The sequence below is a fragment of the Caretta caretta genome, chromosome 6 (genome assembly GCF_965140235.1).
Source record: "Caretta caretta isolate rCarCar2 chromosome 6, rCarCar1.hap1, whole genome shotgun sequence".
Lineage (NCBI taxonomy): Eukaryota > Metazoa > Chordata > Testudines > Cheloniidae > Caretta > Caretta caretta.
Window position 1 is genome coordinate 116,527,442 of NC_134211.1, and position 119,161 is coordinate 116,646,602.

Sequence of the window (119,161 nt, forward strand, 5' to 3'; positions counted from 1 at the left end):
CGATCCGCCCTGCCCTGCCCGCACGGGGGGGACCCCCATCCCTCTCCCCGATCCGCCCTGCCCGCACGGGGGGGACCCCCATCCCTCTCCCCGATCCGCCCAGCCCTGCCCGCACGGGGGGGACCCCATCCCTCTCCCCGATCCGCCCTGCCCTGCCCGCACGGGGGGGACCCCCATCCCTTTCCCCGATCCGCCCTGCCCTCACGGGGGGGACCCCCATCCCTCTCCCCGATCCGCCCTGCCCGCACGGGGGGGACCCCCATCCCTCTCCCCGATCCGCCCAGCCCTGCCCGCACGGGGGGGACCCCATCCCTCTCCCCGATCCGCCCAGCCCTGCCCGCACGGGGGGGACCCCATCCCTCTCCCCGATCCGCCCTGCCCTGCCCGCACGGGGGGGACCCCCATCCCTCTCCCCGATCCGCCCTGCCCTGCCCGCACGGGGGGGACCCCCATCCCTCTCCCCGATCCGCCCTGCCCTGCCCGCACGGGGGGGACCCCCACCCCTCTCCCCGATCCGCCCTGCCCTGCCCGCACGGGGGGGACCCCAACCCTCTCCCCGATCCGCCCTGCCCGCACGGGGGGGACCCCACCCCTCTCCCCGATCCGCCCTGCCCTCACGGGGGGACCCCCACCCCTCTCCCCGATCAGCCCTGCCCGCACGGGGGGGTCCCCCATCCCTCTCCCCGATCCGCCCAGCCCTGCCCGCACGGGGGGGGACCCCCATCCCTCTCCCCGATCCGCCCAGCTCTGCCCGCACGGGGGGGACCCCCATCCCTCTCCCCGATCCGCCCAGCCCTGCCCGCACGGGGGGGACCCCATCCCTCTCCCCGATCCGCCCTGCCCGCACGGGGGGGTCCCCCATCCCTCTCCCCGAACCGCCCAGCTCTGCCCGCACGGGGGGGACCCCCACCCCTCTCCCCGAACCGCCCTGCCCGCACGGGGGGGACCCCCATCCCTCTCCCCGATCAGCCCAGCCCAGCCCTGCCTGCACAGGGGGGGACCCCCACCCCTCTCCCCGATCCGCCCAGCCCTGCCCTCACGGGGGGGGACCCCATCCCTCTCCCCGATCCGCCCTGCCCTCACGGGGGGGGACCCCCATCCCTCTCCCCGATCCGCCCAGCCCTGCCCGCACGGGGGGGACCCCCACCCCTCTCCCCAAACCGCCCAGCCCTGCCTGCACGGGGGGGACCCCCAACCCTCTCCCCGAACCGCCCTGCCCTGCCCGCACGGGGGGGACCCCCACCCCTCTCCCCGAACCGCCCTGCCCTGCCCGCACGGGGGGGGCAGTGAGGGACCCCACCCCTCTCCCCGATCCGCCCTGCCCGCACGGGGGGGGACCCCCATCCCTCTCCCCGATCCGCCCTGCCCTGCCCGCACGGGGGGGACCCCAACCCTCTCCCCGATCCGCCCTGCCCGCACGGGGGGGACCCCCATCCCTCTCCCCGATCCGCCCTGCCCTGTCCACATGGGGGGGGGAAACTCCATCCCTCTCCCGAACCGCCCTGCCCTGTCCACATGGGGGGGGACCCCCATCCCTCTCCCCGATCAGCCCAGCCCGCACGGGGGGGGCAGTGAGGGACCCCATCCCTCTCCCCGATCCGCCCTGCCCTCACGGGGGGGGACCCCAACCCTCTCCCCGATCCGCCCTGCCCTCACGGGGGGGCACCCCCATCCCTCTCCCCGATCCGCCCTGCCCGCACGGGGGGGGACCCCATCCCTCTCCCCGATCCGCCCTGCCCGCACGGGGGGGGCACCCCATCCCTCTCCCCGATCCGCCCTGCCCGCACGGGGGGGGGACCCCAACCCTCTCCCCGTTCCGCCCTGCCCGCACGGGGGGGGACCCCATCCCTCTCCCCGTTCCGCCCTGCCCGCACGGGGGGGCACCCCCTCCCTCTGCCCGATCCGCCCTGCCCTGCCCTCATGGGGGGGCACTCCCATCCCTCTCCCCGAACTGCCCTGCCCTGCCCGCACGGGGGGTCACCCCCATCTCCCCCCAGATCCACTCTGTCCTCACGGGGGGGACCGCCATCCCTCGCCCCGTTCTGCCCTACCCTCACAGGGAGGGGCACCCCCATCTCTCTCCCCGATCCACCCTACCCTCATGGGGGGGTCACCCCCATCCCTCTCCCCGTTCCGCCCTGCCCTCCTTGGGGGGCACCCTCATCCCTCTCCCAGATCCGTCCTGCCCTCACAGGGGGGTCACCCCCATCCCTGTCCCCGATCCGGGGTGCCCTCATGGCGGGGGCACCCCCATCCCTCTCCCCGATTTGCCCTGCCCTCACGGGGGGGCACACCCATCCCTCTCCCCGATCCACCGTGCCCTGCCCGCACGGGGGGGGCACCCCCATCTCTCTCCCAGATCCACCCTGCTCTGCCCACATGGGGGGGGTCACCCAGATCCCTCTCCCCGATTCACCCTGCCCTGCCCGCACGGGGGGGTCACCCAGATCCCTCTCCCCGATCCGCCCTGCCCTGCCCTCACGGGGGGGCACCCCCATCCCTCTCCCCGATCTGCCCTGCCCTCACGGGGGCTCACTCCCATCCCTCTCCCCGATCCGCCCTGTCCTGCCCGCACGGGGGGGGGGGGGTGTCACCCTTATCTCTCTTCCCAAACCGCCCTGCCCTGCCTGCACGGGGGGTCACCCCCATCTCCCCTCAGATCCACTCTGTCCTCACGGGGGGACCGCCATCCCTCTCCCCGTTCTGCCCTACCCTCACAGGGGGGGTCACCCCCATCTCTCTCCCCGATCCACCCTGCCCTCACGGGGGGGTCACCCCCATCCCTCTCCCCGATCCACCCTGCCCTGCCCTCACGGGGGGGCACCCCCATCCCTCTCCCAGAACCGCCCTGCCCTCACGGGGGGGACCCCCATCCCTCTCCCCGATCCACCGTGCCCTGCCCGCACGGGGGGGGCACCCCCATCTCTCTCCCAGATCCACCCTGCTCTGCCCACATGGGGGGGGTCACCCAGATCCCTCTCCCCGATTCACCCTGCCCTGCCCGCACGGGGGGGTCACCCAGATCCCTCTCCCCGATCCGCCCTGCCCTGCCCTCACGGGGGGGCACCCCCATCCCTCTCCCCGATCTGCCCTGCCCTCACGGGGGCTCACTCCCATCCCTCTCCCCGATCCGCCCTGTCCTGCCCGCACGGGGGGGGGGGGGTCACCCTTATCTCTCTTCCCAAACCGCCCTGCCCTGCCTGCACGGGGGGTCACCCCCATCTCCCCTCAGATCCACTCTGTCCTCACGGGGGGACCGCCATCCCTCTCCCCGTTCTGCCCTACCCTCACAGGGGGGGTCACCCCCATCTCTCTCCCCGATCCACCCTGCCCTCACGGGGGGGTCACCCCCATCCCTCTCCCCGATCCACCCTGCCCTGCCCTCACGGGGGGGCACCCCCATCCCTCTCCCAGAACCGCCCTGCCCTCATGGGGGGGCACCCCCATTTCTCTCCCAGATCCACCCTGCTCTGCCCGCACCGGGGGGGTCACCCCCATCTCCTTCCCAGATCCACCCTGTCCTGCCCGCACTGGGGGGGGCACCCCCATCCCTCTCCCTAATCCTCCCTGCTCTGCCCGCGGGGGGGTTCATCCCCAGATCCGCCCTGGCTGCATGGGACGGTCACACCACCACCCCCATCCACTCTGTCCTGCCCGCACCGGAGTGTCATCCCCCTCCCACATCCACCCTGTCCTGCCTGCGTGGTAGGGAGGGTTACCCGCTCCCCAAATCCCACCCTATCCTACCTGCATGTGAGGCTCCCTCCCTCCCAATTCCACTCTGCTCACCACTACACTGGAGGCTCCTCCCAAAATCCCACCCCACCCTCTTGTGCTCTGTGCTCATCCCCACTTCCAAATCTCACTCCATCCCTCCTGCACTGGATGCTCTCCTCCCCACACAAATTCCATCCCCCCCAGTCCACAATCTCGTATGCTGGATGATCAATCTCCCTCTTTCCATCGTCTCACCTGCATTCATCCTAGCTCGTGGTGTTGGAGGTTTTTCTTGCCCTCACCCAAGAGTTTCCCCCCCACTTTCCCTTTCCAGGGGGCTCACTCTCCCATCTACTCTATGTAGGAGTCTCATTTCCCCATTCCACCCTACCCCTTTCTGGAAGCTCATCCCCCTTACTCTTTCCCCACCCCTCCGACACTTGACGCTCATTCCCACCCTGCTCCTCACCCCCTGTGGTGGAGGCTTCTTCCCTCCTATCCCACACCCTGTTTTATCACTTATGCTGGAGGCTCATACCATACGCCATCCCTTCCCAAGAACTGAAGCTTAATCCTCTACTAGAACATTGTTCTTCCTGTCTCTTTGTGCTAGATGTACATTCCCAATTTTCGATTCGGGGGGAGGGAGGGAGTGTTACTGTCCCAAGCTCTACCCATTGAGATGCCAAAATCAGCCATGTAGTAACACAAGAATTGCCATGCTGGAACAAACTTGTGGTCCATCTAGCCCAGTACGCTGTCTCTGACGGTGGCCTTTGGGGGTAAGATCCCCATAATAGGCAGATATGGGTTAACATGCCCCATACACTAGGACTCAATTTGATCTCTAATACGTAGAGGTTGGTTCAAGGCCTGAAATATGAGGTTTATATCCTTCTACTCTTGATATCCATATAAATGTCCAATCACCTTTTGAATGTTGGCCTCAATTATTTCCTCTGGCAATGAGTTCTTCAGTTTAATTAAGCATTGTGTGAAAAAGTATTTCCTTTTATTGGTTTTGAATTTCCATCTCATAATTTAATTTAATTTCCACTTGTTCTTGTGTTATGAGACAGAGAGAACAGAAGTTCCTGATCTACCGTTCTCTATGCCGGGCATTATTTTATATACTTTTATCACGTCTCCTCTTATTCAAGGGAAAGCAGTGGATGTATTGTTTCTTGACTTTAGCAAAGCTTTTGACACGGTCTCCCACAGTATTCTTGTCAGCAAGTTAAGGAAGTATGGGCTGGAAGAATGCACTATAAGGTGGGTAGAAAGCTGGCTAGATTGTCGGGCTTAACGGGTAGTTATCAATGGCTCCATGTCTAGTTGGCAGCCGGTATCAAGTGGAGTGCCCCAAGGGTCGGTCCTGGGGCCGGTTTTGTTCAATATCTTCATAAATGATCTGGAGGATGGTGTGGATTGCACTCTCAGCAAATTTGCGGATGATACTAAACTGGGAGGAGTGGTAGATACGCTGGAGGGGAGGGATAGGATACAGAAGGACCTAGACAAATTGGAGGATTGGGCCAAAAGAAATCTGATGAGGTTCAATAAGGATAAGTGCAGGGTCCTGCACTTAGGACGGAAGAACCCAATGCACAGCTACAGACTAGGGACCGAATGGCGAGGCAGCAGTTCTGCGGAAAAGGACCTAGGGGTGACAGTGGACGAGAAGCTGGATATGAGTCAGCAGTGTGCCCTTGTTGCCAAGAAGGCCAATGGCATTTTGGGATGTATAAGTAGGGGCATAGCGAGCAGATCGAGGGACGTGATCGTTCCCCTCTATTTGACATTGGTGAGGCCTCATCTGGAGTACTGTGTCCAGTTTTGGGCCCCACACTTCAAGAAGGATGTGGATAAATTGGAGAGAGTCCAGCGAAGGGCAACAAAAATGATTAGGGGTCTGGAACACATGAGTTATGAGGAGAGGCTGAGGGAGCTGGGATTGTTTAGCCTGCAGAAGAGAAGAATGAGGGGGGATTTGATAGCTGCTTTCAACTACCTGAAAGGGGGTTCCAAAGAGGATGGCTCTAGACTGTTCTCAATGGTAGCAGATGACAGAATGAGGAGTAATGGTCTCAAGCTGCAGTGGGGGAGGTTTAGATTGGATATTAGGAAAAACTTTTTCACTAAGAGGGTGGTGAAACACTGGAATGCGTTACCTAGGGAGGTGGTAGAATCTCCTTCCTTAGAGGTTTTTAAGGTCAGGCTTGACAAAGCCCTGGCTGGGATGATTTAACTGGGAATTGGTCCTGCTTCGAGCAGGGGGTTGGACTAGATGACCTTCTGGGGTCCCTTCCAACCCTTATATTCTATGATTCTATTCATCTCTACGCTGAACAATCTCAAATTTTTAAATCTTTCTTCATGTAAAACTTTTAAAACTTTCTTCAGTCTTTTTTCCAGGCCCTTGATCATTCTTGCTGCCCTTCTCTGACTTCCTCTAGTTCTGCACTCTCATATTTCAGATGGGATGATGAGTTTTGCGCACGATATTCCAGATGAGGCTGCACCACTGATTTATACAAAGTAGTAATATTCTCCATATTGTTCACCATCCCATTCATTATGGAACTTAATATTTTGTTTGTTTTGACTGCAGCTACATGCCGAGCAGAGATGTTCATTGACCTGTCTACAGTGACACCTTTCTTGAGTTGATACAGTGAATTTAGAATCCTGTAAAGTGTATGAGTAGTTAATAAATTTGTTTTTGTTCTACCTGAAGCAGTGTGTTTGGTTTGAAGGATGTCAGAGTTTCCCCTTGGGATAACAAGCCTGGTATATATCAATTTCTTTGTTAAATTGACGAACTCATATAAGCTTGCAGCGTCCAGTGGGCAGAACTAGAAACTGCAAGACGGAGGTTCCTAGGGTCCTGTCTGGGACTGGAGAGATTGGCTCGTGTCATTGGGTTGCACAACCCAAGGAGCAGTTTACATGCCAGAGGCTGTGTGTGAAAAGCCCAGGAGTGGGGGTTCTCACAGCAGAGCAGGGTAAGGCTGGCTCCAGAGTCAAGGCGTGACCTAGCAGATCACGGGTCCAGATAACACCGGGGAACATCACACACACCTAGCAGCTTCAACCACCTTTGTAATTGTCTATATATCAAAGAGGGCATGGGGGATACAACGAGCCCCTGCATGGTAGGGACGATGGGAACGAGGGGCACACAATTGTTCCTAGCATGGGGGGGAATGGAGGAAGGGAGAATAGGAAATAATGATATGGAAGGAGGACATGAGGACACAACGCCCAGGGCATGTGGCTTTGGTGATTAATGTTGGGGGATGGAGCTCTTGCCATGGTGGGGAAAGGAGTGAGCACGCAACTTCAGGATCCTGATAAGATAGGGTCAGACAGCCTGGTCTCTGCATAGGATAATCAGCCCCTGCTTGCTCACACTACGTTGTGGAAGTGCTCTGCATACGTTCGCCGTGCTGGGCTCTGTCTGGCTCCCCGAGGGGATTAAGATACAGCCCTGGGCTGGGCAGCGTCAGACCAAGGCCTAGGCACGTGATGCCCCCAGACTCTAAATGTTCCTGTAACAGGTTTTTTACTCCTTACAAAGACCAGCAGAGCAAGGAAACGCCCGGGTGTCTGTGCAGCAGGGAGCAGCACCCCTGCAAGGGCCTAGGCCCACCCCAGGGAGCAGCTCAGCGCTCGCTGCTCCGGGACACACACACCCCCACCCCCGGGGAGGCAGGGCCTGCATTCCCCCCAGGCCTCGGCAGATTTGGCTCCCTGTGGGTGCGGCTCATGCCCAGCCATTGCACTGTCCCCGCCCCGCAGTATAGGGGGCCAGCTGCCCATTACCGCCCCGCCGCACGAGCGCTTGAGGCACGGGGGAGCCCCCCACGAGCCAGCCCCTGTTCGCTGTGCGCCAGGGGGTCGGTGCAGAAAGAGCACCGCTGCGCGCAGGGGGGGCAGGGCCCACAGCCCAGCCTGAGCCGTCTTTGTTCCGGGGGCGGGGGGGCGCGCTGCAGAGGGGCCCGTCCAGCCGCACGGGGACGCTGCAGCGGCAGCAGCCTCGGCTCCCGGGGGGCGGGGGGGATGCACCCTGCGCGGCCGAGCTGAGAGGCGCGCCAGGGCCCGGTGCATGCGCGAGCCGCGGCCGCCGACCCGGGCCGACAGCTGCGCAGGCTGGAGCCTCCCACCGGTAAGCCGCGAGCCCCGCCCGCGCCGCAGGGGCTGCCCGGTGCCGGCCTGCGTCCCTGCAGCGCCTCCCCGGGGCCCGGCCTCGCTGCTCCGCAGCAATCCCGCTGCTGTGGCTGGCCCCTGCCCGGCTCCTCCTTGCCGCTCGGGCTGCATCGCCCGGACATGGGCGCTGCTCCGCAGCGTCCCCGGGGCAGCCTCCCGCCCGGTGCTCCTGGATAGGTCGGGGGGCAGCCCCTCCTGGCCTCCGCGGTGCAGCTGCGGCAGCATCCCGAGAGGCTGGCTGCCGCCTGCCGGGCGCGTCCCCCAGGGGCGGCTGGGCGCCGCCGGGGCTGCCCGCGTTCCTGCCAGATGCCTCTGAGCTTAGCGCTGGGGCTTCGCAATGCGGTGGCTCGTGCGGGAGTCGGGAATGGGCGGGAGAAACGATATGACCCATGAACCGCACTGCAGGCGGTGTGACCCATGGCCCTGGCCGCTTGTGAGCCGCAGCAACGTAATACACCAGCGGGATTGCTGCTGCGGTCTGACATCGACCCGCAACTGGCTGCGTGCGTGTGAGGTTGTGCCTCCGGCTGCCGAGATGTGCAGACGCGTGAAAAACGAGGCAGGGAGGAACTAGATCTGGCAGTGCAGTGTTGTTGTTATTTATTATTAATAATGTGTATTGGTGTAAGGTGCAGAATCCCGAGGCATGGCCCAGGGCCCTATTGTCCTGGCGCTCACTGTAGTGTAGACACATAATAGCGTCTCCAGTCGTGTCAAAGGGACCGTCAGACTCAGCAGGATAGTTAAAGTAGCGGGGCCAGGTCCTGTTTGTTCTCTCCTCCCCCAGCACTTTCCTATGGCTGGTTTCAGAGTAACAGCCATGTTAGTCTGTATTCGCAAAAAGAAAAGGAGTACTTGTGGCACCTTAGCGAGTAGCCAATTTATTTGAGCATGAGCTTTCGTGAGGTACAGCTCACTTCATCGGATGCATACCGTGGAAACTGCAGCAGACTTTATATATACACAGAGAATATGAAACAATACCTCCTCCCACCCCACTGTCCTGCTGGTAATAGCTTATCTAAAGTGATCATCAGGTTGGGCCATTTCCAGCACAAATCCAGGTTTTCTCACCCTCCACCCCCCCACACAAATTCACTCTCCTGCTGGTGCTAGCCCATCCAAAGTGACAACTCTTTACACAATGTGCATGATAATCAAGTTGGGCCATTTCCTGCACAAATCCAGGTTCTCTCACCCCCCTCCCAAAAACCACACACACAAACTCACTATCCTGCTGGTAATAGCTCATCCAAAGTGACCATTCTCCCTACAATGTGCATGATAATCAAGGTGGGCCATTTCCAGCACAAATCCAGGTTTTCTCACATCCCCCCCACCCCCATACACACACAAACTCACTCTACTGCTGGTAATAGCTCATCCAAACTGACCACTCTCCAAGTTTAAATCCAAGTTAAACCAGAACATCTGGGGGGGGGGGTAGGAAAAAACAAGAGGAAATAGGCTACCTTGCATAATGACTTAGCCACTCCCAGTCTCTATTTAAGCCTAAATTAATAGTATCCAATTTGCAAATGAATTCCAATTCAGCAGTTTCTCGCTGGAGTCTGGATTTGAAGTTTTTTTGTTTTAAGATCGCGACCTTCATGTCTGTGATTGCGTGACCAGAGAGATTGAAGTGTTCTCCGACTGGTTTATGAATGTTATAATTCTTAACATCTGATTTGTGTCCATTTATTCTTTTACGTAGAGACTGTCCAGTTTGACCAATGTACATGGCAGAGGGGCATTGCTGGCACATGATGGCATATATCACATTGGTAGATGTGCAGGTGAACGAGCCTCTGATAGTGTGGCTGATGTTATTAGGCCCTGTGATGGTGTCCCCTGAATAGTGTCCCCTATGGCTGTGATCACAGTGAATTTGATAGTTACTCCTATCCTTGCTACCTCCAATGGGTTTACAAACAGATTTCCACAGGTCCCAAAATAGTGAGCGTTGTATCTACTGCGCCTTATGGGACGGGATGTGGGGTGAGGACGTGTGGCCACCTTTATTTTGTATGAAAATAAGACTCAGAGTGATGAGTTCTTTGTTACTTGGATTCTTATTTGATTTTGTAAGATTTTATTTCTCTGTTGTCCCTCTTATTCTGAAGGATGTGAAATCGCTTTACAAGTGATTAGCCTAATCCTGCTCCTGTTGAAATCAGTGGGAGTTTCAGCACTGATATTGGTGGGAGCCGTTGTGTGTCCTATGAACATGCACAGCATTGCTGAACAACAGATACTACCTGACATGGGACGGCATCCGCCAGTGCAGCACGCAGTGGTGATGGAGAGATGAGATAAAGTCGGTGGAGAGTAGACAGGACCCTAGTTTTGAAAGCCAATAAGAGGGTAGGGCATGAACCCTGCCACTGACTCCCACTATTACACATGAAAGATCACCAGACAGTAACATTCATGAAACACATTTCTCCTGTCTTGGAAGGGTGGAGTGCTGAGTTGATCCTATTAGAATTTATAAAAATGTGTGTGGGGAGGGGGGTTGCTTTAATTTTCAGTGATCAAAACCAAACACATTTTACAGATACTTCTGTATCTACTAACTCTCAAGAGAGGAAAGGGGTGTATTAAACATTTGTCGTCTTTTCTGAGCTTGTTAAACTAGGATCAAAATGTTGATCCCTCGGAAGTTGTGTGCTTCTCCTTCTCTCTCTCTCCACTTGTGTGCTTGAGTAAAATTTCTCATGTAGTGCACGTTGTGTGTATCAGGTAATACTCTGTGCTTGTGTAGCTCAAGAATGCTTTAGGAACATATAGTGCAATTTTTGTATGACTTATTTTTCAGGGGATACAAGACAGTCTGAATGACACTGTCATTGAGCGTGTCGTGAGACACGGAAAGTCAAAGGCTTTTGTGCTTCTAAATCAGTTAGGCACTTACTGATGTTTACAGTGGATTTGATTAAAGCATTATATGATGAATTTTTCTAACTTCAGTTGCTTATTTACCTTTTCATTGCATAGATTTTAAAGATATTTAATATTCTTAGATTTAATTGTAGACATTATGTATTCTGGGTGTCTGATCCAAGCTCTTAGTTTTGACTTTTCCATATTGGGTCGCTACTTCTGTTTCTGCTACTATTTCTGCTGCAGGCTGCTTCCCCGAGGCAATATCAAACAATTCCTCTGAGTATGGACCCAGGCCATGTTATGGCTGCTCTGGCAGCAAAGCTTCCGTGGGGACTGGCATGAGCATCAGAGTCACATCATGAGCCTGATCCGGCAGCTAATGGCTCTCCTCCCATACTATTTTAGGCCTGGTCTACACTAGGAAATTAGGTTGGTATAACTACCTCGCTCAGGGGTGTGAAAAATCCACACCCCAAAGTGAGGCAGTTAAACTGACTTAGCCCCCATTGTAGACAGCGCAAGGTTAGCAGGAGAATTCTCCTGTCAACCTAGTTACCCCCTCGGGGAGGTGGATTTCCTGTTCCAACAGGAGAACCCCTTCTGTGGGTGTAGACAGCATCTTCACTGAAGTGATACAGCTGCAGCCGTGCCGCTGCAGCATTTAAAATGTAGACAAGCCTTTAGATTCGGGGGGTTAGAAGGTCGCCATCCCCATTCATCAGGCTATTGTGAACCGCTGTGGGCTCAGTGCAGTGTGAGATTTAGAAACCAGCATCTGGTCAAATTCTTCCTAAAAGAGGCAGGATGACGGGAAGTTCCCAGAAGTGCAGTTCTCATCCCTGGCTTTCCAATAGTCTGTCTTGAGCCATGAGATCCTTCCCTCGGCATCGGTCCATTGAATCCCCAACGCTGCTGACTTACCCAGTATTTCTTGGTACGCATGGTCATTTCTGGTACTCTTACTGAAGTCAAATGTCTTGTTTGTCTCAAACGAGAGATTTACTGGAATCTGACTATGGTCCCATGACCATAGTGCTTAGCAAAGGATGACTTCTTCTCACTGGTCATAACTAATTCAGGGAGAGGAGAGTTAACTCTGTTCAGTTCGGAATGAAATGGAAGGGCTAAACACTGCGCAGCTGTACATGAAAGGGAGAAGGGGGGTTTGCTTCTGTTTCCTGGGAGTTGATTGGCTAATCTTGGGATAGAAAGGCAAGAAACATTCGCCCATGGGATTGTGGGGTACTGTTTTTCAGACTCTCAGGGCACAGGTCTGGAGACCTGGCTCGGAGCTGTGTCCATGCTGAAAAATGATAAAGTTTGGACCCGACTCACAGTGGGACTCTCGTTTGGACCCTGCCCCACAGTCAGGTCCTAGGGCCTGAGTACTGAGGGTTTACTGGCCTGGAGTCAGACAGATTTGTGTGTGGACAGACAGGTGTTTGTGCTTAAACCTGAGTCTGAGCCCAGGCTTACACTGTAGTGTAGACATACTCTTCGTCGGAGTTTTGGTTCCACAGGTAATGAATGCAGCATTAGACCTTCAGTGAACAGAGGTCACTGACTTGGATAAATGGCTTTCTTATTCTAGAGTAGTTTCAGTTCTGGGGGAAAGGTGAGAAGTCAGGCCAGAGAAAAAGCAGAGTCCATTTGATGTTAAGGTTTGGTAACTTCCGACTGTTTAGATGAAGCAGGTTCTTTTTAACAAAAAAATCTGGAGTTTCTACCCAGCACAAAGGCAAATAGAGAATCATTTTTCAATTTCAATAGACTGTGTTTGGGGCATTCCTAATGATATCAGTGGGAGAAGTTACTAAATTGTGGTATACATACCACCTGGCAGATGTTAACATACTGCACTATCAGACAGCCCTGTTAGCTTTTGTATGACCTCCACACTATGCGCCTTTATCACTTCTTCAGTGAAATAAACTGGTCTTTGATACTACTACAATTATCTTCACTTCACCAAGAACTCAAATTTTGTCCTCTTTTGCCTTTAGAAACACCATGGATACAGCTAGCCACAGTTTAGTCCTCCTGCAGCAGTTGAACATGCAGCGTGAGTTTGGTTTTCTGTGTGACTGCACCGTTGCAATAGGAGATGTTTACTTCAAGGCCCACAGAGCAGTGCTAGCTGCTTTTTCGAACTACTTTAAGATGATATTTATTCACCAGACAAGGTAAGAACGTACCTCTTTTTCTGCATTTAAGGCAACTTTTAAAATTTGTTCTTTAAAAGGAATTAAATTCTGAAGGAACATTAGTGAGGGATTAAATGACTCTGGATTGGTTACATAAAATAATTATGGAGTTGTAACCCTCTAAAACCAGTTCATTTCCAGCCTAGAATGTAGTGTCAGAAAGTCCTTTTGATCTTACTTGTTTAATCAGCATAAGCCAAAGTTCAGGTCCAACATCTGGCATTGCTGCACATTTAAAGAGGGATGAACGGAGAAACAAAAGTTGAAGAAGTATCACAGCTTTCTTAAGCGGCAAATGCCTAGAATTTTTCACTGAAGTTGTGTGTACATAGAAATAAATACAATACTTTGGCTTACCATTTGGACCAACATTGAAGTTTTAAAAATAAAATTGAGTTCAGAGTTTGTGTTTCCTGTTGACCTGTAAGGCTTGGGAACTAACTTTGTACAGTATTTGTCTACAGAATACACAGAGGATGTCTGGTAGCTGGACAAGCTTCCCCCCACGCTCTGTCACCAAATGACTCTGGCAAGACCGGTGTAGTTCAGCTTCCAAACTCATTCAGTTCATGGCCTTGCTGTTGCAACTACTAGCAAGGGTAACAGTGCCATATTGTGCTGCAGACACTTACAGATAACAAACTGCGCTGAGACCATCAATTCATTTCAAGTGTCCTAGAGCACTGAGTATCAGTCACCTGGTGACATTCAGATGCTGCACCCCAGTTGGGTAAAAAGTGGTTTTGAAGGTGTCAGATTTTGTAATTACATGGGATAACTCCTGAGTTCTAATCCTGCCTCTGACATGGAGTTGCTGTCTACAGATGAGGTGTCTGTCTGTGTGCTCACTTTCCTATCTGCGATTACTCCTTCAGCGATGTTGAAGACTCTTTGATTAAAATTTGGAAAGTGCTTTGATGGCTGGGAGTGAGAGATTAGTGCTGAGTGTTTGTTATAATCAATACCATTTATTGACATTGGGACATAAAGCTGATAAAATATATGCCTATTGTAATGCAGAGTGGATAAAAATCAATGATTTTTAAACACAAAATATTTTTTTTATTTAAACTAAATGCAGGTTTATTTTAAAATAAACCTATTTAAAATTAGTTTTGAAATTATGACAACCTATTTTAATGCTTAACGTATTATAATCTATTAAAGCCAATTAAATGCAGCACAAAAATACTAAACAGTATATATTTGCTGCCATGTTTTAAAGTCAAATCACTGAATTGGTGGAAGTCACTCTCTAAGCATCTAGATCCAGAGTTTGCTGAAGGGCTAAACTAGCTTTTGACAGCAGAAGCCTCTTCTGCAGGTGCAGAGAGAATATTTTCTTCATTTCAGTTTATTCAACTTGGCCAGTTCAATGACTAGTTCATTCAAAGTTAAGAAAAACAGGAAAACAGTCTTCATTTACTAAACTATGAATACAAACTAGGTGTTTAAGGATGAGATCTACTTGTTCTGAAATTTGAAGGACATGGTGACCAGAAACAATCCGTTCAAGTCACTAACTACAGAAATCTCTTCCTTTCTTTAATAAATTAGCTAGTTTTTAATATAAAATGTTTTGCTAATTTTAATGCACTTTTTTCTTACATATCCAGTACATTTAAAGTAGTTTTATTTAATTAAATTTTTAAAATGCTCTTTATGTGCATTTTTAATTGAATTTGAATATCCATCCAAATAGAGCTTGACACAAATCACAAGTAATCATCTAGTAAATAAGAAATGGGTCATTCACCATTTTCTAACATCATAAATGTAATAAGAATCAGAATAAATGCAAGTTAATCTATCTAATTGCTTAAATAAATGTGTATAGATATAGTGTATCCTCCTGGTTATCAAAAAGAATAATGACACTTAGTATAAAGGCTATATTTAGTTGCAAATCAACATGTTTTAATGGTTGCCAAGCAGCGAGAATCAACCTTTCTTTAGGAAAATAGCTAAAAAGTACAGATGCAAAACACATTTAAAATTGATGATTTACATCAAAGTTTCATCCTTGCTAATTTAAATCATGATTAAGATTGATGGTTTAAATCACTTTGATTTAAATCAGTCCACCCTGTTGAATTTATTATTTAATTATTGAATTTAATGATGAATTTATTATTTATTTAAATATATAGCAATAGTCTTAGGCCCAGATTTTCAGAATCGCACACAATAAGTGAATTCATAATTTGCAAACAATTACTGCAGTGGCATGCAAAGTTACACTGCATATACAAATGACTGAGTGGATGGCTAACTGGTCACGTTCGTGCACAATTGATGCAGTTATGCACGCAGTCACTATAATTGCACATGTAAATTATGCCCATGTCCTTTTCTTTGTGCATGTGTCATATTTATTCTGAATCTGGGAAAGGTAGCCAACGTGTGTTCTCTCAAAGTAAATGAAGGGCCACATGAATGCTTAAATAATGGCCAGGATTATAATTTGGAGAAACAGATATATTTAATCATGTGTTCTGTTTTAAACAGTGACTGCATAAAGATTCAGCCTACAGATATCCAACCAGACATATTCAGTTACTTGTTGCACATCATGTACACTGGAAAAGGTCCAAAGCAGACTGTCAACCCCAGCCGGCTGGAGGAGGGCATTCGATTTCTCCATGCAGACTACCTTTCCCATATTGCAATTAAAATGAACCAGATACTTTCCCCAGAGACGATGCAGTCTTCAAACTTATATGGAATTCAGATTTCAACCGCACACAAAGCAACAAAGGAAGGTCTTGGAGCAAAAGAAAATCTGACAAATGCCAGCAACAGGTCTGCTAACCCGGGCGATCACCCACAGTTACAGCTCTCACTTGCCATTGGACTAGATGATGGTACCCTCGAACAACAGATCACCCATCCTTCCACCCAAGCAACTGGGGTTGCCAAACCAGTAGAGGAGCTTCAGAAATCATCTGTGTCTATAAAGCAGGAGAAATGTGACCCCGAGCCAGTGGTGTCCCAAAGTCACGTGTCGCCCGCTCCAGATGTTTCTAGAACTAATCTCAAAATGCATTTATGTCATTACTGTGGGGAGCGCTTTGATTCCCGTGGGAATTTGCGGGAACACTTGCATACTCATGTCTCCGGCTCACTTCCCTTTGGCGTCCCAGCCTCCATCCTGGAGAGCAATGACCTTGGTGAAGTGCAGCCTATTACTGAAAAGGGGGAAGCTATTGAAAGTCATCGGCTTGGTACCTTCCTAAGGAAAGAGAAGGAGCATCTGTCAGAACATCCAAACCATAGTAACACAGAGCCCTTACAGTATGGCCAGTGGTCGCTAGTCTCCAAAGACACTGAGCCTGTGGAGTTAAACTGCAACTTTTCTTTTTCAAGAAAGAGAAAAATCAGTTGCACAGTCTGTGGCCACAAATTTCTCCGAAAGAGCCAGTTGCTGGAACACATGTACGCCCACAAAGGGAAACAATACAAATATAACCGAGGCCAAAGGTTTGGTAACCCAGTAGCCCACAGGTTTCATCCTTATTGTGACAGTTGGTCTGACTGTCCAGTAAAAAGTGCCAGGCTCTCTCAAGATCACCTAGATTCATCATGTGCATCGGAGTCTGATCTTGCTCCAGAAAATGTTGATGCAATCCTCGTAGAATAGCTTTGTACGTTGCCTCTGATGAGCTGAAACTATGAATGCTTCACTTTGTTTGTGTCCTTTCATTTTGCTGAATGTTCTGGATACTCTTCTGAAGTTTTTGCTTCACTGAACAGCTCTGTCTTGAGCGAGATGGGGCTGTAACAACTATGTACACCCTTTTACTTGTATATTTAAACTTTAAAATCCAAGTTGATTAGAGAACAAGCTATTTGTTGGCAATGTCCAGATAACTTAGATCAATCTTTCATAAATTAATTGTGCATTACCCAAGATGAGATTGTAGAAGTTAGTGAGTGTGGGGTTTAAGCATCTAGCACACTGAGCAGAACTTTAGGACTGTGTGTGTCTTTAGAATTATTCTGAAACCAAAGTGGGTTGAATGTATTCAGAGGATATTACTTTTCTTGGTTAGGTTTTTTTTTCTTTTTTTAGGTTAATATCAATTCCCTAGAAAGAGAGAATACCCCAAAGTACAGAGGACATGTGGGAAATGAACAAGCTACAGCACATAAAACCTCAGGCTGTTCCCTTTTCTGGTAATCCTGGAGGTTGATGTAGAGATAGTGACCCTGGTTCGGCAAAAGCATTTGCAGCCCCATTGACTTTGAATACATTCAGAGTCAATACATGAAGTGTGGCATCTACTTAAGTGCTTTGCTGCAGGAGAACTAATGTGCATCCTTCCCCATTCCAAGCCCAGCTGGCCTGCCCCTGCTTGATCACTCCCCTCCACAAATGTGGAACCAAATCCTACTGAAGCCTTTCAAAGGGTCCCATTAATGAATCTTCCTCTGTAAGATGGAATGAGATCCAGGCGAAGAGTCCCCTCCAAGAGGATGTAAGAGGCAGTGGTTCTCAACTGGGGATCGATGGACCCCTTGCCCTTTCAAGGGGGTCGTGGGGCCCCACAGCTGAAGCCCCGATCCCCAGTGCCCCCTGCTGTGCTGAAGCGGGGGGAGGCTCAGGGCTGAAGCCCTGATACCTGAAACCCCCCACGGGGCTGAATCCCTAAGCCCTGGTGCTCCCTGTGGAGCAGAAACCCTGAGCCCATGGTGGGCAGAGTTGGGGATGTGGAGGGCATTGCCCCCTCCCTCCCCCCAACTGCAGCACAAGATCAAGGCAGTCCCAGAGGCAGCTCCACACCTCCCCTGAGTCCCCCCTCATCTCCTCTCCCCACCCCCTGGCCAGGTTGGAGGTTGGAAGCCAGAGCTGGGCAGTGCAGGGCAGCAGCTGCTTTGGCTGGTGCCATGGAGCAGGCAGCCACAGCGTTCCTTCCTCTCCTGCTCGTACCCCAGGTTGAAGATGCTCATCGGCTCCCATCCCCCTTTGCTCCTGCAGAGGCAGCCGGTAAAGAGCCCCCCGGGGGGGAGACCCGGCTCCATGGCTGGCAGACCCCTCCGGGAACAGGGACCACAGGGGAGTCCTCCCAGCACACACCCCTAATACCCCTCTCCCTAGACCCTGAGCTACCCCCTGCCCACACACAGCTCTTAGTACCCCTCTTCCTGCACCCTGAGCTACCCCTTGCCCACACACAGCCCCTAGCCACCCCCTCCCTGAACTCACCCCCACCCCGTGTGCACACAGCATAGGCACCAACTTCCCCGCTTTCCTGTGGGTGCTCGCTCGCTTCCCGTCTGCCCCTGGCTCTCTCCCCACTCAACCCCTTCCATGAGGCCCCTGCCCCGCCTCCATTCCAACCCCTTCCCCAAAGTCTCCGCCCCCTCCCCCTCCCTGCCAATATTCCAACTCCATCCCCAAATTCCCACCCCTTCTTCCTCCCCTGAGCATGCCACGTTCCCGCTCCTCTCCTTCCCTCCCGGAGCATGCCAATGCTGCCAAACAGCTGTTTGGCAGCGGCCAGGTGGGAAACGCTGGGAGGTAGGGGGAGGAGCGGGGACGCGGTGCACTCAGGGAGGGGTATAAGGGGAGCTTGGCTGCTGGTGGGGGCAGAGCACCCACTAATTTTTCCCTATGGGAAAAATTACTGAGAAAATTATGGGAAAAAACTACTGAGTCGGCACCTGTGCACACAGCCCCAGCTACCCCCTGCGCACAGCCCCTAGCTACCCGCTCCCTCCACCCTAAGCTGCTTTCAAACTTTTTTGAGCTATGCCCCCCCACCTTTGAGTTATAATTTAAATATATAAACTCCCTCCCTCCCTGGACCTCACCGTGTGGAGGTAGCTTGAGCCCTGCTGACCCCTGCCCCCCCAAATACAAGTCAAACTACTCCTATTCCCAAGATGCCCCCCACCTCTCCTGGGCCCTGGAGTTTTTATAGTATGTCGAGGGGGGCCTCAGAGAGAAAAAGGTTTAGAACCCCTGATCTAGGGGACACCATCTCTTTAAAAAAAAAATCCTTTTCCCCACTACAAGTTATTTCTACATATGAACAGCTTTGGATAATATGCTCCTAACTACTAGGGTTATGTGAACATTAAAAACTCATAGATAAGGAACATTGTCTCTTTTTGGGCTCTTCTACAACCGTAATACTATTCAGATAGAATTTTTGTATGCCTTTGTTATCATTTCCTGCATATCTCAAAAAATGTATTCTTCCAAGTCAGTTACAAATGTGCATTCACATGCATTCTGACCTCAGGTTAATATTTTGCTCTTCTATAGTGTTATTTCATCTGAGCATCACAAACCACTTCCTGCAGTGCGGGGTGTAAGGAGCGCCCAAAGAAGTGTACCATTGCTGGGGGCGGGGAGAGGGGAATTCCGGCCAACAGCGAAGTGGAGTAATTCTGATATAAAGAACAATTTTTTAAAATGTACTGAATAGATGCTGTGAGCTGCTCCGCTCTGCTGCTCATAAAATGTGTGAGGCACTTTTCCAAAAATGTGCGTTAAGACTAGCAATGAAAGCCTCCTATTCGTTGCCAAGGGATTGCATCACGAGAGTGCACTGTGATGGGGAAAATCTTTGAGCAATGGTGAGGGAAAATACCTGCCAAAATGCCTGGTCCAAATCTCTTCTGAAGGCAGTAGACTTCATCTGGCTCCACTGAGATTGGATCAGGCCCAGAAAAAAATCTGAAATCAAAACATTTTTGAATTACCGAAGCATCGTATGCTAATTATTTTTCGGACTCATCTTGATTTGATTTCTTTATATTATATTCAGTAGAGAAGCCAAGAGCTGCATGGACAGAGATCTGACTTTTCTTAGACGTGGTCTCTGCACACCAGGGTTGAAGCACCTTCTTAAGGTGATACAGGGATGCTCACACTGCTGTTTCTCGTTGGTAGAGCCCCTTTCGCAAACACTGACACTTGGAGAAAAATGACTTTGAATTGGCAGCCAAGCCAATTTCTGCTTTGTTCCCCCAGTGTAACATCAACCTAGGGAAAAAGGGGTGTTTAACATGTTCATTAATATGCACTAAAATCCTAATGTAGTCAAGGCAGATTGTAGCCCTAACACACATTAGCTGGTCAAGCTAAACCCTAGACTCCCGACTAAGATTTACCTCAACTAGTTAACATGTTTTAAACAGTAGACCATGAAAACAAAACCAAGGATTGATGACAGTAGGCCATACAGACACAAAATGCTACAGGAAAGAACAAACTAGGGTATATATTCCTTATACATTGTGGTCTTTAGTTGTGCTAAGTGTAATTTTTTTAAACGTTGCCAGAAAGATACTTAAATGGGAATAATGAAACTGAGCAGAAGTCACATCTGCATGAGTTATCAGCTAGCTGTGATGTATTTATATAGTAGTAATGACTTTATCATATTGAATATGAAGAGGAATTTACTTTCTGAAATTAGTAAATAACTGTTTTGTGTTCATGTGTATCTTTTAAAACTAGTGAGCATAAAAACTTAAATGTTCTTCAAGTGCTTGCTCATGTCCACTCCATTGTACGTGTGCGTGTGCCTCTGTTTTAAGGCAGGTCGGTCTTCTCCCATCCCATGATGGCATGGTTGCTGAAGGGCCTGGAGCGCCTTTATCCGCATGTCTAGGAGCCGGTTCTCCCATGGGATCTGAACCTGGTGCTATCAAGGCGCATGGGTCCCCCCTTCGAGCCTTTGGCTTCCTGCTTCCTTCTGCTTCTCTCATGAAAGGTCTCTTTCCTATTTGCTATAACTTCGGCCCGGAGGTGTTCAGGATGTTCACATCAGAACCGCCTTATACAATCTTCTATAAGGACAAGGTCCAGCTGCATCCGCACCTAGCCTTTCTGCCCAAGATTGACTCCCAGTTCCATACTGGTTGAGAGACATATTTACCAGTCCTCTGCCCTAAGCTTCATGCATTGGATGAGGAATGCAGGCTGCATACCCTGGATGTCAGGCGGGCACTGGCCTTCTACACAGATAGAATGAAGCTGTTCCATAAGTCAAGGCAGTTGTTTGTTGCTGTCACAGACAGACTGAAGGGTTGCCCAGTATCTACCCAGACAATATCATCATGGATCAGTGCCTGCATCCGCTACTGTTATGAGCTGGCGAAGGTGCCCCCGCTGGTGATCGTGACGGCTCATTCAACGAGGGCACAGGTGTGCTCAGCAGCCTTCCACACTCAGGTACTGATCCAAGAAATTTGTCGGGCTGCGACCTGGTGGTCTGTCCACACATTCGCTTCACATTATGCGCTGATCCAGCAAGCCCAAGATGACGCTGGTTTCAGCAGAGCTGTGCTCCAGTCTGCAAGACTGTGAACTCTGAGCCCACCTCCAAGGACACTGCTTGTGAGTCACCTAGAATGGAATCGACATGAGCAAGCACTCGAAGAAGAAAAATAGTTACCCACCGTTGCTCATGTCCATTCCATTACCTGCCCTCCTGCCCCTCTGTCGGAGTTGTAGGCAAGAAGGAACTAAGAGGGTGTAGGGCCGGTGGTGCCTGATATACTGTGGCATGAGCGGACCGCCACAGCCAGCCCTATGGGTACCACTAACACAAAAGTCTCCGATGACCGTGCACGTGAGCGCGTGCCCTGCAATGGAATGGACATGAGCAACACATCTTGAAGAACAACAGTTACAAAAGATAGGAAACCGTTCCTTATTTTCTGAAGGGCTTACTAGTGTGTTCTCCAGTTAACCTTCCTGGTGCAGTCATCTGTGGCTTGAACACAATTAACTTATTTGAAATGTTATATACTTTACAAAAGTGTTTCCCTTGAGTATTTCTATAGAAAGTCTTTTAGGTACCACTGTGAGTCATGCAGTGTGTGTTAAAATCAATGATTTAAAACATAATTTTAAAAATGGATTTTTAAAAATTGTAATTGGATTTTTCTTTAAATTCATATTTATTTAAAAAATCTATTTACAATTTGAATTTATGACCACCTATATTAATGTGTAAACTTATAATTATTAAAATTGTTTAAATTAAATAAAAAATATTAAACATATTTGCTGTCAGATTGTAAAGAAAGTCAAAGTCACTGAACTGGTGAAAGTCACTGGCCAAGCGTCTGGGTCCAGAGTTTGCTGAAGTGCTAAACCAGCTTTTGACAGCAGTAGCCTCTTTTGCAAGTACAGAGAGAATATTTTATTCATTTCAATTTATTCAACTAATAATAGTGCACTGGTTCCCAAACTTTTTACCTTGCGCCCCCCCCAGTACCCCTGTCCCCACCCCCAGGACTGGGGCCATGGTTTCGGGAGGGGCACACAGACAAGTGTAAGGGGGCCAAGGGCAGGGGCGGGAGTGGAGCCTTGGCCAAGGGCCAAGGCCAGCAGCTGGGGTCCTGGGTGTGGAGCCAGCAGCTGGGGTCCCGGGTATGGGGCCAGCAGCTGTGGCCAGGAGCGGAGCCCCGGGTGTGGGGCCGGCAGCCATGGCCAGCAGCCGAGACCCCGCTCGCAGGGCCAGCAGCTGGGTGGCACTCCCCCACCCTCCCTCTGTTGGGGTTGGCACAGGCCCCAGCTGTGCTCCCCCGGAAAGTTCCTTTGTGACCCCCCCCCCCGCCCGAGGGGAGCATCCCACAGATTGGGAACCTGTGTAATAGTGACTGAACTGAATTAGCTGAATAAACTGAAATGAAGAAAATATTCTCTCTGTACCTGCAAAAGAGGCTACTGCTGTCAAAAGCTGGTTTTGCACTTCAGCAAACTCTGGTGGCAGTAAAGCACCAAATTTAGTGTAAAGTCTGTATTTCGTTGCTAATCAACATGTTATGGTTGCCAAGCAATGAGAATCAATCTTTCTTTAGCAAAATAACTGAAAAGTACAAAACCATTGATTTTAAGCAAAGTTTTCTGCTTCCTGATATCTATCATTACTAAAAGGGGTGATTTAAATCATCCCAACAAAATCAGTCCACCTTGGATGAATGCAGCTGAAAAAGCTAGAGAGACAGAAGTCTTGTCAAATCTAAACAGTGGTAACTGGAGCTACTTCTAAAAACATCTTAATTATAAAAATTTTGCAGAATAAATGCAAATCTTGGAAAAAGCTACATTTCCAAGTAATGACAGTAGTCATGACAGCCACTCCTGGCTATGTATCAATATACTTTTTATTATAAAATATTCAGAGGAATGTATGTTTGAATTTATGGGCAGACTATTCTTTAAAAAAGACCCTGTGTATCCTCTACAATTGGACTGAAAGCAATGCATTTATCGACAGAAATAAAATCACTTGACACAATAAGCACAGTGACTGGGTGCCATTAATTACTCCTAAATATCTGAAGTTATTTGATCAACACAAAACAGATCTATTCAGAGAGCTGAAAAAATGGTCTGTAATATGAACTGAGGACACTGAAAACATATCATAAAATAAGTGGAAAGTTTTAAAGAAAAATATCATAACCCTTTTCAGTGAAGCCTTCTTTGAAACATGTAACCTTTTCAGTTTTATGAGCACTAGTACCAGTGTGTTTTGATGCATTCAACTGTGTGCTGCTTATAAAACAAAGCGATTCTATCAAGAGTCCTATGTGATCTAGGGGATTGTGATACCGAACAGTTTCTGATGAGACTGGGAATTTTCACTTCTCATTACTCTCAAATCTGACCCAAGTCAATAGTCATTTTCTTCTGGCAGTTGATGGTCTACGTCAACAGGTGTCCACCTTGCAATTGGCACCTAGATTGGCAGTGTAAGCAGAGAGCTAGAGGACGGAATTGGCATGAAGTGTGAACTGTACTCATCCCCAGATGTAGTCCCTGCAGAACCCTGCTCACGCTCTTGATGTGGCAAGGGTTGTACTGCTGTCTCCTGTACTGAACCAATTCTGTGGCTAAATAAGATGTCATTCTTCAGGGCTGGTGACCTAGCACTTTTCACCAGTCCTAAACATACCCTTAGGCCAGGTTCAGTATTGAGGTGGTATTCTGTACTGTCCAAAATCCATTCTGTGACTTGTGAAGGGTGAAGAGCCTCATACCGCCTTCTAAAGCCCCTAAGGGATAAACCTAGCATTCTGGTCAGCACCATTCCCCTTCTTGAGATGATGGCTCCACTCTGAGACTTGAACTGAGTAGCACTATTGCTGAACAATAATCAATAAATGAATGCCTTGTTTGCATACTGTGTCCATAATGCCTGGTTTATAACAGGTACAGATAACTAGAGTGAAACCAAATTTTACTCTACTTCAGCAGATGTTTTTCAAATTAGTTTCCCAAACAATAACTGCACCAGGGACCTGTTCCATCTGAGTCAGCTAAGATAGTGAAAGTTCAAAGTAAGCCTCTTAACATCGCAATGTGCTGTGTAACAAAGCAACACCATTTTGTAACACTAGAGGATTGTGTCTGTTAGCTCTGAATATTCCACTTTTATTGGAGGGTTCACCAATCTGTCACTTCATGACTATTTGGAGGAAAGTAGCTGTGCTGAAGGATGTCTGTGCTATGAAATTTAAAAAAAAAAAATTGGTTTTATTTGGAAGTCCACTTTCTATGTGGGTTTCACTGTTATCTTCCCTAAGCAGTGAAGAAGTGTGACTACATGTGCAGATGAGTTCACTAATATCCAGCTGGCGAGGCTTTGTCCAGTTTGGCAGAGGAAAAGGGGGCCCTCCCCTACTTTAAGGGGTCCCTCCCCCACTGCCATAGCTAGTAAAGGGGAAATGGGGGAAGTTTACAAAGATTGAGCAGGGAAGAAGGGAAGCACAGGTCAGGGAGACTCTGCGCTTCCTGCTGCCCAGAAGGGAGAGAGAGAGAGAGTGAGTGTGTGTGTGGGGGGTCTATTTATACCTAGTGCAGCCCTGAAAAGCCCCATGTGATCAGACTTGGGTGGGCAGCACCCGTCCACTCATGAAATCACCAAAAGGAGCAGGTTTCCTCAGGATCCACTATGGGCATTACTCTAGTTGTCCTTTTCTTTGGGAGCTGAGAAGGACCTTTTCTCTCACCACCAGATTGGCCAACCTGAGGGTTGTGGGGTTTTGTTTTGTTTTTTGGTTGGTTGTTTTCTTTTGCGTGGAGTGGGGAAGGGGAAAGGAACAGATTGTTGGGTTTTGTTTAACCTTCTCCACAGCAGGCTGGGGTAGTGATTGAGGTTATAATTTTGCAATTTAGAAGGTTAAAACTAGTGGTGACTGGCCAGTGCAGGTACTTGTTATGGCAGGGATCCAGATATTGGATAAAAATGGTTGGAAAAAGATTTGAAAGCCAGCATTCCTTAAGGGAGCTGAGGAGGGGGTGTTTGCCATCCACTACCAGTTTTAAGTACTAAATTGCAACATTATAAGTTATAACCTAACCCCCCATCCCAGTCCATTGGGTCCCAGAGCTGTGGAGGGGAAGGCAAAAAAAACCCAAAAAATCCAAACCCCACCTGGCCTTGGCCAACGTGGTGGTGAGGGAAAATATTCCTTTTATAACCCTTCATCCAACGGAGGGTCATAGGGGCCCAGCAAGGGACTGGCTTGGACAAGGTTGGGGATAATGTGGCAATGATTAAGGAATGAAGATGAGGTGCACTGTACAACTTATTGCTGGGTACTTTCAGATATTTTAGGTGACTAAAGTTGTGGCCTAATTAAAGCAAATTAATTGCCTCCCAGCTTCTGGAGTGGCTGGACAAGTTCTGAGTTCCTTCTTAGGTACTGAGCTTGTAGCCATCCCCATGGCCTCCCCCTAAGCCCCACATTTTGTCCCATCTTAAAATTAATGCCACCTTGAAGCTGGGGGAATAACATGGACAAGGCTAAATATACTGCTTTGGCAACTTTGCCTGTGTTAGGACTTGGTTGGCCAGAAGGTGGTACTCATGCACAACTTGACAAGTTTCTCCCTTGCCTGAGCTACATTAACTGTTCATGCTCGGCTTAGCTGGGATCTGTGACTTGGGTTTCACGCTTATCATCCCTCAGCTGTGAAGCGAGCTGAGCTCAGCCTTCATCCTGCTTTTCCAGCTTGTAACAGATTTCACATGCATTGTCTTGTCACCTGGCTATGTCAAGGCTATAAACACAGCTTCCTAAGATTTCTTCTAGATTGGGAATGGGGGTGGGGTAAGCGAGTGATGTTTTCAGCAAAACTGGGTCTTTCCACTTCAGAGATGCAGCACACATACTGAAAGATGTTAAATAAAATTTGCATCAAACACGCTCTTTCATTAGTTTTGCGATGGTGCAGTGAACTGAAATTACAGACCCATAAAATTGCACTAGTAAACCACTTTAAAAAACCATCTTGAAATGTACAGAGATGCTGTGATGTGGAGGCTGACTGCAATTAGCTAACATCACTGTGGATACAGACTTGCAAAACCTACCTCACTGTGCGTTCAGACCTGTGGCTCTACAATTACAAAAAAAGTCTTAGGGTGATCAACCTCCAGTTACAGCCTTTTCCATATTAACCCTCTGCTAGTCCCCTGTCCTGAATCGTCAGACAGCAATAAACCTTGCCAGTCAGAAATTAAACTCCTATTTCCTTTTACAGGAAACCTGAAAGCGATAATGTCAATCACACAACTCCAATGGTATTTTTCAATCAAAAGCCCACTATTCCTGCTCTTAAGCTGTTACTGACTGGTGTTCCTGTCAAAGGCAGGCACCAGGGCAAACAATAAAAGAGCAATTAAAAACTTGGAGACAAATGTAATGAAGCTAGACTATGGGCTGACTGTTTATGAATGACAACAAGCCAGAGCTTAAAGCACCAAAATGTAATTACATCATTTATAAGGCTCTGAGGTGTTTCCATTGATCAGATAAATAGCCAAGGGCCCAGCTTCAAAGACACAAAACACCACTCCTAATTGTGAAATTGCTGTTTCCGATGCACATTGTAACCAGACAAATGGCTCCTTGATGTAAAGTGGATGAGTGAAGGGCCTAGTTTTTCATTTTATGCCAAACACGTGAAAGAGACTTTGGGAACTGAAGAGAGCCAGGCATCATGCCTGCCCCATGGAATGGGGGGGTTATGCAACTTTATGGGCAAATCTTTCTCTAGACACCTGTTGATCAATTACTTGAACAACAGTTGTAAGGACTTTGAACAACAGTTCCTGTGTTAGGGCCAGGTTGCGGTCCATGCAGGGGAGGGAGGGGATGTAAGGCCTGCCCCCAAACACCCCTACACTTGACACCTGCATTGTGTGTGAAGCCCCTGTCCCACTCCCCAATCACAGACACTATGGTGGCCACTGGCCAGTGCAGTTATATCAACATGCTCGGCGAAGCAAGCTGTGCCAGGCATAGAGCTGGGGCAGATTGTGCCCTCTTCCCCCCCCCCCCAGCAAAGGAGGAACAGCAAACCAGATTGTAAAAGCTTTTACGAGGGAACACCCGTCCAACCTTATATTTATTAATAGGTTTTTTTCCAGCAATGGTGAGATTATTAATTTTCCTTGTGTGCCTGTGATAAAGGCCCCCCTTGCTCTCACTGGCAAGTTGAGCCTAAATTCAGCAGCACACCTTGGCATGCCCTCCTCTCTGCCCTGCTCCACCAGCCCTGATTCTGGCAGGCACCCTGACTCATTGGTAGTTCTGCAGCAGCGTCAGGTCGAGTCAAGACGAGAGACTTGCATTGCATTCAGCGTGCCCTGAATAGTACAATCAATTCAGCATTTCTTGGGCTATTGATTTGGATAGTAAATTCAATGACATTTTAATTTCAGAATGTTTCTCCATCATTTCTCCTGCCTCCAACCTCTTCAGATTTCAATGCAGGCTGTCGATGATGCACAGCTGCTTTAGAGAAGCTGTCAAGGGACAAGTGGCGCTGAAGGCACTCAGAAAAAAGCAGGGGGCTGAGTTTTTGTAGCAACAGGGAGATGATATATCATTCCCTCTCCCTTGTGGGCAGGAATGGAGATGATCTGTAATGGTGTGTGTGTGGCGGGGGGGGGGGGGGGGTTTGAACATTTCACTCCCCTCCTCCCCCCACTCCTGCTACTCAGCAATATCTCCCCCTACAGATCTATCATTGCTGAGCACAGTGACGGACACACACTTCATCGAGAGCTTTCTGTACACCTATCAGCAGTGAGCATTCAAATTTTGACATTTAAATTGTCAGATTTCAAGGTTAACATTCTGAGACCCACTGTTGCCCTTAGCTAATATGCACAAAACTTCCAATAAGAAAAGGAGTACTTGTGGCATCTTAGAGACTAACCAATTTATTTGAGCATGAGCTTTATGAAGTGAGCTGTAGCTCACGAAAGCTCATGCTCAAATAAATTGGTTAGTCTCTAAGGTGCCACAAGTACTCCTTTTCTTTTTGCGAATACAGACTAACACGGCTGTTCCTCTAAAACTTCCAATGTGTGTCCACTGAGAATTCGGCACCAGGGCTAGCTCCAGAGAGGGATTTAGGCACCTAACCCAAAATTTAGATTCTCAAAGGTATGCTCAGCTGCAGCCCAAACCTGTAGGTGCCTAAACTCCCTAGGCACCCAAGTTTCCAGCCATAAAGTCCCCTAGGTGTCTCCATTTCTGCTGGTGTGCACTTACAAAACTGCTCACATCGGATGGTGCTGAGAAGCCAGGCCCCTCACTCACACATAAGCTCCAGCAGAAACCTCAACCCCTCTGCCTTGCTCAACTGCAGGGCCCAGTCCAGTAGCTATTCGCAGCATATGCCTAGAGGCCTATAGCACTCCCTTAGGATGGGGGAGAACCAGGTTCAAAGTCTTTCTCTGCCTGGCGTGGAGCAGAGACCTGAAGAGAGGTATCACCCCGTCCCAGGGAAGTGCTCTAATCACTGTGCTGTAGGGTATTTTGGGGTGGGTTTCTCTCACTCTCTGCTGTTGAAGGGGTCAGGTCCCAGTCCCTACTCCCCTTACTATTTAATATTTCATACAAAGTGGAACATACAAATTTGAAACCGGGTCTCCCACATTTCAAGTGAACGCTCTAATCACCGGGCTCTTGCGTAGGAAGGGGATGCCAGCTGTATCACCTCTTCCTCCATTCTTAGCCAGAAAGGAAGGACCTGACTTCGGTGCCCAACTCCAGGAGAGGGTTCATAGCTGTGAAGCAGAAATACATGCCTCCTCCCCAGCCCAGAATTAGGCACCTTTGAGTGGGCATAGCTGTGAACCCGCTCCTGGAGTTGGGCACCTAGGCCAGGTCCTGCTCAGCGTGCTAGCTTCTGTGAATCCCCTCCTTAGGCACCTAACTCTCCCCACATCTCAGGGAGCCCAAGGGCCTATCTTGTGGCTGAGGATTCCAGTAGGTGACAGGGGGCCTAAAGTTAGCCCTTTAATGCCTCCTTTGTGGATCTAACCCTTGGTTAGGCTGCCGGCAAACTAAGGCTGACAGTATTGCATCAGTTTGTGTTGAGGGTTGTCTCTGCAACCATATAGTCTAGAAATGGGCGGGGGGGTGGGGGGAGGGAGAGGAAAAGAGGAGAAGCAGGGGGGTAGTTGAATTAAAGCTTATATTTTTCAATGGGAATGGATTCCTGAGCTAATTGCACAAACCAGAATTGTGGAAAACGTGCCTGCTATAAAATGTTATCTGCTCCCTCTGAAATGGCTGTCAGGCTTCCTGACAATACCAAGTGTGACTGAGCTGTCACTAAAACGGGTCAACAAGATGTCACGTTTTAAAGCCCTGTCCACACCAGAATCTGGTGTAATAGCACCAATGACACAAAAAGCCTTAGGATACACTGGTCATGGACTGGCTTGCTGGTTTTTTCCATGCTTTTCGAGCCTAGGTCAAATTCTCCCCCCCTCCCCTGATTTGTACAAGTTGTGCTGTACACACCGCAGAGCTTATTTTCTCACAGATTTGCCAGGAGCGATGCCTTCTTCACCAGCAGTATCGCCATGCTGTTAACGTCTTCAGCAGCACCTCTAGAGGCCTCCTAAGAACACGGTGCTAGTTAGCTCATATAGGCATCTGTACACTCGTGCCCAGCCAGGGCAACGAGATATGGCTGCAGCTAGAGGCCAGGATTCAGAACGGGACTGTGATGCTCAGAACCGCCCACCTTTGCTTTCACGAGCTGCATCAAACTGTCAGTGCCTTAGACACACTGCTTCCCGAGCCTACAGCTCTGCCCCACGTGACGCCTTTCTTGGAGTGGCAGGGCAGCAGAATGGGGCTGCCTTCTCTGCCCCAGGAGTGACAGCAGGCCCTCCCCCACCTCCACTTCTCTTTCCCTCACCCCATGAGACAAGGGGGGCAGCACTTACCTCAGTAACCAAGCAGAGGCTGCTTAGGTGAGTGGGCCAGGCCTATCGCACTTTGCTCCTGCCACACAGTTCTTTGCTGGGATGGTGTCCACAGGTCCCCCAGAGCAGGGGGTCTTAGAGTTGCCTGGGGCAGCTCACACCTATCAGTGCTATTGCCTCAGGCTCTCTGCAGACATCATTGCATCAGTTACTTGCTTTTATTAAAATGAAAGCTGAGATTCTGATATAATCACGTGACTCCCAGGGCTGGGGCCCTTCGCACAGGCAAACATTTCCTATGTCTCAATCCAGGCCGCTCATGAAGCAGCACTGCTATTGTAACCAGAGAGCAGCTATTAATTTATAATTATGAATTGTCCCCAATCATCTCCCCCTAAAACTCAAAATTACTGTTATGAAAAGCCAAGAGAATCCAGCGAAAAACTAAACAAAAACAAGTAAGAATCACAGTGTGAAGATGAATACAGATGATTTCAAGATGCAGTATACCCCAGCTTCCTTGACAGACACGGGTGGTCAGAAGTAATTACAATAACCTAAGGATTACATTAGCAGAGAATTGTTTCAATGAAAATATGCATTCCTTCTGTCATGGCCGGGTTTGAAACAAACAAGGGAAAACTAGAATTCCCAAATACCTGGCTAGTGTAAAACTGATGTAGCTCCTTGCTCTACTGAGAAATCTGTCCACATCTTTTCTCTAAGAAAGATTTCAGACTCATCACCTAGTTCCATGTCATTTTGCCACCTACCTTCCTGTGTCTTTTAAATCTGTCCCACCCGACAAAGCCACACAACCCTCTGAATCAGAACTAGCGAGCACAAAAGTGTAATGACAAAGTGCAATCTGGAAGTTCGTGTTAAAGAGTTATGCTATGTTACTACACTAAGTTTTATAAAAACTTATGATCATTTTGAGGAAACCATAATGGCTGGAGAATGAGTTTTTGGATCCATCAATTAGGTCCATTTTCCATTTAGCTTAAATACCACATATATTTTTTTTCTCCTGGATTAGGACTGTTTGATTCATTTACTTGTGTACATTTGTGAAACAGCTCTTGCACTTTCATAAAAATGATCAACAATGTCCAACTAGCTCTGTGGATTTCAGTCGGGCTACATGGATTTGTAACAGCTGGGGACCTGGCCCCACACAGTTCATTCATTTTAGTGTCCTACTGTACTTGTTGAACCATTTACCAGAAGTTTTCACAAGGATCATTTAAACTAACATGGTTGCTTTCTGCTCACTATTACCACAATACAGTTGTGCCTAGACGGTGAATTGTTCTAAAAGCTCTTTAAGTTTGTATTAATGTATTTAATACTCTTCCTTCTTTGTTGCTTATATTAAAAAAGCTGTAAGAAAATAAAATATTGAACATGACATTGCGAAGTACCAATGGGCAACTTGTTGGACAAGAAAGATGAGTTGTCCCTGCCAAGGGTCATGCTGGAAATGTTGGGGGAGAGAAGTAGGAAGGAGTGACTAGAGGGAAGAAAAAAAAAGCATTCATTCAGACAAACGCCGGACAGAAACCACTTCCACAATTCAAAGAGGCAGCAGACCAACAGACTCCTAAATCAGAAGCAAGATGGCTGGAAAAGAAAGTAACATACGTGCTCAAAGTCAGACAGTAAGCATTAGAGGTTAACTAGCATATGGTTTCTTTTAACCACCAGTGAAAAAACACAGTCTTTTTAAAAACTTCCACAATACCTTATATCTGCAGCTCTTGCATAGCCAGGCAATCATATGCTTATAGGTTTCATAGCCCAGTTACACCCACACAACTATAAAACAAACTTACCACTCTTTATTCAAGAGGCTAGCATTCGTTGTTAGTAATAAACTAATAACCCTTCTGTCTGGTCTTAACAGAGGGAGGCTGTGAGGCTTAATTAATTCATGTTTATAAAGTTCTATGTTCTTTGTGACGTCCTGTGATAAAAGTGCAATGAATGAAAGGGCAGAAAAATTACAAGTATTTACTATTACATACTATAAAATACTTATGTGAAAGATGCTAAATAAAGGAAGAAGGGTGCTAGGGGTTGTTTGATCTGTAACACAAATTAATCTCATTTGCTACTGTTGTTAGGACTAAAAAAAGTCTGAAAAATATAAGAACAGTGAGCCAAACGCAGGTCTGTGTAATGGGTGCAATTCTACTGACTTCACTGGAGTTGCACCTTCTTACACCAGGACTAAACTTGACCTAGTATGTCTGAAACCCACGCAGCCTAGTGAAATTATTAGTCAAAATGAAGCCACACTAATTATATCTAACACATTAAAAATGGGTCACACTTGCTTTGACACACAGTAATCAAAGTTAAGCCTTTGTGAAAAGGACACATTTGCTTAGATAGTCTCAAAAGTTCTAGCAATGTCTAGAAAACCTGTTTCTACTCACTGTATGGATGGATGCCTGAGTAGCTAGAAGTATTCAAATCTGGACAGGTGATCTTTATTGTAGATTAATCTTTCAATGTAAAATCACTATTTCCTGCATAGCCACACAGTCAATCACAATGCAAGAAAACGACAGGTGTATTCATTTGTAAGGACGTGCTTGTGAGTTATGTATCCAGTTATAATGGAAGGAAAAGCTAGCTACTGTGCAAAAGGATGGCCAACACAAACCTCAACATATATCAGTAGTGAACACCTGTAGGCCCAAGGTTGGAGCACAAATGTATTTTTGTCAATCACAAGTTTCATATCATTTTCTTTTAAATATCTACACTGGCCAGTTCCTCAGCTGGTCTACATCAACATGAAAGCCACCTGAAATTGATCTCAACGGAGCTATGCTGACTCCCACCAGCTATCCCACTACGGAGTCAACTTTTATCCATTTCACAGAGCACCTAACATTCTCTTCCACAGCCTACAGACCTTCCAGAATTACACTGAGCTGCAGCTTTCTCTCCCTCCAGCAGTGATCTATCAAGACATCTAGTGCAAGTCCATTAGCTCAAACAAGCCTCTTCCTGCATTTCTGTGTTGTGCCGGAGAACGCTGGTAGAGTTCCAAAGTTGCGTAAAGTGCTGAAGAGTCATTTTTAAATTATGCCACAATATTTGCAGGGAACGGTATAAAGCACTAATTCATTAGTGTTACAGATATTGGATCAGTGATACTCTGATCCAAACTACAGTTAAGCAAATACATTCATGGAAAAGAAAGTTTAAACACTTTTTCACACCTCTTGATTAAAGACTGGCGTTAGAATCATAGAATCATAGAATATAAGGGTTGGAACGGACCCCAGAAGGTCATCTAGTCCAACCCCCTGCTCAAAGCAGGACCAATTCCCAGTTAAATCATCCCAGCCAGGGCTTTGTCAAGCCTGACCTTAAAAACCTCTAAGGAAGGAGATTCTACCACCTCCCTAGGTAACGCATTCCAGTGTTTCACATTCCACATGCGTTCTACACATACACACAGAAGCACGCCCTGGTGTTCATTGCTCATTTTCAGAGTGTGCCATTGAGTGAGTGCTTTGCCCGGATTCTCTACTTCCAATGTTTAAAATGTGACTGAGCACTAGTTCCTAGGGAAAACTGTAGCCCTTGTATTTTAACACAGGATCCATGTACTGTCCTGGGGAGGAAAAAAAGATTCCCAAAATTGCAAATGGTCAATGCATAATTGCCAAGTGAGGTTGCTCTCTCTGCATCAGCTCAGAAATATGCACAAGAAGGCATGTTTTCAGGAGAATATGGTTGTTTATTTGTCTGCTGCACATAAATTATAGCCCCATGACCCACATTCATTCTTTACAGATTACAATCAAAAGGCTTCTTTTTAAAGAGCTGGTAATGAACAGGGCAAATGATACACACACACTTACTGTATATATTATACAACATACAGAAAAACTCTCACAACAAAGCATTTGGTATTTTCTGTCAATGACAAACCTGTTTCAGGATTCACCTATGGCAGGTGTTTAAGGGCTTGATCTGAAGTTTTTCTGACTACTTCAATGGGAGCAGGATTGGGCCATTCCAGCTCAAAGCAGCAGTACCCAGCAGTTAAGAACATAAGAACGGCCCTACTGGGTCAGATCAAGGTCCATCTAGTCCAGTATCCTGTCTTCTGACAGTGGCCAGTGCCAGGTGCCCCAGAGGGAATGAATAGAACAGGTATCAAGTGATCCATCCCGTCGCTCATTCCCAGCTTCTGGCAAACAGAGGCTAGGGACACCATTCCTGCCCATCCTGGCTAATAGCCGTTGAGGGACCTATCCTCCATGAATTTATCCAGTTCTTTTTTGAACAGTTATGGTCTTGGCCTTCACAACATCCTCTGGCAAGGAACTCCACAGTTGTTGTGTGAAGAAATATTTCCTTTTATTTGTTTTAAACCTGCTGCCTATTAATTTCATTTGGTGACCCCTAGTTCTCGTGTTATGAGAAGGAGTAAACAACACTTCCTTGTCTACTTTCTCTATACCAGTCATGATTTTATAGTTCAGAATACAATGCCAATGATAGTGTATTCAAATGAAACTGCAAGGAGAAATTAAGTGGCATAACGCAGTTACACACAGATGGGATGGATTTGTTTGCCCAAGTTCGGAAGAGCTATGAAGCTGGGGGGAACCCTAAGACTTATTAAAACAAATGGTGGCTGCAGTCAAGGGCATTAGCAGTAATTAAACAAAAAATGCTCAAGTTCAAACAGACTGATTGGAGACCATTGCAACTGCAGGAACTATTTTAACCCTGAGGCAATACTGTACCACTAGTGCACTAGCAGCTCACTCCTATTTATATTACATACTACATAGTAAAAATGTGCTAAAGCAATGGGCAGGCCTCAGCACTCCAACATTATAAAAACAAAGGAAGGCATCAGAAGAGAGTATCAGTAACTTGCTCACTTAGGCCCAAACCTGCACTACTGATGTAACTGGAAGTTTTACCACTGACTTCAATGGCACCATTTTTTGGCAACCCCATGCCCGTGGGTCAGAGTGCATGACTGCAAGGCATCTGAGACGCGCAAGACATTCTGGGCAGTGGAACAGGCTAAATTACATGATGCACTCTATATACCTGCCTCACTTTATACAATAATAGCATTGACATGTCAGTTGAGATTGTAGTATTTTTTAAAAGAGCATCCTAAGACACTGACCCAATCCTGCAAGGTTCTGAACATGCTCAACTTGCACTGAAGTCAATGGGCCCCATCTTGTCGGCACTGAAATCAATGGCAAAACTCCAACTGATTATGCTGAGTACAGGCCCAATATAGTTGAGAGTTCTCAGCAACCCATAATAAATAAAATATAAACAATAGGAAAAAATCTAAAATATATAGTGACATAATAGAGCCCCCAAACTGCGAAAGAGACAAATTGAAATACAGCCACTGAAACAACTTACCTTTTCCACAGCTATCAACAATCACAATGTTTTAAAGCCCAATCTCATGAGACTGTCAACACTTTGCAGGACTGAGTCCTTATTCTTGGATCCATTTTACATATACACAATGGCCTATCCAGCATGCAGAAATACACTACACACAGACCGCAAATACCTAAGGAGTTAAGACTTTCTAGCCTTTCATCTTGGTGCTAAACAATTTTAAATTGCTGCTGAGTCAGACTATATTGGGGGCATTCTTGTCATTACAGAACACTGTTATGTTTACTATGGTCCAAAGCCATTTCATTAACCAGCTGTTCTACAGATGACTGAATCGCTGCCTTAACAAGGGAAGCAGCAGTTTCTATCAGAAGCAATTCATACTGTTCTGAAGTTCCGTGTTCCTGATCACTAAGACCATTGGGTGACTGAGCAGGAGAACCGACTTTAGCCTCCCTCCTGGGGCCACTGCCTGCTACTACGGCCTCTTTGCGATTAGAAAGTTTACTGAAATTGAGGTTCCCACTTATTTTTTTATTCACCTTTTGCTTATGTTCACATGAAATTGAGGACAGTTTGCAGTCCTGGTTCGACTCCTCTTCATCAGGCTCATCATCTGCTTCAGTAATTGTAATCACAATGCTCACTCCACTGGCATCCTTGTTTTCTTCTAATTTCAACTGTTCATTTAAACAGCTCTGCACACTTACTGCATCATCTTTAAATGCCGATTGATTGAAACTCATTATTCTCTCTCTCGATTTACAGTCTTCACTAGCATTTATGTTCCTTCCAGACTCTCTACATTCAAGCCCTGTGTCATGGATGTTATTTATTTCTTGTACCTCTGTGGCTTCAGCTACTCTATCTGGCAGGTCCTTAGAAACATTAGCGCTAAGGGTGGTATTGAGATCAACTCCCTGGTTTGCTACAAGTGTATGTTCAGGAGTTTCATGTAGGCTCTTCTGGTGTAGCTCTTCCTGGAGCATTATAGCAACTGCCTCTGAATTTGCTATTTCAGACTGAACGATGCACTGTGTGTGTTGATCAATGTCTGGTCTGGACTCTACCAAAAGCGCATTCTTCCCAGTGGAATTAAGTGAGTTCCTGTCACTTTTTTCAGATGCTTGGCTGAAGGATTGATCCATGCTAGATTTGACTGTTATTGCCAAATTCTCTGGTTCACTGTTAGCTTTATTCAAAATGCCCATCAGTTCATTTGCTTTAACACTGCAATCTGATTCTTCTGTTATTTCAGAATGGCTGGGTTTTTTCTTGCCTCTTGAGAACCGTATACAGGGAATTTTAAGCCCAGAACTAACCTGATTCTTTGGAAAACTTTGCAAGCCAGGATCCTCAGCATTTATCTCCAGTTGCACTTGAGAATCAGAGTGTGTCTGCTTCCTTGAAGATTTTGACCTTCTCTTAGGTGTCACTAGACGTTTTATAGTTGTCCAGGTTCCCCTTGATGACTGAGATTGGTTGGAAACTTCCCCTTCTCCAGGGGCTGCACTGATGGATTGGCTTGTATGTTTCAAGGTTACAGAGTCTTCTTCACAGACACCTTTCATCTCCAATGCCTTCTTACATGGCTTCTTTCTTTTCTTAAAACAAAACATTGTGAGTTTTTCTGCCTGTTCTTCAGTTGAAGAGCACAGTTTTGCTGCACTAGGATTTTCTGATTGTGCTGTGTTTTCCATTTGAATTTCTTTAGCTGCCTTCTCCATATTTGTGGTCCTGCCTTCTAATTTCTTCATATATTTTTCTTTTCTATTAACCCATCAGATAAATTAATTGCAGGTAAGCTCAGAGTGCAGTTCTTTGAAATTTCATCCAAAAAACATGAAATTACTTTTGTGAACTGACGAGGTGTTATGCAAAGAAATGTTCTGATGGACTTGTTACACTACATTTATATTTCCACTATGATTTTTTTTCTTACCTGTCCTGAGAGAAAGACTGACTGGATAGATTATCACACACTTTACTGCAGTTTATCAAATAGGCTCACTTTCATCTCTGGGATGGCCAACCTGAAACACTACTTGATACGAGGATATTATTTCAGCAACAGTTGGACTTTTTTTAAATGGATGTTAAATCAGATCAAGAATTGACCGTTTTCATTTTATGATGGGCATCAATCAACAACTACTACTTGCTAATATGTTCATTATTTCACATTCTTTGAGCAATTGTATTGAAGTGATATTAAAAAAAAAAAAAAGAAAAGATACACCAAGCGGCCTTATTTTGCCTCAAGTGATAGGGTCAGCTGTTTTTCCTCTTTCCTTCTTTGCATTTCATTTGCTTTCAATTCATATTGCAAGGTTTGCCATTTATGTTGAAAAATATGGCATAGGCTTTCATCTCTCGAATTGCTTCATATGTATCTGCAACAAAACAAACAAATGATGAAAAACGTCATAAAAATGGATATACAATTTGTGTTTATAAGAACTGGGTAATTTTTCAATTTCTAAAATTCCGTGCTCTGTGTCCTGATATACGTGTGTGCGCGCGCTATTCTATGCTCAAATACACCCTTGTAATCAATGGGAGCTGTGTTTCAATATATGAAGGCAAAATGGGGTTTCAAGAGTGCCACTCTAGTTACACAGGAGAACTACCACACGAATCTTGCATATATATGAATTTTTATGTGGGTAGAAAGGGAAGTTTATTTTTATATTTCACTTGTTAGGAAAATGTTTTTCCCCATGAGAAACACTTTCCCCTACTGACCCATACACACTCATAATTCCCCCAAGGGAAATTCTGAATTGAGATATCAGATGTTTTTATTCTTAATGCATAAGATGATCATATGCAGCTCCATAAAATATAAAATGGAGGGTTTGAGAGTTATAAAAGAGAAGCTTCCTTCATACAGTTTGGTTTATTTACAGTGTGTGCAAGTGTTCCATGGCAACCCCACTTTCACAGAACACATGTTCATCATAAAATGTATGTAACCCTTCCGAACATTCCTGAATATAAAGATACAAATACACATTATACCACACTGACATACTTCTCAGTGAATACATGGGATCCTCTCTCCTTGGATAACTCTGGGAAATTCTTTTTTGAAAAATATTTTCTTTTTTGTCCTACTTTTTAAAAAACACTATTGTATGTATGTTTTAAAAAACTAAACTTCTAAATGCAATAATTTACTTATCTAGTATGCATCCGATGAAGTGAGCTGTAGCTCACGAAAGCTTATGCTCAAATAAATTGGTTAGTCTCTAAGGTGCCACAAGTACTCCTTTTCTTTTTGCGAATACAGACTAACACGGCTGTTACTCTGAAACTTATCTAACATTATTTGCTGTGGCTTAGGGATGCAACAACATATAAAAATACAAGCAAAGCAATGCACCGATATTTTATTTTATTATGAATTCAAGTCACTGACATGCAATCAATTTGTATATGGGCAAAAAATAATGTTTTGCCACAATTATTTGTCGATCTTTGCTTTCCCCTAAACCTTACTCTTGAGACCACATGTGCTATTGAGACTATCTGCAATCCAGAATATGGAATCTGTAACTGACACAAACACTGATTTTGGAAAGGAGACCCAGACCAGCATTCCTTAATCATCATTAGTTTCCCCCTGCATCGACATTACTGTATTTCTGGCTGGAAAGACAAGGAAATGGATCTGTCTGAAGAAAACAGCCAAGAGAAGATTAGGTGTCTTCTCCAGTCTCATTCTCTTTTTTTATTTTTTAAAGCAGGATGCCCTGGGATCACTTCATGACATTGCTCACATCATTGTGCAATTCTAGATCAAATGACACAGTAAGCATTACATCTCAGTGCTTTCACCTCTTGTACACTCCATGTGCCTGGCAATTTATTTCTTGAATGGCAGAAAAAATGGATGCTGATTATTAGCAATCTTCAGGCTAGTGGAGTCTGAAATTGCACAGAATGAGAATTACAATGTGCTTAGTACCTTACTGAATTGAAGCCTTAATCAATAACCCCTTTTCTGAATAAATCTTTCTCAGTTAATTTTTTTTAAATAGAAAATAAAGGAAATAGAAATGTTCAAATTACAGAAAAAGCCTTAGGATATCCATACCAGCCAACAGACCCAGGCACCCACAATATAAACACCTTTGATTTAATGCAGGTTTCTTTATATGGTCTCCAAATCTCTGGAGGTTTCCTAAGCTATAGTATTTGCAATGGAAATGGAAACATTTCTGGTAGTTTGCAAACACACCGTTTCCCAACAAATAGGTTCACCTTACATAAGACTGATGTTATGGCCAAAATTTTCAGCAGTGTTGCTAAAAGTTCAGCTCCTTCATCATTATTCAGAGAACTAACCAGGTGGGTTGACTTTCAAAGGTGCTGAACACTCCCAGCTCCCATTGTGACTAATAGCTGTTGTGGGTGCTCAGCACCTCTGAAAATCATGTCATTTATTTTAGAATCCTAAATATGGATTTATTTCTCTAACTTTCGGCCCAGTGTTTGAAAACGTTGGCCTTTGTCTTTATGATGCTATGGTACTCACCAAATCTTCAGCCAAAGCTTGCATCAACTGTGTTACCCTGCCATACACAGACAGGGAAAGTCTTTCTAGGGAGCGATTGATAATGAAAAGCCTAGATTCCAGCACACTAATGCAAAAGATCCATTAGTAATAATTCGCTAGATAGAGCAAGCAGGAAATGACAGAGATTGAAAACTTTTGCCTGTAAAGAGATCTATCAGCTCCCTTGTGGAAAGGAAGAGAGGCTGCCGCAACACAAGTCACCTGTCTCCTTCGTGTGCCAGCCACCGTAATGAAAAATGAAGCTAGAGGCAAAGAAATAGATTGGGGGGGGGGGGGGGGGAGAAGAAACATTCTCCCTCTGATTTTCCGTGTGAACAGTTCCATCATCCGGAGCCGGGGTCTGAAGCGCAACAGGGCTGGCTCGGCAGCAGAGGAGCTGAGCCCCAGTGAATCTTCTCCGGCTTGCCCCATTTTCAGTCTTCTCCCTTTGTGCCTGTTGCCTTCTGGCTTGGCAGGGAGCTGAGCCGGGAAGCGATGTGCCCCGCGAGGCGCTCTCACCCTCTCCCTCCCCTAGTGGCACATCCCCCACCCTCCCCGGGTGCTCCAGGGAGGCTCACAACTCCTCCAGACCAAGGGAGGGCTGCAAAGGTCTGAGGAGGGCGGCTGCCCCTCAGCTCCCCGGCGGCCAGCGCTGTCCCCTCCCCGTGCCCAGGACTAGCCAGCTCCCTGGACGCGGAGCACAGAGCGACCCTCTCTGCACAGCGGCAGGCGGCTCCGCGCTGAGCCGGGGGCGCTGCACGAACACAGCCCAGCGCCGTCCAGCTTTGCTCCCCGCAGCCCCACGGCAAAACCCGCTCCAGCCCCAGGGCCCCCCCGCCCGCAGCTCGGGCTGACGCTGCCCCGCTCCGCCCACGTGGCGTGCAAGGGGCACGGTGCCGGGCGGCTCCCTGACCCACGCAGGCCAGCGGACCCGCCCCAGCCCACGCCCGCTCTCACCTGGCGCCCACGGCCCGCCGGAGAGAGGCGCCCGCAGCCCGCTCCGCCCGCTGCTGCAGCCGCTGCCGCTGCCAGTGCCGCCGCGGGGACCCGCCCAGCCGCCGCGCGGGGGCAGGGAGCCCGGCCCGCCCGCCCCGGGGCAGGGGACGCGCCCCGCTCGAGCCACGCCCCCGGCTCCCGCGCGCCGGCGGGGAGGCGCAGAGCCAGCGCGCACGGGGGCTGCGGGCAGGGCGTGGCCGCGGCGGGAGAAGCAAAGGGGGCGCTGCGGGCGGACGAGCGCTGCGGCGGCTGCCCGGAGACGCACCGTGCGGCGCCCCCGCCGGCACCTGCCTGTGCAACCTGCCCCCGCCGGAGCCCGGCTCGCCCCCAGCCTGTCGCACCTGCTCGGCCAGAGCCGCAGCTCTCCCGGACCGCGGGGACGGCTCCACCTGCCCCCGGGGGCGGGGGAAGCGCCCCTGGGCTGCACCGCGCCGTGCACAGCCTTGGCAGGACAGCAACACCAACCGCGAAGTTTGTTAGTCTCTAAGGTGCCACAAGGACTCCTCGTTGTTTAGCTTCAGAGCCACAGATGCTCTATGGAGAATGAATGCCTCTATGATCTGTCACGAGATTAATGACACTCTCAGCAGGTTTGCTTTCAGCCAGTCCTTGTCCAAGAGGGACAAAGCCAGTGTTTAGTTTTTAAAGCAAGGTTGTACAAAAGAAGTGGAAGGGTAGGTGGGGGCTAGGAGAGGAAAGACAAGACAGGCTGAAAGGAACAAGATAAAGTTAGTAGAATGGAAGACTGCAAGAGGGAGATGCCATAAGAAGTGCAGCCATGAGATGAAACAAGTATTAAATGTAGAAGCTGACACAAGTTAGTTAGCCTCTAGCTCTGTCTATTCTGGCATCCTGGCTCCAGAACTGGCCTGTCCAGGATGCCTTAGATGAAGAAGCTCCTAGGGTGCCTAGCCACATGCACTATTAAATATGGGGAGAAAATCCTTCCTGACCCTATGCAAGTGGTCTGGTTTATGTTCTGAAGATTAGTTGTTCTCGTTGGAATGATATTATATAAAGGAAAATTTAAATGCATCTAGGGATTTTATGACAACTTAAGTTACTCTAACTTCACTCTTGTGACAGCCATGTAATTGTTACATAATTATTCTCCTTGCTAGCTTACTATATATAGTGTATGTGTATTACAGATAAGCTCATGTACTGGTTGGTGCATACACCTACATCAACTTTTCTTCCAGTCAGAGCAATTTTTTAACATATGCTAGGTCCAGATCTAACACAAGCATATGGGCCTTGCAGTTTTATGTGGAAAGAATTATCCAAAAATATTTAGCTGCTTGCATAGGCAAGTTATTTTAGCCAACTGACACAAAGAACTGGTGGTCTCACTTCAGATCTTTTACAGTCAGAGTACATCCAAACCCACTGAATAATTCAGGTAATTTATTTTCCTACAGATGATATGCAGTACCCCACGAAGGAAACTGGATTAAATTTATACAGTGGTGCACTGCAGGCTCAACAGTATTACTGCAATAATCACTTTTACTTGTCAATACTGGGACTGCTGCCATGTACGATCCCAAAATTCATCATAAAAATAACTTCTACTTCATTAATCTCCATGCATATCTTAAAACCCAGGGAACTCGAAGGATTTTAGCAATTTATTAGTGTTAATTAGAAGTCTGGCAGTAACTACATTTTCACATTATGAAGTGATTTTTTGGCCTATTGTGACAAACCTTGTTACAGACCATTTCATTCAGTGCTAGGGCTGTCTTTTCTCACCAAAAAGGGGATTTCAACAAAAGTTGTTACATCATTTACAAATCTCATCCTCGCTCATCAGCCATCTACTGAAAACCACATATGGAACAGCTTCCCGTCCCCAGCCACAGCATGGTGATCCAGTCTCCAAAAAGGCAAAAGTCTATATGCTCCACTGCCATTAACAATTTAGTAGGTAACAGAAACACAGATTGCAGGGCTTTCTTAAGACTGGATAGAGTGCAGGTGCCCACAAGAAAAATTCAAAGCAGAAACTAATGGTCAGAAACTTTAGGGTAGGAACAGAAGCAAAGGGATTCTTCCCTACTACCTACTTTTCATTGAATTAGTGTAGTCTGATGGCACATTTTCTCTTTTAATGCTAGCAATAGATTATAGAGTTAAGTGCAATAGGAAGATACAGTGCTCAGACTTTAAGGGATAAGGTGTATCTGTGCTCTAAAACACATTTAAAAACAACCAATTAAGCCCTGGGTTGTTGTAAACACTGTACCAATTGAGAAACTGCAATTTTATTGTTATATTTTAATAAGTAAAAATCACAGAGCTAGAAAGAGGGTATTAAAAACGAGTTTTGTATTTTGCTCCATCTGCAATTATGAAGGGCAAAAGCAATGACCTCCTGAGGTCCCTTCCAACTCTGATATTCTATGAAGGCAATATCATTGAAAAACATTGGTGTATAAGATTTACAAGTTCTTATGCTCACTGAACTAAAAGTTAGCCTGAAATAAAAATTTTTTAAAATTTATTCAGATTAAAAAAATAAATGCATGCATTTCATTCGTTTCCAAATGCTCCTTTCTCCCAGTCACTTCATGTATTTCATTTTCTCAGCCATATCTTATTTTGTCTTAAATCCGGGGATAACTGAGTTTGCATTACTCATCAAGTAAGCTTCAGGTAGCTAGAAAGAAAAATGAAAACTTAATTACTAATATATATGTATATCTATATATCTAGCATATCAAAGGCAACTTTTAGGAGGAATTACAACCAAATGCCATTGGAAACATATGGCTTCATAGTTAGATGTGAGTAAATCCCTTAACTCAACCCAAAGATTTGCAAGGCTTCTAGCCTAAGTAAGAGACTTACCTTTGGTTAACATTTCTTTTCAGAATAGCCCATTCACCTGTTCTGAGACTGGATCCAAGTCAATATCATAGAAACAGGGCCGAGTAGGAAGTCCTGGCATAGTACTCATCTAGCAAACAGAAGGAAAAGTGTATTAGTGGAGAGAACCTGGGATTGGGAGTTATGAGGGCTTGGTTCTGTTTCTGGCTCTTCCATTGACTCAAGTGTGACTTTGTACAAATGATTTAGCCCAAGATTTGGCAAAGCACTTAAGCATGTGCTGAAATTTAAGCATGTGCGTAGTTCCACCGATTTCAATGGAACTACTCATATGCTTTAATTAAGCTTTGCTGGACAAGGGAATAACTGTACCACAGTTTCCCTGTTTGTAAGATGGGGTGGGGATCTCAATACCTCACAGAAGCGTTTTGAGGCGTTCATGTATGTCTGCATGTCGAGCTGGATGTGTAAATTCTAGCTTGAGGTGACACAGCTGCACTAGCTCTGATGGAGCAAGTGGGCTAAAAAAATAGAGTACAGGCGAGTCTCATCTTACGCTGGGGTTACATTCCGCAGGCAGCGCGTAAAGCGAAAATCGCGTATAGTCAAAATTACATTGAGTGCAATGGCGGGCAGAATCGCCCGCACTACAGGTACAGTATTTAAATTGTTATTTTTCTTTTTTTTGTTTTTGCCGACTGCGCAAAGCTGAATTTGCGCATGTTAAATGCGTGTAAGATGAGACTCGCCTGTACAGCGTGATGGTGTGAGGGGCTAGTCACCGTGAGCACATACCTGTCCAAGACGTACTCAGCACGGCTAGCCTCTCTCGCTGCTGTGGCTACATTCTATTTTTAGCACACTAGCTCTGATCACGCTAGCATGGTGATGTCTCCTCAAGCTGGAAGTTAGCTCACAGTGTAGATACACATAATAAACATGTCAGAAGTGCTCTGAGAGCCAAGGATTGAAGGCATTACCTACATGCCTAGTACTGACTTGGAAAAGAGATGGATTTTAAGACAGACGCTGGGCTTGCACTGAGGAGGGGAGGGGCAACTCATTTCCACTGGATGGAACAGCCAGTCACATTAAACTGTATGGAAGTTCTGAGAGCTGTTTTAAGTCAGGACAGTGGTGCACTGGCCAAACAGAGTGCAGAAGCTTGCACTACACCTGCCTATGCAAGCCAATGCCATCGCTTGTTCAGTTGTCAAGTGCCAACATTCACAAATCCATAGAGTTTAAGGCCAGAAGGGGCCATTAGATCATCTAACCCGACTTTCTGTACCTGACAGCTGTAGAACCTCACCCAGTTATCCCTGTTCTGAGCCCAATAACTTGCGTTTGACTAAAGCGTATCATCCAGAAAGGCAGCCTGTCTTGACTTAGAGACCTCAAGAGATGGAGAATCCACCACTCCCTTTGGTAGTGGTTAATAGTCATCACTATTCAAAATCTGTGCCTCCTTTTTAATTTGGCTGCCAAAGACAGACAGACTCAATCATTGGTTCTTATTACACCATACTCTGCTAGGTTAAAGAGCTCTTTCATGGGAATTAAAAACTGAGTACTTGTGCACTGTAATCATGTTACTGCTCAATCTCATTTTTGCTAAACCAAACAGACTTAGCTGTTTAAATCTTTCTCTGTTTGGTGTTTTCTCCAGCCCTCAAGTAATTTTTGTGGCTCTTCTTTACACCGTCTCCAATCTTTTTAAAGAATTATCAGAACTGTACGTACTATTCCAGTATCAGTCACACCAATGCCATATACAGAGGTAAATCACCTCCCGACTTATACTCACTCTTCCTCCTTTTATACATTCAAAGATAGCATTCGGTCGTTTTGCCACAGCACTGACTTGGGAGTTAACATTGAGTTGTTTGGCCACTACAGCCCATAAATCCTTTCCAGAGAGCCCCTGCTTTCTAGGATACAGCCCTCCATGCTGTAGGTATGGCCTGCATTCCTTGTTCCTCTACGTATTACATTTCACTTGGCTGTATTAAAACATTCTGTTTGAAATGAGCCAAGGTTACCAAGTGATATAGACCACTCTGTATGACTGCCTGTCCTCACCATTATTTACTTTTTTGCCACTATTTGTGTCATCTGCAAATTATCAGCAGTGATTTTATACTTACTTCCAGATCACTGATTCAAATGTTGAACAGTGTTGGACCTAGAACTCATCCTTATGGGAACCCATTAGAAACACCCCCATTTGAGGAGGATTCCTCATTGATGGCTGCTTTTCGAGATTGATCAGTCACCCCATTCTTATTCCATTTAATGTGTGCTTTACTGATATTGCATAGTGTTATTTTTTTAAATCAAAATGTCACGCAGTACTAAGTAAAACACTTTACAAATGTCTAGGTATATCACATTGATACAGTTGTCTTTGATTGATAAGCTTGTAATCTCAAGTAAACACCTCTTGTAAAGGAAAAACAGAAAATTGTTGAGCATAAAGTTAATCACAGTATTAAAAAATAAATTACACTGTACCCTGAACACAACAGAACTACAAAACCTGTACATCTCCATAGCAAACCATTTTCTCCATCACATGGATCAGCACAGAAAGATGGGAAAGCACGCAGGATACCAGCTGCAATTATTTCTAATCTGTGCTTCCTAATGTCATAGATCTCATTGGCTTTAAATGATACCACACACTTGTCCACGTACATTGTACTTTGCAGGCAGGCTGGATGAAAAGATGGCTCTGAATTAATGGGGTGGGGGCGGGGAGGAGAGAGAGTGAGTGAATGTGTGTGTGTGAGAGAGACATTAATTGCTCTGTTTCTTCCTAAGGTAAGTGGGAAAGCGGGATACCGGGAGGAAGCACAGGCAGGAATGTCTGTGAGGGGAGGGCTCCTGCCTCATACTGGGAATGAGGGGCGATCAACAGGTTATCTCAAGTGCTTATATACAAATGCACAAAGCCTTGGAAACAAGCAGGGAGAACTGGAGGTCCTGGTGATGTTAAGGAACTATGACGTGATCGGAATAACAGAGACTTGGTGGGATAACTCACATGACTGGAGTACTGTCATGGATGGTTATAAACTGTTCAGGAAGGACAGGCAGGGCAGAAAAGGTGGGGGAGTAGCACTGTATGTAAGGGAGCAGTATGACTGCTCAGAGCTCCGGTACGAAACTGCAGAAAAACCTGAGTGTCTCTGGATTAAGTTTAGAAGTGTGAGCAACAAGAGTGATGTAGTGGTGGGAGTCTGCTATAGACCACCGGACCAGGGGGATGAGGTGGATGAGGCTTTCTTCCGGCAGCTCACGGAAGCTACTAGATCGCATGCCCTGATTCTCATGGGTGACTTTAATTTTTCTGATATCTGCTGGGAGAGCAATACAGCGGTGCATAGACAATCCAGGAAGTTTTTGGAAAGCGTAGGGGACAATTTCCTGGCGCAAGTGCTAGAGGAGCCAACTGGGGGGGGGGCGCTTTTCTTGACCTGCTGCTCACAAACCGGGTAGAATTAGTGGGGGAAGCAAAAGTGGATGGGAATCTGGGAGGCAGTGACCATGAGTTGGTTGAGTTCAGGATCCTGACACAGGGAAGAAAGGTAAGCAGCAGGATACGGACCCTGGACTTCAGGAAAGCAGACTTCGACTCCCTCAGGGAACGGATGGCCAGGATCCCCTGGGGGACTAACTTGAAGGGGAAAGGAGTCCACGAGAGCTGGCTGTATTTCAAGGAATCCCTGTTGAGGTTACAGGGACAAACCATCCCAATGAGTCGAAAGAATAGTAAATATGGCAGGCGACCAGCTTGGCTTAATGGTGAAATCCTAGCGGATCTTAAACATAAAAAAGCTTACAAGAAGTGGAAGGTTGGACATATGACCAGGGAAGAGTATAAAAATATTGCTCGGGCATGTAGGAATGATATCAGGAGGGCCAAATCGCACCTGGAGCTGCAGCTAGCCAGAGATGTTAAGAGTAACAAGAAGGGTTTCTTCAGGTATGTTGGCAACAAGAAGAAAGCCAAGGAAAGTGTGGGCCCCTTAATGAATGAGGGAGGCAACCTAGTGACAGAGGATGTGGAAAAAGCTAATGTACTCAATGCTTTTTTTGCCTCTGTTTTCACGAACAAGGTCAGCTCCCAGACTGCTGCGCTGGGCATCACAAAATGGGGAAGAGATGGCCAGCCCTCTGTGGAGATAGAGGTGGTTAGGGACTATTTAGAAAAGCTGGATGTGCACAAGTCCATAGGGCTGGACGAGTTGCATCCGAGAGTGCTGAAGGAATTGGCGGCTGTGATTGCAGAGCCATTGGCCATTATCTTTGAAAACTCGTGGCGAACGGGGGAAGTCCCGGATGACTGGAAAAAGGCTAATGTAGTGACAATCTTTAAAAAAGGGAAGGAGGAGGATCCTGGGAACTACAGGCCAGTCAGCCTCACCTCAGTCCCTGGAAAAATCATGGAGCAGGTCCTCAAAGAATCAATCCTGAAGCACTTGCATGAGAGGAAAGTGATCAGGAACAGCCAGCATGGATTCACCAAGGGAAGGTCATGCCTGACTAATCTAATCACCTTTTATGATGAGATTACTGGTTCTGTGGATGAAGGGAAAGCAGTGGATGTATTGTTTCTTGACTTTAGCAAAGCTTTTGACACGGTCTCCCACAGTATTCTTGTCAGCAAGTTAAGGAAGTATGGGCTGGATGAATGCACTATAAGGTGGGTAGAAAGCTGGCTAGATTGTCGGGCTCAACGGGTGGTGATCAATGGCTCTATGTCTAGTTGGCAGCCGGTATCAAGTGGAGTGCCCCAAGGGTCGGTCCTGGGGCCGGTTTTGTTCAATATCTTCATAAATGATCTGGAGGATGGTGTGGATTGCACTCTCAGCAAATTTGCGGATGATACTAAACTGGGAGGAGTGGTAGATACGCTGGAGGGGAGGGATAGGATACAGAAGGACCTAGACAAATTGGAGGATTGGGCCAAAAGAAATCTGATGAGGTTCAATAAGGATAAGTGCAGGGTCCTGCACTTAGGACGGAAGAACCCAATGCACAGCTACAGACTAGGGACCGAATGGCTAGGCAGCAGTTCTGCGGAAAAGGACCTAGGGGTGACAGTGGACGAGAAGCTGGATATGAGTCAGCAGTGTGCCCTTGTTGCCAAGAAGGCCAATGGCATTTTGGGATGTATAAGTAGGGGCATAGCGAGCAGATCGAGGGACGTGATCGTTCCCCTCTATTCGACATTGGTGAGGCCTCATCTGGAGTACTGTGTCCAGTTTTGGGCCCCACACTACAAGAAGGATGTGGATAAATTGGAGAGAGTCCAGCGAAGGGCAACAAAAATGATTAGGGGGTCTGGAACACATGACTTATGAGGAGAGGCTGAGGGAGCTGGGATTGTTTAGCCTGCAGAAGAGAAGAATGAGGGGGGATTTGATAGCTGCTTTCAACTACCTGAAAGGGGGTTCCAAAGAGGATGGCTCTAGACTGTTCTCAATGGTAGCAGATGACAGGACAAGGAGTAATGGTCTCAAGTTGCAGTGGGGGAGGTTTAGATTGGATATTAGGAAAAACTTTTTCACTATGAGGGTGGTGAAACACTGGTATGCGTTACCTAGGGAGGTGGTAGAATCTCCTTCCTTAGAGGTTTTTAAGGTCAGGCTTGACAAAGCCCTGGCTGGGATGATTTAACTGGGAATTCGTCCTGCTTCGAGCAGGGGGTGGACTAGATGACCTTCTGGGGTCCCTTCCAACCCTGATATTCTATGATTCCTTGGGAAGAGCATAAAAAAGGGTAAGTGCTGACTTGACACCAGGAGATTTACAAGAAGATTAAACTTTCCTTTCAAACCTGTGTCCTGGTTTAAGAGGATGTTAAAAGGGCAGCTTCTTGTTTAATACAATAAACGAAAACACTAAAAGGATGTTTTAAGAAGGTTACAAGTGTGGCAGGGGAAAACAGTGGGTCCCCGATCCTGCAACTGACTGTACCTACATGAACCCCTCTATTCACCTGGAAGTCAGTGGGGCTTCACATAGGCACAGGCAGGTGCAGCATCAGGGCCTAAAATAATTCACTCCTTGATGCTCTAGAATTCAAGTAAATACTGTAGCTAACTTTCAGCATGACAATTGTTTGCTATCTTCTAAAAAGACCTCTTCTAGAGCAAAAGGTTACTGTATGTCAGATCTCTGTCTATTATTCAGCTTCTTACAAAACTAAATTCACCTTCTAAAATGATACACAAAGAATGTTAGGCATCAGCAGTGTCTTACCCAAAAATTTACAAATCCAAGTTTTTTTTAAAAAAGGACACACTAGCCTGATTTTACCACAAAATTCAGCGCCTTTTAAGTCACTTTGCATCGTTACACAGTACATTAAGAGAATGATCATCTCTATGAATGTTAATTATTCATATATTTTTATTGTCATTCTGCTGTTCTCAAAACTAGATGTAAATGAGAGTGTGGGGTGTTTTCCTTAATGTAGGCACTGAAAAGCTGAAGAATGCAGAGTGATTATCATTGCTTAGTTACGCATGGAGAGGCACTGAATCCACCCACAGGATTAACAAACAAACAAGCAAGCAAGCAAACAAAAAAAGGCCCAACAATCAAGCACCTATTATATATTACAGGCTAAAAATTTTCAAAAGCACTTAGTAACCTGTTTTCAAAAGTGACCTAGGCACTCAGAAGCCAATGTCTCACCGAAAGTCAATGGGACTTTGGCTCCTAAGTTCCTTAGGTTCTTCTGAAAATTTCACCCATTTCTAAGTACTTATCTGGCCCAGCATATCATCAACTAAGGCAGTGGTTTCCAAACTTTTTACCTCATGACCCCTCCTTACCTCTGTCCATGGCCCCCCCTCCCCGCAGCCTGCAAGCCACGGTTAAGAGCCGGGGCCAGGAGAGGGGCCACAGTTGGGGCCGGAGTCACAGCTGGGCTGGGAACCAGAAGCTGAGGCCAGGGCTGCAGCTGGGGGTGGGTCTGTGGCCGGGAGCAGAGCCTGAGCCAGGAGTGGAGTCACGGCCAGGAGCTGGGGTTGGAGCAAAGTTGGGGGCAGAGCAGAGCTAAACAGCCTTCCTGGGGGACTGCACCACACAGTCTGGGGTCCACTAATCTAATGGTATGCCTACACTGCAATTTGACACTTAGGAGCTGTTTAATTGCCGTGTAGACATTTGGGTTCAGGCTGGAACCTGAGCTCTAGGATCCTGCAAGGTGGGAGGGTCCCGAACCTCTACACCAACCCCTTGAGCCCACATCAGCTGACACAGGCCAGCTCTGGGTTTTTACTGTAGGGTAGACACACCCTAATGGGCTTAGACAACAGCCTGAATTCTGCATTCCCCAGAGCTGGATCCTGCAATCATGCCCCTCTAAAGTCAAATGGCTTGGTGGATACTTACACAAGACTGATCTGGTTGCAGGGTCAGGGCCATAATCATAAATCTCCTATTAATCCTGATGTTATTGTGTCGATTAGAGTTAATGTCTTGCGCCAAAAAAATACTTTAGACATTTGGAAAGCAAGACTGATTTTGCAGAACTGACACCATGGGAGAACAAACCAGTTCTATTTGGTTTTAATTTCTGAAAACATCCCTCTCTCATACATCTGATCTAAGATGCATACCCCATGGTTCATCTACATTTCAAACTCTCCAAAAGTCATTGGATTAAATTCTGTGTTGTTTGCAATGAATGTAACTAATGATGGGAAAGGGCTCAATTTATCTTTCACTGTATCCAAACACATATGCTCTTTTTAAAGAGGACAGATTATTTAAATGAGACATGACTAATTCCTTCATCACAGGTAATCTAGAAATATTTACACTGCCATGTTCTTCTTGTTCAATCAATGAACCCAGCATTGAGATTTTGGACAGTTACCACTTGCAGCCAGGAGGGATAATACTCTCCATGCCCTATCCACTCAGAGAAACAACATTTAGTAGGTCTTCTACCAGCGTCTGCCCAAACAGGACTAGATTCCTCCCCTCCAGATTTTCAGGCACTCCTTTATTGCTGATGTTATTTCCTTGGACATGATTGTCTGTAGCTCCCTTTCACTCTGCTTTGATTACACCAGCCATTTAGGGTGGTGATCCCATCACGTTTGTCACTGGATCCTGTTCCCACCCTGGTCATCTCCAGCTGATGATGTCACTTCCCCACTTTTGTGTGGTTTTTATTGCTGTCTTTTTTTTTTTTTTTTTCTTCAAACCAACCACCCAATTTGGAGGCAGTGACTGAACCTAGTTTAATGGATTAGATGCAGCTCAAGTTTGAGAAAACTAAACATAATGCCTGTGGTTTAACTTTGTTCACATGGCACCAACACCGTTTCCGCCTCTAAGTCGCGACAAGGCCACTGGAGATCAATAATCTTCAAGATGCTCTAGGAACCAAATTGCTGAGTGTGCCTGAGCCATGAAGAATTCAGTGAATTTTAGTTAACGACTAAGCACGGACGGTCTGAGCAATGGTAACAATATTGCTCTTTCAGGATACTTAAACTCATTTTCCAGGTTTTTTTGTTTGTTTTTTTTCTTGAACTTCAGGGACTGTTTGTTTCTAGTTAAATATATATTTTTTGTTTTGTTTTTTTTTAAAGCATGGATTTAAAAGAAACATTCAGCTGTTTAGGGAGGTAGGCAATTTCTTGCTCGTCATGACTGACTGTTTACTCTTCTACTTGGTGTTAAAAATTAATTTAATTTTTTAAGATTTCCTCAAACACAACAAATCTAGTTACAGTGAATTGATTAAGATTCAACCCCACAGATCTAAAGCACTACTCATCATTTCAACTGTCTTAAAGTCAAGTCTAAGAGCACTAGCGTTACATCTGAAAGGGGGATTCTAGTACTCGAGAATGAGAATAGCACCTAAAATTTGGCAGAGTGCTGGCGGGCACAACCCAAGTCTCCCTCTGCAACTGAAGTAACACACTTTCATCCTGACCTTCCTCACCCTTGCTATTCTGGTCTCCACTAATCAGAGTGAACGGACTCTTGCCAAATTATACTGTGGTTTTACAATGTGGACAAATGTCAGCTAAATCCAAATTCATTTCACTTCTGACCCAGACTAGGTTCGAGCTCAGGTCTCTGGAGATGAAACTGCATTAATATTCTTACTGATACTTGCACAAACAGTACTACTTGGTCAGTGATATTCCACCCTGACAAATCAACCCAGTGAGCCCATGCACTTTTTTCTTCTTTTAAATTCATATGGTTTTAGGGTTACAGCAAGCAAGCTGCTGTTGGCTACAGGTAAGAACATAGGAATGGCCAGACTGGGTCAGACCAACGATCCAGCTAGCCCAGAATCCTGTCTTATGACAGTGGCCAATGCCAGGTGCTTCAGAGGGAATGACCAGAACAGGCAATCATTGAATGATCCAACCCTCTGTTGTCCAATGATCCATCTCTTGATGTCCGCTCCCAGCTTCTGGCAATACAAGACTCAAGTTTTTAAATTAAAAAACACCAGCAGTTCAAAATTAGGTGAAGATGTTAAAGACTCTTTAGTCCTACCCCATGTATTTTCCTATTTATATCTGATAACTGACTTTACAGTAAGGGGCAGTTGAAATGTGCATCTTCCTATTAAATATATTGCTTCCTTAAATTGGAGAGTTGAAATGCTATTGACTTTCCTGTAGCACTCGGACCTTCCCCTTTCAGTGAAACAGTTATGAACTTTCCCAATTGATTTTTGTCCTTTATTTGGCAAATGGAGCTTGCTTCCTCATTGCCTTATGCTCCCCATTTGGTTTACATCTTAGTATCAGCAGCAGCAATCAACTGTTTGCGGCAAAGCAGGAGGAGGAGCTTACCTTGAGTCTGAGGCATTCAAGTAGTTAAACTAATTCTCTGCAGCTGTACAGACCCTTTAGCTACAGAATTTCAAGGCACTTCACAGTTAGAAACTCCAAGCCACAGAACACCCTTGTGAACTAAGTATTATCCCCATTCTGCAGACAGGGATGCTCAGGGAAGTTAAGTAGCTTGTCCAAGGCCAGTGTTATTCTGGGAGTCTTTGCTGTAATTAACATTCCTTCAATCACACAACAAGGAAAGTAATAAATATCCAATTGCATCACTCACTGTATTGTGCACATTGAGTGCTACTTCTAAACAGACTAAATTACTCTGCAATATTACGGAGAAGGAGTGACTGGTGCAGGTGCTGTGCCGGACAGATTAATTACTCAAAGCCCTTCCAATGTAAGATGGGACAGCTAGCAGGGAATTCTCTGTTCGGACCCTGGGAACTCACTTCTTCTCCAGATCTGCACCCCAGGGTTTGTTAGCCTCACGGCATGTTGCATGGCTCCCCCATTTTGCTCTGGCTCATGAAAAAATTGGCACTGGATAGGGCTAGGTGTGGGATTTGGCTAATTTCACTGTAAATTGGTGTCACTGCAATCGATGCAGCAGCGTCGATTTAGTGGGTCTGGTGAAGACACAATAAGGCACTCTCCCATCAACATAGTGTGGTGTAGACACCGCTGTAAGTCGATCTAAGCTATGTCGACTTCAGTTATGTAACTTACCTAGTGTAAATTAAATTGACTTACAGCGTTGGTGTAGACCAGGCCTCAGGGACCATATGTAAGGTCAGGTTTCAGAGGAACAGCCGTGTTAGTCTGTATTCGCAAAAAGAAAAGGAGTACTTGTGGCACCTTAGAGACTAACCAATTTATTTGAGCATGAGCTTTCGTGAGCCACAGCTCACTTCATCAGATGTGTACCGTGGAAACTGCAGCAGACTTTATATACACAATGAGAATATGAAACAATACCTCCTCCCACCCCACTGTCCTGCTGGTAATTTTATTTGAGCATGAGGGTGAGAAAACCTGGATTTGTGCTGGAAATGGCCCACCTGTTGATCACTTTAGATAAGCTATTACCAGCAGGACAGTGGGGTGGGAGGAGGTATTGTTTCATATTCTCTGTGTGTATATAAAGTCTGCTGCAGTTTCCACGGTACACATCTGATGAAGTGAGCTGTGGCTCACAAAAGCTCATGCTCAAATAAATTGGTTAGTCTCTAAGGTGCCACAAGTACTCCTTTTCTTTATGTAAGGTCAGTTAATCTGCCACATTTTATGTTGTTGCTGGATACTGGAATTATCTGGAGGAAATGAGGGGTTTGTTTATTTTAGCATATTTTTAAAAAACTATCAAGGGCATCCAGCGTATTGTACAGGCACTCCATTAGGAGCACTATATAGACACATTATTAGTACACTTTGTAAATCTACATGGATAACGTGTATGGTATGCAGAGTTCCCTCTCATAGGATACCAGCAAGAACCACTGATTTAAACCACCAACTGGAATGCACACGCATTTTTTCCAAAACTTTTTCCTTTATGGAGCTGAGGTTTTAACTATGACACTTACCGTTCCTACCAATGGATACAGGAATCCAGCACCTACACTGGCCCTGATATCTCGGATAGGCAAGATAAAGCCTGTAGGCACACCTTTCTTCTCTGGGTCATGAGACAATGACAGATGAGTTTTAGCCATGCAGATTGGCAGATTTCCAAATCCCTGGGGAAACAAGAAGGGGCAAGAAAATGGGATATAATTTGTAAAGTGCAAAAGTAAAACTTTCGTCTAGGTAATCTGCTTCATTCTGCCATTCTTTGGATTAACAGACCATCTTGTCTCTCAGTAACTGCTTTGCCTACAACCTGCATGTTACTGTCAAATCAGTTCTGTATCACCTTTCCTCTTTTCTCCAGTCACTAAGGAAAAAACAAACGTTGTCATGGCCAGATCCAAACAGAGAAGAGGTTAATGCTTTTATAGGAATCCAGTATATAACTAAGCGTTTTTGTGGGGTTTTGTTTGTTTTAATTAATTTTTGTTTTAACATCTCAAAATTAAAGTTCTCAGCCCACCTGAAGTCTTTATCAGATCAATATAATTGCAGGATGTGCGGGACCAGCAATTACACAGCTATTATATGAATGGTCTGTAGAATATAAAGGGACATGTAAGAAATATGTAAAGGGAGCAGCCATACAAATAATTTCACAAACAAATGTTCTCCAAAAGAGAAGTCATTCAAAACATGCAAGACACCAAGAAAACACAAACCATCTGCACAGCACTCAGCTTCAAAACCCTTTACAGACATTAACTCTCACAGCCTAGCTGCAAGGGATGTAATTATCACCAGTGCCCTATTACAGAAGGGGAAGGAGAGACCAGCTAGGATGGTGACATGACTTAAAACATTGGGTGAGCCAATGTTTCAATCAGGAGAAGTTCCTAACCAGAACACCACCCTTTTCCCAACAGCTGTGCCGATTCCCTCCAGTCTGTAGGTGCATGGTTTGATTAGCACTGACACTGCCCTTCACATATGGAATTCACATTTTAAAAACTCAACTGTTTAGTGCAAATGTTTTAAAGGGGAAAGACAATGGGCAACAATGACCTGGAGAACTCACCTGCTTAGTGTACACTACAACTTTCTGCTCTGCCTCTGGAGATAGCTCAATGTCCTTTGCCCCATAAATCTGCTGTGCAATAATTCTGATCTTCTCTACAACCGGGAGCTAGAAAAGAGAAACAAGTCAATGATGGCCAGTCTATCAAGGGCTGTGACATCACAGAAGCTCTGCAGTCCTGTACACATCAAGGGACGCGCAACCTGCAGCTATTACACCAATTTCTACTTGCAGCTCTACAACAATGTGAGGGTTTTCAAAACAGGTTTCACTCATCACATTACAGCGGTTTCTTCTGACAGTAGGACAAACAAGACTCATGTATTGTCACCAGAAGCAAGAAAATATGCATAAATATTCTTTAAGCTGAGCTTACATGTTAACCATCCAACCTGGTTACAACAGTGAAACACTTAAGAGGAGTGGTGGTGGGAGGGGGGAATGGTAACTTCTGAAAAAGTCCAAAGCAGTTCTAGGTACTCAGGAAAACAAACAGCATGTAAGAGAGAAATTCAGCATCTGTTAAGGTGAACAAATTGATTCAAAAATATAACATAGCATTTCACTAGGCCCTTAGACAGCTGTCTGCTACAGAGGAAGCCCTGAAGAAGAGCTCTGTGTAAGCTCAAAAGCTTGTCTCACACGAATAGAAGTTGGTCCAGTAAAAGATATTACCTCACCCACCTTGTCTCTCTGCTATAGAGGAAGTCAGACATGTTCAAGCCAGAAATGGTGGTTACTGTTAAACACCAGATCTGGAGAGACTGACTGAAAGATGTATAAGCCAGGCTCCTGGACCATTTAGGCACTCTCACTGGAGCACTGTGAAACTTTTGCATGAATATCTGGCACTGGCTTTCAATAAAAGAATCAAACTTTGGCGCATCAGTCAAGATTTTCCAGAAGTGAATAGCTATTTTGGTGCCCAACTCCAGACACCTTAAGAGGCATGATTTTCAAGGGGTTGCTACTTGGCATTTTCTGAAAATCAAACCCCTTTACAGTGTGTCCGGCTGGGCACGCCAAAAACTGAGGTCAGTGCAGCACCCACTCACCCACAACAAAATGGCGGGAGGGACATGTACATTAAATATGAAATCATCATCACACCAGTGTTTCTGGGGTGGTCCTCCAGTGTGTGCGCAAGCATGCCCTGTGAACCCCTCCATTTTCCTTCCTTCTTTCACTCTGTCCCCCCTGCCCATTACGTATTCGTGGTCCCCTCCTGGCTAGCAGGGGGGCACCACGCTCGAGCGTAATAAACTTGGTGTTTTTTGGGAACTCTGCAGTTGTGGACTTTGTTTATGTGCCTCAGCCTAGATTCGAACTGTGCGTGTCCTACCAGGTGTAATTTGTAGCATTTGTGTGCATGTCCTACCAGGTGTAATTCGTAACAATACTGACATCCAGGAAGTTACCCTCCTTTTGCCTGAAGGATGCATAGGTCTCTCTTAGGCTAGTAAGTCATTAATTGCACTACAAAGCATCAAAGGGAAAATGGCAATTGAAGGATTAAAAGCAAGTAGAACATGGAGATGTCCTCCATGTTCTTAGAAGAGATACAGAAAACTCCAGAATGGGGAAGGTGTGGCCGGAAACTGAACTATGAGAGCTCATTACACCTGTAACCATCTTAGAGAGTTACCTGAAACATCCATCAACTCTATTTATAAACCACATTTCCAGTTACTTGCAGTATTTTTAACTTATCACTTAGCTTCCATGTATTTAGAACAGATGATTTTCAATCCTTGTGAGACATTAAATGATTATTTGATTACTCTGTGGACTCAAGACAATAGAGTTTGAATCAAATTCGCCCTTGGATATAAAATAAATTGATCACGTATTTGTTTTGTGGTCAGGTAGGCAGGCAGATTTCAGTGAGCTCCACCCCATGCAAAGCAAGAGGCACATTCTGAAGTTCTAAGAAAGATCACAAGTTGAGCAAAACATCTCTCAGGTCTCTTCATTTCAGTGTATGGCCTGGAAAATGCATCTCAGTTTGAGGAGTAAATACCCTCACTGCCCTGATCCATGGTTGCCTACAGTAGACGTGCTTCACACTCTGAGTGGGAGTTCTGGTAAAGCCTTTCAGTGCAGACAATGAACAAGTTCCAATCAGTCATCCAAAATGCAGGGAAAGAGACTTTACAATTCACTGCCCAGACTCAAAAGATCTAGGATCCAATGGAAGTCTCAGATTTTAGGTTTCAGAGGAACAGCCGTGTTAGTCTGTATTCGCAAAAAGAAAAGGAGTACTTGTGGCACCTTAGAGAAGTGAGCTGTAGCTCACGAAAGCTCATGCTCAAATAAATTGGTTAGTCTCTAAGGTGCCACAAGTACTCCTTTTCTTTTTTCAGATTTTAGGGTGATCTTCAGTACTTAGAGCAGTGGTTTTCAACCTTTTTACATTTGCACACCCCTAAAAAATTTCAAATGGAGGTGTGGACCCCTTTGGAAATCTTAGGCATAGTACGCAGACCCGTATGGATCCACAATCCACAGGCTGAAAACCACTGACTTAGAGCAAATAGAACTAGGCAACACCAGCAAATGGATACAATGCACTTTCGTGAAGTATCACAGACCACAAAGCATGTCTGTAATTCTAATCCGCAATGTCCTCAAACATTTTTGTTGAAGTGAAATGCAAAGTCACATAAGGTCTCCCCTTTGGTCAATGCATGTTCTCACCTCCACATTGTAGAGAAACTTGAAGTTACTCAGTTCCTGTGAGGCTCTCTGAACGGCCTGAGCCAGAGCAACAGCTCCTTTCCCTCCCTCTGCCCAGTGAGTGCACTTCACAGCATCATACGCCCCAGCTTCTTTTGCTAGTTGAATGACCAGTTGCAGCTCAGCCTCTGTATCAGATCTGTAAAGATGTCCAAGTATACACATTTAGTACTCAGATGATTTGTTTGCCTCTTTTAAACATACAGCATATATCTTTCCCCCCAAAATATCCTAAAATGCTGAACAAAGCAATCCTAGAAGCCAGCAGACCCACCCTAACAGTCAGGAGAGATTTTCATATAGGCCTCCACTATCTTGTGAAAGAAGCCAGTCCACAGCAGTACAGCCAGCTCTCTCCGTAATGGCTGCGGTGTATACAGAAATCTATGACTGACAGAGCAGCATCCTGTATTTTCAGTGGTTCCTGTCCTATACAGAGGTCAGCGTCACCAGCATAATTCTTGTACTAGGAAGTAAGAGACTACCATGAAAGCAAATACCATTGTTGGTCTATGAATGGAGATCGGATGGATATAATGCACTTCTTAGAAAGGCCAAAATTGATACTGTGCTACATATCAGAAACTATTCACTTAGGATGGCAAATCCTTAGCTGATTACTCAGTTTCAGACTGGCTGCGATCTGCAACTGGAATCAGTTTAATACCAGTTCAAAGCTTTGTTGCTCGTATAAAAAGGGACAATAGCGACAGCATAGACTATTATATACTTAATCTTCAGGACACCAGAAGCATCTTCTGATCACAATCATTTAGTTCGCAAGAATGAAAATTACTGGCTCAATAAACAACAATCCTATTTTATCAAGATTAAAACTAGCCAGGGAAAGAATTTAAGAGATTGACAAAGGAGCTCTCTTAGTCATATTTATCAGACAATTTTGTTCAATGCAAGATACTAGTTGCTAGCAGTTTATACAAAGCAAGAAAAAGGTGACATTTCAGAATACCGGCACTTCACACTTGTGGAATGGCTGCAAACACAGCTCTAACTACTAGCCTCACTTACTTGAAAGCATTGACAGCGACTACCACGGGAGTGCCAAAGGTCCGGGCATTCTGGATTTGTTTGCCTAAGTTACTACAACCTGTTGCCAAGAGCTGAAGATTCTGCAACGATATCAGTGAGAAACGAGATACATTTTGTGAGGAGCAGTGAAACTTCGACCAGGAATCTCTGACTTTAACAGCAGATGAAACTAATAATGATAATAGTATCAAAATAGAAATAAGGCCTTAAAGACAAATTTTCATGCTGCAGCTTTCTACAAATATCACTGTTTTGTTGAATGACAGATAAGTTTCCTTACGGGAAAGGAATGACCATCTCTAACCAGAACAATGAAATCAAATGATTATTACTAGTTTAACAGCTTAAGATATCTTCAGTTAGTTTCAGCTGCCAACCAAAGGTGGAAGGAATCAAGTCTCTGAAGTCCTTGATTTCCTTTTAATCCATTCCCTGCATAAGCAGAGACAGAAGCTCAATAACTCCTACAGTAAAGCCTCATTTTCATCCATGACGCATTCTTGTGAAGTGTTGAATGTCATTAACACTGAATTATGTGACACTGAAGTCTGTGTTAACAGCTTTGGGTTTATGCATATTTACATTTGCAGTGTTTCAGGTTATCAGCATGGGATGCTGGCCATTTCATTACTAGTTGTGCAAAGGGGAATTCACACAGAAGTTCCACAAGCAAAGACGTGAGCCTCATTAATAAACAGGGACCATACTAATTAGCAAAGTGTACAAATGCATCCATGTAAAGTTATGACTTTAACCTATTTCCCTTCCACACTTGCAAAAACAGTATTCCTTAATCTATACACAGCTCCAGCACTGAAGGGGTCATAGGCAGCAGAATGGAAATTACCATGAAAAAAATCAAGCACTTGGACAATTACATGAGCTCAGGAGAAACTGAAAGCTCTGAACACTGACTAGGTCAATAATGATAACTGCTTGAGAGAGCACAGCCAAACTGTCATTATAAAAATGAAACATTACAGGCTAAGATAATAGTTAGACAGCAATAATAAAGAAATACTCTGACAGCAGCAGAAGTGATGCACACTAGTTATTGGTTGTGCATTGCATGACAATTAAAGCAGCTGGTTAGCCAATGGCAACAATTGGATTTATAATGATCAGAATTACCTCTTCGGTGTATTCCTTTGGTAAGGGTACCCCAGCAGTGACCTGCAAGAAACGCAAGAGACTCCTATGAATGATAGCAATTTGCACTGAGTTGTATCTCATTTCAGGTTAAGAATTAGACCCTATTCTGCAGTCTTCTTTCTTCATAAGACTCTCTCATCTTTTTCTGAATACAAGGATATTGCAGAGTTACATATTCCGGATGTGACAGAGATGTCCCAGAGTGCAGAGGCTTCATTACAATAATAAAAACCAAGCAGGGCATGCATCTCTAATGTACCAAACAAAGTCATGTACAGCCTTCAGGGATACATTATTAACTTTTACCACTGACAGTCTCAAAACAAAAGCATGCACAGGACAGATTGTCAGAAGAGCCAGTGGCACACACAAGAGCCCATTAGAAAAAGGATGTACAGCTCTACAGTTCAGGCTGGAAAAATAACACCCAAATGTGATTCACTTTGCCAACAACCATTTTAGCTTCTTGATCTGGGAAGGCTTCAGGGCAGAGACGAAGGCTACAGGGGATAATGGACTGGGGAAAAGACTATAGGGGAGCAGAAGGAGACACACGTGGAAGGCAGAAAGGACCAAGAGGGGATTGGCGGGGCAGGCAAGGGCTGACAACTGCAAAATTCTAGATTCACTATCAGTGTGGGTGGAGGTTTCCAGTTCCTAGGAGAACTTTGCTTTGAGAGCTCTTTGGGACAGAGGCTGCATCTCCATACCACGGGGAGAGCACGTACTATGGTGTTATTTGGTAGCATCCGCAGAAACCATATGGGCAAACAAGACAGTGTAACAGGGATTTGGCCACCAGAGGAAGCCACAGCTGCCAGATTGCGTCACTAAAACAAGTGGTGAGTCTATGGAAGGCCAGAAAACAAAGCCTGATAGAGGGCTCCTCTATTGGAAGTAATTGCAAAAGTGCCTCTCCACTTAGGACCCGCTGAGGCAGCTGAGTTGTTCTGGAACAGCAGTGGTTAAAAACCTCCCACAGAATCAAATTTGCAAGAGTCAGATACAAAACAAAGTGTAGATTAATGAGCCAGACATATGCCCCTGGGATGAAATCCTGGCCCCAGTGAAATCCATGGGAGTCAGGATCTTAGCCTGCTTTTACCTCTAGCTACACACAGGACTTCAAAAGGATTCATTTATAACAAGAATTGTCCCTTGGGCCTACAGAAAGTATTGCCTAGTACTCACAGTGGGTCCTCCTCCATGCATTTTCAGAGCTCTGACAGTGGCAACCAACACAACCACGTGGGGCCGGAGGCCAGAATACCGGCACTTAATGTTGAAAAACTTTTCCATGCCAATGTCTGCTCCGAAACCTGCTTCTGTTACTGTAGGCGGAATAAAGAGCACATTAAAACAGTGAACAGAGAAGTCAGCTCTCTTTGGAAAAAAAAAAGAAAAAAAGGAAGTCTCTTTTCCAAGAGGAAAGACAGCAAATACATAAATTTACCAACAAAGCCTTCCTGACCCACGAGCTTCAGTGCAATTTTATCTGCCAGGACAGATGAGTTGCCATGTGCGATGTTGGCAAAAGGTCCAGCATGAACGAACACTGGAGTCCCCTGGAAGAGAAAGGACAGGAGAAAACAAAAAAGGGAAGATTCAGTACCTTCTTAAACTTTGCAAGGCTAAGGACCACAGCATTTGAGGTTGAGAAAAATACACTTGTGGCAAACAGCAGTTCTTAAAGCCTTCTGATCAAACGTTCATTCCCAGTAGTAAGAATCTGAAGCAAAAATTATTTTAATAATCTGCAGAAGTGGAGATATTAATCCTCCCAAGAAAGAGATGGTTAAATTATAACAATACTTTTCACTTCTGTAGCACCTTCCGTCAGAGGCTCTCAAAACATTTCACAAACATTCTATCGTCCAAGTATTACAGACAGGAAAACTCGGGCAGAAAGATTACGGCCCACATTTTTAAAGGTATTTAGGTGCTGCTGAGCTCAGGTTCAATTCTTACATTTTCCAGACCAAAAAATAGTGCAGATTTATTCTGCTTGGGGCTGGGAGATAGAAAGGGTAGTGCAATCTAGTGACTGAAGCACAGGTCTGGCAAAGGGGACTCTTGGGTTCTAATCCTAGCCGTGCTGCTGACTTGCTGCATGACCTTGGCAAGTCACTAAGGCCCAGATCTGTCTATGGGATTTAGGCTCCTAAGTGCCTAATTCTTTCTGAAACTGATTTAGGCTCCAAAAAAATCTGGGCCTCAGATCATGCAGCATGCTAATCGCAGAGCTGGGATTAGAACCCAATGATATGTCTACATTGCAATTAAAACACAGCGGCTGGCCAGTGCCAGTTGACTCGGATTTGAAGGGCTTGGCTTAAGGGGCTATTTAATTGCAGTATAGACATTTGGGCTCAGGGTGGAGCCCAGGCTCTAGGACCCTGCAAAGTGGGAGGGTCCCAGAGCTCAGGCTGTAGCCCAAACCCAAATGTCTACACTGCAATTAAACAGTCCGTTAGCCCAAGCCCTGCGAGCCTGAGTCAGCTGGCACAGGCCAGCCACGGGCATCTATTTGCAATGTAGACATACCTCAGGAATCCCCATTCCCAGACCAGTGTGTTAGTCACTAGACTGGGCTGCATCTTCTATCTCCCAGCTCCAAGCAGAATAAACCTGCACTGGTTTTTGTTTAGAAAATGTAAGAGTTGAACCTAGCAAGCAGAGAATGCATCATCCTGGAGGCTCCTGGTCTCTGGGGGTATGCTATTCTGTAGCTGGGAGCAAGCCTCCCAGCCTCGGCATGCTAGTGGCTCAGACTGGAGCTTGGGCTCTTATGCCCCAACACCACAAGTCTATGGACCTGGGCTCCCAGACGCATTGCAGACCCACTCTGGGTATGTGTGTATGTGAGTGTAAAGAGGTTGTGTAGGTAAAGGGGAAGAGGGGTAAGGAAATGACTCTGAGTGATTCAGGCACCATGGTGACTGGCTCTAGGGAAGTCCTCTCCAGCCCTCCTTACACAGAGGAGTTACTTACCAGTAACTGGAGCTTCTTTCTTCAAGATGCGTGGCCCCTATCTGTGTTCCACCATGGGTTACACATGTGCACCATGCGCCCGGAGAATTTGAAAGCGGTGTCCGTTGGCTCACACATGAGCCTTGGCTCACCCTGTGTCTCCGACTGAGAGGATAAAGACTCTAGAGGAAGTGCCCGCAGCATAGACTGCATATTGGGGAGCAGTCTTTGCTACCACTTTTCCTTCATCTATCAACACCTGGAAACATGCTCTGTCCTGTTGTGGCAGACTGTTAGTGAACTACACCAACTTGGAGCAGTTCAAGAAGTCATATTTGGCCAGTAGTGCCTTATATTTGGCTATCTTGAGCGGGCGGTTAGATGACGAAAAGACCTTTCTCTCCAGTAGGTCCAGACATATCTTCTTTGTCAACAGGGGCAGATCAGGGATGTTGCTGTCTAGCCCTTTCAGAAGCCGCTTGGACTACCAAAGAACTGGGAGAGGATCGAGAAAACAAGAACTCAGACCCTTTGGCTGGCACTTAATAGCAGCACTTTCCAGCCCTCTTGAGGGCTGGAGCGCAGGTAGCAGGAGTGCGCCAAACAGCCCTAGCTGGCTCCATTGTAGCCTTATTAACGGGGGGGCACTATTTTGTTGGATCCAGATGGGTAGAGGATGTCCAGGAGTTTGTGCTGGGATTCCTGAACCGCTTCCACAGGAATCTGAAGTTTGCCAGCAATTCTATGAAGATAATTCTAGAACTGCCTGAACTCAGCAGGGAGGGGGAGACACAGGGGTTACTGCTTCCTCCGGAGAGGATGATGGCAGTCTTGCTGGCTCTGGCAGAACCGCCGAATCTGGTGTGTTTTGCTCTTCCTCTTCGGAAGGATCCATGCGGGAGATCTGAGTGCCTCCTTCAAGGGGAGGAAAGGAGTGACTCTCTAGCAAACCTGACCGACTCTGCAGGGGGTTGCCCGATTCCAGGGCCCCCAATATAGCCAGTAGGAAGGGTTGAAAGGGTGACGTGCAGGCTCCCATGTCACAGAGCGCCAGTGGCTCAGAGCTAAATGCGGAGGTTGGTTCCAAGGTGGTGCAAGTGTTTTGGGTGGCGGAGGAGATGTAAGGTAAGGAAACAAAGGCTCCTCTGGATCGGTGTCTCCCGATGAGGAGAAAACGGATTCCTGTTCTAGAGGCGGTGGTGCTGGAGGGAAGTTGCATCTCGAGGAAGGACCAGGCGATAAACTTCTTCAAGCAGTCAACATCTCTGGAAAGGAATGGACCTGAGAAAGGGGATTCCAGAGTGCACGGGACCCAGTTCTTCCCAAATTGAGAGGGATTGTGTCTCTGTCCGGACTATCAGAGCCAGAGAGGGTGCTGACGAGGACGGTGCCGGGATAGTCAGTGAACAGTCTTCAACGGCGCTGACAGATCCAGAGGTTTGGGAGGTGCCGATGACAGTACCGATGGAGCCTAATGTTTATGGACTTTCTCATCAAGCCTCGGGACTTAGGACACACTAAGTTCTCTTGGGCTGAAGTGTTGGGCTTGCTCAGAGCCCAGTCCGACTTCTTTGAAATGTATTTTGAGGAAGATGTAGTCTCATACATATCCTGAGAAGATCCCACCACAGGGGGTCTATGGAGGCAGATTCTCTGGCACCAATGTCAGATTTAGCAGCAGGAGGTTCACTCCTTGCTGAGTCAGACAAATGTACAGGGAGGTTCCCTGGCCTGGGTCCGACTGAGGGCTCACAACTATTTCCATAAGGTATGTTTGGAGGTGGAGTTCCCACCCTTCTTGGGTATGGATGGGAAAGGAGTGGCAGATACTGCACCTTGCTGAGATGTGGCATTGGTGATCGTTGCTGATCAAGAAGATTGTGGGCAAGAAGCACAGAGTGTGAAATCTGGAGTTTTGCCATAGTTCAGTACCCCCAACAATTAATCTAACACTAAAACTATGAACAGTACAAAATGCCAAAACTATTTAGCAAGGTAAATCATATTTTAAGGGATGAGATTGAAGCTACGGACACAGAGCAGTTCCGACCTGAACCAAGTGGTGATGAGAAGGAATTGGAGAGGTGATTGGTCCGCCCTGCCCTGCCCTTTATCCTCTCGATCCAAGGCACGAGGTGAGCTAGGGCACATGCACGGACCAATGGACACTACTTTCAAATTCCCCCAGCTCCAGGCGCATGCGTAACCCACAGTGGAATACAACAGGAACCATCACTCGAAGAAGAATGTTCAGTTATTTATTTACTCAAACTGTGGGTAGGGGGTGGGCGGAGTAAAATGTAGCAACTGGATGTGGGTGAGAAAACATACAGATAAATCATCATCATCTTGTGCTCTACTCAGTGGTGAAAGGAGACAGAAACGGAGAGTGGGGGCTCTCGGTGCGCCAGCCAAGAAGGAGGGGGAGCTGCAGGGGACGCTGCTACCCCAGGCCAGGGAGAGAAAAGGGAGCTCCCCATTGCTTTCAGCAGAGGAGAGGAAGCTGCACTTCCTTGATCCCCCTTACTCTAGCTCCCCCTTGTTCCACTGTAACAACCAGCAGGTACTCAGACTGGACATGGGATCATAGGTCTCACATCTGCTCCTTCACCCCAAACCACAGTCCCCTTTACAAAAATTCTGCTGGAGAACCTTGTGCCAAGCATTGGTAGGAGGAGAGAAGAGATCAAGTCACTGGGAGCTGGCATGAGAGTTCCTTCCGGCAACCCCAAAGCCCTTGGGGACAAGCGCCCTTCCCCTGGACTAACAGACACAAAATTTCCTCCCTTTAATTAAAAAAAACAAACAAACAAACAAAAAACACAACAAAAAAACCCAACCAACCAAACAAAAAAACAAACAAACCGGAAACATTTCACATCCCCCAACTATTGCTTGAAAGAATGAACAAGAGAGGCAGATCCATTTTTACAGGCATCAAATGAAATTAAAGCTTTGCAATTAAATCAGCTTTTCCAGGCTTCATTTTGAGTTTGCCAGTCTAGTGAATGTACATACCGAAGCGGTCCATGAAGGAGTGTATTGCTCACCTCTAACGTCTGCATGAGGTTTGGCTTCACTGCATCTTTCATTAAGACAGACAGAGCACCAGTCACTCCCTAAGGGAACAAAGGAGAACAGAACATCAATTCCCAAGATCTACTAAGGCTGTGTTCGTACCATTCTGAAATTCCTAGTCAACACCCAGGCTCTTCCTCCATTATGGTGATCCTTCAAAGAACAGAGCTAATAGCACTTACTGATGTACCAGTTTCACGATTCAATGTAGCATTCTTCGGTGGGCCATGTGGTCTAGTCATGCAACAGGGCGGAGATCACTGCAGTGAATAAGACACTCATGTGGAAACAGTGTATTGTGCTAACTGCCTCAGCTTCTCTTTCAGTCACAGCATTATTTCCTTTCATTGACGGTATCTAATCCCATTTAAGATATTAAAAAAAATCTCCATGTCTTTAATGTATTTTTTTTCCCACTTTTGTATCTAAATTTATATTTACTGGCCTCAGAACTAATGCATCCAACTGCCACATTCTGGCCAGGTCTGTCTGGCAGAAACAATTTTTTTAAGTGAATTTTGGTGCTTGCGAGAAGTGCCCAATTGTCCTCACTGGAGTCTGAAGTCTTCTATTTATCCACAGAATAGGCTCAGCATGGGCAACAGTAGCTCACTGCTCCACCCTGGAGCCTCAATCCTTCTGATGCCTGCAAAGGGGGAGTGAGTGACCTTATCTTCATGCACATTCCCCATCTATTAGAGTCATTGGAGAGGGGCGTTTTTGTGACTGACACCAGTCCACTAGGAACTGAACTGAGACCACTACAAAGCCCTGGCAGTAACAATTTTAAGTCACTACCACCAATGACTGGATTTGAACAAGTGAGCTAAGATCCATCATCAGTCCCTTGAACCTTCCGGTCTCTTTCACTGAGACAATTTTATTCTCAGCTGGATTGTAGTATTCAATAATACACAAGGAGAATTTGCAATTATTAAAAAAAAAAGACATACCGATTCATTTAATTCCTGTTTCAATCTCACTCTGAGAAGGTTTTGTTCGCATTTAATAGATTAATTTTAATTTTACCCAGCTCCAGAAGAAAATAATGAAAAACTGCAAAGCAATATTACTGATACTAGACTTCTGTATAATTCAATGGACCCTTAGACAGTTCTAACTATTCCCCCCAAACTCCTCGACTGTCTTTGTATCCTACGAGGAACTTGTAGCCATTAAGTTTTGCTCCAAAATTTCTTTCTAACTTTCAAACTTCCAGACAGAACAGTGATATCATTGCTGCTGTCTGTGCCATGTCTGAAGGGCCTGGGCAGACAAGGCTCCCACTGAGTCAGCTAGAGTTTTGCCTGTGTAAGGCCTACAGAGGCATGAGGAGGTATGCGTGTGTCTTTACTGCATTACATTGTGAGACTGGGCCGGCCAAATCTAGGGGAAGACACTCAAATGGCCGAGAGAAGCAGTGAGTTAGATTTGATGAGATCCTCTACTTTGCAACAATTAGGTAAAGAACAATTATAATTCAAGACTGATTTTACCCAAATTCCAACCAGTAGTAACGCACCTCCCTGACAAAGTGCTCTCTGCCTGAGTAACAAGAACGTTTTTCTCCCCTCCCTGAGGTTCTGAACTAGCCAGGCCTGTTTAACTGGGAAAGTCTTGGGGGCAGGAGTTGACATTTGAAAAACTGATTAGTGGATTAGTCACACTGCTCCCATTTCTTTCAATGGACACTGTGTGGCTAAATCCCCTAGTGGGCTTTGAAAGCCTCAAGCAGGGCATTTTCAATGAAGGGCGCCCAGTTTTGGAACTTAGCTTAATTGTTCATCTGCAGAGCCCAAATCTGCTGAATTTTTGGTCATCCTGCAAAGTGACTATTCCACCAAGATTTAAAGTGGGGCACGATGGATGGGAGGAGCCTTAATATTAAGATATTTGTAACAGTTTCTAGTTTGAGATATTGGTGCAGTGGGTGGATTTTTTTATTGGTACTTTTCATACAGGAGGCCACTTTTCTGGAAGGGCTCATTCCAAACAAGGTGAAATAAACGGAAACATTTCCAAGCATCTCCTTGTTGTGCTGATTGTGGCCTTCGGCAAACGAGGCTTTTGAAAGATATAGTTCCAAATTCAGCAATGACTCACATCTATGTAGGCTCAGGTGGGTGTCAAAAGGACATTGCTAGGCAATGGACAGCGAGTGTTCTTTTTAGTGGGAAATAGTGGACTTTTTAATTTTTTTGCAAGGCTGTTTTCTGGAGACCCTGTACTCCTACAAAAATGCAGCCATTTGTGAGTGATTCACCTTAATCACAGTATTTTTTGCCATTGCATATTTCCCCATTAATTCTTAGGGCTGAAACCTCATCTTGACACATAGCAGATCGATCACACACACACAGCCTCCCAGCTGCCCTAGCATCAAGGGGACTCTCTCTCTTCTCAGGATGAAATTTGAGCCTCATTGAAGTCAAAACTCAAACTGAAGTGAATGAGACCAGGATTTCATCCTTAGTTTTCAATAGCCTACAACCCCTCCTATGTGGAACCATCTTCTTACATCTTCTTATTGTTTTACATCACAGGACTTTCACTTGCAACAAGGAGAGTTTTACATTTAGGGATGTAGCAATTATATGGCTCTCTTACAAGATCATCTGTAGTCACTGGCTCTCCTTTCTTGCTAGAGGCTACCACCATTTTGCCCAATCGTCTTCTCATATCCCCTAGTCCATCAGTGAGTGCCAAGACTGCCATAATTTCACTTGCCACCGTGATGTCAAACTGGGCCTGTAACAAACAAAGGGGGGAGAGGGGGGGAGAAGAGAAGTGTCAGGGCTGCTAAGCAGAAATTTTAGCTGCACTGAATTCTTGAAAATTTATTTTTGCCATTTTAAAAGAAACAGATCTATAGTATCACAACTAAGAGTGCTTAAAGTTCATAGTGTTTAATTAGGGTTTTTCTGCAATTTAAAGAAAAATGCACAGGCACCACATTACTCTACTAACATCATATGAAAATGTATTTCTCTAGGTTAGTAATGTAGCATCAGAAATCCAGTATAAAGTTTCATGCCAGAATGTATTTTAAAGAGCAATCTAAGTAATTGGTCTCAATGCTGCAGCATGTGGGAAAAAACTACTCGTCTCTATAAGACAAAGTCCCTGGAACAGCTGTAAATGGTTATTGCTGCACTAAATAAAATATATTTCTGCATGGGTTGGTTTTAGGTAAAGAGACTCTACACAGATCATTCCAGTCCACCATGAAACCAATGTTCAAGGAAAGACTTTTTTGGTGACCAAATTTTAAAACCAAATGAGGCAGGTTTTGGGGTGGGAATTTTAATACTGCTAGGGGCTCTGCTTCACATCCTCTCACCTTCATTTGAACAGGGAGACAGCACAATGCACATTTGTTAATTCCTAGCGGAAGAAAGGCTCACAGAGGTGAACATGACAATTTTATTCAGGGATTGTTTTTCTCATGCTTGCTTTTCAAAGGGTTAAATGCCCCAAGAGGCAGAAACCAGTTACCGTTCGCGTGAAGCCCTTCTCTGTCGGAGACTGTCCGATAGTGATCTTCCTCAGGAACCTGTCATTTGTGTCCATCACTGCAGGGAGGGGGGAATTGCAGGGAGTAAAAAAGAAACCACCACATTAAGCTAATACATGTGATTTCAAACTGAGATATCCATTCGGTCACTCAGAACATTGACATCCCTAAGAGAAGGGATAGTGATGAGAAGGACCATACTCTTTAAAAAACTAAAATACTACTACTAAATACACAACGCTCAAACCTATAGATCTTAAAGCCCTTTTACAAGCTATTACTACATCTTATTTGTATTATGGTAGTATCTAGAGATCACAACCGAGATCGGGGCACATCGTATTAGGTGCTGTACAAACACATAGTAAGAGACAATCCCCTGCCTAAATAGCTTACGATTTATGCACACAAGACAAAAGGGAACAGAAGTATTATAATCAAATATTAATAAAATCTAGCTCTTACATCACGCTTTTCATTCCTACATCTCAAAGAATTTACAAAGGAGGTCAGTATAGTCCCCATTTTACATATGGGGAAACTGAGGCACAGAGAGGTAAAGTGACTTGTCCATGGTCACCCAGCAAGCCAGTGGCAGAGCCAGGAATAGACATTCAGGTCTCTTGAGTACTGGTCCAGTGTTCTATCCACTAGGCAACACTGCCTCCCCATTTTACAGGTGGAAACTGAAGCAGAGAAAACTCAAGTGACTTGCCCAAGGTTGCATAAAGACTCTGGCAGATCTACGAATCAAATCCACAACTGCAGTCCCAGCCCAGTCCCTTAGCCACAAGACTACCCCTCCTCTCTAAAGGGGGCTTGACATTATCCCTCTGGCTTTCTCATCCCCATCAGGCAACAACAAGAGATTGGGAAAATACTAACAGATGAGAGAGAGAGAAATAAGGACCCACAAAGAACTGAGTAAAGAAATGCTCAGACACTACTGTTTTAGTATCAAACAGTTCTTTCTTTCTGCATTTCGTAACAGAACTGGGTGTGAGAAATATTCATTCAGAATTCACTACAGACTTCTTATTTCCAGTCAACTGGTTGCAAGTTTAAATACTTCACAGTATATTGCCAATGATGTTAGTCTCATTAAGTTCTGGGAGCCGGATATGAGAACACATTTCACTTCCCATTGCTGAGAGATATAGGATAATGTCTGGATTCAATCAAAGAAATTAAAATAAATCAGTCCAATAACACTTTTGGTTTGCTTTTGCTAGTAAAATTCTAACCAGCCTGCTGCACAGACCAAAGGGATCATATTTTTAAAGCACTAGGAAAGCACGAACCTCAGTCTGTTGCTGATATTTGCGAAGTACATTCCTACAATACCTCCCAAAGGACTCTACTGCTGACTGCGGGGGTTTGGATTGCAAACATGAATTTGGATACAACTTGGGATCTTTAATCACACTGGTTTTAGAAGCATCTCTTATAGAATGGGCGTGGATTTTTTGAGGTAGGAGGTCCTGAATTCTAATCTTAGCTGCATCGTTTTGCCTTTGTTTCAATTTCCCCCACCTGTAACATAAGGACAGTTGGCTATTGCCACTGAAGTTGGGCTAATGGTTATTTCCAGTGAACTCATGGGGTAAAGGGAGGGTGCAATATCTGTACAGGGATTTGAAGATGTAAAGTGCTATATAAAAGGGGCAGTGTCACCCACTGACTAGAGAACCAGACCGGGACTCAGGCTACCTGGATTCTATTCCCAGTTCTATCACTGGCCTGCTGGGAGACTTTGGGCAAGTCATTTCACTTCTTTGTGCCTCAGTTTCCCCATCTGTAAAACAGGGACAAAGATACTGACCTCCTTTGTAAAGCGCTTTGAGATGTATGGATGAAAAGTGCTATAGAACAGCTAAATATCGTTATGTAAATGCCAAGTATGATTATTTTAAGGTATTGAGTCAGTGAGTGATTTTAAATTTCTTTAAAATTTTGTAAAACCTTTGTAAAAACTAAACTGAAAATTAATAATGTAATCTTAATATAAAGTTTATAAGAAAATAACTTATAAATGCATTTTTTAAAAACCTGTCACTATTGGTAGGGTACCTTGTTTGTACGTTACAGAACTGCCATAGGTAAAAAACCAAAACACTGAAAATTAAATCAGCAAACAGGCACTTAGCTCTACTCACACACACTACTGACCTCAAATGACTTGTGTGCTTAAAGTTAAGTAAGTGACTTAAGTGTTTATAACATCAGGGGTTAAATTTGTATTTTTATTAAAAACTTCACTCTGAGCAGTGTATAATGTTTGTGAACATAAGCAAAATTGCTTCAGTGTTAAAAAAATGAAAAGTCAATTTAGACTTTCAATACATTGATGCTGTCAACTTTTTGCATATACACAGGCCAATCTCTTTAAAAAATAGGCTACTAAATCCATATTTAGGCACCTGAGTGTTGGATTTTCAAAAAACAAATAATTAACTTAGTCAAAGCATTTCAGCTTCCTTGACTTATGGAAGTTCAATACCTCAGAAAACAGGATTGGTTGCAAATATAGCACAGGATGTTTGCTTGTCAATGTTGCGTTTGAATTTGTACCATTCTCCCAGTAGGATGTTTATGAGTTTCTGGACTTGCCTTTTTAGTATAGATAATGAAACTTCTTAGTTCCTAACTGTAGTAGGATTTCAGATTTTACGCAGACGTTATTTCTACCAAGGCTTGATCTACATACAGATTTTTGTTGGTATAACTATTTCACCTAGGGGTGTATGTGATTTTTGTTTTTTAACTGCTATGGTTACACCAATACAAGCCCTAATGTGGATCCAGTAATACCAGTGAAAAGGTACTTTATATTACGAAAGCTTTTTCCTTTACAAGAAGTGGAATAAAGCATGTTAAACTAGACCAGTATAGTAAAAGCATTGTGTGTGTTGACAAGGCCTAATTAAAGAAAAGTACAAAAAACACACTTCAGCATTGTAAGGCTATAAAATGGTAAGAAAATAAAGAACTAGAAACATGAAAATTTTAGAAATCTGATTTTAAAAAAATGAAATTTTTTTAAATCATTTTTTTTACAAAATTGATTTTATTGTTATTTAAAACATGATTTTTATCCACCCTGGTTCGAACTACAATTTAAATACTCAAGAGACTACATTCTTTTCTTAATGGAATGCCACAGACAGAAGAAGTTTAACATTCACTTCAGAAAAGAGTTATTCAGGCTGAATTACTGTTACTCAAACATTTCTTGCAATTAATAATTAAATACAGAGAGTTAAGCCATCTGTTCCAAGCTATTCTAGAGGAAGTAAAGGTCCAAACAATGCTGTTTGACATTAAAAATCACTGTTTTAATTAATCAGGTATCATTTCTTCCTGGCAGCTGTAACTGAACCAACTAGGATAGTAGTGAAATCGGTCAATGAAAAGGTTTAAAATCTGCTAACAGAATGACTGGATTAAATTCTACCACCCAGCTAACACAGAAGTGAAATTAATGGATTGAGACAGGAAAAATAAGAGGCAGTGGGGCAGCTTCAGAGCTGGCGTAGGTCACCAGAGCGAGCTAAAGACCTGACCCACTCAGTGGTAATGCGAAGGCTGAAGCTGAAAGCCCTGTTGGAGTTCGCAGGGAAGGAATAGTACCATATCTACCCTAGGGACTTACCAGCATAGTATCTGAGCACCTCACAGTCTTGCATTTATCCCCACAACATCCGTGTGCAAAACAACTTTGGAAATCTGTCCCCATGGTCACGCAGGAAGTTGGTGTCAGAGCACGGAAGTGAACCTGGTTCTACCAAGTGCCAGGACGGAGCTCTAAAGACTTCCCTTCTTCTCAGCATGGGGAAGACTAGGCAGCTAACCAGGGCTGCCAATCTTTGTATTCTCTCACTGAGCTACTGGCAAAGTCTGAAATACAGCTTTGTAGCAATTAACTAAATCTCACCTGAGCACATCAAGATTCAAGCCATCTGTGTCAACTGCTCTAGGACTGAGACTGAAAGAAGAGCCCCAAGAGTGAATCTATCCCACTGAGCATGCACAATGTCAGACCCCGCGTTGTGCCAGTAAACACAACTCCCTGTACGTTTACAACCCCTCTTTTCACACATTTGTCCTATCCGGCAGTTCAACTGTCTATTGCTCTGGTACCTCTTTGCCATGTTATGGTAGCTGGATCAATATCCAATCTCACAAATTTGTTTCTCTCTTCATCCGTCAATGTCCCGGGGTCAGTTTTCTCAATACCCAGTTTCTGGGGGGAGGAGAGGGGAAAAAGGAATAGTCAAAAGGTTGAAGGAAATGAGCCTGTATTAAAATGAGGAGCCTTTGTACAGCAGCTTTCCCCATTTTTAGCAATAAACGGAGGGAGAGGGTGCCTCCCGAGAGCTACTTCTCCCTGCATAAAGCAGGGGTGGAGAATCTGTTTCTGAAGCAGTGTGCCACTAGGTAATCGCAAATTCTGTCAGAGGGCAATGCATATAACACAGTCCCTCCCATCAGAGGGAGTGTCAATGTCAACACAGGTACAAGACAGCTAGTGACATTTTGAAGAGGAAGGGAAGCCCCTTCCATCTGCATCCCTAAGAAATCATGCAAAGCTCTACCTTACGTGCCAGGTTCTAATCATCAGTTTTGTGTATTTATACACATTTCTCTTTACTTAACCTGGGGGGGGTCATTGCACACTGCCATAAGTATTAAAACACTGCTTCTTCAGAATGCTACATACAGTGCACAAAGGAGGCACTAAACAATTCAGTCACAAGACGGTCAATATCCCAGAAAGCCCTGCCTGAAGACCAGGAACTTGTTGAAGATGGGCAATTTGCCAAGATGCTTAACAGAGAGGCATTACCTCAAGGAGCCCGATTCAAGTACAAGCTTAGAAATGAGTGAAGCGATGGAACTGATTTAGGAACAGCAAGCATTTTATTTAGACAACACAGTCCTACATGTCACCAGAAGAGAGGCAAGAAGGGACAGGTTCTCCTGTGTCGCTCTCCTGAGCGCCAGGGGTTCTCAGAGGCAGCAGGTCTACGTTTGCCACCCTTCACACCTCCACATTACAGCCAACAGCGCTGCGGCAGCAGGGGACTGGCCAGGGCTCCCTGCAGAGCCTGTCAGTAACACTCCATATAATAGGCCTGAGCACTTGACCTGACATAGCCCGGCAAAGGAGGAGAGACTGAAACTGGCAATCAAATGTGAGTATCACATGGGAGACATTACAGCCAGTTAATGATACAAAAATGTAGAGCCCCCACAACGAGACTGTTGTTCTTGCCCTCCCATTGGACACCTGTTCTGGATGTACAACATAAAAGTAGTCGTACAATTCTGAGTGCCTCAGGCTATGTTAATAGGTAGGCCAACTGATTAACCCGCAGACAACTCCAATAACTTCCCCTGAACCTACCACCTAGATGATCTTGTCGCTACAGTGAAAGAGAATTGCTAAAGAGACCAGGAACACACGGTGGCCCATGCTTTTTGCTGACAAACGACTCCATTTGCTTCCCAAGTTCTAGTCATTTAAATGACCATTGAACAGCTGTGTAGCTAGAGGAGAGGAATTCAATGGAGTATTTTTCCATGTAAAAACTGACACACAGAATGTGCAAATAAAATACGTCTCTCCTTTTTTGCTCAGTTTGTATTAAAACAATTTCCAGCAGCTCACGTTCAGAAGGCTGTGTTTTTGTGTTCACTGCCACAATAAATACCACAGCAGGAAACGTTCATCTTCAGTTATGACTGTGTATTTGGGGCAAGGACTATTTATTTCTGAGTTATGCTGCATCAAGGACACTGAAATAACAGTTGATTATTTATAAGGGGCCCTTGTTTCTTCCTAACTTCCTTGTAGTTTACTCATTCACTGAATAGCATATAAAGTTAGACTGAAACCTCTTTAAGGACAGGGCTGTGACATGTCTTTAGTTGGATTGTGGGGTAATGCATTTTTGGATGCTGTGTAAATAAATACCAACAAACAGACCAATGTAAGGTTTTTGTAATTTATCTTTTCACAGGGTAAAGATGACGCATACAGAACAATACTAGAAACCTAATAAGCTTGATCAACTCACCTGCAGTCTTCGGATCTGAATATCAGAGAACTTCCTAACACCATTGATCAAAGGCACCAAGCGGGTATAAAGAGCCTTGAAGAATGAGATATAATTAGCAGCTGCAGAGTGTCCAAAAAATCTTGGCAAAATAGACTGTGCTCAACACAACACAGAATGGAATCAACTACATCATCTCTTACCTGATCAGACTGAGTTTGCTCATGGAACATACGAGCATCGATAGCTGCAGCTACTAGATTATTGGCTGCTGTGATGGCGTGGATGTCACCAGTCAGGTGGAGGTTAAACTATAGGAAAAAATGGACATCAGTTATTTCACCCTTCTTTTACGGGTAGTCTGTTATAGCCAGATGGAAAGAGAAATATCAATAGCAATGTTACTGGGAGAGCAGCAGGGGGAAACTGCTCTGTGGAATATGTGGAACAGAAGATGGAATTTGTCTAAAACAGAAACATGCCACCCCCACATTTATGTCATTTTACAAAACTTCCTGAACTAAGTGTTCAAAATGAGTTTATCATACAAGAGTCAGTTCCCCCAGCTCTGCCAGGATCATCAAGAGAAGGTTCATGCAAAAGATGGAAAAACATGGCTATACTGCTTTGTTGTTACCTTCATTTGAGACAACTGATCTGATTTGTGCAGCACAGTGGGATAAGAGGTTAGGTTTACAGCTGCTTCTTCTACGTTTGGCATATAAAAATGGAGGGGTGGGGGGGAAGAGAAGGGGATTCAGTTAGGGCAATTATGCATAGCAGGAGTGAAATGAAGAAGGGAGATGGTGTTAGAAAAGTCAGAAGAGATGACAGCAAGAGCCATAAAATCTTAATCCCATAGACTCCGGAAACCTCAGTTACTAAGTCTTTAAAACAGAGAAAGCTATCCAGTGTCAGTTACTCTATTTTTCAGCTTTGTACTAATCACCAGATGCAATCTTATTCTAATATACAAATATGTGCCATTGCTTATTGCCTTATTTTGCACCTCTTGTTTTAATGTTCTCTACTGGCTAAGCCCTTCCTGGGCCGGAGATTGCTTGCAAAAGGTATCCACCAATATCTCAGAGCCTGTACTGTGATGAATAGTTCTACAGACTTTCAATTTAAAAAAAAAAAATTAAAAAAAAAATTAGGTTTTGATTAAAAAAAAAGAAACCCAACAAGATTGGAATTGATTTTAATACCAGAGGTCAGAGAGAGATCTTACCTATCTAGTCTGTTTTCCAGCCACAGCAGGATTGTTCCTTATATTGTATATGGGCAAGCGTTTTGGCCAGTCTAGTTAAGTGGCCCAAGTGACCGGGCTTCCACAGCTTCCATTGGGAGATTATTTTTCCTTCCTTGAATTCAATAATATACCCCTCAGCACCATGCTAACTAAATCTTTGCCTGCCTTCACATTTACACCTTTTGTGGACTGTACACATGAATCGTTCCCTACAATCCCTTTATCATTTCTGCTGATCTTCCTTGAATGCCCTCCAACGTGTCACCATATTTCTGGCAAATAGAGAAAATATCATATTCTAGGTGTATAACACAAGAGACATTGCTTTTTAACTCCGTGCCCTGCAATGCTGTGTGTATGGATGCAGCCCCGCCCTGCCCCCAGCCAAAAACAAAAACAAAAACAAAAAAAACCCAACCCACCACATCACCTTTGCTGCTGCCGCCGTATCACACTGCATATTTCTGTCTAATGTGCTGGCCACTAGCACTGCTACGACTTGGCCTTACTGCTTTCCGAGTTTCCCTTACCCACTGTACATTAACAATCAGACAATTATGTAGAAGTAGCATACAGAAATAGTGTGTTCCTGAGAGTGTAAACCGTCACTGACAGTGCTACTCAACTCTCTTCCCCCTTAGATCTAAAAGTGCCTTATAAAAGGAGGGCCATTGTTACCCCCACACTACAGATGGGATATTGAAGCATATAGAATTAAAATGATTTGCTTATGGTCACGCAGTCAGTCAGTGATAGAAATGGCAAGGCAATCGAGTTCTCCTGATTCCCAGCACTATACCCTATTCGCTGACCCACGCAGCCTTCCATTAAAAACAATGAAAGATTAACTCCCTCTGTCCTTAAAGTAGCTTTGCCGAAAGAAAAGTCAATACCCATTCTTAGACTTTGATCTCACTACAAACAAAAGATTTCCAAGAAGTTAACTGACTACAGCCGCTCTCAGCACAGTTGAACATTACACAGTCAATAAGGTCTTGTGTCAAAATTACCTCCTCCATTGGGATAACCTGCGAATATCCACCACCTGCAGCTCCACCTATAAAAAGGCATAGAAGGAAGTAACCAAACCATGCTCATTAATGCCTCTGTAGCTTTGAGCACATTTGCTTAGCCATTTTTAAAATGTCTTTATTATTGAACAAGTATGATTAAACGCTGCGCTGGATTTCACTGACTGTATCCAAAACTTGCTTTCTTCCTAAATAAATCAGATTCTCTCCCCACATGTTTGTGTAACCCTAAATGACCTCAGTGGGGATTACACACCTCTATACAGAAACAGAAAACACTCTCTCCTAAGAGTTGAAATTTCTAGAACACCCATCGGCTGAATGTGCCTTTCCTGCTACTCTTCTATCCTGCATGAATGGCGATCAATATGACGCTGCCAAGTCATACCTTTTATGCCAAAGGTTGGTCCCTGAGAAGGCTGTCGGACGCAAGCAAACACATTCAGGTGGAGATGTGCTCCTAAGGCTTGAGCCAGGCCTATCGTAGTGGTACTTTTCCCTTCTCCCAGGGGCGTAGGTGTTATGCTAAAATACACAACACAGCATATGCAATAAAATACCTGAGACCAAGAACTTAGCGAGATTCAAAATGGGATTGGATGTCTAATGGATAAGAATATCCAGTTATCAGAGTTAACGCTAACACATATTTTGGAAGGGATATAAGACTTCATGCTTCAGTGCTCAAGATAGCCTCTTGTAGTTAGAGTTCAGGATGAGTCCTAGAGCTTGTCTACACTGGTGCAGATTAGAGGGGTGCATATTTTCATTCACACAAGTGTGTTGCGCACTAACTGGCCTGTGTGCACCCTGCTGGTGAACACCAGAAGTTCCTTAGTGTGTATTGACAGTCCCATTTCAAACAGTACTATGTTAACATAACTAGGGAACTTCTAGTGCTCACCAGCAGAGTGCACACAGTCCAGTTAGTTCATACTAGCATGTCACAATCTAAAATTTACATCCCTCTCCTGTGGGCAAATGCACGGTGTAGACAAGCACTAAGTGTGGAGCCAGTTTATCCTACTGCAGCGGTTTTACACCATCCTTTGAAGCCTCTAGCGCCAGCCACTGTCAGACAGGATACTGAACTAGATGGACTCTGGGTCTGATCCAATTCCTATGAAATTACTCCAAGTTTCCTCCAACATTCTTAAAACTATAAAGCAAAGCAACAAGACTCCAAAACCCTCCTCCAGAAATTCTACATCATATTCCCCAATATCACCTTTAAGGAAGGAACAACGTACCCTGTTACAACGACATATTTGCCATCTGGCTGGTCCTTCAGGCGTTTGAGAGTAGACAGCAGAACTTTGGCTTTGGTCCGACCGTAGAGCTCCACCTCTTCGGATAGCAAGCCGACTTCTCTAGCGAGATGACCAATGAGCTTGGGTATGCAAGATCGAGATACCTCAATGTCGCTTAAAGAAAAGAGGAGGGGAATCTAATTTGCTGAAGCATGAAACCGCCTGCTTCCCAACAGGTATAGCCCACAAGCACCCCAATGTAGAATTTAAAAACTGAAATCTCTAAGCTTTACAGCTAAAGAAGTCAATCTGCCCAAGGAGGTCCTCTCAGCCCATTGTAGTACGGGTAAGGACATCTCCCAAGGCAGCTTTGCTACTGATGCCTGTTACTTGGGAATCTTCTAGTCTTTCCTGTGACATTTCAAACACTTTCAAGTGTTGGTTATTAGCAGGAGCTCTAACCCAACAACTCTTATCCCAAGGTGCTCTTGCTATCTCAGACTTCAGCTCTCTCAAGGTGAAGGAAAGCATCTTGCTACTTGCTGCTTCAGCCATTATACATCTAACTGGCCCTAGCAGTCTCTGCCTCGCAAGAGGGCTGAGAAGATTCGCATTTGTACAGAGCTTTGAGGCCCGGATTCAGGAAAATATTTAAGCACATGCTTAAGTCCCACTGAAGTCCATCAATGTGACCGATGGCCATACACAATACCTTGCTGAACGGAGGTCTCCATGTGTAAATGACTATGTAAGTGCGAGCAGTAGTGCTCTGACACAGCATCATTGCCCTTAAAAGCAGCTTGGCATTATCATACAATTATCCATATTTTAAAAACTACGATGTTGCCACCTGCGTATTGGCCAATACTATAAATTGCATCGTTGTACGCAACGAGGCCTCTGTTCTGGAGCGATGTGTGCAGGTGGACCTGTGTGCCTGTCTGAAGCCCTGATGCCACTGATGCGGCTCAGACAGGTAAAGGAGCCTGGTCGCACATGTCACTCTGCAGGATTGGACAGGAATGCTTTCCTCTGCAAAACACTGGGAATTTTAAAAATTAGAATGAACTCAAGTAGTTACCCTCCTGCGTACAAACCTGCCATGGGAATTCCCATACACAGTCCCAGAGAAAACAGAACAGAAACACGACGTTACAAGATAGACAGCAGTAGTTTATTTAAAGTGTTACCTTGGCACAGGAGTCCATAAGCGGAGCTGGTTGTACTGGATGTTCCATTTCCCAGGTTGGCATTGCTCTAGAAATCGTTGTGCGCTCTCTATTGTGCTCTGAACAGGTATAAAAAGGCTCAGTTTACAGCCATAGACGTTGCAACACGTTGGTTAGTAAACACAGGTCCAGAAAGGACTGCCCAGCCCCCTCCCTTCTATCCCAGACAGCAACCAATGCAAACCTCTGATTAAAGCATTTATTTAAATTTCTCAAGGAGACTTTTAAAATGCTTACACTGGACTTGTTTCCTCCCCCCCTCCCTTGCCCCCTCTCCCCTCCCCGAAATCAGGCGGGGCTGCAGTAGCTTTAGGCAAACAAGTCAGCTGCCTAGAGTGGTGGGGCCAATCCTGAGCAGCACTGTAACCCTGTGCGCCCGGTTGCAATGTCACTCATTCGAATTTGACCCAGCTGCACACCTCTGTCTTGGCAGAGGGGCAGCCAAGCCATATTTAAGTGTCATTGAGACCTGGCACTTGCCCCCTATCATAACCACCAAACCATCAGAAGGCTTGCTGCACCCCCTAGAAAGTCCTACACCCCTGTCTCCCCCCTGCAGTTGAGAATCTCTGTTCTAGGCAGCCCCGTGAAGTTTTGCCTAGGGTGGCTGATTGTCTAGAGCAACCTCTGAAGGCAAGTGCTGTGCTACTGCTCTCTTTCTAGGGCCACCGCATGGCTTGTTTTAAAATTACAGCTAGCACTCCCTAAGAGCCCCACCAGCGAAGCTGTTCATCCCACTTTCCAGGCACTCTGGGTTCCTGTGCAGGGCCGGCCCTAGAAAAAATGGCACCCCAGGCAAGGAGCACCTTCAGCACCCCACCCTCCATTTGTTAAACTTTTGAATGTTTTATTTTTATTGCATTTGTAGCCCATTTCATGACTTTGATGCACAATGTGCATGCATGACTTATCCCTGTCATATGAGATGATAAATTCGTACACTAGGATCTGTACATCTGTATTTATTCATGCCATGTATAAGCAAATAAAAATGTTTCCTCTAAGCTTATAGAAACTTTTTAATTTTAAGAATAACTGAAATGTACTAACATCAAGAAATTGAACTGGGCACCAAGATCGGGTGGACCAGTATTAAATGGGGTTACAGTAGGTGACAGCTTTAGAACGTTAACCCTAGTCTTTTAGTTCAAAAGGTCACTTTTCTCGCCTTTGACCTCATGAACTGAAGCATAGCTTCTCATTAAATATGTCCTTTATTAGTCACTACTTACACTCTTCAAGTCTTAACACACAAGTACACTTTCACAATTACACAGTAAAACAAGGTTCACAATATCGCAGCTGGGGCTCTTACTTCATTCTTATATTCCACTGACTGACTGGTGACTCCCCGCCCCCTATATACCCACAAGGGCATTACTGACAACATTCCAGGAGATTCAAGAAAAGTGTAGTTCTCAGAAAATCTGGAAGGTTCCACGAGATTCTACAAAGGTCCAGAATGTTCTAGGAGGTTAGTGAAAAGGGAATCCACGTACAGAATACCTGAAACATTTTACTTCAAACATTCTCTTTTCCCTTTTGCTGCTAACAAAAACAGCTCCTCAAGCCCGGTGCATCCCCACGTCTGGCGCCCCAGGCAGTCACCCATCTCTAAATCCAGCCCTGTTCCTGGGAGTCATGAGCCATCTCCCAACAAGCTGGAGCTGCAGTCCCCTTGCACTGTTAGAACTCTCCTCCGGAGAGAGGGCAGGGGGGAGAGAGACAATGGACAACTTTCCTCTGTCAGGAATCTAGCAAATTAAGCCCACTACAAACCTGGATTGCTTTGCACAGCGTCAGGAAGAGGGTATGCAAGACACCAGGCTAGTGACAGTGGAAATCCCTCAACTCTTGAGACAAACCCCATTAGGTAACATGATGCGTGTCAGTGAAGTCAAGCCAAGAGGCAGCGAACAAAACCTCAAACACACACAAGTAGCGTACACACAAAGCAGCGTAGGGCATTTCTGTGGGATGCTTGACCAGTGGCACACAGCCTAACTCCACCCAGGCACTCACCCACCCCCAGAAATGCCCACTGTTATTTACTGTGTGTTAGTTGGCTAGTCAGACAAACGCATAAAAAGGACAGGTAGGACACAGTCAGTCTATAGCTCACATACCTGCATTAGCATGGCCACAGTCATCGGTCCAACACCGCCAGGGACGGGGGTGATGTACGAAGCTCTTTCCTTCGCTGCACTGTAAGCCACATCTCCTACTACCGTTTTCCCATTGGGCTTTGTACTGTCTGGGAGGGAGAGATAAAGTTACACACAGAGCATTTCACTGAAACAAAGAAGAGGCTGAACTCCCACTCAGACGAGGGCTCGCACACATCGAAATAAAAGTTCAGCCACACGGCAAGCAGCAAAAGAGATAAAATAATCAAGCTGGAAAATGCTAGATTTCTTTGTTTCCCAAAGGGTAATTTTAGGGCCTGTGAAGTCAGACTGGATCAATAGCACTGTCTACCCAGAGACCAGGTAGAACACAGGCAGTCTCTACTTCCTTGAGGGTGCTGGGGCTTCCTTAAAGGGACACGAACCTGGGAAATTTCATAGAAGGCTCCAGATCACATGGTGCTTCTGGGAAGGGAAAGGAAGGGAGGGACCATGTGCTCACAAAGTCCTGGCTTTGTGGGAGCAGGAGGGGAAGCTGAGGGGTGATCCCACCAATCATTTAGCCCACTACACAGCTGTCGGAAATTGACCTGAATTGCAAGTACAGCTTTCAGTCACACTGGAAGCAGTGAGGGGTGGAGGAGGAACATGTTTTCCAGTAATAAGAAGCTGTACATTTCCCTTTGCTCTTCATATTTAGGTTAAATTAGATTTCCTGCATTTCAGAGCAAGCCGAGGCTCTGATCTCTTCTGCACTTAAGTGATTACATACTATAAAGTGTGGCACATGACTTAAAAATATGTGATGGAATTAGGTAGAACATTTAATCTTGCCAGCATGCTATAAATGACACAGGAGCTGAAACTGAATACTAATAGCCCAATTTATAACACAAATTACACTTCAATTTCAACCATTCCGAGTAAGTATCATGCCATACACTGGTTGACTTACATAGAAGAAATTCACCACTCTTTAGAGAGAGGACAGAGTTTTCCATTTCCCCCACACCAAGTTTCTTGCTTTGTTCAAACAGTTGGCAAGCAATACTGCAGTATCAACAGATCAGTGTCCAGTCAAATTAAACTTGAAATACAACTTAATCCCCCTCCTCCATTTAAACATCTTAAATTTCTATTTCTCTAATAAGTCTCTCTTCTCTATTTGGCAAAGGTTAATCTCACACACACACACACCCCTGCCCTTTCCCATAAATAAATGGTCCAGAATCCAATATGTGTTCGTATTTTTTTTTAATTCAATGTGCATTAAGTGAGGTTTGCAGGGAGAGTCACCTGTCTGGAGACAGAGCTCATTCATTTACTCAGCAGAGGGACTCAATTTTAGGCGCAGGACACCAAAATGGTGGCTTGCACTTTCGCTGCAAGAGTGGTGCATGTTAATGTCAGTGATTTAGAACGCAGAGGACATTACATGAAGAGGGATGTAAACATCTGGTCTGAAAGAAGTTTACACGTCCCAGTTTATCTCAAAGCAAGAAATCAGAAATGTTTAATTTTTTATTAAACCAGAAAGAAATCTCAATTAAGCAGTATTATAATCAGAGGGCCACATTTCACCCTTGGTTGCTCTTGTGCAACTCCATGCACTTCAATGTGGCTGTCCAACAGGAATGTTGGACAGAATATTATCAAAAGATTTAACAAATACTATGAAAAAAAATATAAAACAGGAGACTGAAAAATTGAAAGGGAAGTCAAAAAACAAAAGCAACTAAAGTCAACACTAATTCTACAACCACTGTTAGTGACAACTAGCAGTTCTGAAGTTTTGCTACATGTGTGTGTTAAGTGAGAAGCTTCCTTCTCCTGTTCAAAGCCTGAACCATGTCATGGCTGTTAAATCCTGTTTCTACAGCAACTGTTAGTAATCTGCAGACTTGCTGCCTGAGCTACAGAATAATTCAACCTTCCATTCTGAAGGGCAACTTGATTAGGAATGCAAAAGGCAAATAATGTAATTACATTTTCTTCTAAGGATGCCAAGGATGACTACAAATCATACCAGCAACAAAGCCTCAGTGCCTGAGAACAAAATCAAACAATTGATAAATTATGCACTCAAAACAAAACATCCTAATCTGTGTCCGATACACAGGCAAGGCAGAGAAGCACATTTTATTCTCCATTGTGAAGCTAAGTCTGCAAGATAATATAAATGAAGAGGAAATGGTGACTATTTTACCAGCTTTAAAATATTTTCCCTCTTGTGCTCCATGAAGTGGTCAGTTAGAGGATCTTTTATTGGCTGTTCTCCCCCAGTCATCATCTAACCCCCCCCCCACACACACACACACGCTGCATCTTCCTAAACATACAACAGATTTTCTTCACTGTTAAAATATCAGAGGACAAAAACGTTCAATAGCTAGAGGTCAAAGAAACTAAATGGTGGCATTTTATAGATATGAGACTACAAGGCTCCTTCCCAGAGTACACAGTGAAATCTGTACACCTGAAAGTGAACTGCTCACGTCAGGATAAAAGACTCAACATCTGGAAGGACAAGGTGGGTGAGGCAATATCTTTTACTGAACCAACTTCTGTTGGTAAAAGAGACATGGTTTCAACCTACACACAAAGCTCTTCTTCTGGAAGTCAGTTGTAAAGATATTTGCTGTTGGATGCTACTGCTGTACAATTTCACAGGGCCAGACTGATTCCCCAGGGGGTTAGCTCTGCACAGGGACATGCAATCATCTACTCAATGTTTCCTTGAATTTCGCCCTAGCAGTCCAGGGCAGGGTGTTGATTTGTCTTCTCCTTCGCTGAAGCAACCTGGAGTTCCAATCCCTAAAATCATGGATTCCAAGTAGTCTACTGAGGCTCAAGGACACCCAACACAGGGGATCTCTGATACACCTCCATCTTCCAGCTCTTCCATCCCACACAAACAGAGGCTCCCTAGGATCTAAAACTACCCCTTAAATGGCGGGTTCCAAACTGTGGAAAGGAAGCAGTGTAAGCAAGAGTCCCCTGTGGGATTTTTTGGAAAGAGGGCAAAGACTATGCTGATTCTGTGGCCCACCCCCAGTACTGCTCTTCTTTCCCCTCCCCACACAGAACAGAGGATTTCTGCAGGGCTGGAACAATGCAGATGAGGGGGCACTCCCCCATCTGCATCCCTTGGGCCAGGATTTGCTGTATCTCAGCCCTCTCCACCGAGGGAGACCAGTTATAATACAGTGCTGAAGCTAAACAGCTTCCTCTCAGTCCCAGAGCTGCAATTCACATTCTGTGCAGGTATCTAGCCGGAAACACTTACATCCACTGGAGGCCAGTTTGTGCTACTTTCTACCTAGCATTCAGAGCACAGGACTTCTGTTAATCTCAGACAATGGGCAAGCAGCAGCATACCCTGGGAAGAGCTTTTCTTGGAGAAGCTGACAAAGCAGCCACTGTTTCCCCTCTAGCATCATGATCCCACACTTCCTGGCCCTGGTTTCCCAAGGGCTCCACAGCATTTCCCTGGGGTTCTTTTAAAGCCTGTGATGAGGAGGGGAGAAGCCGGAGGAAGCTACAGAGTTTTGCAAAGCTTCTCCTACTTCTCCCCTCCTCATCACAGGCTTAAAAAGAACCCTAGGGAAATGCTGTGGAACCCTTGGGAAACCAGGGCCAGGAAGTGTTCAATACGGAATATTTCCACAGGATACATTTTAAAGCGCTTATCTGCTAAGCCTCATATCTCCCCAAGTGCGCCAGACTATAGAACTGCCACAGGTGATTCTATGCTAGGTTCAAACCTTTCTAAAGTCAGAGAGACTAAAGTGATCATCAAGGAAATCGGGACCAACTTCTCAGACATGCAGTCCAAACAAGCTCTTGAACGATGGCAAAACAGTGGGATACCAGGAACACAATGGTATTTCTATTTGCAACATGCTAACAGGGGAGGCTGCAATCTGCTTTGTTTTATGCATATCAAACATGGTTCCTGACAGATGGCCAACGTTTGGGTGGCTCGGCACAGATATATCAAACCACCACCAACAGCAAGGGCAGTTTTGTGTTAAGCAGAGGACTTAATGCTTTTAACTACAACAACTCAGATGTCATCTGCAAGAGGTAAGACAGCTGAGCTGTAGGCGAGAAATGTCTTTACCTTCCATTAGATAATTACATTGCAACAAAATGACTGATCAATTATACAACTACCTTCTTAAAAGCCCTGTGGGCGTAGGCATGATGACAGCTTGACTGTGACTAATTTCCCATATCATGTAATACCTGTAACTTGGATTAAAAATGAAGGGAAAAAACCAGAATGAGCCAAACCATCTGTTTCTTCTTTACAAGCGACAAAAAGTAGTTAAATTAACCCTTAGACAAAAATCCATAGCCAATTGATTTTCTGCCAGACCCTCCAGTGGTTTGCAAGTTATATTATGCTTCAAGACAATAGTCCTTCAAGTTTAAGTAGAGGTCTCCAGCAAGACGCAGCAACGGTGTAATACCCCCCACCCCCACACACATGCTTACCTGGTATATGGTTGATTCCACAGTCTATTACTACAGCACCGGGTTTAATCCATTCCCCTTTTACCATTTCAGGTTTACCAGCCGCAACCACCAGGATATCAGCTTTACTAACCTATCAAAATATCTCTGTGTCACTACAGCAGATACAAAGCAGGTCATTTTCGGTTTACTTTTAGTCATTTGCATATTCAAAAAAGCAACAGTGTCCCCAACACAAAACAAAAATCCTCCTGGAAGCCCAGGGATGGGTGGGAAGGAAATATTTCTATGGCTACTGTGAAGACCTCGTGACTGAATTCAGAGGCATGGAGTTAAATCAGGAGCACCTGGAGGTCACCTTTCCACCTCATGCTGACTCTATTTGATCTTTATAACCATTCATCTTTGTTAATGCAGGTCAGAGTTATATCTATTATTATTGTTGGTATTACAATAGCACACAGAAGCTCCAACCAGGAGGGGGACTCCATTGGGGCAGGCACATACACTGTACACTGATATAGTGAGAGAGAATCCCTGCCCTGAAGAGCTTATAACCTAAGGAGACAAAGGGGGCAGAACAGAGAAGCTAAGTGATATGCTCAATGTCACACGGCAGGTCAGTGGCAGAGGTGGGAGTAGAATCCATGTGTCCCGATTCCCAGGCAAGGACCCTATGTTCCAGCCCATGCTTAACACTACCGTACATTCTTTTCTTCTCCTCAAGTTAACCTCTAGAGTTTCCTACAGCAGAGCTATTCTTTTCCAAGTAGGCTGGTTGGAGATAGAGCCAGCACATCTCAGAAAGCCATCAACCATACCTCCTGCACAGGCCTCTAAACCACCCAGTGTTAGCAATCCAGTCTTCTGGCTCAAAATCATTATTAATTATGGATTTATTCTTTTAACATTCATGAGGTTGTAACACAAAATGCACTGTAATATGGCATGACCGCTCACTTAGACCATATTGCTAAGTCTGGCAGACCTAGTCAAAGCTCTATAGTTAAAGATGCAAACAGAAATCTGTTATGAGGGTCATTTCAATACTTCCTTCACCCCATCTAGTTTTTCATAGGAAGTAGTTATCTTTTTGATTTTTCTTTATATTAAAAGGGAGAAAATTTATATTTGAGATTTTATTAATACTTTGCACTTAAACCATTAATAAGCCTAACAACCTTGTGAGGTTGGGTCAGTTTTGTTATTCCCACTTTAAACACCATAGGAATACCCGAGTCCTGTTTTACAGTACTATAGAGCACTGCAGCTTTTCTGATCTGTTACACATTAAAACACATCCACTCTTTTGCCTGACTGCTGAAGCATGCCAATTGTCTGGAAAAATCCAAGTAGGTGTCAATACTGCCACCACACCATTGCTGTGATTTACTCTTGCTGTTGAGCAGGAAAATGGGACCAGTCTCATGAGCAATTTTAAAGACCTCCGTGAAAAGCTTTTTGGGCGTTAATCTTAATAGAAGCTTCTGAAGTACAGGCTTTTTTTCATCTTATTTTTTGAAAATTCATTTGTGGAAAGAGACAGGCATGTGTATATATTGTACAGGGTTTAAATAAACACCTTATCCTTACCTCCTCAGCCAGTGCCGCAGTCTTTGTGTGGCAAGTGGTTACAGTTGCATGGCTCCACAGTAGAAGGTCATGCATTGGAGCACCGACTATCTTACTGCGTCCAACCACCACTGCTTTTTTACCTGCAATTTGGATGCCTGAAACATAAGAAGATTCGGTTTTAGGTTAGCAGTCCAAACAACCTGGGCACATCCCAGCTGCCAATTAATTGAACTTTATTCCAGAGCCATTAGTCAGCATGGATCCAGCTGTGGCTCTTAGGAAAGTCAAAATTAGTCATCCTTGGCTAGAAAACACAGCTGTCCACGCAATGGGGCTTTGAAGGTCAAGAAGTGGAAGGTGAAGAGCTTTAAGAAGGCAGAGGGACAGGGGTTGGCACCTCAAGGAAAACTAGTGCTTTTAGAAAAGGCTATCATATACTGCACACTAAGTGTAATTTTACAGCTCATCAAGGGACTGACACACAGTGTACTCATCAATAATGAGGACAGGACTAAGGAGAACCATCAGTCCTTCAAATATACTTTAATTACTTACCTGTCTGCCTGATAAGCTCCATGCATCCTTTGGGTGTACAGGGGATGAAGCAGTCTCCAAGGTCACCTCTGGAAAGTTTCCCAGCATTGATGCTAGTTAACCTAAAGTATATGAAGGGAGGGGACAATGGTATGTATGTGCCAGGAATAGGATCTTAAAGTTACACTAACTGTTATTCCATAACACCAACATTTATATATTTTAAAGTTATTTGTTAAATTTAGAATCCTTATTTTAAACAGATAGTTTTAAAGGAAAGAGAGCAAGTTGTATGCAAAAACAATTACCCTCCAACTGCAAAAATCAGCTTACCCATCTACATCTTTTTCAGGGGCAACAGCATTGGTCACTTTCTCTGTACTGATGGGTTGATCTGTCTCGAGAGGCAATTGTACTATAAATCCATGAATTGCAGGGTCTTCATTCAAAGCAGTGATGCACCTCAGCACCTATACATTTAAAGTGGGGACAGGATAAAAACATTAAGAATGATACATTTAAACAAGTCTGGTGCAAGTACTTGAACGTTGCATTTTCTAGCTGGATAGACTTTGGGAAAACCACACACACAATGTTTAGTTCTCCCATATAAAAATATAAATTACTTGTGGATTTGTCTTTTCAGAAACATCTAGATTAAATTCTTTAAAAACGTTCAGCATTTGGTGATCTCTCCTTTTTACACCCCTTAAAGGCAAGTGTTTCTTTATATGAAAAGATAGGTCAAAGAAACACACACACATTTTATCTTTTTAATACCAAACCAAAATTAAGGGCTTCTTAACGAGACTGACCAAGTCACTTACCTCAGCTTCTGTTGCAGTGTTTGGCAGCTTAATGTGATTGGCATTGATCCCAATCTGCAAAAGAGAACTCAGAAGTGATCTGGTTTTCTACTTGACGTAAGAGGCACTATGTAAAAACAGCGTGGCAATCCTCTCATTCCAGCCCAGGACTGCGATAGAATCTATCATGCTTTCTAGTCTGACTGAGGGACAGGCAATAAAGTTCTGTTACTCAGAAGTACATAAACCAAAGAGAAGATTAGTACCCCGCTGAGTTAACTTTTCTGTTATTGTTTTTATTACCCTATACTGTAACATAGGTTACAAAAGAAAGAGAATCCCTAGTTATGGGATGGCAATTCAGCTTGATAGCAGCTGCTGTACTAGGACTGACAAAAAGGACACTGCTCTGAAATGCTAGCAAACAGCAACAAGACATCAACCAACATTTTGGACAACGGGCCAATTTCCCCTTCCACAAGACAGGGTGTACTGTAGCATACAGTGGCTGCAGGGTAATGAGCTGAAATGAAGCAACTGCAGGTGTATGCCTTAATGAGGTATAACGGGCAGGAGTCTAGGGGCTGGCTAAGCCAGAGGACAGAACAGTGCAGTGGGCACACGAAACTAAAAGCTTGTCTACACTATAAACATTTGCACCAACTAACTACACTGATGTTGCCAGAGTAATCCACACAGTGCAAGCCCCAGTTTATATCAGTGCAGCTTGTCTACATTAGGGGTTTGCATAGGTATAGCTATATTGAAGGCTTTAAAGGCACGTTTTTACTACCTCGTGTGCATGGGGTGGGGTGTATAATATTTACGAAGAAAATCAAAGTTATGATCTAGGCATTACCTCAGCAGCAGCCTTCAGCTTCATGCTAATGTAGATATTTGAATCATCTCGATCCCCAACCTAGAGGGCGAAAGGAAAGAGACAAGTCACAATGGAAAGCAGAGATACAGATAGACAGAAATATATATCTGAATTTGAATGACTGTTCCTTTGTTCAACTGTAGTTATATTACAGGGACAGCTTGACTCAAGAGTCTTCCTATAGCAAAGGGATACAGCCAGACAGAGCTAATGGGAAATGTCCTTTTAAGTGAAAGATAGGTAAACAGTTTGGCTAATTTTCTAAATAGCAGCCATTTATGCCTTTTGAAAGCCTTTAATATGGTACATTCCAAAGCAGAGAAAAATGCCCAGTCTCTTTCCTGAAAAAGTTAAATCTAAAATGTATTAACGTGACTTGCAAACACAGACAGTTTTATACCCAATAGCACTGCCAGGATTGATCACAGCCTTATTGATCACTGACAGAAGACAGCAACTTCCCATAGTGCAGAACACGCTATGTAGCGTTACAGCTATGAAGCACGGTTTAAGAATAAGAGAGAGTTTTTGGACACACCAATTATCAGAGGCTACATCGGATGTGAACCACTGCTGTGCATGCAGTGAAATCAACAACATTTCCACACTGAAATAGTCACCAGATATTTGCTTCCTCTGATTGAGGGCAGGGGTCCTGAGGTGGTGAGAAGACAAGGAATCACTCTTGACCTCATTGTCTGGCAGCATACAATACTGATATGTGCTCATGTCGAATTTCCACCAGAGTCGGAGCATGCAGGGAGGAAACCCCACCACCAAAAAACATCAAGATCTAAGCTCAGATACTCGGCTTCTATGTCAGTTCAAAGTAGGAGTTCAGGTTACACATACACACACAATTAAACCCCTGGCCTTCACCTCATTCACGATGCCCCTCTTGACACGGCAAACCTTGCTGCTGCACGTATTTAAGCAGCATCTCCCTTGCCTGGATACTTGTATCTAAACACACTAATATACCTGCATGTCCTTTAGTGTTGGGGCAACAGGTCAAGATCCTGACTGCACTGCTCCTGGGGGCTTCAGAAGGATGTCCATACTGGGAGAGATTCACTGCTAGCGGCGTGAATGTGTATCGATTCTGAACTGAGCTCATTTCATTTATGAAACACCCAATTACTTGATTAAGGCCATCAGGCAAGTTGGGCCTATTTGATATACACAGTCTAATTATGTGTGTATAGTCATGATTAATCCCAGTTTTAATCACATTATTAAACAATAATAAAATACCAATTTAAATGAATTAATAAATAAATATTTTTGGATGTTTTTCTACATTTTCAAATATACTGATTTCAGTTACAACTCAGAATACAAAGTTTACAGCACTCACTTTATATTATTACTTTTTAGTGCACATATTTGCACTGTAAAAAAGACAGACAAATAAATAGTATTTTTAATTCACCTCGTACAAGTACTGTACTGCAGTGGCTCTGAACCTTTCCAGACTACTGTACTCATTTCAGGAGTCTGATTTGTCTTGTGTACCTCCAAGTTTCACGTCCATTAAAAACGACTTGCTTACAAAATCAGACATAAAAATACAACAGTAACAATACAATATTACTGAAAAATTGCTTACTTTCTCATTTCTACCAATAATTATAAAATAAATCAACTGGAGTATAAATATTATACTTACAATTCAGTGTATAGTATACAGAGCAGTATAAACAAAGCTTTAGCTGTATGACATCTTAGTTGGTATTGACTTTGCTAGTGCTTTTTATGTCGCCTGTTGTAAGGCTAGGGAAATATTTAAATGAGCTGATGTAACCCCTGGAAGACCTCTGCGTACCTCCAGGAATACGTGAACCCCTGGTTGAGAACCACAGCTGTAATGCAATCTCTTTATTGTGAAAATGCAACTTACAAATGTAGAATTTTTTTCTACATAACTGCACTCAAAACCAGAAAATGTAAAACTTTATAGCCTACAAGTGCACTCAGTCCCGCTTCTTGTTCACCCAATCACTAAAACAAACAAGTTTGTTTACATTTAGGGGAGATAAACATCACCCGAAATTGAGAAAAGGCATTCGCATGGTACTGTTGTAGCTGGCGTTGCAAGGTATTTATGTGCCAGATATGCTAAACATTTGTATGCTCATTCATGCTTTGACTTTTTAAAAAATTGTTTACAATGCAAATATTCGTAATAAAAAATAATATAAACACTGAACATTTTGCATTGTAATTGAAATCAATATATTTGAAAAAGTAGAAAACATCCAAAAATATGTATAATACATTTAAATTGGCTTTCTATTATTAATAGTGTGATTAAAACTGCAACTAATCACAACTATTTTTTAATCGTGATTGTGATTTTTTAAAATCATTTGACAGCCCTAGTGCATACATATATATGGGTGCGTTTTTATGGATATTCAAAGGCATATATGGCAACAAGGTGCCCCAAACTAACGGGCATTGGGCATCTTATGCCACTTGTCTCTTAAAATTTCCACTGACAGTTTTCCAGCACCGCTGTGCTGTAAATAACCAAAGTCAAGATCAAAATGTAAGAGAAAGTGACGTGGGACACAAGCTTGTAATTCTTGGTATCAGGTGATTACAGTGCTGCCAGGCTTCAGAAAGCAGGATGCATACTCCAGCCTAATTTGTCAGAGAAAGACTCTGTGTAGCAAGAACAACATCAGGGAGAGCTGGCAAGACTCCAGCAGACAACAGGGTGAACTCCAGAAATGCTGCTCCCTAATGACTGGATTACAGATGGCGAACTCTGCTCCCCACATAAAGCTGTAACAAGCAATTACTACTACTTGTATTATTGAAGCGCCCGAAACCTGGCATCCCCATACAAAGACAGTGTCCCTGCTTGGAAGAGTCTGATGTCTAAAGAAAGGTGGGGGGCATGGAAACAAGGAAAATGGCCAAGGTGATGAGTGGCACTTGTCTTCTTGATTTTTTATCAAACTAAACAGCTCCCAGCTCCCACAGCTAGCTAATTTCTTGTACAGAAGCTACAGCAAGGATGGATCTTAAGGGTATTGTTGGGGGAGCAGCTTTGCAGACCAGCTCAGGAAGGCCATGTCTGTAGGGGCGAAAGGGAAGAAAATGTGGAGATGGCAGTGGGAGACATGAAGAAATAGAAAACATCTGTTTTTAGTGTGGGAAAGAGAATGTTCAAACTCTGCTATCAATGTACAGCTTGAGATTTTGTTCATGAACAAAATGGCCATGTATAGTACCCAATGTAACCTAATGAAATGGAGATAAATGCATGAGAATCTACACAGACCAGGAAGAGTTTCCCTGCCCACCTGCAATTAATTACCCTGCACTGTTAAATCAAACAGCTCCAAGGCAGATGGCTCAGGAAATTATTAATGGATATGGGATTTTGCAGCTGTAAAATGCTGTTTGCTAGCCTATGTGAAACAGACTGGTAACACCAGTCTAGTAAATGGGCAAACCTACCATAGAAACCACCATCACATCTGGCATCCTTGTAAGTCACAGCGACGCCAAGGACTGAATGGGCCATGAGGACTGAATTTCTCTGAGACAATGTAGGGTTGAGGTACATCAGAGGGGAATTCTGCACTAACAGACGTGTGGCAATTCTCCATAAAGGGCCATATTTTCAGAGTTTAATGTACCCACTCTACACACACCCATATCACATATCATTTGAAAGCTTACTTTATGTATGTTTAGATGAGATACGATGTGGAGCTGTCAAATGGTGCCCTAAACCTGTAGACAAAGTGAAACAATGCTCCCCAAAATAAAGGATAATTTTTTGCAGTTTCAAACACACTGCAACATTACTGACTACAGATTTTTATGTTTACATTAATTTCAACACCTTAACATGGTGTTTATTGCTCAGAGCTATCAAATGACAATGTATTAAAAGACTTTTATTGGCATTGCATAGGCAAGCTTTTTTTCCCCCCAGAAATGACGACGCTGTTTAGCATGTGGCAAAAATGGCAAATATCAACATTTTGCAATATGTTAAGATGACATGTCTTCACATCACGTAACCTTAGCTGTCCAAGTATCTCACTAGGGATAATAGTTTTCTATATTTTCAATTGAAATTTGCTGACTAGATCAGTCTCACTCCGAAGACTGTGCACCAACAGCAGTAGATTGCATGCCCACCGTTTGTACTGCATAGTGGGTAGACAGAAAGGTACGTGAATTCCTGGTTATGCGTCTCCATTTGTAAGCTTTTGTACACACAACATAGCAGCTAATCTGCCTGGTATTTGGTTTTAATTTGTAATTGCCTATGCATAAAGTACTAGCCTTTGAAAGAGTATAAAACTAGTTTTTTAATTAGCGTCACTTATCCACAGGTCAGTATTAGTGTTAGAAATTACAATACACAGCTTCATATTGGGCTTCCATTAAAGTGCTCACTAAACAAAAATGGCATTTTTGATACTAACATATAGCTCTAATTTGTATCTGATTTAGCACAAGTCTTATACTTGTACAAAATGAAAAATGGTGGTAGTAATGCTAACAATATACTTGGGGATTTTACCTCTACAGAGAAGCTAGAGTATATGAAGACATGGAGGATTCAAGCCCCTTAAGGCTCACATCAAAAAGAAAAAGACTCTCCACACAAAAAAAGGTGAAAAAATGTGTGATTTGTCAATAAATTCAAAAGAATGCAAAACTGTCAAAAGCCACCAGAACTGGACAGACGTCTGTGATGCTGGTAGCAGAAGGCATGGGGGGGATGAACTGTACTGATGGCTACTGAATGAGTTTTCTAGTTTAGATGATGGGGCATCAGCACCCTAATATAGGAGTTACTTTCAAAAATACACAATATGAATTTGGCACATGTCTCAGTTGTGCTGAACCCAAGAAAACAAAACAGACTCTGAAGCTGATCAGAGCGCACCTAGACAAATTGGAGGATTGGGCCAAAAGAAATCTGATGAGGTTCAATAAGGATAAGTGCAGGGTCCTGCACTTAGGACGGAAGAATCCAATGCACCGCTACAGACTAGGGGCCGAATGGCTAGGCAGCAGTTCTGCGGAAAAGGACCTAGGGGTGACAGTGGATGAGAAGCTGGATATGAGTCAGCAGTGTGCCCTTGTTGCCAAGAAGGCCAATGGCATTTTGGGATGTATAAGTAGGGGCATAGCGAGCAGATCGAGGGACGTGATCGTCCCCCTCTATTCGACATTGGTGAGGCCTCATCTGGAGTACTGTGTCCAGTTTTGGGCCCCACACTACAAGAAGGATGTGGATAAATTGGAAAGAGTCCAGCGAAGGGCAACAAAAATGATTAGGGGTCTGGAACACATGACTTATGAGGAGAGGCTGAGGGAACTGGGATTGTTTAGTCTGCAGAAGAGAAGAATGAGGGGGGATTTGATAGCTGCTTTCAACTACCTGAGAGGTGGTTCCAGAGAGGATGGTTCTAGACTATTCTCAATGGTAGAAGAGGACAGGACAAGGAGTAATGGTCTCAAGTTGCAGTGGGGGAGGTTTAGGTTGGATATTAGGAAAAACTTTTTCACTAGGAGGGTGGTGAAACACTGGAATGCGTTGCCTAGAGAGGTGGTGGAATCTCCTTCCTTAGAAGTTTTTAAGGTCAGGCTTGACAAAGCCCTGGCTGGGATGATTTAATTGGGGATGGGTCCTGCTTTTGAGCAGGGGGTTGGACTAGATGACCTCCTGAGGTCCCTTCCAACCCTGATATTCTATGATTCTATGGTCACTGCTTCTATAGCCACCAGAGCAAACATGTCCTCCAACTATCAGTCCTGTTGTAGTGTTTCCTTGAGAGAAAACACACACAAAATACAAGACGACACTTCTTAAAATAGAAACATTTGAGTAAGCAACCAATCTAAGAGATGCAGCACTTCAACAAGGAGATGACGACATGTTGCGCAGGACATCTGTGGAAGGCTTGACTGGTAAGGATGCAGTTTACCACTCAACATGCATTTCTTCCTACTCGAGCAAAACAAATAAAGCAAAACCATCTAGTTACACTCCAACAATACAGTCATCTTAGGACACTGCATTTTATCAGCTGATTGAAGAAATAGATAATTATCCTGTGTACAACAAAGAGGCTCTTCTCCTGGCTAAGCTGCTAAAAAAATATAAAGCCCTACTTCATTCAGATGTAGAAACTGCAAGCTATTCCAGTAGCAAATTACCGGCAAGATTAGAAAACACCATGGCCTGCAATTTCTTACCATGCACACCATGGACAAGGCTAGTCTACCATTGTGCTATGCAGTGCAATAATACTAGCTGATGCTATCCAAGCTGCTAATAATCTGAAGAATGAATTTAAGTCTTCCAGATGTTTTGTGGATGTTCTTCTGGCGAGTGAGCCTGATAAATAGCTTTCAAATTAACAAGTGGTTTTGTATAATGCTGCTTCAATCCTCCGGTCTGGAACAGCCAAAATGAAAGTGTCAGAATGTTAAATGAAGCCAGGTGATTGCAGTGTACAGCGGTCAGCTACTTTTGTGCCCCAGCTGGTGAAGAGTTTTGTATTTTGGTTGATAGATAAAGATAGAGAGGCAGATAATTCAGCCACCCTCAGTAGGGCTTTATATTGTACCCTCAGCAGGGCTTTATACTGCACCCTCAGCAAGTTTGCAGACGACACTAAACTGGGAGGAATGGTAGATACACTGGAGGGTAGGGATAGGATACAGAGGGACCTAGACAAATTAGAGGATTGGGCCAAAAGAAATCTGAGGAGGTTCAACAAGGACAGGTGCAGAGTCCTGCACTTAGGACAGAAGAATCCCATGCCCTGCTACAGACTCGGGACAGAGTGGCTAGGCAGCAGTTCTGCAGAAAAGGACATAGGGGTTCCAGTGACGAGAAGATGGATATGAGTCAACAGAGTGCCCTTGTTGCCAAGAAGGCTAACGGCATTTTGGGCTGTATAAGTAGGAGCATTGCCAGGGGATCGAGGGACGTGATCATTCCCCTCTATTCGGCATTGGTGAGGCCTCATCTGGAATAGCGTGTCCAGTTTTGGGCCCAAAACTACAAGAAGGATGTGGAAAAACTGGAAAGCGTCCAGCGGAGGGCAACAAAAATGATTAGGGGGCTGGAGCACATGACTGATGAGGAGAGGCTGAGGGAACTGGGATTATTTAGTCTGCAGAAGAGAAGAATGAGGGGATTTGATAGCTGCTTTCAAACTACCTGAAAGGGGGTTCCAAAGAGGATGGATCTAATGTTTTCAGTGGTACCAGATGACAGAACAAGGAGTAATGGTCTCAAGTTGCAGTGGGGGAGGGTTGGATATTAGGAAAAACTTTTTCACTAGGAGGGTGGTGAAGCACTGGAATGGGTTACTTAGGGAGGTGATAGAATCTCCTTCCTTAGAGGTTTTTAAGGTCAGGCTTGACAAAGCCCTGCCTGGGATGATTTAGTTGGGGATTGGTCCTGCTTTGAGCAGGAGGTTGGACAGATGACATCCTGAGGTCCCTTCCAACCCTGATATTCTATGTTTCTAATAGACAGATAAATGAGGGTGGACAAGGACAGAGACCACTTCTGTAAACATTCATTTCAAATCCCATAAATTCTCTCCACCCACAGCATTCATTCCTGTGACATGACAGCTGCTCTTTACACCTACTCAATTTGAGATTGAAAAATGCTTCTGACCAGATAACTTCTATTTTTCACAACAGCACCGAAGACGCTGCATTCTGCCAAATGTATAGGCCTGCACTTTTACTCATGCTAATATTCCCATTTGGGCTTGCAGGATGGCTTTTATGTTTGGATGGGTGCCATGGAAAAGCCAGACTACAGCTCGCAGAGTTTTGTTACATTCACAGTAACTAAACTTTTTCATGTTAGATTCTCTTTCACATTCCCTAGCAGCAAGAACTGAGTCAATCACCCTAATCATCACATCATTAAGTTGATTTCTGATGCAACAACCTATGTTTGTGGGAATTACAAAAGCAGGTATATCTTGCGGTCATATAAGGTAAAAAGACGTGAAACAGAGTCTACTAGTGAGGTTTGCTGTTAGTAGATAATACAGGATTTGTGTAGCAGTCTATACTTGTGAAGTGTTTTCACATTAAAAGAAGAAGAATGAAAACAAATCAAACCAGATTGAGGGGAAGGTCAGACAGGTTCGGGGAGAGGGGGCGTGACTTTTCCTGGACCCCAGTAACAGACACACAGATAATCACATTGCTACACTGTGTTCAGTAGGAATTTTTGTTTTAAAGCATTATTTTGCTGAGTCATTTCAGATGAAGACAATCAGTTTTCCATGGTCTTACAATTAGCATTACAGAGCAGAACGGCTTTTTCATTTTTTTTTTGTTTTTAAAGAAGGCAACAATACCTGCAAAATTGCAAGCCCTGGTCTGAATCCAGGGACTCTCTCCTTCATCTGAGCAACTTGAGTCTTCAGTCTCTCTCTCATTTGCCTGGGATGGGAGGGGAAAAACAGAAATTAACCAAGAAATTGGGCTTTTGAAAATCCCACCCTATACTTCCAAGTTCTCTCATCCTCACAGCAGTTGCATGGCACTCAAGAGACACAGGAAAAATAAAAAGGTTTAAAGCATGGAATTGAAATTCCAGACAGTCACCAGGGTGTGTTGATTCCCAATCCCAAAATGTACGACCACACCTGTCTGCAGCCCGCTCTATTCAGTACCTTACCAACCAGTTTCATGGGAGAGAATGATCAGAATAGTCTAAAGCAAGTCAAAATAGAAGGAGGTTTCTAAGGCCCAGACCCTCAAAGGTATTCAGGTAACTAACTTCGACAGAAATCGATGGGAATTAGGTGAGCATCTGGCTTAAGTGAACAGCTACTGGTAATAGGATGAGCACCCCAGTTACTCATGACTACCAAGGCAGTTATTCAGCTACCAAGACCAACAATAAACTTCATGGCCTAAGATTTTAGTCCTTCATCCAGATGCTGGGCAAAAGATATAAGGTTTCAGTTTACTGGTGGTACACTCAGGGTTTTGCTAGGCCTGCCTACTACCTACTTCTCACCGAGTATACGTTTATGATCGACCCACAGTTTTCCCATGAGGGAGGTCTGTGTGGGTGCCAAACATCTGATGGGTGAAACACACAGAACTCCATTATATATGTGTCTACAGCCATGGATACGATACTGGACAGAAGAATGCTGCTGCAGTTCCCAAACTAGTGCCAGCACTTCCCTAGCTGACAGGGATCTTGTGAGCGTCAGTTTATGTCTGTTAAGTGCTCAGATGCCATGGTGATAGGTGTTACAAGGAAAAACACTAAATAAAATAATCAGGGACAAGGTCACCATTAACAGGAACCCTGCTAAGTCTTAGACATGTGATCATGCAGGGCCAGAGCCTGAGCCACAGCTCCAGCTCCAATGCCCCACTCCCACGGCAGAAATGGAAAGGAGCTCCCCCAGTATGGCAGCACGGGATTCCTGCTGCAGAAGGGAATTCCAGGGTGATGTAAAGCCAGTGGAGCCAGCACTAACCCCAGGGAGGCCAGAGGCAAGAAAGGACATGATCAGAGCACACTGCCCTCCTGCAACTTGGGCTTGTTGGAACCACCCTTGAGGCAGCTCTAACTTGCACTGGAGGGGAACAAACCAGCTTGATGCTGCCTCTGAGATCAAGCAGAGAGTGGAAAAGTTGCAGGAGCACAGGTGCACCCAAGGGTCTGGCTGAATTTAAGTACATAAGAATGGCCATACTGGGTCAGACCAAAGCTCCATCTAGCCCAGCATCTGGTCTTCCGACAGTGGCCAATGCCAAGTTCCCCAGAAGTACAGAACAGAACAGATAATCATCAAGTGATCCATCCCTTCGCCCATTCCCAGCTTCTGGCAAACAGAGGCTAGGGACACCATCCCTGGTCCTCCTGGCTAATAGCCATTGATGGATCTATCCTCCATGAATTTATCTATTTCTTTTTTGACCCGTTATAGTCTTGGCCTTCACAACATCCTCTGGCAAGGAGTTCCACAGGTTGACTGTGCATTGTGTGAAAAAATACTTCCTTTTGTTGTTTTAAACCTGCTGCCTATTAATTTCATTTGGTGGCCCCTAGTTCTTGTGTTATGAGAAGGAGTAAACAACAGGAGACTCTAGTAGAAGAGTTTTGTTTTCATCCCACTTTTAAAATAATTGTTTAGGTCCTGGCTTTCATGCAGGTCTCAACACAGCCTCCACTACCAACTGTGATGCTTACAAAACACTCAGCAATGGTTAGGTACTGGTCTGCTGTGGCAGTTTTTCAGGCTGATCAGTATCATTGATTTCCTTGTGCTTCATCTGTTTGAGCCCCCTGTTGCCTATATGTACACTGAGACTGTAGGCTCTTTGGGGCAGGCACTGTCTTTTTTATGCCAGGACAGTGCCTAGCACAACTGGGCCCTGGTCTCTAGGTGCTATCACAGTAATAAAAATTCTGCTGGCACAGTTAATTACACTTGAAATTGTACTTATTTAGATGCCTGTTCACCTGATCGTGGGTGCCCTGAGATCAAGGTACCATAAGTTGTGTCCACAGACTGAAAAGGTGATTTTGGAAAGGCTGAGCTTCAGAGTCACTCAGATCCTCGTGATAGGTGGCAATATAAAATCCTAAGAAAATCAAAACAAACATTCATCCCCACTGGACTGGGACTTTCAGGAGACCTGGGTTCTATTCCTGGCTTAAGCACAGGCCTGGTCAGTGACCTTGGGCAAGTCACTTCACCACTCTGTACCTCAGTTTCCCCAGCTGGATAAAAACCTGGACCCCCTTTAAGTGCTTTGAGACCTACTGATAAAAAAAATGCTATATAAGAGCTATGCTTTATTATAATCTCATCTTATCTTTATAAAGCAGCTAAATATTGCATAATCATCTTACTACTGATAAATACGAAAGTATTTTAAAGATACATGCTTGTTAAAGGAAACACCCCTGAGATTACTTTTGTTGGAAACAAAGTTTTTGTACGATGCCGATGAACCCCAAAATGCTCTGAGAGTCATGAAGCTAACACAGGATGTGGTAAATTACTGCACTGGCAAACAGCTAGGGTCCTGATCCTGCAAAAACTCAAGAGCTTAATTTTGCGCATCCAAGTCACCCAAATTGGATTACTCATACATACAGTTAAGCACATGCTTAAGCATGTGCAGAAACAAGATCTAAACTGTAAAGTATACGGTACTTTAGAAGTCTTCAGTGCAGATATGTCAACTTTGTAAAGTTAAGACCCAATCCAACTCTCACTGAAAACTTTGTTTCCCTCTACCTTCTTAACAAGAGGATTTCAGAATATTGTGGTATTCATTCATTTAATACAGAATCAGGAGCCACGGCTTACCTCAACTCATACTGCATTCATTAAAAAAAATAAAGATTAGCTCAGTTTTCCTCTACAGCAAGAAAGTAACATGAGAAAACTCAATGGAGCGCGAGTTCCTACTGCTCTCTAAGCACACACACACACACACCAAAAAAAAAAAGTCATTTGTTAGAAGGCCATCTAGCGTTTGCTAAAAAGCAACTACATTGTTTCGGTTGCAAGCAAAAGTAAAAGCCACACATACTGAAGTTTATTTAAGAAAGAAAACTATAATAAGGATCAGCTGTAAGAAATTTTTGGATGTTTAAATCTACAGACTTAATTACAAATAAATACATTTAAAAAAAATATTTGGAAAAAAACAGCTCTTATCAACTGAGGGCTCTGTTTTGAAATATATTATTATTTATGTGGAATTATTTTGCTTTTAAAAACAAAGACCAAGACACTGCAGTTCACTTTGAACTAGAGATATTCTGCAGTAGCTTTACTTCTCTGGCATTAAGAGCCATATACGACATCCATACAAGCTCACTCACATACTGCGTGTGCCAAGGGCACACACAAGTCAAGGACAGGATGTGGCCCTAAGAATATATGCTCAAAGTACTCAGCTCCAAAGTTATGTGACTTCAGTTTATAAACTACACTCCCCCGCACTGAAGTGACTGCCAGAAAAACCAAGGGGAATGGATAAGAGCGCTTTTAAAAATCTTTTGGAGGGAAGGAAAATAATTCACTAAAATTAGGAGATGCTCATACAAATCCCACATCACCACATGATACCTGTAGCTAGGCTAGGTAGTGAGGGAGCAGAGGTTACAGGATCATCAAGATTCTGATATCTGAGTTGAAAGAGACAAACATACAGCACTGAGTTAACACAGTTAAGCACCTTTCCTGGTGTTTGTGTGAAAATTGGCATATGTATGACAGCAAGACAGCTAAGGCCCCGCCCAGACAGATTAGGTGCTGTTGCTGTTTCCCCACCCAATCCTCCGGAAGATGCCTCCCCCCTCTAATTGAGAGTTTTTGTTCATTAACTGGGGATCTGATTGGATTCCCCAATTACAGGTTTCAGAACTGGCTGGGAAGGCTTCTGTTTCATTCTGTCTGGCCAGGAGATTGAAACTTTTTCTTTTGGATGCGCATCTCATAATGGTGATTCACATCTGTGTCACCTCAAGATCTGACTGCTGCAAAGTGCTCTGTGCTTGGGGTTAGCTCTTAAATGAATCTGAGTGCTGAAACCGGTGCAGAATGGAGAAGCCTGCTTATTACACAGGGCATCCCCAGGCAAGCACATTGCACTGGTGCTTTGTGATCTGCACTGGCTGCCTGTGGGTTTCCAGGAGGAATTTTAGACGTTGATTTTTACCTGTAAAACCCTAACTGATCTGTGTCCTGCCTAGCTAAGAGACCATCACACCAGGCCATACTGCACCAGGTGCGATCAGTGGAGGCACTCAGGCTAGAGCTCCCTGCCTCAATATAAAAAAGGCCGATGCTGGAAGGCATCCTCTGTGTGGAACTTGCTTCCCTCAGGTCAGAAATTGTCCTAGATTGTGGAGTTTCAGGGTGCCCTGGCTTTTGGGGAATGGTACTGATTGAGGGATGGTATTTGGGGAGGATAGAGTACACAGTTTGTTTTGCTATGCTGTGCTAATCTCAGCTAGTTTCACAATTGGCATTTGCTGTGGACGTTTTTCATGTTGTGATGGGCATGTCTCCTCTCCATCCTGCAGTGCATCTCTCTTGCATTTGAGCAGATAAAGCCAAAGAAATAATAAAATATAAACAAGTGTTACATTTTGTAAAATAACGATGCCATGACTTCCTACTTCATAGGATTGTTGTGAGGACTGGGAAGTCCTTGATCTCTGAAATTTGTGAAGGGCTATAAAGGTACGTCCACACTACAGCTGCTACAGCAGCACAGCTATGGTGTGCCGCTTTCTGCCATACTGTACGCGCTTCCTACGTCAATAGAAGAGGTTTTCCCTTGAGGTAGATAATCTACCTCTCCAAACATTCTTCCATCGACCTAACTACAGCACAAATTGTCCACAGCCCTCAGTGATGTAGCTAGGTCAAGCTAATTTTTAAGTGTAGACCGGGCCTAAGTCAGTTCTCAGACAGAGGGAGAGCACTAACCAAGGGGACAGAGCCTGGGACTAGAAGGAGGAGGATAGCCTCAGCTCTACCCGATTCACTATGTGATCTTGGACATGTCACTTAGTCTCTCCTCCCTGGAAGCAGACAGCTACTTTACAGGAGAAGGCTGTTCACTTCTAAAAGGCCTGACTACTGTTCAGTTTAGAGCATAGCCTTTGGCCCGGTCTATGTTTAAAAAGGTTTGCCACCACAGCAATGTTGGTTAGGAGTGCGATTTTTTGCCGGCACATCCACGCTGGCAAAAATCCTAGGGTAGACTCAAATATACCAGCAAAGTAGTTAAATTGCCTGTATACCTTATTTTGCTCAGGGAACTAGTATAAGTTATACCACCAAAAGGACATTTTTGCCAGTAAAGCTGCATCAACATTAAGAGGGTTTTCCAGTATAGCAAGCCTTTGAATGCAGACATGGCCTTGAATGTCTTCAGATGTTATAACTGAGACTAATTGTTACTCTGAAACCTGTCATAATTGAGACTGGCTCCAATCATAGTTGTGCTGTGCAAGGTTTTCTGCTGGACTATGGAACCATAACTGATTTAATCTGTCCCACCACAGGAAGCGTGAAAGATTTTAACTCTATGGGCTAAATGGCACCTTAGAAGGGAAGTTCATGTACTGGGTTGAAAAGGCTGAGAAATCAAACTAATTTCAAGATGATTTCTATACCACAGGAGAGGGGTCAGGAACCACATTCCTTCAACGAGGGCTTTCTGCTGCGGAAACAAGACAACAAGTATCAAAAACCTGAGGAAAACGGAGGTAGACAGCAAGATGCAAAAGCCAAAAGACAGACACCCAACCCCCTGAAATATTTGGGGCCTGTCCATATTATAAAAATGACAGTGCTAACACACCTTAGATGCCATCTGCTTACCTGGTCGTACCCTACAAAGACAAGACTAAAGCACAGTGTTTAATAAAGAACAAAAACAATCAGTAATACCCAGAGTGAAATCCTGCCCCCCCTGAACTAAATGGGAATTTTGCCAATCTGGCCAGCATTTCATCCACAGCATAGACATGTCTCCGCAGGTGGAACTAAACAGTTACAACACAGTTGTGTCCTTTTAACTTTCAGCTCACCTTTTTCACATTTACTGTACTTAGGAACTTCCATTAAAAAAAAGAAAGAATTGTGTAGCTGTCATCCGACTCTCCTAGTCTGTAAATATTTGACTGACCTCCAAATAGACTCTTTCCCTGATAAAAGGTTAAAGCCATGACATTACAAAAACTAAGTGATTACCACATGCACACCACCATACACAATCCTGACTTTGCAAGCTGTGGTAGAAGCAAGTTCCCTATACATAAACAATCAGTGCCTCTTGTAAAAATTCCTGGAAAAACACACACGCACACACCTTCTTCTATTGACAGACCTTTACTGGACCTGAGATTACATGTTTGATTGCCTCAAGACACTTTTATTCCTGAACTTTGTCCCATCTCAAAGGTGATCAGAATTCTTTGATATAACATTTCTCTATAGGATCCAGAGGAGAAAGAGAACGTTAAAAGATATGGAGCCACTTCCCTCAATCTCCTTCATTTGAAAAATTCTAGCTAAAATCTGGTTCCTTCCATCCTGGAATGTACTCTACTGGTTTTGCTACATTTGACCAAACTCATGACAGGAGCAGGGGAATTGGGAGGCAGGAGAGATATTTGCATGTACAACTGCAATTATTTCCATACTGCTCCTGGAAAATCAATTAGGCTGGAAGCCCATTTATAAAGTGTGGCAGGATAATTTGCTCTTTTCATTCTTTTCCCAGGCTGGTTAAGAGGACTAGTTGCCTCATATACATGTAGCTTAAACCTAGACAAAATAAATAAAAGACACTTTGTTTTTAAATAAACAGTAAGAGTGACTGACAGTGTTGTAGCCGTATTGATCCCAGGTAGGTGAGGTAATATCTTTTGAAGTTTGTCCAATAAAATACATTACCTTACCCTCCTTATCTCTGTACTAAGGGTGATTAACCACTGGAACAAATTATGAAGGGAAGTGGTATATTCTCCATCTCTTGATGACTTCTAATCAAGACTGGATTCCTTTCTGGAAAATACAGTCTAGCCAAACACAAGTCATGCTGTAGACAAGCACAAAATACTGGGCTCAAGTAAATGGGTAAATAGATAAAATTCCACGGCCTGCGATATACAGGTCAAATCAGATCTAATGGTCCCTTCAGGCCTTACCATCTGTGAACCACTGCTGATGGCCCTGCTGGGATAAGTGACTTGGTCATTTGCTGCGAACAGTCAGGACTTTAACCATCTCTCCTCTGAACTGTCAGCACTCACCTCTGACGCTAGAGTGGAACTGTGATACAGGATGTAACCCTATTTTCTTAGATAGCTACTCTTGTGCATTAAAATAGAACAAAAGGCAGGTGATATAAAGCAGCCTCTTTTGATTGCAAAATACAAAGAAGAATTCAATAGCAGCCACGTGGTTAGTGAGATCAATACATCACAATGAAAGCCCTCAATTCTGTCTTACCGAACTAATGGACTATAGGAGCACACAGTTTGAGCTATGACTAAAGGGGCTGCTGGTCTTTTTTTGGCATAGGATGGGAGGGTAGAGTCTGTGGTAAGCACTGGGCAGGGATTCAGGAGATTGACATTAAATCCCCAGCTCTGCTACAGATTTCCAGTGTAACTTTTGGCAAGTCATTTAGACTTTCTATGCTTTTGTTTACCATCTGTAAAATGGGAATAATTCTACCACTCGTCTGATTTTTCTATTTAGATTGTAAGCTCTTCAGGGAAGGAACTGCCTCTTACTGAGTCTTTGGACAACACGTGGCACAGTGGGGTCCCAATCTCAGTCTAGTTGCTACTGTAATACAAATAACATGTAGTAATCAAAGTTTTTCTAGTAGATTTATCAACTTAAGGTAAATGACAAGTGTAAAACATATTGCTAATAAAATTAGCAGGTTTGATCTTCCAGATGAATACTCTATTGTGATCATTTTAATTAATGCACACAGGGCAAAAAAGTACTCACGCTATCAAACTAAACACCAGCAAAATTATTTTAAGTACTTCACTTTTTTCAGAGACCTATAAATCAGTTTATATCTGCAACAACTATGGCCCATGAGGATCTGCTACAATTCAGGACCTGTTTCTGTGCCAAAGGTAAGAGAAGAAGTCTGCAGCAGTAACAACATGCAAACTTCCCCAGTTTTACCAGTAGATTCTGCAGTCATTAAGTGTAAAATTCTGAGAACATTGACTTTCAGAGTGCCATAACCATGACACAGCATGGTGTAATGGACAGTGCAAGAGACTAAGAAACTGGAACTCGAGAGTTCCAACTCTGCCACTAACTCACTTTGATACACGGCCCTCACATCCACTGAAGTAGTGTCTGATTTTGGATGTCCAGCTTGAGACATTTTTGGCCTGATTTTCAGAAGTGCTGAGCATTCACAATCCCAACTTCAGTTAATGGAGCTGCCACAGCTCAGCACCCTGAAAAATCAGGCCCAAGGTCTCACCCCAGATCTGAGGTAACTTTTGACTTCAACATCTGTCTCTTAGTTTCCCCAACTGTAAAATAGGGTTAATATTTGTCCAGCACTTTGAAGAGGTAAACACTAGACACTATTTAGTACTAAGCCTTTCAAAGGAGAACATTAAGCTCTTTCATTCCATTTGGATATTTAGCAATAAGATGACAAAAAGATGAGAAGAAAGCAAACTAAAGGTACAACATACAGTCTTGCATAAACCCTCATTTCCCACCTACTGAAACCTAGAAAGGATCCTAGCAGGAGACAGAGAACGGATTTTTAAAAGTAAGAAGGGATTTCACCATACTGCAAACATTTAGGCAGATGATTTATCTCTGCATGAGGACTGATACCAAATGCCAGTCAGTTATATGCCACTAGGGTAATGTTAGGCCAGTGATGTAATAGAGAACGAAAGCATACAAAATTAAAGAGAGAATGATTTTAGAAGACAGAACAGTTATTTAAGTAGTTTGAAATGACTTGTTTTTGAATATTTCTAAAGATTCTTTAATAACCTTTCTTCCCTGTACAATGCTGTCTTAGTACTTTCCATTCTCCCTGCCCACAGACCATTGCGTTGTTAGTACAATAGTGAAAGGGGTGAGCAAATCTATAGTGTGCCTTGACTTCTTTTGCTACTGCTGTTCACTGACAGCAAACACCAGCAGCAGCAATTTAACAGAACCACCCCTGCTTTTCTTTGCTGACACAGGTGACCCCGATTTAGAGGGGAAGTGAAGGCAGCTGTAAAAAAACAACAAACAACAAATGGAAGAAAAGGGAAGTTGATAGCACTTAATATAAACCATGTTAGGAATGGTAGAAAATTGATAAGGGAAGCCAAGGGACACAAGAAGAAATCTATGGCCATCAGATGCGTTAAGGACATAAGAAGGAGTTTTTAAAATATATTGGGACCAAAAAGAATCCTGACAATGGTATTGGCCCATTACTATATGGAAATGGTAGAATGTATCAATAAAAACGCACAAGTGTTCAATAAATATTTCTGTTCTATATTTGGGGAAAAAACAGAAAATAAAGTCTCATCATATTCTACTAGTATTTCTGGAGAATGTTAAACAGAAGCTACTAAAGTTAGATATCTTTAAATCAGAAGGCCAAAATAACTTGCACGCTAGAGTTTTTATTAATGTTGATTTTTTTTGTTCAGTACGTCTTAGAGCACTGGGGAAATTCCAGAAGACTGGAAGAAAGCTAATGCGCCAATTTTTAAAAAGGGTAAATGGGATGACCTGGGCAAGATAATGGAGCAGTTGATATGGGACTCGATTAATAAAAAACTAAAAGGCTGTTAATGCAATTAATGCGTATCAGCATGGGTTTATGGAAAATAGATCCTGTCAAACTAACCATGTTTTTTGATGAAATTACAAGTTTGGTTGACAACATTAATAGTGTTGATGTATTTCAGAGTAACAGCCGTGTTAGTCTGTATTCGCAAAAAGAAAAGGAGTACTTGTGGCACCTTAGAGACTAACCAATTTATTTGAGCATGAGCTTTCGTGAGCTACAGCTCACTTCATCGGATGCATACTGTGGAAACTGCCTAAGTGTTGATGTAATGTCCTTAAACTTCTGTAATGTCTTCGACCGCAAAACATTTTGATTAAAAAATGAGAACCATATAAAATCAACATGGCATACATTAAATGGATTAAAAACTGGCTAACTGATAGGTCTCAAAAACGTAACTGTAAACGGGGAATCATTATTGAGCAAGTGTTTCCAGTGGGGTCCCACAGGGAGTGGTTCCTGGCCCTATCCTATTCAACATTTTTATCAATAACCTGAAAGAAAACATTAAATCAACACTGATAAAGTTTGCAGATGACAAAAAAATTGGGGGAGTGGTAAATAACGAAGAGACTGATTAATGATTCAGAGCTATCTAGATTGCTTAGTAAACTGAGCACAAGCAAACAATGTGTTTTAATACAGGTAAATGCATACATCTAGGAACATAGAATGTAGGCCAGACCTACAGGATGGGGGATTCTATCCTGGGAAGCAGTGACGCTGAAAAAGATATGGTGGTCATAGTGGATAATCAACTGAAGCTGAGCTCCCAGTGTGATGCTGTGGCCAAAAGAGATAATGTGATCCTGGGATGCATAAACAGGGGAATCTCAAGTAGGAGTAGACAGGTTATTTTACCTCTATATTTGGCACTGGTATGACTGCTGCTGGAATACTGAGTCCAGTTCTGGTGCCCACAATTCAAAAAGGATGGTGATACATTTGAGAAGGTTTAGAGAAGAGGAGCCACATGAATGACTAACGTTTTAGAACACATGCCTCACACTGATAGGCTCAAGGAGCTCAATCTGTATCACAGAATATCAGGAGATCATCTAGTCCAACCCCCTGCTCAAAGCAGGACCAATCCCCATTTTTTGCCCCAGATCAACTTAACAGCCCCCTCAAGGATTGAACTCACAACCCTGGGTTTAGCAGGCCAATGCTCACACCACTGAGCTAATCTATTTAGCTTAATAAAGAGAAGGTTAAGGGGTAATTTGATTACAGACTGTAAAATACCTACAGGGGAAATATTTAATAATAAAAAAATAACACTTCAGTCTACCAGAGAAAGGTATAACACAATCCAATGCCTGGAAGTTGAAGCTAGCCAAATTCAAATTGGAAAAAAGGTGTACATTTTTAAAGGTGAGAGTCATTAACCACTGGGCCAATTTACTAAAGGTCATAATGGATTCTCCATCAGGGACAATCTTTAAATAAAGATTGGAATATTTTTCTTAAAAGATATGCTCCAGGAATTATTTTGGGCTATGGACTGTGCTATATGAGAAATCAGTCCCTTCTGGCATTACTATTTATGAATCTATGGACCCTACTAGACAACACCATGTTGAACCCATCAAGATTATTACATGAATTGCAATAGCACTTCTAGACCCCATTGTGCTAGGCACTGTACACACGTAATATGCACATGGTCCTCACCCTAGAGCACATGCAATCTAAATACATCACGAAAGGCAACAGACGGATGGAACCAACATTTGGGGGGAGAAGAGCACAAGGTCACAGGGACTGTCACCGTGTTAGGATTAACTTAAGCAGTGGTTGCAGCGCAGCAGCCACCAAGAGAGACAGACAAGTGGACAAGTGGGTAAGTGAATGGCTGGGGGGGAGATTTACCAGAAACCATCCTGTCTACCCAGGGATCCATCCTGGCACTGGAAGGCTCAAGACTAGCCAACATTTACAAACAAAACAAAACAAAAAAAGCCCACCATGTAATAGTGTTTGCCCTCGTACATCACACTTCGTGGGACGATTCCAAAGCATACCCCACCCCCAACCCAGCCTGCCCCCCCCCCAAAAAAAACCCCTCCAAACACGCGGAAGCCGGTTTCAGAGCCGGGGTCAACTTAGGCTGGGCCCCGGGGCGGGAAACAACAGTGCAGAGGTCCCCGCTCCAGCCCGGGCGCGGAGACCCGGCGAAGTAACAGCGCCTGCGGGGGCCGTTTCCCCAGGCCCGGGCCAGGCGAACGGGCGGGTTTCGGTCCCGCCCTGCCACTCTCCCGTCCCGCGCAGGCGGCTCCCCAGGCAGGCGCCCCGCCGGCGGCAGCGGGACGCACCGCGCCGCACCCCCGGGGAGAGCCGGGCGGAGCGGGAGCACCGCCCTGCTGGCCTGGCTGCCGCGGGCGCGCCCAGACGGGCCCCAGGGGCGCTGCCAGGCTGCAGCCGGGAACCCCCCGCTCGCCCGCCCGCCAGCCACCGGCGCAGCCTCTTTGCGGCCCGCGCGCCCCGGCCCCGGCCCCGGCCCCGGGGTACGTACGCGGCGGCGGCTTTGCCGCAGAGGACCTGCGCGGGGGCCATGGTGACTGCTCGCGCGCCCGCCGCCCCGGCGCTCCCCGAGGCTCCAATTGCGCGTGGCTGCGCCCGCGAGCCCAGACACCCGCCCGCCGCACCCACGTGGCCCGAGCTTCCGCGCCCGCCGGGCGCCCCCGCCCCCGCGCGCCGGCAAGGGACAGGGGGGCGGGATCCGCCGGCTGCGCTGGCTCATAGGCCTCCCGGGGCCAAGCGCCCGCCCCTCTTTGGCCAATTAACAATCCTGTTGTTGTGACCCACGCTGCTGGCGGGCCCCATCGGGGGCCACGTTCGCCGCAGGCGGTAGCTGCTGCACCCATGCAGCCTGGCTAGGCCTGCCCGAGCCTGTGAGAGAGAAGGCGGTCCTGGTCTCCACTGCAGCCTCTGGGCTGTGGATAAATTACTCCTGGGGGAATGCTGCACCCTTGCGCAGGCACAGAATTCATGTCCCCCACAGATTTCTTTGCTTCCCTACAGAAAAAATGACTTTCTGAGGGGGAAGCAAAGGGAAGCCACAAAAGCGGCCAGGGAAGCCACAAAAGCAGCCAGGCAACCCTCCCTAGCCGTCTGTTTTGGGTGCCCGGGTAGCTGTCAGAGAGGTAAATCACTGAGGGGCAGGACTAGGAAAGACCTGGCTGGTGGCTCCTATCCTGTGCTGGGATCAGCTGCTAGTCCTGGCTTGGCTAGGGAGGATGCGACTTCCTCTTCCCCTGCATGGCATCCGGGACTGGGTCAGACCCACCCCCAGGTTTCTCCCCCAGCTGCAGGAAGATCTGCAAACTCCCTTCACGCACACACTTCCTGTATCCATTGCTCCTCAGCTGCAGACGGAGGGATCCCTGTACAAGAAGCTGCTTCCCCCATCCACCCAACCAACCCTGGTGCATCTAGACCCTCCTGCCAAGCCTCACCCCTCTGCACTCAGAACCTCCCCGATAAGCCCCACTCTGCTGCACCTGGACCACACCATGAAGCCACCCACACCCAGATCCCACCAAGCCCCAACTAGCTGCACCTGGATGCCCACCTCACTGAGCCCCACTCCCCCAGCATCTGGACTGCTCCTCACTGGTTGTCCCACACCCAGATCTCCCTACTGAGCTCTGTTCCCCCCACACCTAGACCCCCCCAAGCCCCAACACCCTCATCTGGACCCCCCTGCAGAGTCCCATTACCGCTGCACCCATAACTTCCCAACAAGCCCCTGTGCATTGTTAGGGGGCTTATTCCTTCACCCACTTACTTCCCTGGTCCTTCTCGCATGAACAGAGAGCAACAATACCCGAAGTCCAAAGGTGCAAACAATTCGATGTTTATTGGGGTGAACTTCCAGCAAGCATGATTCCAGTTTCCTTCCTTAGTATCCTCCTTCCCAGCTCTGACACCACAGACACCTGTGTCCCTGTTCCCATTCCTGCCCTTAGCCAAACATGATTCCAACTTCCTTACTCCCATTCCCTGTTCCCATTTCCCCTTTATATTCAGGCCTGTCTGCAAAGGCCTGTACTTTAAGAATGTAGGTGTATTCTTATCACTTGGCTAGTTCTAGAGGTATAAAAGAAAAAGAATCAAAATCACTGTCTGCTGGTGTAAGGGCCTTCTCTTATGGTGACAGTCTGAGGCCCTGTTCTTAGGCTAAGGCCTTTGGCTAAGCAGCAAAGGCAGCCATAAGCTAGGAAGCGAACAGTCACATTCTCACATTCCAAACTAGTCACATTGAAATAAGATGCTGTTGGGCTGTTAGGCACTATCAGGACAGGATTGTATGCCTATCACCTCCAGAGAAAGGGAAGTGCCTAGAAAATGTAAACGGAAACTTAGTTTGATAGCATCCTGTCTGGCAAGAACTCACTTATCAATAGCTGGGATGTGAAATCCTCACTTCTGTATTGTTTTGTCATTATAGTTTTCACTTTGCTATTGTTTGTCTGTATAATCTCTGTCTGGTTCTGTGATTGTTCCTGTCTGCTGTATAATTAATTTTGCTGGGTGTAAACTAATTAAGGTGGTGGGATATAATTGGTTACATAATCATGTTACAATATGTTAGGATTGGTTAGTTAAATTTCAGGAAAATGATTGGTTAAGGTATAGCTAAGCAGAACTCAAGTTTTACTATATAGTCTGCAGTCAATCAGGAAGTGAGTGGGTGTGGGTGGGAGGGGGTGGGTGTGGGGGAGATGGGAACAGGAGTAAGAAAATTGGAATCACGTTTTGCTAAAGGGGGAAATGAGAACAGGGAATGGGAGTAAGGAAGTTGGAATCATCTTTGGCTAAGGGCAGGAATGGGAACAGGGACACAGGTGTCTGTGGTGTCAGAGCTGGGAAGGAGGATACTAAGGAAGGAAACTGGAATCATGCTTGCTGGAAGTTCACCCCAATAAACATCGAATTGTTTGCACCTTTGGACTTCGGGTATTGTTGCTCTCTGTTCATGCAAGAAGGACCAGGGAAGTAAGTGGGTGAAGGAATAAGCCCCCTAACATGCATCAAGACTGCCCCCTGCACCTGGATCCCCCACTGAGCCGCCTGCACTCAGATTGCCCCACACAGAACTCTCTCAATCCACAGCTGGATCCCCCCACACTAATCCCCTCTGCACTTGGATCCTGCTGGGCTGAGTCTGCCTACTCACACCTGGTGCACCTGGCATGGAGGGGCAGGGCCCAGGGGTGTTTCTGGGGCAGGCCTGGTCCTTGTGCGGTGTCCTTGGGTGCAGCCTCACTGCTGAATCCAGGTCCCGGTGTGGAGCTGCAGAGTGATCTCCAACTTCTGTGCCAGTAGCCTGTGCTCCCCAATGCCATGCTGGAGCCTCCACATTTATTTGACAAATAAAATTTGCAGAATTTTATAATATTGTGCACACAATTTTTATTTTTTTGGCACAGAAAGCCCACAGGGGTAACATTAGTAGCTAAGGGTGAAAGGCTCCCAGAGCTGGATGGGAAGGGTTGTGTCTGAGACAGTCTGACCATCCATGTCAGGCACAGCCCTTCCTGTAACGAAAAGGAAGCCTCACAGTGCAGTATGGTAAAATGTGGTACAAGATTGCCATACTTTTATATATTGTTGCTGCTGTGTTCTGTTAAACAGTGGCTACGTTCCTCTAGAGAGGGGGCTGCATTTCAGGGGTGAGTGAAATAATCATTGTCTAAGCATATTGTGCACAATTGTTTGCTCTTCTCAGAGAGGCATACACCACATTCATAGGGCAAGAGATGGATGAAGTCAACCCCTAATATATCTGCTGTTGAAACCAATGAGGCATTTCATGTGAGTATGGACTAAACCAGGATTAGGCCTTCATATTCTCTGTTAACCTCAGGATGCCGTAATAATTGACAAATAGTGGAGTAAAACGAGTGACTAGTTTAAAGGGTGAAAAGTTACTTATCTGGGAGTGTGTCTTCCCTGCTTTTGTTTTTTCCCCCCCAGTCAGCTGGACATTTGCTTTACTTTGCTTTTTACTGGGTGAAAACTTCAGTATCTCTTGACCCATAAAATAATTTCACTAAGAAAGAAACAACATTAACTTCATAATACGTTGTAACCATAGTGTTAAAGCCCAGACGCTTCCCTTTAAAGGTAACCTGTAAGGGAGGGGAATAAATTGAGTCATTCCCTTTTTTGCTTCTATATGATACATAAAGAAAGCTTGCAAGAGCTTTCTCTTTCATTCTTTAAAAGTTCCGTACTCTCCATTAGAAATTCTGGTACCCTGTTTTTCCCCTGGATGTCTCTACAGAAATCTGGTGGGATTATACAATTAAAACCATTTAATTGAGAGAAATGATTTCCCCCACAGCTTGCTTAAAATTCTGTCTTGTTTGCTTTTGTTGATGTCTCTAATTCAAACGCCTGAATGAACAAGTGGGAGAGAATATGGCTCTGTAAAAAAGATTGAACACGCCCCACTCCTTCAACGAAGGCTGAGAAAGCTCACAAAAAACATCTGAGACAACCCATCCGCCAGCGAAACCAGGGAACTCCAAACTTGGCATTCCTAAAATTGCTAATGTAAAAAAAACCAAGCAGGATTAAAGAAACAAAAACATTCAAGCCTTTCCCCACACATCAAAAAGAAAAGAAGCACAGTTCTCTTATAAAAAATGTTTCCAGTCATCTATCCAGGAGAGTGCTGCAGCAGCAACCGCTGCCATCAGAATCAGTGGATACTAATCCAGTCTTGTCAACTCTCGGTATTTGTTTGTACAGTGCCTAGTACAAAGGGGTCCTGATCCATGGGACAGGGCTCCTAGGCACTAAGGTAATACAAATAATCAGAAAATCCTAGAAAAGTAGGGCTGGAAGGGACCTTGAGAGGTCTTCAAGTCCAGCCCCCTGTGCTGAGGCAGGACCAAGTAAACTTAGAGCATCCCTGACAGGTGTTTGTCCAACCTGTTCTGAAAAACTTCCAATGACGGGGATTCTACAACCTCTCTTGGAAGCCTCTTCCAGAGCTTAACTACCCTCATGGACTCATAGACTTTTAAGGCCAGAGGGGACCACTGTGATCATCTAGTCTGACCTCCTGCACATCGCAGCCCACAGAACCTCACCCACACTCCTGTAGTAGGCCCATTACTTCTGGCTGAGTTACTGAAGCCCTCAAATCTTGATTTAAAGACTTTAAGTTACAGAGAATTCACCATTTATTCTAGTTCAAACCAGCATGTGACCTGTGCCCCACACTACAAAGAAAGGCAAAAATGTCCAGGGTCTCTGCCACTCTGACCTGGGGAAAAATTTCTTCCAAACTCCCAATATCACAATCAGTTAGACCACATTGCCCCAGGCCTCCACTGCCTCCCCCTGCCCCGCATCCATCCCACCATCGCCTCTGGTCCCTGCTGCCTCCCGCTTTGGCCTCCCTAGCAGACTTACTAGCTATTTGTATGTTTGTTAATATCACTTATCACTTTTCATAGCCTCCCAGGTAGCTAAGCAAGCTGAGATATTAACAAATATACAAATATCACTTTTCACAGCGTTATTTTTGTTATTGAGTCTGCCAAAAAACTCTATTAATACACATTATAATTATTTGGATGTGAATCTGTGCATATTTAATTTTTTCCCCCTAAAGTTAAATAAGTATTTTAGGGGGAAAGTATCAGTGCAGCCACCAGTGAGAGTTGGTGGTCGCACGCTGAGGCCACCAAAAAATTTGTTGCGAGAACCCCTGAGTTAGACCCTGAGCACATGGGTGAGACCCGCCAGGAAGATACCTGAGAAAGAACTCTCTGTAGTAACTCAGAGTCCTCCCCATATTGTGTCCCATCTCCATCCATTTGAGATGTTTGCTAATAGCAGTTGCAATGGGCCATATGCCATTTGAGGCGACCTCATTATACAATCCACCTCCATCAACTTATCAAGTTCAGTCCTGAAACAAGTTAGTTTTTTTGCCTCCACTATGCCCCTTGGAAGGCTGTTCCAGAACATCACTCTTCTGGTGGTTAGAACCAAAAAGCCCTGTCTGAAGACTTTTCAAGTCCCCCCTCAATCTTCCCTGCTCAAAACTAAACATAACCAGTTTTTTTGTTAATGGCCCACCTTGATTTTCATACACATTGTAAGGAGAGTGGTCACTTTGGATAAGCTATTACCAGCAGGAGAGTGAGTTTGTGTGTGTGGTTTTTGGAGGGGGGGTGGGGGGTGAGAAAACCTGGATTTGTGCTGGAAATGGCCCACCTTGATTATCATACACATTGTAAAGAGAGTGGTCACTTTGGATGGGCTATTACCAGCAGGAGAGTGGGATGGGAGGAGGTATTGTTTCATGGTCTCTGTGTATATAATGTCTTCTGCAGTTTCCACAGTATGCATCCGATGAAGTGAGCTGTAGCTCACGAAAGCTTATGCTCAAATAAATTGGTTAGTCTCTAAGGTGCCACAAGTACTCCCTTTCTTTTTGCGAATACAGACTAACACGGCTGTTACTCTGAAACCAGTTTTTTTAACCTTTTCTCAGTGGTCAGATTTTCTTAAACCTT

General features: G+C 44.8%; 3 protein-coding genes across 6 annotated transcripts; 1 reads left to right on the forward strand and 2 right to left on the reverse strand.

Annotated features, from left to right (window-relative positions):
* The first annotated feature begins 7,773 nt into the window (after nucleotides 1-7,773).
* Nucleotides 7,774-20,515, forward strand: ZBTB25 (zinc finger and BTB domain containing 25). The gene is made up of 3 exons (XM_048853647.2): nucleotides 7,774-7,885; nucleotides 12,816-12,995; nucleotides 15,525-20,515. The coding sequence occupies exons 2-3, from the start codon at nucleotides 12,823-12,825 to the stop codon at nucleotides 16,654-16,656; spliced, it is 1,305 nt and encodes a 434-aa protein (XP_048709604.2). The 5' UTR covers nucleotides 7,774-7,885; nucleotides 12,816-12,822; the 3' UTR covers nucleotides 16,657-20,515.
* A 13,450-nt stretch (nucleotides 20,516-33,965) lies between these two features.
* On the reverse strand, nucleotides 33,966-41,248 carry AKAP5 (A-kinase anchoring protein 5). Of its 3 annotated transcripts, none has more exons than XM_048853618.2 (2): nucleotides 41,157-41,248; nucleotides 33,966-38,031 (listed from the first exon to the last, which is right to left on the reverse strand). In XM_048853618.2, the coding sequence occupies exon 2, from the start codon at nucleotides 37,393-37,395 to the stop codon at nucleotides 35,902-35,904; it is 1,494 nt and encodes a 497-aa protein (XP_048709575.1). In that variant the 5' UTR covers nucleotides 37,396-38,031; nucleotides 41,157-41,248; the 3' UTR covers nucleotides 33,966-35,901. The 3 variants fall into 3 exon arrangements, with proteins under 3 accessions (XP_048709575.1, XP_048709576.1, XP_048709577.1); XM_048853619.2 differs by lacking the exon at nucleotides 41,157-41,248 and adding an exon at nucleotides 40,179-40,481; XM_048853620.2 differs by lacking the exon at nucleotides 41,157-41,248 and adding an exon at nucleotides 39,479-39,583.
* A 1,560-nt stretch (nucleotides 41,249-42,808) lies between these two features.
* Nucleotides 42,809-113,289, reverse strand: MTHFD1 (methylenetetrahydrofolate dehydrogenase, cyclohydrolase and formyltetrahydrofolate synthetase 1). Of its 2 annotated transcripts, none has more exons than XM_048853596.2 (28): nucleotides 113,134-113,289; nucleotides 100,616-100,700; nucleotides 92,217-92,276; nucleotides 91,379-91,432; nucleotides 90,885-91,021; nucleotides 90,573-90,673; nucleotides 90,036-90,172; nucleotides 88,464-88,575; nucleotides 83,964-84,091; nucleotides 81,799-81,896; nucleotides 80,609-80,782; nucleotides 79,747-79,883; nucleotides 79,338-79,384; nucleotides 77,279-77,386; nucleotides 77,097-77,171; nucleotides 75,157-75,259; nucleotides 70,998-71,074; nucleotides 70,110-70,250; nucleotides 67,475-67,543; nucleotides 62,908-63,019; nucleotides 62,646-62,785; nucleotides 61,434-61,475; nucleotides 60,282-60,382; nucleotides 59,214-59,391; nucleotides 56,517-56,624; nucleotides 55,456-55,608; nucleotides 44,049-44,157; nucleotides 42,809-43,857 (listed from the first exon to the last, which is right to left on the reverse strand). In XM_048853596.2, the coding sequence occupies exons 1-27, from the start codon at nucleotides 113,172-113,174 to the stop codon at nucleotides 44,068-44,070; spliced, it is 2,808 nt and encodes a 935-aa protein (XP_048709553.2). In that variant the 5' UTR covers nucleotides 113,175-113,289; the 3' UTR covers nucleotides 42,809-43,857; nucleotides 44,049-44,067. The 2 variants fall into 2 exon arrangements, with proteins under 2 accessions (XP_048709553.2, XP_048709554.2); XM_048853597.2 differs by lacking the exon at nucleotides 113,134-113,289 and adding an exon at nucleotides 102,748-102,832.
* Between the last annotated feature and the right edge of the window lie 5,872 nt (nucleotides 113,290-119,161).

Excerpts from the sequence above, each read along its gene's own strand:
- ZBTB25 (XM_048853647.2), top strand. The coding sequence starts at position 12,823 with ATGGATACAGCTAGCCACAGTTTAGTCCTCCTGCAGCAGTTGAACATG. Across the intron at positions 12,996-15,524 it reads ATATTTATTCACCAGACAAG|TGACTGCATAAAGATTCAGC; the intron begins GTAAGAACGTAC and ends TGTTTTAAACAG.
- AKAP5 (XM_048853618.2), bottom strand. The coding sequence starts at position 37,395 with ATGAAGAAATTAGAAGGCAGGACCACAAATATGGAGAAGGCAGCTAAA.
- MTHFD1 (XM_048853596.2), bottom strand. The coding sequence starts at position 113,174 with ATGGCCCCCGCGCAGGTCCTCTGCGGCAAAGCCGCCGCCGC. Across the intron at positions 91,433-92,216 it reads AGCTGAAGGCTGCTGCTGAG|ATTGGGATCAATGCCAATCA; the intron begins GTAATGCCTAGA and ends TCTCTTTTGCAG. Across the intron at positions 55,609-56,516 it reads TTGTAGTGTACACTAAGCAG|GGATTTGGAAATCTGCCAAT; the intron begins GTGAGTTCTCCA and ends TTGTTTCCCCAG.